The following is a 144,179-nucleotide window of genomic DNA, read 5'->3' on the forward strand; positions in this document are numbered from 1 at the left end:
ACAGAAATGAACCAGGCTCATTAATAGACTAAACCCACCAGAGGAAAATATCATTGAGGATAAATACTGGTCAACAGAAACACCTCAAACTGAAATACAAAGAAAAAAAAATAAAAAGAGGTCATTAGACCATCCATGGACTGCAGAGTAACTTCAAAAGGCATAATATATGAATAACTGGAATGCAAAAAGGAGAATAAGAAAGACTAGAGTAGAAATACGTTTGAAGTGATAATGGGCAAAACTTTTGAAAAATCAATGATAACACAAAGTCACGTGTCCAGGAAGCTAAGATAATAAAATATAAGACAAGTATTAACAAATCCACACCTAGGTATGTCCTGTATATTATTAGGGTTCTCCAGAGAAACAAAATCAATAGGCTATAGATAAATAGATAAGAAAACATTAATTACATGAATTGGCTCATGTGATTATGGTTGAAGTTCCACCCATAATTTTTATTCATTCTGTAAGTCAGAATTATATTAATATCCTATTAACATTACTCCAATACTAAAAATACAAAAAAGAATGTGTAGTAAAGCAAATCGACAACAATATTTCTCATGAAAATAGGTGTACATGCCCTCAATAAGAAATTAGTAGGTTAAATTTTAGAAAGAATAAAAAGAGCTATGTAGGATATTCAGTGGGCTCTTTTGAGCTAAGCAAGATTGGCTGAACATTTCAAAACCAATTACTTTAATCCTTCACATCTACAGAAAAGATCGAAAATCATACAATCATATCAAGTGATACAGAAAAAGCATGTAAAAAATCAAACATCATTTATGACTAAAAGTAACAGTACACTAAAGATACTGGGGAACTGCCTCACATAACAACCTGTACCTACATCATATTTAATGTAAGAAACTGGTTTCTTCCCACCCCACCAATATCAGGAAGAAGATAAAGATCTCCTGTCTCAAAATTCCTATTCAGCGTTGTATCTGAAGTTCTAGGCAGTGTAATAAGGAAGGAAAAGGAAATAAAAACTACAGATTAGGAAGAAAAAAATTACGTTGTCTTTGTAGATGACATAATCATTCATGTAGAATATCCCAAAGACTCAAACAAAAAACCTCTTGTAACAGAAAACCTCTTGTAACTAATAACCAAGTATAATAAAGTTGTAGAATACAATATTGATATATAAAATTCAATTATTTTTCTATATATCACCAATGAACATTTGAAATTTGAATTGTAAAAGAACACAACAATATGTGATAAGAAGAATAATAGTCTTTCAAATATTTTTTTATGTCCTAATCATTGGAATCTACCAGTATGCCAGGTTATGTAGCAAGAAGGAATTATAACTGCAAATGGAATTCAGTATTTTAATCAACAAATAATAAAATAGGGAAATTTTCCTGGATTATTCAAGTTGACCCAACTAAATTACAGAGGCCCTAAAAATGTTGAAGAGGGAGATGGATGAGTCAAAGTCTGTGTCAGAGGGATATGACATAGGAAAGACTGGACTAGCCATTGTTGTATCTGAAGATAGAAAGGCGCCATGAGTCAAGAATACAGGTGTCTCCAGAATCTGGAAAAAGCATTAAAACAGATTTTCCTTTAGAACCTCCAGAATGAAATGCTGTCCTGCTGATACCATCACTTTGCCAAGTGATTTCATTTCAGTATTCTGATCGCTAATTTTAAGCCACCATGTATGCAGTAGTTTTCCACACCAGTAGCAAACTAAACCAGAGTTTAGTACCAAGATGGGGCTGCTTAATATGTAAAGATGTGGGCTTGAAAGTTTATTTAGAATTTTATAATGAGAGGATAAAAGGCATCTGAGGAGTATGACTGACAAAGCCCAGACTGCCTTCAACAGACTATTATTAGTAATGTAGATATTAAAGACTTTGTTCGTGGAGGCTTAGAAGGGTGTGAGGAACATGTTAGATAAAACATATGATCTCAGAAAATACCCAAAGTGTTCTTAATAAACTGTTACTAGAAATATAGATGAAAAAGATACTCCCAGGGAGGGCTGACATGAAAATACGTTATTGAAAACTGGAAGGAAGGTAACCTTTTATATAGTGTAAGAAAGCTCAGTTGAAGTGTGCCCTGAATTTATAACTTGTTAAAACTGAACTGTACTATTTAACTGAGATTTCCAAGCAAATTTCTGAAGGAAGGCCTAGATTATTTTTACTCCTTGTAACATAATGTAAGAAAAAAATTAATTTTAAGGAAGAACTTGTGAATTTTTAAAAAAGAGCCAGAATTTGATCAATTGGAAAATTCTCAGTTTGTCCAGATTGCAAAAAAATGCTATAATTAGGAGAGTCACTTTCAGGCCAATGTGCTAAGAGTGTTCCTGGACAAACCTTGGCTGGTGTTGCACAACGATTAAAAGATTAGAGTATCCAATCACACAGAAGGTTCTTTGAAGAGATTAGGCAGTATAAATTCTCTCAGTTATCTCTGAAGAATCCAAGGATAGAGACAGGAATACCCAGATAAGGTCAGTGGGGAAGAATCATGTTCCATGGAGTTACAAAGAAGACCTGCAAGGTTCATGAAAATATTATACTAGCAGAAATAGCGTGAGCTTGGATTAAAGGGACAGAGAGTGAAAAGTGAAAGAATTCTACCAGATGATCTAAACTTTAAGCAAAAAAACCAGATTGATACGTATACTCACTTCTACATACATGCTAGCTTTCACCAAAAAAGGAGGGTGACACTGAGAGCTGGATCATCAATCACAGATGATGAAGCCAACAGGCCAGAGGGCTTTTGCTAGGAGTTGTAAAGAATTATCCAGAGACCCTTAAACCAAAAGATGTTTGTCTGGCTGGATTTAACAACCGCTAGGGGCTAGTGACAATTTGAGAAAGATAATGAAACAGTATTAGAATATAAACCAGACCAAATACATATATTCAATAAGTAAGAGATTAGGCTAATTTTCTATGCCAAAAAGTTTCAAAAATGTATCTATATATTCTACCCTCAAGGAAGTAGAACATAACCCCTATCCTTTATTGTGTGCTCTATATATTTATTTTCAAAAAGTGCAGTATATATACAAAAAGGCAAGAAAAAAAAAGAGTAACTTGAAAAAAATGTACCTTTACATTTATATTACCTCAAGCAGTTGATCAAACTTAGCATTCATAGTGATATGTGTATCCTTGATTTAAGATGGTGAGTATGGCCTTTCAACCTCTTTGGTATCCCTCCCCAGTATCTTTAATCTCAGTCTAATCATAAAAAAAAAATCAGAAAAATCTCAATTTAGAGATATTTTATGAAATATCTAACCATTACTCATCAAATTAAAAAGATACTCAGCCATTAAAAAGAATACATTTGAATCAGTTCTAATGAGGTGGATGAAACTGGAGCCTATTATACAGAGTGAAGTAAGCCAGAAAGAAAAACACCAATACAGTATACTAATGCATATATATGGAATTTAGAAAGATGGTAACGATAACCCTGTGTACGAGACAGCAAAAGAGACACTGATGTATAGAACAGTCTTATGGACTCTGTGGGAGAGGGTGGGAAGATTTGGGAGAATGGCATTGAAACATGTAAAATATCATGTATGAAACGAGTTGCCAGTCCAGGTTCGATGCACAATACTGGATGCTTGGGGCTGGTGCACTGGGACGACCCAGAGGGATGGTATGGGGAGGGAGGAGGGAGGAGGGAGGAGGGTTCAGGATGGGGAACACATGTATACCTGTGGTGGATTCATTTCGATATTTGGCAAAACTAATACAATTATGTAAAGTTTAAAAATAAAATAAAATTAAAAAAAAAAAAAAAGGATTATCAAAAACACAGAAAGTGAGAAACTGTCAGAATCATATGTTAGGCAAACATATGACCAAACATAATATGGTATTCTGTATGGGATCCAGGAAAAAATAAGAACATTGGATAAAAACTAATGGAATCTGAATAAAGTATGGACTTTAGTTAATGATAATGTGTGAGTCTTGGTCCAGTAATTGTAACAAACGTAGTATATTAGTATAGGGTGTTAATAACAGGGAAAAATGGATGCAGGTTATATGGAATCTCTTGTACTAAGTCACAATATTTCTTTAAATCAAAAATTGTCCAAAAAATAAAAAGTATTAAAAATAAGTAAAATGAGAACATAGTTTATTAGAAAGGGAAATTTAAGTTCTTTAAAAAAACTAAGCAAATTCATATAAATATATAAAGGATAAAATAATAAATACATCACAAAAATACACATTTGCAGATAAAAGAGAACACATAATTACTGTAATTAAGGACAGATGGAGATGGTAGAGTAGGAGGACACTGGGTTCAACTTCCTTCATGAACACATCAAAGTTACAACTACATAGAGCCACTCTTGCTGAAATCAGCTTAGGGACGAGAAAGATGGCGCCTCTATGATCAAAACTATAAAGAATGATCCAATTTTCCAATCAGATTGGAACTCAAACCCCTAGAGGGGTAGAGAGAAGAGAAGGGGAGATATTATAGGCTTGAGGATCCTCCCTGAGGAACAAAGGGTTTCAGCCACATATTAAGCGCTCCAACCCTGGGACACCAAATACTAGGAAGACAAGCCCTCTAAGGCTGCTTTTTAAAATATTAGGACTTACTGAAGAGCTGTAACAAACTGAGACTTTACTCAAGAACAGTGCCAAACAGACTTGGTGCTCTCACTCACTAAAGGAAATGGCTAGTGAAAACCGCCTGGGGCTCTGGTTGGCTGGCCACAACTGCCCCAGTGTGTCCCCCAGGCTCCAGTTCTGGTTCCTCTTGTTCTGGCACTATTCTTCAGTAAGGCAGAGCCTGCAATTGCCAATGACAATGTGCATACTTGGAGGAAACAGGGTTGGCTTGGAGCCCAAATCAGGACAAGGCAATCACTCCAAGCACAGGCTTCAGTGCACACACTCAGGAGGGAGTGAAACTAGCTCCAGGGAAGGGGTGATCATCACAGGAGCTCATTTTCCTGCACACATTTGGGTGGACTGAAGTCAGCTCAGAAGTGGGGCATCAACCCTTCTAGACCCAACCAGCCTCTAGCCAAGGCATGCAGACAAGGGAAAAAGTGAAAGCAGCAACAAAGAGAGCCACAAGCCCTCAGGCCTTGGCATGCCCCAAATCAAAGTAGAAAGTGCCAAAACATCCAAGAGAAGCCCAACTCTCAGGGTTCTTGCTCTAGCCCCTTGGGCCCTTAATCCTCCTTCATAGAGAAGCCACAGTCACTGAGGATAGGAGAAGGCGAGGTTTGACTTGGCTCTTCCTCTATCCCCTTCATTTCCATCCCTACCGCCCACCAAGGCTGCAAGCATACCTCGGTGAAAACAGACCCATGCTCATTTCAGATCCAGCTCTCACCAAAGCCACTATACACATACAAACTGCAGAGACATTCTCGCATATACAAGTACACACCTTTGAGACTGTTTTATCTAATTTCACAGAGACAGATAAAGTAAAACAAAATGAAAAGACATGAATACGTTTAAAATGAAAGTAAAAAAAAAGTGTTTAGAAATACCCTAATAAAATAGACATAAATAATTCACCCAATAAAGAGATCAAAGCTCAGTGTTAAATGAGCTAAGGAAAAGCACAGATGAACACCATGAAAATTTTAACAAAGAACCAGAATCTATTAAAAGAAAAAAACAGAAATGAAGAAGACAATTACTGAAATGAAAAATACACTAGAGGAATTAACAGGCATTTAGGTGGCACAGAATCACATATAAATGATTTGGAAGACAGAATAATGGAAATCACCCAATCAGACCAAAAGAAAAACATTTTAAAAAAGGATAGTTTCAGGACCTCTGGGGTAATGTTAAACATATTAACATTATATTATAGGGGTCTTGCAAGGAGCACAGAGAGAGAAAAGGGTAGAAAATGTATTTTATGAAATTATGGCTGAAAGCATCCCAAATCTGAAGAAGGAAACATATTCAGATACAGGAATCACAGAGAGTCCCCAATAAGATGTACCCAAAGATGTACCAAAATCCATACTAACACATAACAAAATCAAAATGGCAAAAGACAAAGAAAAAATGTAAAGAAAGAGTTAGCTCCCAAATGTTGGGGACCCTATGGACTTTAAGCCCACTAGGCTCCTCTGTCCATGGAATTCTCCAAGAATACTGGAGTAGGTAGCCATTCCCTTCTCCAAGGGGTGTTCCAAACCCAGGGATCAAACTTGGTTCTCCTGCATTGTAGGCAGACTCTTTATAGTCTTGAGTCATCAGGATAACCCACAGATGAGCTTCCCAGGCAGTACAGTGACAAAGAATCTGCCTGCCAATGCAGGAGACTCCAGAGACTCAGGTTCGATCCCTGAGTCAGGAAGATCCCTTGGAGGGAGAAATGGCAACCCATTCCAGTATTCTTGCCTGAAAAATTCCATGGACAAAGAATCCTGGCAAGAATCTACAGTCCATGGGGTTGCAAAGTGTCAGACATGGCTGAGTAACTAAGCAAGCAGCACAAAGAATCATACTGGAGTGATGGCAACCTTAGTGAGCTGCAACACTGTCTAATATCCTACATGCAACTGCAAAACCTAATCCCTTCCAAAAGATAGAGAGAATTTTAAAGGCAGCAAGAGAAAAAAAAAGCTGGGGTGGGGTCACAGAGAAGGGAATTCTCCTAAGGCTTTCAGATATTTTTCAGCACAAACATTTCAGGCATAAAGAGAGGAATGATACATTTACAACACTCAAAGAGGAAAAACCCTACAATACAGTGCACCCAACCCAGCAAGAGAAGGAGAGAGAAAAAGCTTCTCAGACAAGCAAAAATTAAAAGCGTTCATCGATATTAAGCCAACCACACAAGAAGTGTTAAAGGGTTTTAAGTGAGAAAGTAAAGTGAAGTAAAAGTCGCTCAGTTGTGTCCAACTCTTTGCGACCCCTTGGCCTGTACATTCCATGGAATTCTCCAAGAATACTGGAGTGGGTAGCCTTTCTCTTCTCCAGGGTATCTTCCCAACCGAGGGATTGAACCCAGGTCTCCTACATTGTAGGAGGATTCTTCACCAGCTGAGACACAAGGGAAGCCCAAAGTGAGAAAGTAAAGGCCACAACAAAAAATAAAAAATTATAGGAAGGAAAAAATCTCACTGGAGAAGGTAAGGGTTGTGGATCAACTTCTTAAATAAGCTGGCATGAAGACTGAAAATAGAAAAATGACTAAATCAACTATAACTACAATAAACAGTTAAGAGATAAATATGAAGATGTAAAATATGACATCAAACACAACTACATGTCAAAGAATAACATTAAAACATTCTCTAACACCAAATATAAGATAAATATAAAATACATCAAAGACCTAAATATAAGACTTGAAGCCACAAAACTCCTGGAAGAAAATATAGGCACTATACTTTTGACGTAGGTCCAGCAAGGGAAACAAAAGCAACCAAGCAAGGGAAACAAAAACAATAATATAACAAATATGAGCATATTAAATGTAAAAACATTTGCACATTGAAGGAAACCATCAACCAAACAAAAAGACAACCAACTGAATGGGGGGGGAGATATGCAAATGATATGACCCATGAAGTGCCAAATACCCAAAATATAGAGAGAGCTCATTCAATACAAAATTAAAGAAAAAAAAAAAACCCAATTAAAAGTAGGTAGGTGCATGAATAGTCATTTTCCAAAGAAGACATACTGAAGGCCAGCAGGCACATGAAAAGACGCTCAACATATTTAACTATCAGGGAAACAGAAACCAAAACTACAATGAGATATCATCTCATACCTGCCAGAATGGCTATCAGCAAAAGGACAAAAAATAGTAAATATTGGCCAGGATGTGTAGAAAATGGAGCCTTAGTACACTGCTGGTGGGAACGTAAATTGGTGCTGCCACTATGGAGGCTTCTCAAATAATTAAAAGAGAATTACCATATGATCCAGTAATTCCACTTCTGGGTACATATCCAAAGAAAGTGGATACAAAAATTCAAAAAGTTACACACATCCCAATATTCATAGCAGCATTATTTACAACAGCCAAGGTAGGAAACAATCTAAATAATCATCCAAAGATAAATGGATAAAGATTTGCTATGTTTTTATATGTGGACATATATATGTAAATGTATAGAATATGTGTGTGTCTATGTATATACATATGTATGCATGAGTGATCAGCCACTCACTCATGTCCAGCTCTGTGACCCCAAGACTGTAGCCCAGCAGGCTGCTCTGTCCATGGAATTTTCCAGGCAAGAATACTGGAGTGGGTTGCCATTTCCTACTGCAGGGAACATTCCTGACCCAGGATTGAATCCACACCTCTTGTGTCTCCTGCACTGGCAAGTTGATTCTTTCTTTACCACTGCTCCTCCTGGGAAGCCCTGTATATAAATGCACACACACACACAGTGTACACCATACAATATAATGTTGTTGTTATTTAGTCGCTAAATCATGTATGACTCTTTTGTGACTTCATGGACTGTAGCCCTCCTGGGTCCTCTGTCCATGGGATTTATCAAGCAAGAATACTGGAGTGATTGGCCGTTTCCTTCTCCAGGGGATCTTCCAGACTCAGGGATCAAACCTGTATCTCCTGAATCTCAGGGAGATTCTTTACTGCTGAGCCATCATGTTGTTGTTGCTATTGTTGTTGTTCAGTGGCTAAGAAGACTAGAGAATAATAATAATACTCTAAGAATAATAAAGGAGTAGACAATTCATAGGAGAACACATGAATTTCCCCAAATGTTAATGAAAAACTCAGATTGAGTTTCAGACAGAGGAAAGATAACTTAGGGAGACATTTAGGCAGTGCTATCAGAAAGGCCCAAATTGTAACCGAGAATTAGAGAAACAACGGAGACAAATCTGGGAGTCATGTTTGCTTTTTACCACATGTACTGCATTTATGACTTATAATGTGGCTTATCTTTACCTTTCTTACATGAGAAAAGGAGCTGATAATTGTTCCATTTCCCATCTTGCTAATATTAATTACATGAGAAAATTCACAGGAAAACTTTTATCATAAGCTGTAAACAGAATTCTGGGGGAAGTGGAGAATTCCTAGAAGAATTTTTACCTTAAAAGAATTAACTTTAAGTTTTAAAAAGTCATATATATAAATCAAGTATAAGACACTTAAAAGGGGCTATAGGCTACAGGTAAATTAGCTATTCGGCTATACACACATATATACATATATACAGAAGGAGGAAATGGCAACCCACTCCAGTGTTCTTGCCTGAAAAATTCCAGGACACAGAGCCTGGAGGGCTATAGTCCAATAGGTCACAAAGAGTCAGACAGGACTGAGTGACGAAGCAGAGTGTGTGTGCACACATGCACGCACACACACGCTGCTAAGTCACTTCAGTGACTTCATATACACATATGTGTGTGTGTGTGTGTGTGTGTGTGTGTATAAATAAATAAACAAATGTTAATGGAGTTAATGACCAACAGTAAATGGTAGACTGGTAGGCATCCCAGGTGGCGCAGTGGTAAAGAATTTGCCTGCCAATGAAGGAGATGAGAATTCAATCCCTGGATTGGGAGGACTCCTTGGAAGAGGAAATGGAATCCCACTCCAGTATTCTTGCCTGGGAAATCGCATGGACAGAGGAGCCTGGCAGACTACAGTCAATGGGTTCACAAAGAATCTGACACAACTTAGCGACTGAGCACATATACACATAGTTTTGACATCTTACCATCTCAGTTAGTGTTTAAGTAACACAGGAATGGTGGGGTAGTAAGCCTTGGTCAAATGTATTAAAATAAGGAAAATGTCTGATGTGTATGCAGAACAGGGAAGAAGCTGAGATCTTTTGATAAGAAATAGAGTAGTACACAACAATGACAGAAAGATAATTGGAGAAAAGAACTTGCTTTTACTAAAAGTCACAGAGAAAGACTATAGAGTTTGGAACCCTGATGTGACATTATCTGTATCATACCTGCAACAGCTCTCTTTGGTTGCTATTGGATAGGAGAAATTAACAGAGCAAGGTCAAAAGGGGAACCAATGACAGTACTGAAGTAATTTATCAGAGAAGTTAGTGGTGTCTTGGGCAAAGTAACAATGAAGATTTTGAAAACCAATCAAATTCCACATAGGTATTTCAACTAGAATCCACAGAATACCCTAGGATATTGAAAGTAAAGTGGAGAGAAACTTGAAGATAGCATCTCAGTTCCAACTTGGAATAAAAATAATTGACCTTGTATTTAGTAAAAATGAGGAAGTCTATAAGAGGTTTCAAGGTACTGTGCAGAACTTCTGCAGAACTCAGTGTTAGACATGTAACTGTGGGAAGCCTAATGTAAGCATCCAAGTGGAAATGTATAGTAAAGAATTCAGTAACTTAAGTCTGGAGTTCAGAGGTGATGAGGTGGCTAAGGATATATATGTAAAAGCTGTCGTCTATAGATGGTTCAGTTCAGTCCAGTCGCTCATTCGTGTCCAATTCTTTGCGACCCCATGAACTGCAATACACCAGGCCTCCCTGTCCATCACCAACTCCCAGAGTTCACCCAAACCCATGTCCATTGAGTCGGTGATGCCATCCAATCATCTCATCCTCTGTTGTCCCCTTCTGCTCCTGCCCTCAATCTGTCACAGCATCAGAGTCTTTTCAAATGACTCAGCTCTTCGCATCAGGTGGCCAAAGTAGAGTTTCAGCTTCAACATCAGTCCTTCCAATGAACACCCAGGTTGATCTCCTTTAGGATATATTAGCTGGATCTTCTTGCAGTCCAAGGAACTCTCAAAGAGTCTTCTCCAACACCACAGTTCAAAAGCATCAATTCTTCGGCACTCAGATTTCTTTATAGTCCAACTCTCACATCCATCCATACATGACCACTGGAAAAATCATAGCCTTGACTAGACAAACCTTTGTTGAAAAAGTAATGTCTCTGCTTTTTAATATGCTGTCTAGGTTGGTCATAACTTTTCTTCCAAGGAGTGTCTTTTAATTTTGTGGCTGCAATCACCATCTACAGTGATTTTGGATTCCAAAAAAGTAAAGTCAGTCACTGTTTCCACTGTTTCCCCATCTATTTGCAATGAAGTGATGGGACTGGATGCCATGATCTTAGTTTTCTGAATGTTGAGCTTTAAGCCAACTTTCTCACTCTCTTCTTTTAATTTCATCAAGAGGCTCTTTAGTTCTTCTTCCCTTTCTACTATAAGGGTGGTGTCATCTGCGTATCTGAGGTTATTGCTATTTCTCCTGGCAGTCTTGATTCCACATTGTGCTTCATCCAGCCCAGTGTCTCTCATGATGTACTCTACTGCTGCTGTTGCTGCTAAGTCGCTTCAGTCATGTCCAGCTCTGTGCGATCCCATAGACAGCAGCCCACCAGGCTCCCCCATCCCTGGGATTCTCCAGGCAAGAATACTGGAGTGGGTTGCCATTTCCTTTTCCAATGCATGCAAGTGAAAAGTAAAAGTGAAGTCACTCAGTCGTGTCCGACTCTTAGTGACCCCATGGACTGCAGCCTACCAGGCTCCTCTGTCCATGGGATTTTCCAGGCAAGAGTACTGGAGTGGGGTGCCATAGCCTTCTCTGATGTACTCTGAATATAAGTTAAATAAGCAGGGTGACAATACACCACCTTGTTGTACTCCTTTTCTTATTTGGAATCAGTCTGTTGTTTCATATACAGTTCTGACAGTTGCTCCTGACCTGCATATAGGTTTCTCAAGGGGCAGGTCAGTTGGTCTGGTATTCCCATCTCTTTCAGAATTTTCCACAGTTTACTGTGATCCACACAGTCAGAGGCTTTGGCATAGTCAATAAAGCAGAAATAAATGTTTTTCTGGAACTCTCTTGCTTTTTCCATGATCCAGCGGATGTTGGCAATTTGATCTCTGGTTCCTCTGCCTTTTCTAAATCCAGCTTGAACATCTGGAAGTTCACGGTTCACCTATTGCTGAAGTCTGGCTTGGAGAATTTTGAGCATTACTTTACTAGTATGTGAGATGAGTGCAATTGTGCAGTAGTTTGAGCATTCTTTGGCATTGCCTTTCTTTGGGATTGGAATGAAAACTGCCTTTTCCAGTCCTGTGGCCACCGCTGAGTTTTTCAAATTTGCTGACACATTGAGTGCAACACTTTCACAGCATCACATTTCAGAATTTGAAATAGCTCAACTGGAATTCCATCACCTCCACTAGCTTTGTTTGACTTCACATTCCAGGATGGCTGGCTCTAGGTGAGTGATCACACCATCTTGATTATCTGGGTCATGAATATCTTTTTGGTACAGTTCTGTGTATTCTTAACACATCTTTAATCTCTTCTGCTTCTGTTAGGTCCATACTATTCCTGTCCTTTATTCAGCTTATCTTTGCATGATTTGTTTCCTTGGTATCTCTACTTTCCTTGAAGAGCTCTCTAGTCTTTCCCATTCTATTGTTTTCCTCTATTTCTTTGCATTGATCTCTGAGGAAGGCCTTCTCATCTCTCCTTGCTAATCTTTGGAACTCGGCATTCAAATGGGTGTATCCTTCCTTTTCTCCTTTGCTTTTCCTTCTCTTCTTTTCACAGCTATTTGTAAGGCCTCCTCAGATAGCCATTTGGCTTTTTTTTAATTTCTTTTTTCTTGGGGATGGTCTTGATCCCTGTCTCCTGAACAATGTCACGAGCCTCCATCCACAATTCATCAGGCACTCTATCTATCAAATCTAGTCCCTTGTTATTATCTAGTTAAGTCCCTGTTTCTCACCTCCCCTGTATAATCATAAGGGATTTGATTTAGGTCATACCTGAATAGTCTAGTGGTTTTCCCCACTTTCTTCGATTGGTATTTGAATCTAAAAGAGATCACCAATAATCAAAGTGAAGAATAAAAGTGTCTATTCAGAGTTCTGAGTTCAAATATTTTTAGGCACAACAAAAATTAATAAATAACAAGGCTGATCCCAAGATATGTGATTGGCAAACAATCTTAATTTTCCTCCATCTACATCTATTAAATGATGATGGTTGGCAAAATCTTGTGTACAGAATTAGAATTGCTAGAAAACAATTTTGTTTGCATGAAGAACTGCAAGTTTAAAAGATAAATACAACATACCTCCCTTTTAGTGTCTCAAATAACAAGCAACAGTCTTTGTGAAAATTATTCCTTTTCAAAGACTCTTTTTTCATTGATGTGGTGAAAATTTGACTTTTATTTTTTATGTACATACATTTTGAAAATAGCAAGACTTTTAGATTATTTCCTATAAGCATAGAGTAGTCTTTATATTATGGGGAAAGATATGCTGGGTTACACATTTTTAATAATACCCATAATAAATTCTGTGTATACAGAAGAATGTCTTGACAAAAGTAACTAATGCATATCATGCCTATAATTATTTATTTTTCCCATTTTCTTTCGGATACTCCTTGGCCTTTATCGAAAAGTTTGTTCTGACTTTTCTGATGGAATTTTTCCCAATATCAGATCAGATGTTTAAAGAGATTTAGGTTGAAGAAATGGCCTTTCCTGTATAGCACATCTAGTTTGCATTTATACGAGCAGGTCTACAACTTTCAATCTGGTTAAATACAAAGTTTCTCTTGGAAGAAACCAGGTATTAGAACTTTTAAAATGTATGAGAATAAAACTGTTTATATTCTACTGAGATCTTATAAAAATATCAATTTCCTATGAGAATTTTATTAATAATCACCAATTTTTGCCATTGTATCAATTAATAAAGAAAATTTATAGGATTTAAAAATAAATAAATGCAGTTAAAAATATAATTGTCCTTCAGGTAACAGTAACAATGATTTGATATGAAATCAATATTTATGTGATGTATTTATTTAATTGGCTAATTGTTTCAGATCTGATGTGTGAAGTTAAATAATGCATATTGTTTGTTTCCTGAGAACTGTTCTATTTTTCTAAACTTGGACATATTTCTCTATAAATATATGTAAAAACACTACCAAACAAGAGGCAGAATAAATCCAAGAATCTATTTCCTATAGGTAACAACCTCCTATTTACCTATGTACTCTTCCCATTTTTTAAAATCAGATTGTTGGTATGTATGTATCTATCTTCCTTTAAAAATGTTAAATCATACCCATACTAGACATTTCAGAGGAGGTAATATTTAAAAAGCCAATAATCTTATAAAAACATATTCAGATTCACTGGTTATCAGGAAGTTGCTAATTAAAATCACAACAACTTATTTCTATATATTAATCAGAACTTTGCTATGTATATTTCTATCTGGATGGCCTGCTGCTCTATTTCCTAGGATCTTATTACCCATGACTATTACCATTCCTATTACTCATGATTAACCACAGAGCTGCCATACTCCAGTTTTTCTAACCAAAAATATATTTTAAGCTTCCATATAGAAAGCAGCAAGCTAAGATATGCTTAGGCATTTTCTGTAGAATTTCTATTAATATTTTTAATGTTTATAAATATATTTAAGAGCTATCTTCTAAAACTGAGAGTTAATGTCTGGGTTATCAGGAAAAAGAAGAGTTTCCTGATTTCTGGTTCTTTATGTATTATATAACAACGACTTCCAAAAAGATATATTTTATATAAAGATGGAATAAATTTATTCACTGATTTAACTTAGCCCAACAATTGTGGGAATAATAATACACACCTGAAATTCCCTCCAAAACCTGGTTCCCTTTTATACCCACTTATGTCTTCTCTCCAAGTCTAGGAAAGTCTGCTGATACTCCATGGTTTCTAAATTACAAAGGTGGGCCTCTTCTCTATTCAAAATTAGTTTTCTGTCCATAAACTAGTATATTTCCACATAAGCAGTAAAGTACTACTTTTCAGTATCATAAACATTTCTGTCTGGCTGGTAACTTCTTTAACCTTTTTATGCATTACTTTTTCTGAAGTACATTTGCTTTGTTACAAATAATCTGTCTTCAGGAAAGAAAAAAAGGGAGGAATGCAATCACATAGAGATTAAATAATATGCTACTAAAAAGCCAATGGATCAAAAGATTAAATCAAAGAGGAAATTTAAAAATACCTCAATGCAAATGACAATGAAACCACAACACATCTATGGGATGCAGCAAAAGTAGTTCTAAGAAGGAAGTTCATAGTGATATGGCCTTCCTCCAGAAACAAGAAAATTCTCAAATAAACAACCAAACCTATCACCTAAAAAACTAGAAGAACAAAGAACAAATAAAAACAAAGTCAGCAGAAGGTAGGAAATGATAAAGAGAAAGAATAAATAAAATAGAGTTTTAAAAAATAGAAAATATCAGTAAAAGTGAGAGCTGATATTTTTTAAAAGATAAAATCAACAAACTTCTAGCCACGCTCATCAAAAAGAAAAGAAAGAGGACGCAAAGAAACCAAGTAAGAAATGAAAGAGAACAAATTCCTGGTTACCAACGGGGAGAGGCATGGTACAGGTAGGGAATTAAGAGATACAAACTACTATGTATAAAATAAATAAGCCACAAGGATATATTCTGCAGCACAGAGAATATCCATGTGTGCTCAGTTGCTCAGTTGTATCCGACTCTTTGTGACCCCATGGAATGTAGCCCACCAGGCTCCTCTGTGCATGGAATTTTCCCAGTAAGAATACTGGAGTGGGTTGCCATTTCCTACTCCAGGAGATCTTCTAACCCAGGGATTGAACTCGTGTTTCATATAGCCAATATTCAATAATATCTTTAATGAAGTATAATTTATAAAAATATTGAATCACTATGCTTTTTGATCCTCTAGGCACCCAATGCTATATTGTCAGCTTTTCAAAACTAATGTCAACTCACTTCTCCAAGTAACTGCCTTGGCAGGAGCTCAGTTGAAGATGCATCTTGTACACATGGTACAACTTGCCCAGAGGAAACAGACATTCTTTTCCCTTAAACACTCTGAAAGCGCAGGGTATCACTAAACTACTTCTCTTTGATATATCTTTCTCTGCTCAAAAGAACAAGATGTTAAAATCTTGACAAATGAATGACTCTAATCTCATCCTAAATAAGATTTTCCACTTTTTTTCTATATGTTACTTGATACAGCCATAAGTGTTCATGCATATGAAAAGTCATTTTATCAGTCAACAGAAAAAAAATTATTGCCAATGTATCTACAGTCATATATTTTTAAATGCTATTATTCAGATTTTTTACCTTTATTACAAGATTTTGCTCTTAATATGTATTGATAGTTTCTAAAACTAAAATATTACTTAAAATATGAATATTTACCATAAATTTGACATACTCAAAAATTCTTTCACCTCTAAAAGTAGTTCCAAAAGAGGAACTTCCAAATAGCTTCATTTCTTAATGTTGATTTGATCTAATTTGTATCAACACTCTAATGTCATAATTATTGCTTTAATAAGCTATGTTTACTGTCATTTTATTTTGATGGTTATGAATAATTTTGTGATTAAAATATGTGCTTCCAATGAAAGCAAATTTCAAAGTAAAGTAAAGAAAATGACTGGAAATTGTATAAAATATTCTGGCATATCATCATTAGTATAACTGGACTACAGAAAGAATTAACTAGATGAATGTAATGCATATTGTAAGAGCTATGAAAGATCTAAGATTTTACCCAACTTGCCCAGCCAACAGTTTCATGGATCTGGCAGAAAACATGAAAAAACATGAGTCACAATGAAAGGACTGTATTATTCACAGTATAGCAGACAGCATGAGTCTCAAGTCATACCGGTTACTCATTCCCCTCAAGTCCTATGATGGTGATGAGGAGGTAGGTCCAGACAGATGTTACACATGAAGTAAGTTATGTGTCACAGTTTAAGAAACCCCTATTTTATATGGATGCTACTGGCAAACTTGAGCAAATTTTACCCTAGGAAGACATTTTCTATATTATACTGGTAAGGAAACAAAGCTGCCTTCCACCCTAGAGGAACACAAAATCTCTCTCTTTCAAGGCTGAATGTTATACAAACATGCTTGGATAGATACAGCTGGAACAACACAGATACAAGATTTACATAAATGACATGGATAAATGTTTTCCAACATATATATGTTTGTATAATCTACCTCTTGCTGAGATGATGCTCAAATTTAGGAATATTTTTTACTCAATTAAGTTATATTTACTTATTTATGCATATAAAAAGAAACATCTAAAATAAACTTGGAAATAGCTCTTATTGCCATTAATCTTTTTCCAAAACATTTTTGAGTTCTTCTTCTGCATTATGCATGAGGTTAGGTGCTGGAGATAAAAAGGTTGTTTCCAGTTTCAACTGCCTCAAAGTCTAGACTATTAATTACAGGGCAATATGACCAGTTCTGTAAGAGAGATGTAATTAGCTGTGTTGGGAACAAAGAATAAAGGAAAACTAATACATACTGAAACTGAACAACAGATTATGTCAACCATCAAATTTAATGTCAATTGAGACTTCTATCAGTTTGGCCATTTCACTAGGCATGCTTGGTCTTTGGAATTAGTTTAAAATTGATCCTCTTGTAGAATATTAGTTTGATATCAGAAGAATTACATATAATTCAGTTTACCTTAGGTAAGATAAAATGAATCAATCAAAACTGAAGAAATACTCAAATACTAAATTGAAACATTGTTCATCTTAATATAAGAAAGCATATTTTAACATTTTACTAACTAAATAAATTGTTTCTTTCTAACCCGCCTATTCAATTGTGGATGTGTGTGTGGATGTGTGAGAGCATGCCTATAATTGGGGAGGGGATTGTTACCATTCTTGAACTGCAATTTTACAAGTCAAGAGCCCTGACCTTCATGGAGCCAATTCAAAGGAAAAAGAAAATTGCTCACACAAGTTAAACCAGGTAGGACTGGCTTTACCTAGATGCAGACAAAGCCACTATTATGTATGCAACACTGAGTAGACAAAGCGCCAACTAGGTAATTAGCAAGAGCGCAGTAACTAATTTAACATTTTGAAGCCATTAATGTGAGTGATCACCTGAATACCAACCAGAGGGCTGGAGCTGGCTGATATCCCATGAAACATTTGGAAAAGAAAAAGATAATGTTTGTTTGAACATTTCTTTAATCCAGAAACCTTCATGTTAGTGGTATTTCCTTTCCTAGAACTTACCTGTTTAGATAATTTGCCTTTCTTTACTATTACATGGCTTTACATGTCATTACTGTTTTATGTCTTTCAAAATATGTATTAATATATTGTAATAATCCTTTAATATTTATGAGTCACAATACACTTTCTCTATTTGTAAATTTACTACTCTTCTAAAAAAGTTTGTTATCTCCTATTGTAAAAAATATCAAAATTTAATGTATTAAATGTATCAATATTTTTCTTAGTGATTTTTGCTTTGTTTCTTTGCAGTGTATTATTTATAAAATCCTTGCTTATTTCGAGATCTTAAAAATACACACTGATACTTATTACAGCTATTTTAAATTTTGCCTTCATATCTAGGTATATTTACCTGAGGTGGATTTCTATGTATTAGTAAAAATAAACTAATTTCCTAGCACAATTCTCAGTCCATTCTTTCCACATCAATCTACAATGTCACTCTTTCTATACAGCAGGCCTCCATAAATTTGTGAACAGTTTCTCTTTTTATTCTATTATTTTGGCCTAGCTTGCAAGTATCACTGATCTTTTATAGAATTATAATTTTAAAATATAAATTAATATGTATTAGTGATAATTATTTCCACATTTTAATTTTTTTCAATATTAATAAATATTCTTAATCTTTTGGGTTCTCAAATATTTCTCACATGGTTTTTAGATATAGCATACCAATTTTCTACCAAAACTTAGGTCTTTAAATCTTTGAATTTATGTATTAATTTTGGGAAAACTAAAGGTTTAAAAATATTATATTTTTATTGCATGACCATGGACATTCTGTTTATTAAGGATGATTTTAGTATCTTTCAATAAAGCTTTGTCATATTACTTATAAAATCTTTCATATCCTTAACTACTTTTAATTCTACTTGTCTTTTATTGTGATATTGATTTTCAATTATATCTTAAAAAGTCACTATTAAATTCTTATTAGTTTTACATATAGGAATGACAACTTATATAACACTTCAGTAAAACTAAAAACAATTTTGATGGTTAAAAACAAATTTTAACATCATCAAATTCTAAATGGTGATGGAGGTCATGGATATGAATATAGTCTCACAGTAAGCATGACCATAAATCTTTAGATTGAACTCTTACTCTAGTAAGTAGCTCTTTTTTCCGTTTTTTGTTCTTTTGTTGGCCTCAAAGTGCAAGTTGCTCAATTGTATCTGACTCTTTGCGACCCCATGGGCTATACGCTCCATGGAATTCTCCAGGCCAGAATACTGGAGTGGTAGCCTTTCCCTTCTCCAGGAGATCCTGGTTAATTCTTGGTATTGTTTTCTGAATTAGAATTTGTAGTCTGTCAACAGTTTTATTGCTGTTTAGCTGCTAAGTCGTATCTAAGAGACGTGTCTGAGTGACTGAACTCAACTGAAGTTTGTCACTGTTTTTCTTCTTATTCTTTAAAGTGAATGAAAAAGTGATTTTTTTTCTTTTTAAGACAATTAAAAATAATGAAGTTTACTATATATCAAATAAATTTTAGAATTATAAATCTGCAATTAAAACACACGCATATACATATGCATGCATGTACATTCACAGGCATATATATTAGACGTATGTTTCTTTTTGTCACATATATGATGATTAATGGGCTTCACCAGTGTCTCGGCTGGTAAAGAACCCACCTGCCAATGCAGGAGAGGCAAGAGATAGGCGTTTGGTCCTGGGTGGGGAAGATCCCCTGAAGGAAGAAATGGCAGTGCACTACCATATTCTTGCCTGAAAAATTCCATGGACGGGGAGCCGGGCAGGTTAGAGTCCACGGGGCCTCAAAACATGACTGAGCATGCACAGCTCCACACAGTACACACGATGCTTAATAAATATGATGTCGATCTATAGATCAGCTATATATTCATACTATGTGGCCATATGTATATATAAAATGCTCTCCTTAAAATATAAGCATATATGGAAAGGTGGTTGGTAGTTTTTTAATAACACAATTTGACTATTATGGAAAACTGTTTTTATCAAAATGTATGTAAGGAACTTTTATCCCTTGTTTACAACAACAAACTCTCTGGAGTATACTGAATCACAAAAGGGGTCCAAATAGAACTGCATCTCTCCCCATATTGATGCATATGTTGGCTGTGGGTGAAGGGAAAGCTGAAACCATGTGTTGCAGATGAGGAGCCAGATGCCCCTTTGAGAGCAGATGTCTTTGCTCCCACATATTTGGGGACAAATTTACCAATCTGAAAATATGACTTTGATTAGATTATTAAACATACATGTCAACTAAAAGTAAATATAGTACAATATTGCCTACCATTGGTATTAGAACAGTAATAATCATTTTCAGAAAGGCAAATTTCAGAATCTCTGACCCCATAACTAAAACTCAAACTCCACTTGAATAATGTTTTCTTAATAAATTTGCATTTTAAAATCTATGAAAACAAGGCTTAGAAACCTAATTTTCTTCAGGAGATCAAGTGGACTCTTTTTTTATCTTAGGATGATTTCACACAATATTAATTAGCAATCAAGTTTTAAATAAAGGTACAGGATACACTGTAAAACATCAAGAACTAAGAACACATTTTACTCAGTGTGATAAAACAGATTTGATGTGATAATGTTGTGTTTTTTTCCCTTTCTGTATTACAGGAAATGTTTTACATATGTTCTTAGCTTCTTATACACAAATTTTGGAAGAAATAAAATTTCAGTAAGTTTCTCAGCATACTTTCATAGAACTCTAGCCTTGAGAGGCAAAGAAACATATGCTATAAATTTAGAGGATGTTTGCTTCATTTCTCCTAGAAACATTTAAACATACCATAACGTTGTATCTGTATTCATTTACTTAAAAACTTCTCTTCTCTTTCTCTTATGGCCAGTTACCTTCTGGGATAAGCACCTAGGTTAGCTCTGAATGTACCAAAAAGATTGGAGCATTGTTTTCTAGCTATTTACGTTCAAGGAAGACATCGCTATAATGTAAAATTCAATCCCCTAGGGCTTTCTGGGTCCTGGAGATATTATATTTACACAGATAAGTATCGGAATAAGGAGGAAATACTCCAGTACTCTTGCCTGGAAAATCCCATGGGCAGAGAAGCCTGGTAGGCTGCAGTCCATGGGGTGGCTAAGAGTCAGGCATGACTGAGCAACTTCACTTTCACTTTTCACTTTCATGCGCTGGAGAAGGAAATGGCAACCCACTCCAGTATTCTTGCCTGGAGAATCCCAGGGGCGGGGGAGCCTGGTGGGCTGCCGTCTCTGGGGTCGCACAGAGACGGATATAACTGAAGCAACTTAGCAGCAGCAGCATTTTCAAAAGAGGAGGGAAACAGTTGGTCCCTACGCTTCTATAAGCAAAGAAAAGTTGTTAATTCTTCTCTTACTCTGGAATACCTACACAGTCTCCTTGGAAAAACTGACGAATCTCTCATTGTGTTGTCGAGTAGAGTAAGAACAAAGGTAAACGAGACCATCACACTCATTATACAAAGTGAAGTATTTAAAAGGAGTGCCATCTCTGATCCAAAACACCTCCTATGTCTTTAAAAAACTAAATATAGCATTGCCATATGATATGGCAATTCCACTCCTATGCATATTATCTGGAGAAAACTCTAAATCAAAAAGATATATGCACCCATATGCTCATAACAATACCATTTATAAGAGCCAAGACAAGGAAGGAAACAAAATGTTCACTGACAGATATATGGACAAAGAAGATGTGATGTATGTGTGTGTGTATATATATATACACACACACACAATGGAATATTAATCATCCATAAAAAGACTGAAATATTGCTATTTCCAGCAACATGAATGGATCTAGAGATTATCATACTAAAGTCAGCCAGAGAAGGCCAAGTATCATGTCACTTATATGTGGAATCTAAAAAATAATACAAAAGAAGTTATTCAATAGACAAGAAAGAGTCTAACAGCATAGGAAACAAACTTAAGGCTACCAAAAGAGAAATGGGGCAAGAAGGAGTAAATTTAGAGTTTCGAATTAGCAATACAAACTGTTGTTCAGCTGCTAAGTCATTCCTGACTCTGCATCCCCATGGATTGCAGCCCAACAGGCTATTCTGTCCATGGGGATATTCCAGGCAAGAATACTGGAATGGGTTACCATTTCCTTCTCCAGGGGATCTTCCTGTACTAGGGATAGAATATGGGTCTCCTGCACTGTCAGGGAGATTCTTTACCACTAAGCCACCAGGGAAACCCAAATACAAACTACTATATATAAAATAAGATTCTACTGTATAGCACAGAAAACTATATTCAATATCTTGTAATAAACTATAATATAAAGGTATCTGAAAAAGAACATTGTTGTTGTTATTGTTATTTTCAGTTGCTAAGTTGTGTCCGACTCTTTGTGACACCATGGACTAAAGCATACCAGGTTTCTCTGTCCTTTACTATCTCCTGGAGCTTGTTCAAACTCATGTCCATTGAGTCACTGGCACCATCCAACCATCTTCTCCTCTGCCACCCACTTCTCCTCCTACCCTCAATCTTTCCCAGCACCAAGATCTTTTCCAATGACTCCACTCTTCACATCAAGTAGCTGAAGTACTGGAGCTTCAGCTTCAGCATCAGTCCTTCCAATGAATATTCAGGGTTGATTTTCTTTACAGTTGACTGATTTGACCTCCCTGGTGTCCAAGGGACTCTCAAGAGTCTTCTCCAGCACACCAGTTCAAAATTATCAATTCTTCAGTGTTCAGCCTTCTTTATGGTCCAACTCGCACATTCATACATGACTAGTATAAAAACCATAGCGTTGACTTTACAGTCCACTGTAGGCAAAGTTATATCTCTGCTTTTTAATACGCTGTCTAGGTTTGTCATAGCTTTTCTTTCAAGGAGCAGGCATCTTTTAATTTCATGACCGCCATCATTGTCTGTACTAATTGTGGAGCCCAAGAAAATTGAGGAGGAGAAAAGGACAACAAAGAATGAGATAGCTGAATGGCATCACGGACTCGATGGACATGAGTTAGAGCAAGCTCCAGGAGTTGGTGATGGACAGGGAAGCCTGGAGTGCTACAGTCCATGGGGTCGCAAAGAGTCGGACAAGACTGAGTGACTGAACTGAAGAAAATAAAATCTGCCACTGTTTCCATTTTTCCCCCATCTATTTTCCATGAAGCAAAGAGGAAGTAAAGAGTCTCTTGATGAAGGTGAAAGAACAGAGTCAAAAAGAAGGTATACACACACACACACACACACACACATACTTGAATCATTTTGCTATACATCAGAAATTAACACAACATTCTAAGTCAGCTGAACTTCAATAATACAATAAACAAAATACCTTATATATCCCAATTAGGGTAAAAAGTAATAAAAGATGAGAAAACCAACAAAAATGTTTGCAATTAATGAATAAAGACAGCAAATAATTCTAGGAAATGGATTATAACCTTGTGAGTGCCAGGAACTGAAGAAGACCTCGATACACTTTAGAAATATACTGTCTTCAAAAGAATGCCCCTAAAGCATTAGAAACATAGTAAGTTTCTTAAACAGTAAATAAATGCATTTTAAAAGATGTACTTAGCCTAACAAAGTACTAAGGGGTTTGTGAGTCTCCTTTATATTTAAAACAGATAATTATGAGTGCTCCAAACACCAAGTCAGTAAATCAGATTTAGATATGTATCCCAAGAGACTGTTGATGAATATTTTCTGACTTTCAAATAGAACTTTCAAATACGACTTGAATAATGATAATAATGACAAAAATATTAATGCACTATTCCTCAATTTTGATTGTGTTATAAACTACGTTAAAAATCTCTATAGAAATTAGTTTTTATGTGTATACAGCAAATCTCTATTCCACAGATAATCTTAGGTTTTACTCTTCAGGTATGATCTATTCAATTTCCAACTCTCTCAACAGTATTTACCTGAACATCCTTTTACATAATACACTACATTATTCTCTAGTTTAGCATTCAGTTTCTTTTCTCTGCTAACACTATCAAAGTCTATTGTGAATTCAATAAAAGATTGATTTTTAATTGGATGTGATATATCCCCCCAAAGAATGTTAAGTTACAATAAGGAAAAAAAATATTATTTGACTTTTATTTTATTTTCAGTAGCTAATATTGTGTTTGTTCAGTATATGCTCACTACCATTTTTAAATGCATGAAATACATGAATGATACCCAGAAGCATTAAAGAACTTCTTTATGGTCCTACATAAGAAGGGATGCAAGTCTAGCCTGTCTCACTGTAAAACCCATATCTTTATCATTATATAAAACGGCTTTGCCTAGGTATTTTATAATCAGGATTCTTGGGTTTCAAATATGAGAATCATCTTAAACTGTTCCTTTCAGTATTAATTTTTCCACACAGATTCCAAATATTTCTATTTTTCTGGAAGTTTTCTGTGCCATTTTGTGATGTGAAACTTTACTTATACCACATCAGCTACTCACATGTTAACATTTAGCAAGATTCTCTCCACTGAGGTTGTTGAGTTTAAAATGAGAAACATTCTCTGAGAATCATAGAGTAGTTGAAGTTGTCTTCACTGGGAGTAAAGTGAGAATGCATTAATTTATAAATCCTCTGTTTCTCTCTTTTCTTTGTGTATCTCCATTTTTACTGCCAAGTCATTACTCTAAGAGAGTGCAGAGGTAACATGCTTGGCCTTGGCTGCCATCTTCTCTAGGGTGTTTACTGTTCAAATCTGTTCCCTGTCAGATTTGAATGGTGACATGGAGCCCTGGCAATGGATGACTCTGGTACTTGGAAATAAGAGGAAATTATACAAATATTTTGTAACTAATTAAAAATCTGTAGTGTGGACATCTGCTTAATATACATAGTAATTCCAGAAGCTGATAACATGCCACCTCTAAAGCAAGGGTCTGATGCAGCCTCTAAATAAAGTAATTATGAAGTGTACTGGCATGGATATAAACTGGAAGATCATCCAAATAAAGTCATAAAATGTACTGATTGGTACTGAGAATCAGAATGCAGTAAAAAGAAAAAAAAAAAAAAACAGATTTATAATATTGACTATTTTACAGTAGAAGAACTTTTCTACTCCAGAGCCTAAAAATGTACTTGAGTATTAAAAAAGAAGTTATTGGCTTTCAATTCTTCTTGCAATTTTGTGATTCTTAATTTATGTATTCAGTTAACATAAAAGAATAGTATCCTTTTCAAACTAATAATTTAAGATTTCTACAAAAATGTAGAATAAAGACCATTTTATGTATAATGAAGACTATTAAAACACTTAAGAGACTACATCAAAACCCTGTTATTTTAGTCAAAGTACTGTCAAATGAAATTGGCTTTATGTGCACATATACACATTTTCATTTGTCTTTGACCACATGTGGCTAAAAGGTTTTGCAAGGGCTTGGTATATACCTAGGAGTGGAACTGCTGAGTCATACATATAGTAACCCTGGTTTAACATTTGGAGGAAGTGCCAAATTGTCTTCCAAAGTAGCCAAGCTGCCTTCTCTCTCCCAGCCCACACGCATGGCTCTGTACGATGTGCAGGCACCTGAAAGTAAGCAGCTGCAGCACTGTGGCCCCTCAATGGGCCATCTCTGAAGGAATGGTAAAAGGAAATTCTCCCAGTGAGCAAAACTTAGAGGAGTGCACCTGGATGTTCACTCTCCTTGGAATGAGAAATGACAAAACACGCAATCATACCATGATTCATGAGCTGAGGCCAAAGACAAACTGTGAGATAGTAAAGGTATGCTAATTTAAGCCTCTTAGCTTAAGATAATTTGTTAGACCATATAGATAACTAATACTTTAGGGACAGAGGGTAAGGAGTATCCTGTTAAATTACTGAATCATCTTTGCCTGTCTTCAGTAAATTTATTTTCTTTTTAATTAAGATGTATTTAAAACATGCTGTATTTCTCTTAAATCAACATCCATTGTATTTATTTGCTATGACACATATTATGGCTTGGTGTTTATTTCTGAAATAATTTTGCTATTTTATACCTAAATATTTTCTACCTTCTAACGGTCCTCTTAAAAATCTTTTACATTCTCCAAATGACCTCACTGATGAATTCTTTTAAATCTGATTCTGTTTTTGATTTTTCATAGCTCCTATAACTTAAATATTATTACCATACTTAAAATATTAAAATTCTCAATTGTTTTTGAGCATCCCATTTTGGCATATATTTATTCAGTTCAGTTCAGTAGCTCAGTCATGTCTGACTCTTTGCGACCCCATGAATCACAGCACACCACACCTCCTTGTCCATCACCAACTCCTGGAGTTTACCCAAACCCATGTCCGTTGAGTCGGTGATGCCATCCAGCCATCTCATCCTTTGTTGTCCCCTTCTCCTCCTGCCCTCAATCTTTCCCAGCATCAGGGTCTTTTCAAATGAGTCACCTCTTCACATCAGGTGGCCAAAGTATTGGAGTTTCAGCTTCAACATCAGTCCTACCAATGAACACCCAGGACTGATCTCTTTTAAGATGGACTGGTTAGATCTCCTTGCAGTCCAAGTGACTCTCAAGAGTCTTCTCCAACACCACGGTTCAAAAGCATCAATTCTTCGGCACTCAGCTTTCTTTATAGTCCAACTCTCACATCCATACATGACCACTGGAAAAACCATAGCCTTGACTAAACAGACCTTTGGTGACAAAGTAATATCTCTGCTTTTTAATATGGCTGTCTATTATTGTCTGGATATTAACCTTATTTATTTCATTTTTTAAGATTCTTTTATGGCATTCAATTTATGTTATGTTCTGTTGCTAAGGTTTAACTAAGAGGGTTTCCCAGTAGTTCTAAAATAGGAAGTGGGCCAGGATAGCTTTTTCTAATTTCTAAACCCTAGGTCTCTCTCTTCTACTGTTTTCTCAAAGTGTCTCTCAGCAGACTGTCTCCCCGTCCTCACATGGATTATCTCTTTCCAATGCTCCTATTACTTCACTCTGCATTGTACTAATAGAGGTTCTTCTCACTGTTAATCTTTGTCCTGGAAAGGATATTTGGTTGGTTAGTTTGGAAGTTTGTAGGGTCCAGACAACAGCAGTCTTTTAGTGGTTCTCTGCTCATCAGATGAGCTCTCACCCATAGCTGTTGCTGTTGTTCAAGTCACTTGTTGTGTCCAACTCTTTGTGATTCCATGGACTGTAGCAGACCAGGCTCCTCTGTCCTCCACTGTCTCCTGGAGTTTGCTCTAATTCACGTCCATTGAGTTGGTAAAGCTACCTCACCATTTCATCCTCTGCCACTACCTTTTCCTTTTGTCCTTAATCTTCCCCAGCATCAGGGTCTTTTAAAATGAGTCGGCTCTTCATATCAGGTGGCCAAAGTATTGGAGCCTCCACTTCAGCATTAGGCCTTCCAATGTATATTAAGGGTTGATTTCCTTTAGGACTGACTGATATGATCTCCTTGCTGTCCAAGGACTCTCAAAAGTCTTCTCCAACTTCACAATTTGAAAGCATCAGTTCTTTGTTATTCAGCCTTCTTTATGGTCCAACTCTCACATTCATACATGACTACTGGAAAAAACCATAGCTTTGACTAGATGGACCTTTGTTTTGCAAAGTAATGTCTCTGCTTTTTAATACACTGTCTAGGTCTGCCATAGCTTTTCTTCCAAGGAGCAAGTGTCTTTTAATATTATGGCTGCAGTCACCATTCCCAGTGTTTGTGGAGCCAAAGAAAATAAAATCGGGCACTGCTTTCACTTCTTCCCCTTCTATTTGTAGATCATTGGCCAAATTCGCCCTTCTCACCTACAGATCACAGCCCAAATTTGCTGCTATGCCCAGATCTGCCTGCCAAGACCTACTGCTAGCATCTGTTGGGAACAGTAGTTTTGTGACTTTTAGGACTACTGGAACTTGATTTGCCTTCCTTTCTTTTGGCTTCTTCCTACACAATTGCTAATAACAAGTTGAAGACATGGTGGTCATTTTGTCCACCGAGTCCTAATTTTGAGTTTATGATAACTATACTGCTGATAAATACTTTCTGCGTGTGTGAGGATTTGTGCCTCAGTGTGTTTGATTTTGATATCTTAGTTTTCCTACCTGTAACATTTTCTGTAACAAATTTTCATAAACTTGAGGACTTAACACAAAAGAATTTTATTCTATTACTGTTATGGAGGCCAGAAATCTGAAATTAAGATGTCAGCAGGGCTAGGTTCTCTTCAAACTCTGGAGGAAATTCTAGTCTTTCCTTTTTCTAACTTACTGTGGTGTTTGCATTCCTTGGCTTGTGACCACTCACTAATAGCACTTTTACAGGATCTTTAAATTGTCAACTATGTGAGGACATAGAAGATGTGTTATGATATTTACTATTTGCCTCAGTTATAGTACTTTCAACACAGTAATCACTCAGGGAATATTGTTTAACAGATAACATTAGACTATATGAGTGTAATAATAGCCAAATCTTAGAGGAGATCACTACTAGAACCCAAGGAATTTCTAAATGAACACAGAGTGCCTTATGTCTACGGTATGGTTATTTCTTTCACTAATGTAATTTCCTGAGTACCTGATCCAAGTCTTAATAGGATTATTCAATCAATATAGTCCATGTATCCCAACTACTTTGGGCAGAAACAGTACCTGATATGCATAAGAGCTAACCTATAGCAAATCCTAGGAGCTTCCTAACCTACTTCTCCAAGGAGATACAGTGATTTTAATGTGTCGTGGAAGAAGAGCTGCTTAGAGTCTTCACTCAGTTAGTATACGTTATCACAATGAATTTTGCTTCCTCCACTGCTTGCATTTGAACCACATCCCAAGTTTTCACCCAGATTATTACGGTGTTTTTAGAACTTAAAAAATATATTTTATTTTGCTAATACAGTCTCAATAAATTTGATATATCAGTCTAAGATATTCAGGTTGCAGTCAAAAGTTCTACTGTAATAATATTCTTAACTTTTCCTTTGTCCACCTGTCTTACAAATAAGTGTGAAATAAGACCCACAAGAGGTTCCCCCTATACGAATATATCACAAAACTAACTTGGGTTACAGGCTTCTTAAATTTATGTTGCATGAATATCCTCCATGTTATACTTCATTTCAAAATCTCCTGCCAAGATGGCTAGGAAAATATTCTTCAAAGAAGAGCACTGTATGTTAAGTACCTGGCAATTACAGCAAAAATAATCATGCATTGCTTATACCAAGTCAAATCTTTTATTTCCCTTTTTTTTTTTTTTTTCCCCTCTTTCTGTACTTCACTTCTGATCCAGGTTACAGCTCAGGGCAATATTAACATAATGAAGGTAATTAACTGTTATATTGAATATATACACTCTCTTTTATCTCAATAAATGTTTTACACTAATATTCTCAAATTCAATTCAATTCATTCAGTATTTATGAACTTCCATTGTGCTTACAGGTAATATACAAAGCACTAGATACACTGATAATTAAAGATATGGCACCCACTCGCCTGAAACTTAAAAGTATTTTAGTCATTACCTCAATTGCTTGAACATATGTCTAATTTACTAGGCGAAGGAATGAAAATAAGTGAAAAACATAACATGACCCCTTCCTGAGGACCATATTTTGGCAATATGAGGTTCCTAAATGCAGCAAATTAGAAGTTCTTTGAAAGACAATACAATAATTCCCCATTCCTAAATGAATAGAGAATTAAGAAAGTAGCAGACTGTTAGAAAATTCAAACTGTGTGAAGGCAATGACATATTCAAATTAGCAAGTTATGGCTGCTTTTCAAAAGGGCATAATATTTAACATCAATTATAATTTCACAATAAGTAAAACATTTTTGAAGCCTAATGATGATGATATATAACTCTGATTATTGATAACACAGCTTATTCTTTATTTGAGTTTAGGAAGAAAACATCTTTTAGTTGAAATTTTGCCAGTTAGAAGTAATAGTCATTGTTATAGAAGGAATGGCAGTAAAACAATCACTTGAAAAATAAGGAAAGTTAGAAGAGTTATGTGAAGATGAAGTGTTAGTAACTCAGAGAGAAAGATTTTTAATGTCCCTGTAGAGATAAAGCTTCAGTATATTATATGACTCTGAATCATCTAGATTTTGAAGATAATTGTTTTATATAAAATATAGATGTAGAAAATCAAGTTTGGCAGAAAAAAAATATCCCCTAATGTCTCCCTGTATAATAGGCTTATTCCAATTTGGGGAAGTATAAAATATTTTTCGATATTATCTCAGACTCTGGTGGAGAAATAATTCCAGCTATTGTCTGTATAAGAACTAATACCATCTGAAGCTAAATTTCTTTTAGGATTTATGTGAAAGAGAGTTGTAAAAGGTGTATTTTTAAAAATTATTAAAATTACTAGTTGAACATTTAAAGAATGATTTGCTGAAAAAAATCATTAATTTTTATCATTCCATAAGTAGGTTCTCATTGTGCTACAGTATTTAAATAATGAAATGAAATGAAGTTATGTGCATTTCTATTAGGTGATCATAAGCTTTTCTTGAAATATCTTATTTTTATTTTATCTCAGTTACTTAAATCTATCCTAAAGTTACAATTCTAATTCTGGTGATGAGCCCCATATTTTAATTAATTGCAAAGAGCTTTTATTAATTATTCATTGTCAATAAAAGTACAGACTTTGGAGACCCATTATAAAACCAATTCTGAATTTAGAAAACATCTATTTTAATATCATTTTTGGAATGCCTTCAAACTTCTACTCATAGTACTTTCTTCAGTGAGAATTATTTTTTTCCAACTCCAACTACAGAGCTACTGTTGAGGCTACTAATTGGTAGCTACTGCATCTCTGGACACATCAGTAGGTGTTTGATCTGACTGGGATCAGCCAGAATTCTTGTCTAGTTCTTTCAAGTTTAAACTAAAGGAAAAAGAATTCATATTCCCTGATGGTAGAAATGGAAAAATGTGAGCCTAGAAGTTACTGGTGTTCATGACTCCTACTTGGCTGAAAAACTCTGCATAGTAGAATAAAACTGAAACACAAAGCAAAATAAACAGGAAAAAAATAAAACAGAGTTCTATGGGAATTGCACTGGCTATTGTAACCTACATTATTACCCCTCCCGCAGGTGATTAGGTGAGCTAATAATTATTTTATTTTTTTTATGTTATCATCAACAAAAATCACTTTTGGTTTGTGCTGCTTTTGTTCTTAACTGGTCAAGTTTAGTTTATTTCTCTTGAAAAAAGTGCTGCCTATTACAACTTCACATCACATGTGACTTGAAACAAAAACCTCCCTCACTTATAAAATTATTACAGTTTTTCAGTCAGGAAAGTTGTTTCATTTTAAGTAACAAAAAATCTAAGTCAAAGAGGATGAAATAATTTTGAATATTGGGTCACTGAAAATTTCAAAGTAGGGCTACACTAATGGATAACCCAGCAACTCAATGATACCACCTAAACTACAGCTCCTCGTTCTTTCTACTCTGCTCTTTCCAAGATCAGTTTCATGTGAAAACAGCTCCCCTCATGTTCGCTGGAGTAACATTCTCCTGTATTCACATAAACAAAAAAAAAATACATCTTTACCTTCAAATTAAAAAAAAAAAAACCTGAATATCTCTGATTGAAATAATTTAGATCAAAGTAGCTAATAGTTCACATACCATAACCAATCACTGGTCCACAATGAAATAAATATAAAAATTGGTAGCAAGTACTTAGAAAAGAATGTAGTAATCATTTAATATTGTGGAAATATAAAATTTTATATTAAATATAAAAAGGAATGGTTTAGGTTTCTGTCTTGTGTATATTTATATTTAGTTTCATGATTAATTTTTCTCATATATGTAAGTACAACCATCTTGACATAGATAGAAAAGGCAAACTCTCCTGTCCTGCAGTGTTTTTGTTTAGCTCACAAACCAAGTTCAGAAAACCAAGTTTTGTGGTTTAGTGGATGGAGCATGTTATTGTCTTTGATCAACTGTTCCACCTATGTGCTTTTGTTTCTGGAGGAAGTATTAAAACATTATGATTAGGGAAATCACTTAGCCCTGAAAAATTTAATCTGAGTATTAGTTACATTGATTGTTATACAGCTATCAACAACATCCTCATCAAACTGGCAAATCATCTGGTCAACGCAATAAAAGTACAAGTCAACTTTTGCTTGGTTCCAAAGTAATAGTATGCTGTCTTTGGTTGTCTAAATTTTCTAGATATTTTAATATGTTTACTTCAATGTATGGTAAAAAGTGAGACACACCACCCAGATCAACTCTCAAGCAAGGAATCTTTGACCAAGCTTGCAATAGACAGACTCCTGCTCTTGGTACTTTATACTTTAGAGTTTGCCTCAACTGCAAGGAACTATTCTGTATAAGGGCACACTTTTGCAAGGCAGTCTCCATTCATGTCCACTCCATTATGACCATAACATAAGTGGAGATAAAAAAGGTTTCCATTTCAGTGCAAATGGAGTCATCGCTTTAATGGCCTTGTAATGTTCCAAATTTCTCCATCAGATCAGATCAGTTCAGTCGCTCAGTCGGTCCGACTCTGCGACCCCATGAATCGCAACACGCCAGGCCTCCCTGTCCATCACCAACTCCCAGAGTTAACTCAGACTCACGTCCATCGAACCAGTGATGCCATCCAGCCATCTCATCCTCTGTCGTCCCCTTCTCCTCTTGCCCCCAATCCCTCCCAGCATCAGAGTCTTTTCCAATGAGTCAACTCTTCACATGAGGTGGCCAAAGTACTGGAGTTTCAGCTTTAGCATCATTCCTTCCAAAGAAATCCCAGGGCTGATCTCCTTCAGAATGGACTGGTTGGATCTTCTTGCAGTCCAAGGGACTCTCAAGAGTCTTGTCCAACACCACAGTTCAAAAGCATCAATTCTTCGGTGCTCAGCCTTCTTCACAGTCCAACTCTCACATCCATACATGACTGACCACAGGAAAAACCATAGCCTTGACTAGATGAACCTTTGTTGGCAAAGTGGTATCTCTGCTTTTGAATATGCTATCTAGGTTGGTCATAACTTTCCTTCCAAGGAGTAAGCATCTTTTAATTTCATGACTGCAGTCACCATCTGCAGTGATTTTGGAGCCCCCAAAAATAAAGTCTGACACTGTTTCCACTGTTTCCCCATCTATTTCCCACGAAGTGATGGGACCGGATGCCATGATCTTCGTTTTCTGAATGTTGAGCTTTAAGCCAACTTTTTCACTCTCCACTTTCACTTTCATCAAGAGGCTTTTGAGTTCCTCTTCACTTTCTGCCATAAGGGTGGTGTCATCTGCATATCTGAGGTTATTGATATTTCTCCCAGCAATCTTGATTCCAGCTTGTGTTTCTTTCAGTCCAGCATTTCTCATGATGTACTCTGCATATAAGTTAAATAAACAGGGTGACAATATACAGCCTTGACGAACTCCTTATCCTATTTGGACCAGTCTGTTGTTCCATGTCCAGTTCTAACTGTTGCTTCCTCACCTGCATACAAATTTCCCAAGAGGCAGATCAGGTGGTCTGGTATTCCCATCTCTTTCAGAATTTTCCACAGTTTATTGTGATCCACACAGTCAAAGGCTTTGGTATAGTCAAACAAAGCAGAAATAGATGTTTTTCTGGAACTCTCTTGCTTTTTCCATGATCCGGCAGATGTTGGCAATTTGATCTCTGGTTCCTCTGCCTTTTCTAAAACCAGCTTGAACATCAGGAAGTTCACGATTCTGAATTTGCACTCATAAAGTGTACCATAACAAAATAATGGATAGGCAATAATTTATTGATTTGGGACCTTTCTTGTAAGATACATAGTTAAAATCCCTGAAGACTGTCCAAATTAACTATTTGACAGCTCTTAGAAGCATGAACAAGCAATGCTAAGAGTAGATAAAACTTCAGAATTGCTACAGCAGACAAGGGAAGACATAAAAACAGAATATATTATTCAAGATCAAGGGATTCACTAAATGATAATGCTCCAGTTTGAAGGCCCAGAGGATTCACATTTACCAAATCTATGAGGAATGTATTGGTGAGACACTGATTCAACAAGATTATGTAGTTCTCCTTTGTAAGACAATCTGAATTTTGAAAGACTGATACAGAACTAAGCTTACTGGAAGCAACACAGATAGGAGAACCCTGAAACAATGGAGACAATATAGGACAGAGAGCAACGCTTTAGTGCCAAGAGCTGGCACTATATCCTTATGACTGGTTACAACATCCTAATGACTGCCAGGGTCAGAGAGGTAGCCAAGGATTTTGACTGACAGATAGTTATGGAGACAGTTCTATGGTTCATAGAAACAAAAAGATGGCCAGTTGACAAGGGCACTACCCAGGTACTACAATCAAAGGAAACAGAGAATGGAGACTAAGTGGCTGAAGGAAGCCAACCTAATAAAAATGTTATAATCCCTTGCCAAGTTTCTGGTCTTGCGTTGTTTTCAGATTCAGAATCTACTGACTGAAGAGGTGCCTATGTCTTTGAGAAGAAACATAAAGCCATACTACAGCGAACATAATCATTAATGAATACCCAGTCTTCCCGCAGAGAGACCTATAATCACCTAGAGCACAAGGAAATTGACATTCAACCTTTAAGCATCTAGGGAAAAAGGAAATTATCTAACAAGGAAACCTGTGAGACACAGAGACTTCTAAATCATCATTATGGTCCCCCTTCTTAATGGCATACTAAGCAAGGTTCAGCTTACTGTGGATGTACTAAGATGCATGAATCCATTTAGCAATCATTTTAAAACACCTAAATGTACAATACCTAAGTTCCCATTGTGATTGGGATACTTGACACTTGGCTTAATCCCCACATTGATTCCTTGGTCTGTGTAGTAAGGTTTCTCATGGTGCAGAAGGCAAAATGAAGACAGTGAAAAAACTACCAATCTGCCAGGATGGTAAACAGACAGTAATGAAACCTGGACCAAACAGTGCAAATTAATAAGGACCTGAAGGATGCAGATGCAATGGTCTCCATCATATATTCATTTAGTTTAACAGGCTGGCCCCTGCAGAAAATATGTGGATCTTGCAGGGTGACTCTAGGCCCCAACTGCAGCGCTAGAAATGTAGTCCTGCTATAATAGATTATTATGGCCTTGGACATAGAGATGCAACACTGATTTGGTAAGTGCTTTCTTCTTATTTTTTTTATTTTTTCTTCATTTTGTTAATGTGTGAATTATTAATACATTAAGTTTTAAAAATTTAAGTATAGTTCATTTACAATACTGTGTTACTTTCAGGTTTACAGCGAAGTGATCTGGATTTATATGTGTATATATTATGATTATTTTTCCATTATAGGCTATTATAAGACATTGAATATTATTCCCTGTATTATATAGTAAATCCTTATTGCTTTTCTGTTTTATGTTTAGTAGTTCATGTCTGTTAATCCCATCCTCCTATTTATCATTTGCCCCCTTCCCTTTTCCTTGCCTGGCGTGCTGTGCTTCATGGGGTTGCAAAGAGTCGGACATGACTGAGCGACTGACCTGAACTGAACTTTTCCTTTTGGTGACTCTGTTTTCTTCATCTGTGCGTCTGTTTCTGTTTTGAATATAGATTGATTTGTATTATTTTTTCAATTCCATGTATAAATACTATCATACAATATTTGTCTTTTTTTCTCCCTGACTTCACTTAGTGTGGTATTCTCTAGATCCATTCATGTCACTGCAAATGACAATATTTTATTCTTTTTATGATAAATCCATTGTATATATGTACCATGTCATCTTTATACATTTCTCTGTTGATGGACACTTAGGTTGCTTCCATGTCTTGGCTGTTGTAAATAATGCTGCTATGAACTTTGGGTGCAGAGCCCATTTTAAAGTTTGTTTTCCCAGTTTGGTTTGGTGTACTTACATGCTTATTAACTTGTCATGTTATATAAAGTCTAGTGGTTGAATTAATTTTAATAATCTATGTAAAATATCCATAAGAAGATACATCTATTGCAAGTGATTTTTGCATGATACCCAGTTTGGATTATCTGTACAGGTTCACCTCTCTCTTGTTTTGTTTTGTTTTTAATAGTTCATATTTACATGGAACAGGAGACAACATATATTTTCAGTTTTGCTCCAGAGCTATATTACCCATTCTGTCCTCTACCATTTTATAGAACTAAATTGAATGGACCATTTGGCTAACACATCACATTGTTTCATTCTCTCTCTCTCTCTTTAGTCGCTAAGTCCTGTCCAACTCTTGCAACCCCATGGACTGTAGCCTGCCAGACTCCTTGGTCCATGGGATTCTCCAGGCAACAATACTGGAGTGGGGTGACATTTATTTCTCCAGGATTGTTCTACTACACTATATTCATTAAGATGAACAATCAAGAAATACCCAGCACCTTAGAGGCCCTAGGAAGACAAATGCATACCACAGAGTTAGAAATAAATCAAATGTAGATATACAGCCTGAAACATCATAATTAGCAAAATCAGATAGCATTTCTCTACTAAAATTCCATAACACTACAGATGATAGACATTTTAAAATTTGAATAAAATCATATTTTAAAAAATAATTTTCAAAATCAAAATGCTTTAAAGCAAGAGCTAAAATGAATAATTAGAAATTGTAATATTTGGATAATTTGCTGTTATTCTAAACAGAAACATTAATTTTATCACTGGTTTCTAAATAAGTCTGTACTAAAATATACAGTTTAATGACTCAGAGACTCAGACTCTTCTAACACTTAAATTTGATTGCTTGTGATAGTAATCAATGTAGGAAATCAGCTTCAAATTCCATATAATTAGAATTGCTTGAAGGAATGCATTGTTAGAATTAAAGATTATCCAACAAGAAAATAATTAAACTGTTAAAATCTCTGGCAAAGAAAATTAGCATTGTAAATTATTTTAACTTTGCTGTCACTATATGATTTAATGACAGTTTTTGTGTATAGCTGAAATCATGGACCAATATTTGCAGAATATATATTTATAAAAACCCAATTATTGTCAGTTTTGATTAGCTATGTTAATCACAGAAAACAGTATAGTCAATAATATAAACCAAAAATATCACTCAAATAGTTAATATGTGGCTTTCCATATATTTTCTCTATAGATTTAACTTTCCAGTTATGTCTTTATACCATTAAGGTAAATTAAAACTCATTTACAATTTAATTTAAATGATTTCACCATAATTCCTACTTCAACTTCTTTACTGAGAAATATTTTCTCTCATTTAGTACCTATCTTCAAACACATAGCACATATTACTTTTGCCATATTTATTAAAACAAAAGATTCTTTTAATCTTTATGTATAAAAATATGTTCAAATATCACTGTTCTTCCATTATTTTTTAGTAAAAGATCATCAAAATCTTTCAAAAGTCTAACTTAAAGTAAAAAGACAGTAAATTATAGTATTGAAAATTAAGAATACACTATTTTCAATTACATGTAACTATTCAGCATTTAAATAAATCTTTTAGAAGGTAAATGTTAATGGCATTCCTATGCATTAACTTTTTTTCAGAATACACTTAGAAATTTATAACAGGATTGAGGATATCAAAAGTTTTTGAGGAGAATGCTTACCACATTATATATTACAAAAAAGTAAATGCACATTCCAAAAGCTATAGGAAGTATTTTAAATTAACATGAATTGACTACGGTAAAAGTGCTTCCGTTTTTAATTTGAATCATCTGTACTATGTGATATTTAAACTATGAGACATTTGTTTGGAATGAGAACAAAGAGACATAATCACAAGAAATTGTACTGAACACTTGAAATGATCCCCTTAATAAAGTTATAATTGCCTTACCAATTTCATTTTAACAAAATGTAATAATAACAACTTTCAACAACAATGGTAATGCTAGTTTCAGTGCTAATGTCTTTCATTTTCTTCTGTTCTCTTACTTAAGGTAGGTAAAACTATGACTCTGGCCTCTCTGTGGTATTTAACTCTGGGTGTATAACTTTTAAATTTTTTCCTTAATTTAAAATAAATTATGACTTCTAACAACAAATGAATTGCTTCTGTACTTCAGCAAAATTCTTTTAGAATCTTTATGTTTGGCATGATATAAATTTTGATTTTTTTGCTCTATATTGTGTTATATCTTTACAAATTGGATACAAATAATTTAAAAGCATTATTTCATTCCAATTTTTAGAAGATTTACTATTATTTAAAAGAAACAGTATAAGTTTATACTGTTTTCAACTAGTCATTACCTATATAGTGTTACAGAAGGCAGAAGAAATGGCAACACTATATTCTTAAAAGGAGGTTTTTATAAAAACTTAGCTTATGGCTATCTTTTAAACATTTGTTGGAAATTCAAATTTTAAACTTTTTGACATTAACATTAATTATAGCAAAATAATATAGCATATTTGCTATACATACTATAACATATGCTATACTATTTATTATATATAAAATATGCCATTATATATACAACAAAATCAATAATACTTTCAACTATACAATTTAGGTGTTTCTAGGAAAATTTAAAGGATCTCTCAACTTTGACACTATTTTTGTTGTTGTTATTGTTCATTATTTCCCTTTCTGTAAATCCTGATAGAACAACTTATGGAAGAAGCATCATTTTGAAGAACTATCCTATTACAATTTGGACCATTATGATTCATTAAACTGTTAACTGACTTACAAATTAAGGTAAAACAGTTCCAAACAACAAAATGCAAACAAATGGAAAAAATCAAGGCTCTTCTTTATATCCTTAAAAATAAGTAAATGACACTGCCTCTGGAATAAAATAATTTAGAAGCAAAATTTGAGCTACTTTTGTTGTGGTAATTTTTCTTTTATTGTTATTTTTGAATTGTGGTTGGCCTGAAATATTCACATAATCAAACTGTATTCCTAGAATAATTTGGTTTAAATTCAGTACACAGATTCTCCAACATATATTGCTAAAAAAGAGTAGTTTCAAATAATAATGAACAGGATTTATGGGAAAGGATAAAATTGGGAAGTTTTTCATAAATATTCTGCCAGTTTGGAATAATTTATAGAGTTATGATAGGAAATACAAAGTTAAGTGTTTTAGAAATTAAACAAGTAACGTTACTCAGTCGCTAAAGAATCTGCCTGCCTTGCAGGAGACCTGGGTTGTATCCCTGGGTTTCGGAAGATCCCCTGGAGAAGGAAATGGCAAACTACTTCAGTATTCTTGCCTGGAAAATCCCAAGGACAGAGGAGCCTAGCAGGCTACAGTCCTTGGGATCCCAAGAGTTGGACGTGATTTAGTGACTAAACCACCATCACAGCCTTTGCTCTTATAAAACAAGTTACATGAATGGATAATATGCAGCATCCAACATTTTAGTTCTACCTGTTATCTCCTCATATATAATTTGAGAATGCTGTTGTATCAGAGTTGATCTCCCTTAAGATCGACTGGTTTGATCTCCTTGCTGTCCAAGGGACTTTCAGGAGTCTTCTCCAGCATCACATTTGGAAAGTATCATTTTTTTGGCATTCTGCCTTCTTTATGGTCCAGCTCTCACAACCATAAATGACTACTGGGAAGACCGTAGCCTTGACAATACAGACCTTTGTGGGCAGAGTAATATCTCTGCTTTTGAACATACTGTCTAGGTTTGTCATCACTTTCCTGCCAAGAATCAATTGTCTTCTCATTTCATGGCTGCAGTCACCATCTGCAGTGATTGTGGAGCCTAAGAAGAAGAAATTTGAGTGTAGCCTAAAATCAATTAAGTCACTTGATGAGTTAGTAAATTCTGGCCTCTCAGCTACTTGGTCTTCCAACAATATCATCCTATCAAAGGCTGCCTTTTTATTGACAAGTCTATTGATTTCCTAATTAATATATAACTCGTGTACTGATTATTACTACAGGAGATATAATTTTAATGTTTCTATGGTCAGTAATTTTATCAACACTAAATTTTCCTACTGTTTGAATGACTCTAACTGTAGGGAATATATAGGAATGTATATTCCTTAATAAATGCAATAAACTATTGTTAATGTTAACAAACCAATGAAAACGGATGTTCTATGCTGTATTCTATTTCATTTTACTTCCAAATAAAAAGAGAAGTAACAAACAAAACAAAGAAAAACATTTAAATTCATAGAAAAAGCAACCCAGCAGACGCTAGTTGTTTGGGGTTGAAAAGAAGATAAGGAAAGCAAACAATTATACAACCCTCATCTTCAATTTTTTTTTTTTATGCAGAATGTTAGATTATTACATCAAATTCGAGATTTTATTGTGGTATTCCTTGACTCCTAAATGATTTTTTGGCATACATTTGACTGATTTAATGCTAAAAAGGTCTATGTGTTTTGACAAAAGATTAATGTCATATATTAACATTACACACGCACACCTGAACCCAAATCCCAGTTTCTAACATCATTTTCCAAAGACAGGAACCAAAGCTCCTTTCAGACCTGGCTAATTCCAGATTTAAGCACGAAATACATGATTAGCCTAGACTATCTTACAGCACAAGAAAGTAAGGCAATACTTAAACACACACACCAATGAAGGAAAATACCCAAAAGCCAACTGAAAGGGCTTCCAATGGCCAAGCTAAAATAATTTGAACACAAAAATATAAAATAGTATATTTTATATATATATAGACAATATATATTATATATATATATATAGACAATAACACAAAGCTTAAAATATACCACAAGTCTGTCTTTATTTATAAATTATTGAAAAAAACAATACAGGATAAGAGACAAATCTCTCATATAAAAGAATCCAACATTTATATAGATGCTCCACCCACAAGAAGTGGAGCATAACTCCACACTTGTTAAGTGTGAGGTATGCATTGTGGTGTATTTTCAACCAGTACATTATGGAGAGAGAGAAAATATAACCTGACAAAGAAGAAATTATATTTCTAGGTCTGTCATAATTTTTCTTCCAAAGAGCAAGTGTCTTTTAATTACATGGATGCAGTCACCAACCACAGTGATTTTGGAGCACAAGAAAATAAACTCTGTCACTATTTCCAATTTTTCCCCACCTATTTGCCATGAAGTTATAGGACTGGATGTCTTGATCATAGTTTTTTAAATGTTGAACTTTAAGCCCGATTTTACACTCTCCTCTTTCAATTGCATCAAGATGCTCTTTAGTTCCTCTTTGATTTCTGCCATTAGAATGATATCACCTGCATATTTGAGGTTATTGATATTTCTCCAGGCAATCTTGATCCAGCTTTTGATTCATCCAGCCTGGCATTTCCCATGATGTTCTCTGCATATAAATTAAATAAGCAGGGTGACAATATACAGCCTTCATGTACTCCTTTTCCAATTTTTAACCAATCTGTTGTTTCAAGTCTGGTTTTAAATGTTGCTTCTTGTCCTGCATACAGGTTTCTCAGGAGATAGGTAAGATGGTCTGCCATTCCCATCCCTTGAATAATTCTCTAGTTTGTTGTGTTCCACACAGTCAAAAGCTTTAGTGTAGTCAATAAAGCAGAAGTAGATGTTTTACTGGAACTCCCCTTTTTCTCTATGATTCAGTGAAGGTTGGCAATTTGATCTCTGGTTACCCTGCCTTTTCTAAATATCAGCTTGTACATCTGAAAATTCTTTGTTCACATACTCCTGAAGCCCAGCTTGAAAGATTTTGAGCATTACTGTGCTAGCATGTGAAATGAGGGCGATTGTGATGCAGTTTGATCATTCTTTGGCACTGTCCTTCTTTGGGATTGGACCATTTCCAGTCCTGTGGTCACTGATGAGTTTTCCAACTTTGCTGACATATTGATAGTGAAAGTCGCTCAGTCGTCCATGGAATTCTCCAGGCCAGAATACTGGAGCGGGTAGCTTTTCCCTTCTCCAGGGGATCGTCCCAACCCAGGAATCAAACCCAGGTCTCCCGCACTGCAGGCAAAATCTTTACTAGCTGACCCACAAAGGAAGCTAACGCACTAACAACATCATCTTTTAGGATTTTAAATATCTCAGCTGGAATTCCATCACCTCCACTAGCTTTGGATGGGGCTTCCCTGCTGGCTTAGAGGTTAAAGCGTCTGCCTGCAATGTGGGAGACCCGAGTTCGATCCCTGGGTCAGGAAGATCCCCTGGAGAAGGGAATAGCAACCCACTCCAGTATTCTTACCTAGAGAATCCCATGGAGGTAGGAGCCTGGTAGGCTACAGTCCACAGGGTGGCAAAGAGTTGGACACGACTGACCTACATTTTTATTTTATTTATTTATTAATACATCCTCAGGTCCACTTGACTTCACATACCAGGATGTCTGGCTCTAGGTTAGTGACCATATCATCATCATTATAGTGTCAATAAGGTCTTTCTTTGTACATTATTTCTCTGTATTTTTGTCACCTCTTCTTAATCTCTTCCTCTTCTGTTAGGTCCTTGCTGTTTCTGTCCTGTTTTGTGCCTGTATTTACAGGATGTTCCCTTGGTATCTCCAATTTTCTTGAAGAGATCTCTAGTCTTCTCCTTTCTATTGTTTTCCTCTATTTCTTTGTATTGATCACTTAAGACAGCTTTCTTATCTCTCCTTGCTATTCTCTGAAACTATGCATTCATTTGGGTATATCTTTCCCTTTCTCTTTTGCCCCATCTTATTTTCTCAGCTATCTGCAAGGCCTCCTCAGACAATCACTTTGCCTTCTTGCTTTTTTTCTTCTTTGTGATGGTTTCCGTCACCACTACCTGTACAATGCTACAAGTCTCTGTCCATAGTTCTTCAGGCACTCTACCAGATCTAATCATTTGAATCTATTCATCACCTCCACTGTATAATCATAAGGGATTTAATTCAGGCTATACCTGAAAGGCCTAGTGGTTTTCCCTACTTTCTTCAATTTAAGCCTGGATTTTGCAATAGAGAGCTGATGATCTGAGCTACAGTCAGCCTAGGTCTTTTGGGGGTTTTTTGTTTTGTTTTGCTGATTTTACAGAGCTTCTACATCTTCGCCTACAAAGAATATAGTAAGTCTGATTTTGATGTTGACCATCTGCTGATATCCATGTGTAGAGTCATCTCTAATATTGTTGGAAGAGGGTGTTTGCTAAGATCCGATCGTTCTCTTGGCAAAACTCTGTTGGTCTTTGCCCTGCATCATTACATACTCCCAAGCCAAACTCACCTGTTACTCCAGGTATCTCTTGACTTCGTACCTTTGCATTCCATTTCCCTATGATGAAAAGAATATCTTAAATTAACAACAGTTCTAGGTCTTGTAGGTCTTCACAGAAGCATTTAACTTCAGCTTCGTTGGGGCATAGTCTTGGATTACTGTGCTGTTGAATGTTTGGCCTTCAAAATGAACTGAGATAATTCTGTCATTTTTGAGATTGCGCCCGAGTACGGCATTTCAGACTCTCTTGTTGACTATGAGGACTACTCCATTTCTTCTAGGGATTCTTGTCCATAGTAGTAGAAACAATGATTATCTGAATTAAACTTGCCCATTCCTGTCCATTTTAGTTCACTGCTAAAATGCCGATGTTCACTCTGGCCATCTCCTGTTTCACCATGTCCTATTTACCTTGATTCATGGACCTAAAACCCCAGGTTCCTATGCACTATTACTCTTTAGAGCATCTAAGTGATATACCCTTAATATGAGATAAAGGCATTTTCACTTAACTCTATGGTTTTTATCCCCCAAAACTATAAACTCAGTTTAATCATTAGAGAGTAAAAGATGGGACAAATTCCAATAGAGAGGCATCCAACAAAATATCTTGACAGTGATGCTTAACTCTCAAGGTAATCTTTAAAAACAGAAGTCAGAAAAACTGTCACAGACAAGAAAGCCTAAAGAAACTTTACAACTCTATGTCATGTAGAATCCTAGACTGAATCCTTGAACACAAAAAAGACCGAGAAAATGAAAATCTGAATTTATTGGTAATTATGTATTAATCTAGGTTCTTTGTGACAAATGCACCATATTCATATAGTGTGCTGATTAATATAATATTACTGATAATACTATAAATGATGTGAGATATATGGGAGTTATCAAAATATATCCATCCTTTTTCTGCAAATCTAAAACTGAAAAAACACTTAAAATCTGAAAAAACACTTAAGAAAATAAATAGGAGGGAAAAAAAACACTTCTACTTAATTAACCACATAATATAATTTCTAAACCTTGTAATGTTATGTCATTCAGTTCAGTTACACAGTTGTGTTCAATTCCCTGCAACCCCATGAACTGTGGCACACCAGGTCTCTCTGTCCATCACCAAGTCCTGGAGTTTACTCAAACTCATGTCCACTGAGTTACTAATGCCATCCAATCATCTCATCCTCTGTTGTCCCCTTCTCTTCCCGCCTTCAATCTTTCCCAGCATCAGGGTCTTTCCAATGAGTCGGTTCTTCACATCAGGTGGCCAAAGTATTGGAGTATCAACTTCAGAATCAGTCCTTCCAATGGATATTCAGGACTGATTGCATTTAGGATAGACTGGCTGGATCTCCTTGCAGTCCAAAACTCTCAAGAGGCTTCTCCAACACCACAGTTCAAAACATTATTCTTAGGTGCTCAGCTTTCTTTATAGTCCAACTCTAACATCCATACGTGACTACTGGAAAAACCATAGCCTTGACTAGACAGACCTTTGTTGGCAAAGTAATGTCTCTGCTTTTTAATATACTGTCTAGGTTGATCATAACTTTTCTTTCAAGGAGCAAGCGTCTTTTAATTTCATGCCTGCAGTCACTATCTGGAGTGATTTCCGAGCCCAAAAAATAAAGTCAGCCACTGTTTCCGCTGTTTCCCCATCTAATGCCATGAAGTGATGGGACCAGATGCCATGATCTTAGTTTTCTGAATGTTGAGTTTTACATCAACTTTTTCACTCTCTTTCATCAAGAGACTCTTTAGTTCCTCTTCACTTTCTGCTATAAGGATGGTGTCATGTGCATATCTGAGGTTGCTGCTAAGTCATGTCAGTCCTGCCCAACTCTGTGCGACCCCATAGACGGCAGCCCACGAGGCTCCCCTGTCCCTGGGATTCTCCAATGCATGAAAGTGAAAAGTGAAAGTGAAGTCGCTCTGTCCTGCCCGACTCTTAGCAACCTCATGGACTGCAGCCTTCCAGGCTCCTCTGTACATGGGATTTTCCAGCCAATAGTACTGGAGTGGGGTGCCATCGCCTTCTCCGATATCTGAGGTTACTGATATTTTTTCCAGGAATCTTGACTCCAGCTTCATCCAGTTCAGCATTTCTCATGATGTACTCTGCATATAAGTTAAATAAGCAGGGTGACAGTATATACCCTGACATACTCCTTTTCCAGTTTAGAACCAGTCTGTTGTTCCATGTCTAGTTCTAACTGCTGCTTCTTGACCTGCATATAAATTTCTCAGGAGGCAGGTCCAGGTGGTCTGGTATTCCAATCTCTTTAACAATTTCCCACAGTTTGTTTTGATCCACACAAAGTCTTTGTCATAGTCAATAAAGCAGAAATAGATGTTTTTCTAGAACTCTCTGGCTTTTTCGATGATCCAACAGATGTTGGCAATTGGATCTCCGGTTCCTCTGACTGTTTTAAATCCAGCTTGAACATCTGGAAGTTCATGGTTCACGTACTGTTGAAGCCTGGCTTGGAGAAATTTTGAGCACTACTTTGCTAGCATGTGAGATAAGTGCAATTATGTGGTAGTTTGAGCATTCTTTTTGGCATTGCCCTTTTTGGGACTGGAATGAAAACTGACTTTTTCCAGTCCTGTGTCTACTGCTGAATCTTCCAAATTCGCTGGCATATTGTTATGCCATTAATAAACATTAAATACAATCATATTTTAATTAAAATTCACATGGGGAATTAGAATAAAAATGCTGAAATTTAGCTATGACTTATATTCTCCATTTATTGTTAATAAAATAATTATGGTCAAATTAAAATGCTACATTATATTCTCAAGTTGATATGATTTATACCTTATTTTCCACCTGTTTGAGAAGAAAATCACATAAGTGTTAAGAAACATGGAACATTCCAATTCTAATAGTTTACAAGAGAGGTATTTAGAACTAGTGCATTAAATGTAAGTTCTGTAATTCCCACTCTGGGTATCAGAACCACAATAAGAAGCATGTGAGATTAAATTGTATGTATTTTAATTGTATAATAGTTCTTTTCTGATACTGCACAAACTATTTAACCATACCAATTTTTCAGTAAGTTTAGTCTATCATAAATATCACAATATCACCTTAAAGCTTTTTAAAGTTTGCACATAAATGGCACTCACATAATCTCATTTTTATATAATTTTAACACTCTGAGATTCAGAGTTATTTCTGTAATATCCATTTTGTAGACAAGAAAACCATTGCCTAGAATTTAAATGATAGGATTGAGCTGCACATTTAATAAGTTACAGTGTTTTGATTAAACCCAAATCTTCCAATTCAAAGTTTTGTGAATCTCTCCTCTGTTCTACTTTATGTTTCCTTTGATATCTCACAGAAACTTGAGTAATCACTGTCAACAGCACAGTACATTAAACACTCATGCTATTCCTCAATGCGACTTTAATGAAAGCAAATGAAACAGGACAGGTTTAGCTGGTAACATCATCATTTTTAACAGCATTTTGGAAATTTTAATAAAATTTAGCCAGGACATGGAAGCAACCTAGATGCTATATAGAATGAATTGGGGAAAAGGCAATGGCAAGCCCTCCAGTACTCTTGCCTGGAAAATCCCATGGATGGAAGAGCCTGGTAGGCTACAGTCCATGGGGTCGCTAGGAGTTGGACATGACTGAGCGACTTCACTTTCACTTTCATGCACTGGAGAAGGAAATGGCAACCCACTCCAGTATTCTTGCCTGGAGAATCCCAGGGACGATGAATGGATAAGAAAGCTGTGGTACATATACACAATGGAGCATTACTCAGCCATTAAAAAGAATACATTTGAATCAGTTCTAATGAGGTGGATGAAACTGGAGCCTATTATACAGAGTGAAGTAAGCCAGAGAGAAAAACACCAATACAGTATACTAACACATATATATGGAATTTAGAAAGATGGTTACGATAACCCTGTATATGAGACAGCAAAAGAGACACTGATGTATAGAACAGTCTTTTGGACTCTGTGGGAGAGGGAGAGGGTGGGATGATTTGGGAGAATGGCATTGAAACATGTATAATATCATATATGAAACGAGTAGCCAGTCCAGGTTCGATGCACGATACTGGATGCTTGGGGCTGGTGCACTGGGACGACCCAGAGGGATGGTATGGGGAGGGAGGAGGGCGGAGGGTTCAGGATGGGGAACACGTGTATACCTGTGGCGGATTCATGTTGATATGTGGCAAAACCAACACAATATTGTAAAGTTAAAAAATAAAATAAAAATAAATAAATTTATATTTTGATCTTTGCATGTACAATTATGATCATTTCATGTTTATCTTCATTCTGTTTTTCTCTGGGCTTCCCTTGTAGCTCAGCTGGTAAAGAATCCACCCATAGTATGGGATACCTGGATTCGATCCCTGGGTAGGGAAGATCCCCTGGAGAAGGGAAGGGCTACCCACTCCAGTATTCTGCTTTTTTCTATATGAACAAGACTAAATTTTATTCTTTTACCATCTTAATTAAGAATTCCAATTCATTCTGCTGCTGCTGCTAAGTCGCTTCAGTCGTGTCTGACTCTGTGCGACCCCATGGATGGCAGCCCACCAGGCTCCCCCGTCCCTGGGATTCTCCAGGCAAGAACACTGGAGTGGGGTGCCATTTCCTTCTCCAATGCATGAAAGTGAAAGTGAAGTCGTTCAGTCATGTCCAACTCCTAGTGACCCCATGGACTGTAGCCTACCAGGCTCCTCCGCCCATGGGATTTTCCAGGCAAGAGTACTGGAGGGGGTTGCCATTGCCTTCTCCCCAATTCATTCTATATAACATTAATTATAAACTTCTTATACTATCTTCACATTTACAAGCATAGAATTTATTGACAAAGTGTTGTTAATATTCAACCCTTATTTCCCCTGATCTTCCTAAAATCTTAATTTATAACATATTTTTTCTAGATTTCTACTTATTTACTCTCCTATAATCAATAATCATCCACATAAGGCAAGTTCCTTTGTTCTCTGTTCCAAATTGTTTTTGTTAATTCTGACAGACAACTGTGGCATTTCCTTAGTGGAAGTTAGAGAGTGGTGGAGGTGAAGGAGAAATCTTTCTCTGCCACTGCTGTAAAGAAACATTGATTCCTGCTATTACTCTAACTGAAGTCTAGAAAATCACGTATTCCTGTATTCCTAAAACCCCTCAAGATGATTGTGGATCGTTCACTGTGTGTTAGTCGTTCAGTTACGTCCGATTCTCTGAGATCCCATGGGGTGTCTCCCACCAGGCTCCTCCATCCATGTGATTCTCCAGGCAAGAATACTGGAGTGGGTTGCCATTTCCTTCTCCAAATGGTCACTGTGTCTTCCATGAAAGAAGACAATCCAGTATCTTTTTATTTCAAAAAATCATTCTACTTGTTAAAGTAACTTTGATATTAATGACTTGGTGATTCTTTTCTGAGGCTGCCTTCAGCCTCTCCCAGTGCCACCTCAGGAAAAGGTGGCATGGCACCCCCTGAGGGGTGCTCCCTTCAATTTAGGGGTGTTAGCTGGCTTTGAGACAAAAGTGATAGTTACTATATTCCATAGACCAAATCCTATTCTTCCATTAAAAGTATCCCAAATGTCAACTCTCAATAAGGAGGATCACCTCTCAGTCTAAGCTACTCTCTTTGAATGTTAGTTCTATAATTTCCAGAGAAGCACATTATCATACATTCTTATCTGGCTACATTTGCATGCTGCCTAATATAACCTGCCTTCTCACTTATTTAAGCCAGAAAATTGAGAATATCCTTCATTTATCACAAATTACTCTGATCTAACCAGGCACGTAAACAATTTATTTATCATTATATTCAATATTGAAGACAACTGCAATATTCGGGGAGTAAAATTAAAATTATCAATACACAGAAAAAATGAATTGTGGCAGGAATTTAGGTCTGGAGATTCTGAGCAAAAAATCAATTTTTTTAGAGCTAAAAATAACTACCTTTACCCTTAGTGTACCTTACTGTATAACCCGCTTTACTTTTTTAAAAATACCGTTTATTGTTTTAGCATAGTGTAAAATTTAATTACTCATTGCACTAGTCTATCATTGCTAGAATAGTTTCCATGACTACAATAATGAACTATATAACTACAATAAATATTAATTGTTTTGTATCATTGCTATTTACCAGGTACCTAGAATTGTGTTCAGTACCCAGTAGATTCTCAATAAACATAGATTAAATAAATAAATTAATGAAAGAAAAGTTTCCTTTTGGATCTTTCCTTGTTTATAGAAACCTCTGGACAACCAGCCCCAAATTGAAGCAATAGCCTTTATCCTTTCCCACTGCTTCCAAGGATTAAATCATAACTTTATTATAATTTTTAGGTTGAACTTACACACACACACACACATGAATCATTCTTCCTTTAGACTTATATTTCCTTGATTATTTATTAAACTGGTCTATATAAGAGATACAGTCTTTCTCAGTATGTAAGACGTATCCTTGCAATAGCAGATGCTCCATTTTTTAAAGTGTTTTCAAGACTTGCATGAAGGACACAGGCAAATCTAGCAGTCATTCTCAGGCAATTTTTTATAATTTGTTTAAAACGTTCATTGAGAAAACACCAGTGAGGTGGAAGAATCTAATAAGAATATTAAATACAAGCTGACTTGAATTTTTAGGACACTGTATTTTGGATAATGAACCAAACATATAATTCTCATATGCATAATTAGAAATCGATTTATTGATATCTCTTATAATTAGTTTTGGCAAAGAATAAAATGACCTTTAAAAGAGTTATTAACCAAAAGCACAGGAAATGATTTAAATTAAGACATGCTTTTTATTTAGATTTATATTTAGAAATGCTTTGTATTTAGAGGAGTATATTTAGACAGACACCAATTCTGTACAGTAAAATACAGGAATGTGTTTCTTACTAGTTTATGCAGTAATGTGTTTCTTACTAGTCTTGAAAAAAGATGGCACATCTGCAAAAGTAAATGAGAACTAGTGTGTACAGATCTACATTTATTATACTCATTTTGATAGCAGCCTTTTTTCTGTTGAAATATAACTGCTTTACAATGGTTGTATTAGTTTCTGTTGTACAACAACATGAGTCAGCCATATTCATACACATATCTACTCCCTCTTAATAAACTCAACAATATCATTATTTTTCTCTTAGTCCCTCTGTACATTAGAATTGTTACATAAATGACACAATTCCTCTAACCACCCCAATAATGAGGGGACTTTCTAGATAAATAAATAGAGACCGTTATCTATATTATTCAAAAACACTAATGTGATGCTTTCATTGTATGTTACATTTATGTCACTAAGTTATTTTAATGTAGGTGACACTGTATAAATCACCTATATGATATAAAACTTAGTAACTAAGTCAGATGACAAAATAAAACAGTGTTAAGATGTCTGATCTACTGGGGATGTATTACTGACTTTGTTTCAGTGGGACTACAAAATTAAAGGTAACAGAGTAATGAGGGGTTTATGGTCTTATAGGGAATGATGAAGAAACCATAACACTTGTTAGCCTTAGAAGTCATTAAATAATTTCATCATTAAAGGGAATAATGATGAGCAGGCAGAGAAGAAAAAGTCATTGCAAAAAGAAATATTAGCCTCTATATATTAGAAAGGAGAAAGGCAAAGGAAATATAAATTTTAAAATGTGAGGAATGACCTTAACCTGGAGTTTAAATTCGATCTAAAAAAATCAAATACAATAGGATGTAATCTATGGAAGAGTTGGGAGACGGAGAAAGTAAGGATGGTTCAAGTTGGGGCAAGTGGCATGGGGTTGCTACAGGCAAGAAATATTATTTCAGCCTCAGGCATTTTGAACTGATATCCAGGTAAAGAAAGAAAATCTAAGGTCACTGAGGTATATTATTAAAGTTTTGAGAAGGAACTGCCAAAAATTTCAGATGACTTGGGTATTAAGAAACTGACTGGCTAATATTTGTTATAAATTGGAGATCAGTATTATGAAATACAGGTTGCATCTTAGTGTATAATTACATGCAGAGTTTGAGTGATGAGAGTAAAGCACAAAATATATTGAATAAGCACTTTTTAACTATATAAGTGAATTAAATAACTATAAATCTAGCAAGAAAATGTTACATAATTATCATTATTAGATATAGTTTCAAGATTATCTAGTAAATTTCTTTTTTAACTTTTAAAATTAATTTATTTTTAACTGGAGGATGATTGCTTTACATTTTTGTGTTGGCTTCTGCCATATAGTAACATGAATCAGTCATAGGTATACATATGTCCCCCTTCCACTTCCCATCCCATCCTACCCTCTAGGTTATTACAGAGTACCAAATTTGAGCTTCGTGCATCATACAGTAAATTTCTATTGGCTATCTAATTTTACATATGGCAGTGTATATATTTCAATCTACTCTCTCAATCATCCCACTGTCTTTTTTCCCCCTGTCCACAAATCTGTTCTCTATGTCTGTGTCTCCACCGCTGCTCTGCAAAGAGGTTCATCAGTACCATCTTTCTAGATTCCATATGTATGTGTTAATATATGATATTTTTCCCTCTTTCTGACTTACTTCACTTTGTTTAATAGGCTCTAGATTCATCTACCATACTAGAACTGAGTCAAACACATTCATTTTATGGCCAAGTAATATTCTATTGTATATATTACCACTACTTCTTTACCCATTTATCTGTCAATGGGCATCTATGATGCTTCAATGTCCTAGCTATTGTAAACAGTGCAGTGATGAACAGTGGGATGCAGGTGTCTTTTTCAAATATTGTTTCCTAAAGGTCTATGCCCAGTAGTGGGATTACTTGGTCATATGGTAGTTTTAGTACTAGATTTTTTTAAGGCATCTCTATATGTTAAATTTATTAAAATGAACTTATGAATAACCTATTATGTGAACATTTCTTCAGTCTACTTATTTAAAAAGGTGGCATAAATATTATTTAACATTCCCTCCCAAACATCTGTAGAATTTTCTCAGAAATTTGTAAAGGGACAGTACTAAAAATATAAATTAGTTACAAGTTTTTAAATATTAATATGTGAAATCTAAGGTAAACTCTTTATAAGAACAGTCATTTTTCTAAAGCCATGGCTGTTTTTAAAATGCTGTGGCGGATTCATTTCGATATTTGGCAAAACTAATACAATATTGTAAAGTTTAAAAATAAAATAAAATTTTAAAACAATAAATAAAAAATAAAATGCTACATTTTCTATTAATAACATGAGAAACTTAACGAAACCCCAGTACCTCCTCTCATCGTATATAGCATATTCAGTTCAGTCACTCAGCTGTGTCCAACTCTTTTGACTCCATGGATGGCAGCAAGCCAGGCCTCCCTATCTATCACCAACTCCCAGAGTTTACGCAAACTCATGTCCAATGAGTCAGTGATGCTATCCAGCCATCTCATCCTCTGTCGTCCCCTTCTCCTCCTGCCCTCAATCTTTCCCAGCACCAGGGTCTTTTCAAATGAGTGAGCTCTTCATATCTGGTGGCTACTGTATTGGAGTTTCAGTTTCAACATCAGTCCTTCGAATGAACACCCAGGACTGATCTCCTTTAAGATGGACTAGTTGGATCTCCTTGATGTCCAATGGCTTCTCAAGAGTCTTTTCCAACACCACAGTTCTAAAGCATCAATTCTTCAGCACTCAGCTTTCTTGCTAATCCAACTCTCATATCCATACATAACTACTGGAAAAACCATAGCCTTGACCAGATGGACCTTTGTTGGCAAAGTAATATCTCTGCTTTTTAGTACATTGTCTAGGTTGGTCAGAGCTTTTCTTCCAAGGAGCAAGTGTCTTTTAATTTAATGGCTGAAATTACCATCTGCAGTGATTGTAGAGCTCAGAAAACTAGTCTGCAACTGTTTCCATTATTTACACATCGATTTGCCATGAAGTGATGGGACCAGATGCCATGATCTGCGTTTTCTGAATGTTGAGTTTAAACCATTTTTTTTTAAATAGTTAATCGTGAACTACTTCCCTTTCTCTTTTCTCACATCTTCCTTCCAAGATGTTATTTTTTTTTAATTTTATTTTATTTTTAAACTTTACAATATTGTATTGGTTCTGCCATATATCAAAATGAATCCGCCACAGGCATACATGTGTTCCCCATCCTGAACCCTCCTCCCTCCTCCCTCCCCATACCATCCCTCTGGGTCGTCCCAGCGCACCAGCCCCAAGCATCCAGTATTGTGCATCGAATCTGGACTGGTGACTCATTTCATACATGATATTATACATATGTCAATGCCATTCTCCCAAATCATCCCACCCTCTCCCTCTCCTACCGAGTCCAAAAGACTGTTCTATACATCAGTGTCTCTTTTGCTGTCTCATACACAGGGTTATCATTACCATCTTTCTAAATTCCATATATATGCATTAGTATACTGTATTGGTGTTTTTCTCTCTGGCTTACTTCACTCTGTATAATAGGCTCCAGTTTCATTCACCTCATTAGAACTGATTCAAATGTATTCTTTTTAATGGCTGAGTAATACTCCATTGTGTGTATGTACCACAGCTTTCTTATCCATTCATCTGCTGATGGATATCTAGGTTGCTTCCATGTCCTGGCTATTATAAACAGTGCTGCGATGAACATTGGGGTACTCGTGTCTCTTTCAATTCTGGTTTCCTCAGTGTGTATGCCCAGCAGTGGGATTGCTGGATCATAAGGCAGTTCTATTTCCAGTTTTTTAAGGAATCTCCACACTGTTCTCCATAGTGGCTGTACTAGTTTGCATTCCCACCAACAGTGTAAGAGGGTTCCCTTTTCTCCACACCCTCTCCAGCATTTATTACTTGTAGACTTTAGGATCGCAGCCATTCTGACTGGCGTGAAATGGTACTTCATAGTGGCAATCAGAGCAGAGAAAGAAATAAAAGGAATCCAAATTGGAAAAGAAGAAGTAAAACTCTGTTTGCAGATGACATGATCCTCTACATAGAAAACCCTAAAGACTCCACCAGAAAATTACTAGAACTAATCATTGATTATAGTAAAGTTGCAGGATATAAAATCAACACACAGAAATCCCTTGCATTCCTATACACTAATAATGAGAAAACAGAAAGAGAAATTAAGGAAACAATTCCATTCACCATTGCAACAGAAAGAATAAAATACTTAGGAATATATCTACCTAAAGAAACTAAAGACCTATATATAGAAAACTATAAAACACTGGTGAAAGAAATCAAAGAGGACACTAATAGATGGAGAAATATACCATGTTCATGGATCAGAAGAATCAATATAGTGAAAATGAGTATACTACCCAAAGCAATTTATAGATTCAATGCAATCCCTATCAAGCTACCAATGGTATTCTTCACAGAGCTAGAACAAATAATTTCACAATTTGTATGGAAATACAAAAAACCTCGAATAGCCAAAGCGATCTTGAGAAAGAAGAATGGAACTGGAGGAATCAACCTGCCTGACTTCAGGCTCTACTACAAAGCCACAGTCATCAAGACAGTATGGTACTGGCACAAAGACAGAAATATAGATCAATGGAACAAAATAGAAAGCCTGGAGATTAATCCATGCACATATGGACACCTTATCTTTGACAAAGGAGGCAAGAATATACAATGGATTAAAGACAATCTCTTTAACAAGTGGTGCTGGGAAAACTGGTTAACCACTTGTAAAAGAATGAAACTAGACCACTTTCTAACACCATATACAAAAATGAACTCAAAATGGATTAAAGATCTCAACGTAAGACCAGAAACTATAAAACTCCTAGAGGAGAACATAGGCAAAACACTCTCTGACATACATCACAGCAGGATCCTCTATGACCCACCTCCCAGAATATTGGAAATAAAAGCAAGAGAGGCAGGTCAGGTGGTCTGGTATTCCCATCTCTTTAACAATCTTCCACAGTTTGTTGTGATCCAGAGAGTCAAAGGCTTTGGTGTAGTCAATAAAACAGAAGTAGATTTTTTTCTGGAACTTTCTCGCTTTTTCGATGATCCAACAAATGTTGGCAATTTGATCTCTGGTTCCTCTGCCTTTTCTAAACCCAGCTTGAACATCTGGAAGTTTACAGTTCACATAGTGTTGAAGCCTGGCTTGGAGAATTTTGAGCATTATTTTGCTAGTATGTGACATGAATGCAATTGTGCAGTAGTTCAAACATTCTTTTTGACATTGCTTTCTTTGGGATTGGAATGAAAACTGACCTTTTCCAGTTCTGTAGCCACTGCTGAGTTTTCCAAATTTTCTTACATATTGAATGCAGCACTTTCACAGAATCATCATTTAGGATTTGGAATTCCATCACCTCCACTAGCGTTCATAGTGATGTTTCCTAAGGCTCACTTGACTTCACATTCCAGGATGTCTGGCTCTAACTGAGTGAGCACACCATCATGGTTATCTGGGTCGTGAAGATCTTTTTTGTACAGTTCTTCTGTGTATTCTTGACACCTCTTCTTAATATAATCTGCTTCTGTTAAGTCCACACAGTTTCTGTCCTTTATTGTGCCCAACTTTGTGTGAAATGTTCCCTTGGTGTCTCTTATTTTCTTGAAGAGATCTCTAGACTTTCCCATTCTATTGTTTCCTCTATTTCTTTGCACTGATCACTGAGGAAGGCTTTCTTATCTCTCCTTCCTATTCTCTGGAACTCTGAATTCAAATGGGTATATCTTTCCTTTTCTCCTTTGCCTTTAGCTTGTCTTCTTTTCTCAGCTATCTGTAAGGCCTCCTCAGACAACCATTTTGTGTTTTTGTACTTATTTTTCTTGGGGATGGTCTTGGTCACTGCCTCTTGTTCAATGTCACAAACCTCCATCCAGTTCTTCAGACACTCTGTTTATCAGATATAATCTCTTGAATCTATTTCTCACTTCCACTGTATAATCGTAAGGGATTTGATTTATGTCATACCTGAATGGTCTAGTGGTTTTCCTTACTTTCTTCAATTAAGTCTGAATTTGGCAATAAGGAGTTCATGATCTGAGCCACAGTCAGCTCCTGGTCTTGTTTTTGCTGACTGTATACAGCTTCTCCATCTTTGCCTGCAAGGAATATAATCAATCTGATTTCAGTATTGACCATCTGGTGATGTCCATGTGTAGAGTCTTCTCTTGTGTTGCTGGAAGAGGGTGTTTGCTATGACCAGTGTGTTCTCTTGGCAAAACTCTGTTAGCCTTCACCTGCTTTGTTTTGTACTCCAAGGCCAAATTTGCCTGTTACTTCAGTTATTTCTTGACTTCCTACTTTTGCATTCCAGTCCCCTATAATTAAAAGCACACCTTTTGGGTCATTAGTTCTATAAGGTCTTATAGGTCTTCATAGAACCATTCAGCTTCTTCAGCATTTCTGTTCTGAGCATAGACTTGGATTTCTATGATATTGAATGGTTTGCCTTGGAAACAAACAGAAATCATTCTATCGCTTTTGAGACTGCACCCAAATACTGAATTTTGGACTCTCTTGTTGACTAAGATGGCTACTCCATTTCTTCTAAGGGATTATTGCCCACAGTAGTAGATATAAATGGTCATCTGAGTTAAATTCACCCATTCCAGTCCATTTTAGTTCACTGATTCCTAAAATGTGGATGTTCACTCTTGCCATTTCCTGTTTGACCACTTCCAATTTGCCTTGATTCATAGCCCTAATGTTTCAGGTTCCTTATGCAATACTGCTTTTTATAGCATCAGACTTTAATTCCATCTCCAGTCATATCCACAACAGGGTGTTGTTTTTGCAGTGGCTCCATCTCTTCATTCTTTCTGGAGTTATTTCTTCACTGATCTTCCATAGCATATTGGACACCTACTGACCTGTGAAGTTCATCATTCAGAGTCCTATCTTTTTGCCTTTTCATGGTATTCATGGGGTTCCCAAGGCAAGAATATTGAAGCAGTTTGCCATTCCCTTCTCCAGTGGACCACATTTTGTCAGAACTCTCCACCATGATTCATTCATCTTGGGTGACCCTGCACAGCATGGCTCATAGTTTCACTGAGTTAGATAAAGCTGTGGTCCATGTGATCAGTTTGGTTAGTTTTCAGTGACTGTGGTTTTCATTCTGTCTGCCCTCTGATAGATAAGGATAAGAGATTTATGGAAGCTTCCTAATAGAACGACTGACTAAGGGGGAACCTGGGTCTTATTCTGATGGGTGGAGCCATGCTCAGTAAATCTTGAATCCAATTTTCTTTTGATGGTCAGGAGGATGTTCTTTCCCTGTTGCTGACCTGAGGCCAAACATGGTGGAGGTTATGAAGATAACGGTGACCTCCTTCAAAAGGTCCCATCCACTCAGCACTCAGTGCCCTTGACCCTGCATCAGGCCACCATCGACAGACACCTCCGCCCGAGACTCCTGGACACGCATGGTCAAGTCTGGGTCAGTCTCTTGTGGGATCACTGCTCCCTTCAGCTGGGTCCTGGTGAGCACATGGTTCTGTTCGTGCCTTCCAATAGTCTGTTTCCCCAGTCCTGTGTAAGATCTGGTGGCTCTATGGTGGAGTTAATGGTGACCTTCAAAAGGGCTTATGCCATACCCAGGTCTGTTGCATCCAGAACCTCTGTCCTGCCTTAGGCCACTGCTGACTCTTACCTTCACAGGAGACAATCAAACACAGTTCTTGCTCAGTCTCCATGGGGTCTCTGGATCCTGGTGCACGCAAGGTTTGTTTGAGGTCTCTGAGCATCTCTGGAGGGTAAGGGTTTTGATTCGAATGTGATTTTGCCCCTCCTACCATCTTGCTGGGATATATAATATAATAACAATGTACATCAGGCTTCCCTAGTAGCTCAGATGGTAAAGCATCTGCCTACAGTGCAGGAGACCCGGGTTTGATCCCTGGGTTGGGAAGATCCCCTGGAGAAGAAAATGGCAACCCACTCCAGTATTCATGCCTAGAAAATCCCATGGACCAAGGAGCCTGGTGGGCTACAGTCCATGGGGGTTGCAAAGAGTCGGACACAACTGAGTGATTTCACTTTTATAACAATGATTCTGGCTCATGCCAGCGTTTTAGACCCTGTTTCATTTTCCCCAGTATTTAGGTATGTTTAACTATTGTTTACTTTTGTTTTTTAATTGATTCTGGTTCAAGTTTATGTTAATCAGTCTAAAGCTGAAAATTTCTGATCTGACTTTCAGACTTAGTTAAATCAGCAACTAAGAGATAACAGTGTCATGCATTAACTCTGTGGAGAGCTCTATAAGTAGGCCATTTTTTTATACGAAAAATTTTAGGGAGTTCCTTCTTTTTCTTACAGTTTCATCTATGCAAGTGAATGAGCAAGTGAACGAGATTCTAAAATAGTTAAACCTAACAGATCTACAGGTACCAGACAATAGTGATTTTTCTCCCTTCTGGAAATGAGAACAGTATAACCCAATACTACATATAGCTAAAATATCCAGTGGGATAGTATCATAACTGCATGGCTGTTATGAGTTCTAGTCATTTGTCTTTGTGGGCCCCTTTCTCAGTAAACATATATATATATACATATATGTGTGTGTGTGTGTGTATATATATATAATTTATATTACTGTGCTGGTGTGAAGGTGAATATAAGCCAGACAAGATTCATTGCTATATGTTTATTATTTTTTTTATTTTTATTTTAAAAGATATTAAAATGAAAACATTTCCCTAGGCCCCAACAATACTGTAGAATCTGGGCACTATGCCACCTATACCTCACAGATAAGTTAGTCTTGGTGGGTAGACTGTTCCTCATGTAGTACAAAACACTAAGTTTCCTAACACAAGACCCATGCCACGAATCTGCAACACTGATGTCTGCAAAGAGTCAAATGAAATATCATTCAAGAAGATGAAATATAATGAAGAAAAATAATCTCACATAACATGAACTTTCAAACAAAAATCTTCGAGCTCATAAGCTTTCAAACAAAAATTACCATTTTTAACAGAAAATGCAAAAAATTAAGGATACTGAATATCAATAGATGGAAATATTATGCAGCTTTCCCCAGAGGACCATGAATATAGTTGCTGACATCTAAAAGTATGAAGAGCAGAAACCCTGCAATGAATAAAGGAATTTGTTAAATAATGTGGTAAATATATAACAGATGACACCCCAATGTGTCACACTTAGTATACTCCCTGGAGTACAGGTGGAATCTGTGACTTGCTTCTGAACAACAGAACTTGACAAAGATAATGGGATGTTACTCCCATGATTATGTTTCTCATGTAAGACTCCTAGCCACTGGAGAGAGAGACATAGGGATAGAGGTATTCTGTTGGCCTTGAAGAAGTAAGCTCCCATCTTGTAAAAGTATTCGTGAAGATCCTTATGGCAGGGAACGGTGGGCAGCTTCCAAAACCTGGTGGAGCCCACAAGTCAACAATCAATAAGAATTTGAGGACCTCAGTTAAAAAGTCATGAGGAAATGAACACTGACAGCAACCTAAATAAACCTGGAATCCTATTTTGCCCCAGTTAAGTTACCAGAATAAAATGCAACCTGGCCCACACCATGACCATAGCCTTTTATAACCTGGAGCAGCATCCAGCTAAGCCATGCCAGGACTCCTGGTTCACAGAAGCTGTGACAATGAATGTGTGTTTTTTTTCAGTCAGCAGATTTTGATAATTCATTAAATAGCAATAGAAAAAATATACAAATAAGAAATGATAAGTATGAAAAAATATGATTTGAGACACAAAATATTCAGGTGTTCAAATAAAAATTATCTCACACACAGTTAACAAACAGAACAAATATTAGATACAACATATCTAAAAAAAGATTTAGTGAGTTGGAGAATAAACATAAATAGACTGAAGTGATGCATGCAGAGAAATAACTGTGGCTAGAATGAGTAGCTCCATCACATATTTAAAAGAAGTTATTAAGGAAGGGAATACTGACAATGAGGATAAAGGAACATTTGGAGACTATTTAAAGATAAAGGGAATATCATGATTAAATATTTTTAGCACCAAATAATGTTTGGATCCTCAGACTAAAAGCATCGCCAGGTTATATTAGCAGAGTTGAGTAAATTTTAGAAAAATCATCAATTAGACATTGCATACTGCAGTGTAGAACATCAAGAAAAAGACAAATATCAAAATAAAAGAGAAAGACTGATCTGGAAAAGTACAACAATCAAATTAGCAGATATTTTATAAGCAGGAATGAATCAGTAAGCAGTGGAGTCATAGCTTCAGAGTAAATGGAAAACATTGATAAATTGGCATTTAGTTACTCTCTACTGGCGCTCAAGTGAAAGGGTACACTGTCAACATTTTAGGGAAATGATGCAGAAATGTATTATCTAGAGACTCTCAGTGAATAGATTACTAAAGACTATCATTCATTACAATGAGAAATTAATGCAGCAGATAAATTAATCCAGGTATTTTAAAAGGGACAAAGGAAGCTAGGGTGAACAAAGAAATTTATATAGCAAATCAGAAAGTATGAATAATATTTATTGTAAACATCAAATAAGTAAATAAATAATGCAAATTTTCTATTCAAAGCAAATTAGAATTAAAAATATAGATACAAATAATACAGAAAAGGGGACAATAAGTTCAAAGAGAAACCATTCCACTGATTTTATTTCTTATCCTATAAGAGGCCAAATATTCTAATTAATTTTAATTGGAATTAATATATCAATGGTAAAATATTAAATGTGCTATGTAAAGAGTACCATGTATATTTTATAAACGATTAAAGAAAAAAACTCTATCAACCCTACAAAACTAAGAAATTTGAAAAAGTAACAAAATGCACAGCAAACAAAAAACATAATTTCAGGTGATAATAACTGCAATATATGTCTATAGTCACTATAATCACATGTTAATCTCATCTATTAAAAATGAGAGCACTTCTCTTGTAACTATGTACTGTTTTGGCTAATAACACTAAGCACACCTTCACAGAATATGTAAAAATTCATGGATGAAGGAAGCTACACCTGAAAAAGAGGAATCTCCCTCCAAAGAAATTTCTTATACGTCAATATTATAATTAAAAAATGAACTTAAGGCAAAAATATCAAGTAGACAATATATACTACAAAAAGTAAGGGTACACAAGCAATATTTTAAAAGAGTCATATACACCTAAGTGTCTACACAGGTGGCTGGCTCAGTGGTAGAGAATCTGCCTGCCAATGCAAGAGACACATTGAGTTTGATCCCTGGATTGGAAAGATACCCTCAAGGAGGAAATAGCAACCCACTCCAGTATTCTTGTCTGGAGAATCCCATGGACAGGGAAGCCTGGTGGGCTACATACAGTCCAAAGGGTGGCTAAGAGTCAGACATGACTGAGCAATTGAACATATACATATGTAATTAACATAAAGTCAAATTATATAAAGAAAAATACAGATAAAACAAAACCCACAAACTTATAAGAAATTCACAAATCCATAAATGTAATAAAAAATTAAAGCATATCCTCTCAGCCCCAAATTATTTCATATATAAAGGACCAGTATGACATAATTTATATGTTATCATATGCCTAGAAACTGTATTAATAGATTTAGGAATATAATTTGCAATACTACCTTTGAGTCCCAATTTTATCAGATGATGGAAGTGTACAATCTAGAAAGCATTTTTTTTTGCATTTAACAAGAATAAGTAGATATATTTTTTACAGACATATTTATGCAACACCAAAGTTTTAACATCGGCCAATATAAGTTTTCATATACTATAACAATTTAGGAAGAATAAAATTGAATGAGTTTTTAATTAAGGATAATAATCTCCAAATTTAACCTTAAATATTTAGTATCCAATACCATTCCCCAAATATGATTAACTAACATAATCAACTGCATTATCAATTACTTTAAAGGCAAAGGTAATAGTAGTGTTTTAGTGTGCTATAATCCTGCTATACATTAGACTTAACTTTTCAGGGAAAATTTAGGGCATTAACAAACAATATGCCAACATGTGAATAAAGCCCATGAGGTAAACTCTGAGACAAAAACATCCTGGTGGTAACACAAATGTTTATATCCCATGTGAATCATCAATTTCAGAGACAGAAAAGATCTCTGTGGGAGATAAATACCTTCCAGCTACCTGTATATGGATATTTTTCAGCAATACAGCATATTAAATAAAAATGACTAGTCAGGACTCCCACTACACAAAGGAAAATTTAAAAGATAAACTCCAAAGAAATAACTGAAATTCCTACCATTTGAATGATCCAGAACGTCTCTATGTTTAACAGAGAGATCCAAGCACCTAGGAAAAAGATGACATCATATATAATCATTTGTTAAAGTATTTTCAAAAAATTAGACAATAGAGCCAATCATATTTCAGGCAAAGTGGGTTTATTAGTTTTAATGTGAGAGTTGTAATAAAGTTGTCATATTATTGGGACATTAGGTCATAAGGAGCTAAGGAAATGGTCCATGGTAAGGACTGTTCTTAATTCAGTATTAGACTAAAGTAAACAAATAATTCTATTCACAGGGATAAAAAGACAATAACTGATGTGAAAATAATAAAAAGAAAGTGTTATCGTTACCATCTGTATGCGAGACAGCAAAAGAGACACAGATGTATAGAACAGTCTTTTGGACTCTGTGCAGGGGGATGATTTGGGAGAATGGCATTGAAACATGTATAATATCATATAAGAAACAAATCGCCAGTCCAGGTTCGATGCAGGATACAGGAAGCTTGAGGCTGGTGCACTGGGATGACCCAGAGGGATGGTATGGGGAGGGAGATGGGAGGGGGGTTCAGGATTGGGAACACGTGTACACCCGTGGCAGATTCATGTTCATGTATGACAAAACCAATACAATATCGTAAAGTAAAATAAATAAATAAACAAAACACTTGTTCAAAAAAAAGAAAGTGTTAATAATATTATGTGTTATTCTGCTTATTTTTATCAAGTGATTAAGTTATTTTCATATAAGCTTACCGAATACTTCAAGATTTTTTACCCACGCATATATGGTCAATTAATTTATAATGAGTCAAGAATATACCATGGAGAAATGACAGTCTCTTCAGTAAATGGTTCTGGGAAAACTAGAGTTACATGCAAAAGAATGAAAGTGGATGACTATCTTACACCATACTCAAAAAATTAGCTGAAAATGAATTAAATACTTAAATGTAAGACCTGTAAACATAAAATTTCTAGAAGAAAATGTAGACAATAAGCTTCTTCACTAGGCCCTGGTGATGATTTTTTAAATCTGATAACAAAAGCAAAAGCAACAACGACAAAATAAACAAAAAAGCAGTAGTACATCAATTTAAAAAGCTTCTGCACGGCAGGAAAAAAAAAAAAAAACCCCATCAATTTAAGAAAAAGAAACCTGACGAATGAGATAAAATTTTTGCTACTATCATATGTGGTAATGGGTTAATATCTAATATATATCAACAATTCATACAATCCAAGAGCAAAACAACAGTAACATCAACAATTTGATTTAAAAAATATGTGTTCTGGGGGACATTGTGATGAGGCCAAAGCTGTGGACATCCCCCACATGGACAACAAGGCACTGAAGAAACTCAATAAGAATAAGAAATTGGTCAAGATGCTGGCCAAGAACTATGATGCCGTTTTGGCTTCAAGAGTCTCTTATCAAGCAAATGCCACAAATCCTGGGTGTAGACCTGAATAAGGCTGGCAAGCTCCCTTCCTTGCTGACCCAGAATAAGAACATGGTGGCCAAAGTTGATGAAGTAAAGTCCAGGGTAGTGGTTGCTGGCCACATGAGGATGACAGATGAGACTGTGTACGATATCTACTTCACTGTCAACTTCCTGGTGTCACTGATCAATAAAAATTGGCAGAATTTCCTCCAGGCCTGAACATTAAGAGCTCCTTCAGCAAACCTCAGCATCTATACTAAGGCACAGTGTACTAAGTACTAAGCACCTGTACTAAGGTACTAAGCTTAATAAACCATACTTGCACCATTTAAAAAAAATAGCATAACTCTTGGGTATTTATCTGAAGAAAATAAAAACACTAACTTAAAAAGATCTATACGTCCATTACTAATTGCAGCATTATTTACAATAGCCAAGACCTAGCAACAATCTAAGTCTCCATCAATAGAGGTATGGATAGACATTTTGACAACAATATTAGTCATAAAAAAAGAATGAAATCTTGCTGTTTGCAACAACATGGATAGACTCTGAGGTAATTATGCTAAGTGAAATAAATCAGAGAAAGATAAGTACTGTTTGATTTCATTTATGTATGTAATCTAAAAACAAACACACAAAACCAAGCTCACAGGTACAAAGGACAGGCAGGTTATTCCAAGAGGATGGGGGTGGTGGTGGTGGGAGAAATATGTAAAGGGGGTCAAAACTGTAAACTCTCAGTTATCAAGTAAATAAATCATGGGGAATTAATTACAGCATGATGACTATAGTTAACAATACTGCATTACCTATTCAAAAGATGCTAAGAAAGTAGTATTATCACAAGGAAAAAATTTTTGGTGACTATGTAAGGTGACAAGGTAAACTAGACTTACTGTGCTGATTGTTTCACAATGTATACAAATATTGAACCATTATTTTGCATGCCTGAAACTAATATTATATGTCAATTATTCCTCAATAAAAAATGAGGTTATAAACATTAAAAAGATTTTTTTCCTCCAAAATCTAGATGGAGAACTTAAAGATCAGAAATTATTGCCTATGTTCACATGAGCATTCATTGAGAGAACTGAGATTCCAATCCAGGTACATTTGGTCTCAAAGCCTGATTTATCTGCAAGGATACCTGATACTTCTCCAAAGAAACTGGTAAGTGATACAAGGTAACATACAATCTAGTTCCTGGATTTGAAAAAGAAATCAGGTCTTATGAATTGTGTTAGTCTGATGAAAAATTGCTATTGTCTTTTCTAAAGTTTTTTTGAAATGTTTTCTAACTGAGGGAATAAAATGATCAATAATAAATTAGTTAATAACAAAGATTTTTATAAAAATTGATTGAAAATGTTTATTTCAGTTCTTACTATTAATTTACTGACTGTTCTATATTAAAGGATGAGAAAGAAAAATAAGCATAAGAGAAAACCTTGCAGAAATATCAGTTGAGGATGTGAGTGATGGATTAGATAAGTGCACAGATTACTTTTAAGTTCTTTTACTTACCAGTGAGAAACAGCCTGGTCCTTCTCAAGATTCCTAGTTTCTAAATTCTTAATTATTCATAATTGTACCAGTATGAAATATTTTATGGGCAAATAATATTAAAGTGTTGAGTATGTGGGTATCTCTCTATATACAGATTTTTACATTTGAACAGAAACTGTTATATATCTACTGAGCATGAATAATTCACATGAGGGCTCTAAGTCTATTTTCTTTGTATTTCCAACAATTTACTTCCTTTTGGTGACACTAATAAGTCAACATGGAGAGGGCCTGGCATCTTAGTTGCTCCTCTGAGAAAGGAAACCCTTCTAACTTTAAAGGACAATGTATTCATCTGGAATTCTTTTCATTTATTATTTAAATGCTCGCTAGAACAATCCATAAATTCCTTTATTTGATAAAATATCAGGTTAAGAATAGCTGGGGAGGAATTTTTCACTTCAACTTGAATAATTGTGGGAAGACAGCATGACAGTAGCAGTTTAAATGATACATCTAAATTACTGTCCTTTAGAGAACTGTGGGAGGAATTTAAATTACAAAACAGACAACAGCTAAGCAGAAGCCTCCCTCAGTTTATCTAAGGTCCTACTGAGAATTCACTTGTCATGCATCTCATGCTATTTTTACAATGACAAACTATGATGCTGAGTTATACATTTTTCGTATAATTGCATTACTCTATAGGACTGTGAAATAATTAAAAGGACAAATAAATAATGCTATATGAAGCAAAAAAAGAAGGTAGTTCTTCTGAGTTTTTAAAAGAAAAATTCATGGTAATGCAGGAATTAGGTACGCACACAGGCAGGAAAAAAACATAAAATCACCTTTGTTAAATACCACAGAGTATAAGAACTATCATGCTTACCATAGTGCAATTTCAGTAGAGTAGTGTAATAGTTATAATGGAAGACAGTAAACTATGAAATCTCCTCTGGATCTATCTCTTATCATATCCCTTCTGTTTTTTTTTTTTTTTTTCCCTTTGTTTCATACATCCAGATTTACCCAGATAACTAAAATCTTGGCTCACACTCACACAATCTCTACTCGAGATTGGCATATTTATTTAAAAACTACTAAAAAAAGAAACCCCATAGAAAACCAAAATAACAAACGAGGCACTTCCAATTTGTACATTTAGACTTAAATTTATTTTTTGTTTTGTTCATGTAAGATAAAGTCACATAACAAGCATATATACAGAGGAATACAAACATGAAGTGGAGGCTGCTTTAACAGACTGACAGAAAACAGGCACTGATAAATGTGCAAATACGTATCTTGGACACAGTCTATAATTTATCTGTGGACAAAGCTATTAAAACACACACACACACACACATTCCAGCAATAGTTGCTAGCAGAAGTAATGCCTAATTACCTTTTGTAATCTGTATGACATTTGCAATATGAGCATCTAAATAGCCCTATTCTGGCTAAGAACTGTCTTATCCAAGAACTGACTTGGATATTTATCTCAGATTGTTTTCCTCTAATTAGCTTATTGACAATAAACACATATCCACATGTCCTATCATCCAACCATGAAATGCATGAGGAATGAAGCAGGCCCAAGCCAAACAGCAAGAGCTGAAATCAGCAAAAGTCAGTTGCAGGAGAAAAAAGCATGGTAAATGCTCATTGCAGATCCCTTACTATTTGGAGAGAGATAACATCTCAGGCAGCGAGCTTAGTAAACATCAAGGCCACTGAGTAAACTATTGCTATCAAGAATCTTAAAGCTCCTTATAAGGTTTGATGAGTGTAATGGTCAATCAGTGATTTACTCTCCATTTCATTTTAAGCAATCATACTTATTCAAAATTACAAACCAAATTTTACATCATCCTATATAATTTACATTTATCAGATTTTTTTTTTCATTTATCAGATTTTTTAAGGACCTTTTTGGGTGTAGTTTTAGGTTCACAGTAAAACTGAGAGGAAGATACAGGGATCTGAACCTATATTGACACATCATTATCACCAATCATGGTTTACAGTAGGTTTCACTCATGGTGTTATACTTTCTTGGCTTTGAACAACTGTAGGGGTGGCATGTACCCACCATCATATATATATACATTACTTCCACTGCCCTAAAAATCTTCTACAGTTCAGCTACTCATCCTTCTCTCCCCCTAATTCCTGGCAACCAATTATCTTTTTACCATCTACACAGTTTTGCCTTTTACAGAATGCCATATGGCAAGAAACATGTAAGAGATTTTTTTTAAAAATAGGCATATAGTTGATTTACAATGTTTTCTTAGTTACAGGTGCACAGTAAAATCAGTCAGTTATATATACATATACATATACACACACACACACACACACACACTCTTTTCAAGATTCTTTTCCTGTATAGGCCATTACAGAGAATACAGATTATTTTAATGGAAAAAAATATTTTCCTACACTTTAGCTTCCTAATCTTATTCCTTTGAGTCATTCTTAAAGCCAACCACTATCATAAATTTGGATGCATAAGGACATTTAAAGTATGTGCCAAGTTGCTTCAGTCATGTGTGACCCTTTGTGACCCTATAACTATATAGCCCATCAGATCAGATCCGATCAGTCGCTCAGTCGTGTTCGACTCTTTGCGACCCCATGAATCGCAGCACGCCAGGCTTCCCTGTCCATCACCAACTCCCGGTGTTCAGTCAGACTCACGTCCATCGAGTCAGTGATGCCATCCAGCCATCTCATCCTCTGTCGTCCCCTTCTCCTCCTGCCCCCAATCCCTCCCAGCATCAGAGTCTTTTCCAATGAGTCAACTCTTCGCATGAGGTGGCCAAAGTACTGGACTTTCAGCTTTAGCATCATTCCTTCCAAAGAAATCTCAGGACTGATCTCCTTCAGAATGGACTGGTTGGATCTCCTTGCAGTCCAAGGGACTCTCAAGAGTCTTCTCCAACACCACAGTTCAAAAGCATCAATTTGTTGGCGCTCAGCCTTCTTCACAGTCCAACTCTCACATCCATACATGACCACAGGAAAAACCATAGCCTTGACTAGACGGAACTTTGTTGACAAAGTAATGTCTCTGGCTTTTGAATATGCTATCTAGGTTGGTCATAACTTTCCTTCCAAGGAGTAAGTGTCTTTTAATTTCATGGCTGCAGTCACCATCTGTAGTGATTTTTGGAGCCCAGAAAAATAAAGTCTGACACTGTTTCCACTGTTTCCCCATCTATTTCCCATGAACTGATGGGACCGGATGCCATGATCTTCGTTTTCTGAATGTTGAGCTTTAAGCCAACTTTTTCACTCTCCACTTTCACTTTCATCAAGAGGCTTTTGAGTTCCTCTTCACTTTCTGCCATAAGGGTGGTGTCATCTGCATATCTGAGGTTATTGATATTTCTCCCGGCAATCTTGATTCCAGTTTGTGTGTAGCCCATCAGGCTCCTCTATTCCATGGATTCTCCAGGAGTGGGTTGCCACTGCCTTCTCCAAGGGATCTTCCCAACCCAGGGATCGAACCTGCCGCTCTTATGTCTCCTGCACTGACAAGCAATTTCTTTACCACTAGCACCATGTGGGAAACCCCAAGGTGTTTAATATTTATGTGTACAGATAAATAGATAACATGTTTAATAATTTAATTTTTAACTTAATTTCCCAAAATTATATTTTCTTGAACCTTGTTTTCCATGGGACACTCTTAGCTTTGAAAACTATCCATAAAGAATAAATACATAAAAATGTAACCAGTTCCATACTAATGGATGGGGTTCCCCTGGTGGCTCAGTAATAAAGAATCTGCCTGCAATGCAGGAGACCTTGGTTGGGAAAATCCCCTGGAGGAGGGCATGGCAACCCACTCTAGTACTGTTGCCTAGAAAATACCATGGACAAAGGAGTCTAGCAGTCTGCAGTCCATAGGGTCACACAGACAGACATGACTGAAGCAATGCAGCAGCATACTAATGGATACTTCCATTCCTTTTAAAGCTTTATGACTACCAAAAAAGTGAAATGCTTACCCTTATGTTTCCTTATTTAAATACATGAACTGTCTCTAGCATATATTTGCAATTTGAATCAGTATATGGAGATGTGCACAACTGCAAAGTAACACTAAATATTTCAGCATCCAATGTAATTTTCTATTAATTGATGACATGTTTAGACTTTGCTTAATAGTTACTTTCTTATTATTCTACATTTTCAGTCAGAGAATATGTCTTTCAGATGTTGTGTCTTACTTTAGTTAATTTCAATGATTTTTATCAATGCTCGATTTATAGTGATTTTTTTGACAAAAGTTCTACAATATATTTAAATTAACTTAAACTAATTAAATTAAATTAAAATTAATTGTATTCATTATTTAAATCCTCTGAATCCTTAGAAAAATGACACCTATATCAGTTTCTGATTAAGTCCTTTTAAAATCTATCACCATCTTTTCATGGATCTTTCGGTTCATGGAGTTTCGACTATGTCTGTCTTTTTTTTTAAATTTTTTAGGTAAATAGAAGTTTGTAACAGCTGTGTCTTCTTCACTGGCTGTCTTATTTTATGGTTTTCCTCTGCATCTATATCTCTATGAACTCTTTTCCACTTAAGTGCTATGAGTTTATGTCTACTGGATTGTTACAGCAACTTTCATTGATCCAAGTTCATTCTTACTAGTTAGTTCAGTAATTGTTCAATTTGTACCAATACTAATTCACAAATGGTCCATTAGTTTAATAAACATTTCTCTAAACTTATTTTATGTAACACATTGGTTTTAGTTAACAAGATTTCATTTTTTTCTTCATGATGGAAAGTAAAAAACTGTTCAATTTATCTATGGAGACTTGCTGTTTCTGCTAAATATTTGGGAGTATAAAGAGAAAAAGACTGAAAAGTATGTGGCAAATTTAGCTAAACAATAATACTTATTTTTAATATTTTTACAACATTATTGTTAAACATACAGTTTCTATAACTAGATATGATCATAAAATTGTTTATATTAATTGCATTCTGGAAGATATTTTCATAAGTGCTTTATAAATACGTGTCTTTATGAAAAAAATATAAACTGTATTCCTCAATTCCATATCTCTTCCCTTTAGTTTTCTAGTGTGGCACTAGAAATTTTATTATTTAGTTAACTGTGCAGACAAATACTTTTAGTTATACTCCTCTCTATGAAGGCAGATTGGTCAACAAAATATTGTATCTAAAAGTAAAAAGCATTAGACCCAAATCAATCATTCACTGGATAGATTATCTAAAAATAATCTATTTGGTGATTTGTTTGGATATGTCTTTGAATTTTCCACATATATTTTTCAGTTATTTATTATTTAGCCTTTATCCTTTATTAAGATTAGAGATATAATTTTTTCACATATGTGTAAGTTTTATATTTGACAAAACTGGGCATAATTAATGAGAAAATAATAATTTTGTTATAGGATGGGCTTTCCATCTGCCTGCCAATGCAAGAGACACAGGAGACGTGGGTTTGATCCCTGGATCAGGAAGATCCTCTGGAATAGTTCATGGCAACCACTCCTGTTTTCTTTTTTTATTTTTTTAATCTAAGGTATCTTTAATATTTTTTATTTAAATTTATTTATTTTAATTTGAGACTAATCACTCCCATTTTTTTACCTGGAAAATTCCACGGACAGAGGAGTCTGGCGGGCTACACTCTGTAAAGCTGCAAAGAGTCGGACGTGACTAAACACATATGCTGAGTATGTCTTTGATTTTGAATTTTACACATACTTTTTCAGTTATTACTTAGCATTTACCCTTTATTAAGATGAGAGAAATAAATTTTCCTGTAAGTTTGATATTTGAAAAATCTGAGTATAATTAATGAGAAAATAATAACATATTATATGATGGGCTTCCCTGGTGGTTCAGATGGTAAAGAATCTGCCTTTAATGCGGGAGATGTAGATTCAAACCTTGGGTTGGGAAGATCCCTTGGAGAAGGGAATGGCAAGCCACTGCAGTATTCCTGTTTGGTGATATCCATGGACAGAGGAGCCTGGCAGGCTACAGTCCATGGGGTCGGAAAGGTCAGACATGACTGAGAAACTTTCACACACAAGTTAGGGAAATAATTTTTTACATATATATAAATTTGATATGAAAAAACTGGACATAATTAATGAGAAGAAAATTTATGTTTAGTGTATTTGGGAAAATATTAATTTAGATCATATTACTATATTCACAAAAACTTTCAATTAAACAAATGTGAAAACTAAGTTTACTAAAGTCTAAGAAACTTCACATAAGTGAGAATCTTAATCAAGTTAGTTAAACCTTGATGTTAACTTAATCTAATTGATTCTAAAGATTCTAAATTCTAATTGATTCTAATTGATTGACCCCATGAACAGTATGAAAAGGCAAAATGATAGGATATTAAAAGAGAAACTTCCCAGGTCAGTAGGTGCCCAATATGCTACTGGAGATCAGTGGAGAAAACTGTGAAAAGAATGAAGGGATGGAGCCAAAGCAAAAAGAATACCCAGCTGTGGATGTGACTGGTGATAGAAACAACGTCCGATGCTGTAAAGAGCAATATTGCAGAGGAACCTGGAATGTCAGGTCCATGAATCAAGGCAAATAGGAAGTGGTCAAACAAGAGATAGCAAAAGTAAATGTGGACATTCTAGGAATCAGCGAACTCAAATGGACTGGAATGAGTGAATTTAACTCAGATGACCATTGTATCCACTACTGGGGGAACGAATCCCTCAGAAGAAATGGAGTGGCCATCGTGGTCTGAAAAAGAGTCTGAAATGCTGTTCTTGGATGCAGTCTCAAAAATGACAGAATGATCTCTGTTCGTTTCCAAGGCAAACCATTCAATATCACAGAAATCCAAGCCTATGCCCCAACCAGTAACACTGAAGAAGCTTAAGTTGAACGGTTCTATGAAGACCTACAAGACCTTTTAGAACTAACACCCAAAAAAGATGTCCTTTTCATTATAGGGGACTGGAATGCAAAAGTAGAAAGTCAAGAAACACCTGGAGTAACAGGCAAATTTGGCCTTGGAATATGGAATGAAGCAGGGCAAAGACTAATAGAGTTCTGCCAAGAAAATGCATTGGTCATAGCAAATACCCTCTTCCAAAAACACAAGAGAAGACTCTATACATGGACAACACCAGATGGTCAACACCGAAATCAGATTGATTATGTTCTTTGCAGCCAAAGATGGAGAAGCTCTATACAGTCAGCAAAAACAAGACCAGGAGCTGACTGTGGCTCAGACCATGAACTCCTTATTGCCAAATTCAAACTGAAATTGAAGAAAGTAGGGAAAACCACTAGACCATTCAGGTATGACCTAAATCAAATCCCTTATAATTATACAGTGGAAGTGAGAAATAGATTTAGGGGCCTAGATCTGATAGATAGAGTGCCTGATGAACTATGGAGTGACGTTCGTGACATTGTACAGGAGACAGGGATCAAGACCATTCCCATGGAAAAGAAATGCAAAAAAGCAAAATGGCTGTCTGGGGAGGCCTCACAAATAGCTGTGAAAAGAAGAGAAGTGAAAAGCAAAGGAGAAAAGGAAAGATATAAACATCTGAATGCAGAGTTCCAAAGAATAGCAAGAAGAGATAAGAAAGCCTTCTTCAGTGATCAATGCAAAAAATAGAGGAAAACAACAGAATGGGAAAGACTAGAGATCTCTGCAAGAATATCAGAGATACCAAAGGAACATTTCATGCAAAGATGGGCTCGATAAAGGACAGAAATGGTATGAACCTAACAGAAGCAGAAGATATTAAGAGACGGCAAGAATACACAGAAGAACTGTACAAAAAAGATCTTCATGACCCAGATAATCACGATGGTGTGATCACTGACCTAGAGCCAGACATCCTGGAATGTGAAGTCAAGTGGGCCTTAGGAAGCATCACTACGATCAAAGCAAGTGGAGGTGATGGAATTCCAGTTGAGCTATTCCAAATACTGAAAGAGGATGCTGTGAAAGTGCTGCACTCAATATGCCAGCAAATGTGGAAAACTCAGCAGTGGCCACAGGACTGGAAAAGGTCAGTTTTCATTCCAATCCCAAAGAAAGGCAATGCCAAAGAATGCTCAAACTACCTACCGAACAATTGCACGCATCTCACACGCTAGTCAAGTACTGCTCAAAATTCTCCAAGCCAGGTTTCAGCAATACATGAACCGTGAACTTCCTGATGTTCAAGCTGGTTTTAGAAAAGGCAGAGGAACCAGAGATCAAATTGCCAACATTTGCTGGATCATGGAAAAAGCAAGAGAGTTCCAGAAAAGCATCTATTTCTGCTTTACTGACTATGCCAAAGCCTTTGACTGTGTGGATCACAATAAACTGTGGAAAATTCTGAAAAAGATGGGAATACTAGACCACCTGATCTGCCTCGAGAAATCTGTATGCAGGTCAGGAAGCAACAGTTAGAACTGGACATGGAACAACAGACTGGTTCCAATTAGGAAAAGGAAAACGTCAAGGCTGTATACTGTCACCCTGCTTATTTAACTTATATGCAGAGTACATCATGAGAAACGCTGGGCTGGAAGAAACACAAGCTGGAATCAAGATTGCCAGGAGAAATATTAATAACCTCAGGTATGCAGATGACACCACCCTTTGGCAGAAAGTGAAGAGGAACTCAAAAGCCTCTTGATGAAAGTGAAAGTGGAGAATGAAAAAGTTGGCTTAAAGCTCAACATTCAGAAAACGAAGATCATGGCATCCGGTCCCACCACTTCATGGGAAATAGATGGGGAAACAGTGGAAACAGTGTCAGACTTTATTTTTCTGGGCTCCAAAATCACTGCAGATGGTGATTGCAGCCATGAAATTAAAAGATGCTTACTCCTTGGAAGGAAAGTTATGACCAACCTAGATAGCATATTCAAAAGCAGCGACATTACTTTGCCAACAAAGGTTCGTCTAGTCAAGGCTATGGTTTTTCCTGTGGTCATGTATGGATGTGAGAGTTGGACTGTGAAGAAGGCTGAGCACGGAAGAATTGATGCTTTTGAACTTTGGTGTTGGAGAAGACTCTTGCGAGTCCCTTGGACTGCAAGGAGATCCAACCAGTCCATTCTGAAGGAGATCAGCCCTGGGATTTCTTTGGAAGGAATGATGCTAAAACTGAGACTCCAATACTTTGGCCACCTCATGCGAAGAGTTGACTCATTGGAAAAGACTCTGATGCTGGGAGGGATTGGGGGCAAGAGGAGAAGAGGATGACAGGATGAGATGGCTGGATGGCATCACTGACTCGATTGACGTGAGTCTGAGTGAACTCCGGGAGTTGGTGATGGACAGGGAGGCCTGGTGTGCTGTGATTAATGGGATCGCAAAGAGTCAGACACGACTGAGTGACTGATCTGATCTGAATTGATTCTAAAATATTTTGAATACATTTTCCCAAATATACTAAAACAAAGTCAATAAATACACAAATAATTAATAATATGTGGATACCACTATTTAAAGCACAGATAATAGCTCCTAAACTGAAACTATAATACAGAATGAGCTCTTAAAAGTTACCTAAAAGTTAGGAGGGACCTTACATACAAACTGCTAACTGAAGGAAGTGCATCTGGAAAGCTACATATTGTATGATTATAGTTACAAGGCACTCTGGAAAAGGAAAAACTAAAGAGATAAAAAAAAGAACAGAGGTTAACTTGATTTCAGAGCAGAGAGAGAAGGATGCATAGGTTGAGCATAGAGGTATTTTAGGGCAGTGAAGTTACTCTATATGATACTGTCATTATTTGTCATATTTGTCATTATGTCATATATGTCATTATTTGTCCAAAACTCAAGAGTGTAGAAAACACAGAGTGAACCCCTTAAAATGATGGGATCAAGCTTGCCTACTCCTCTTCCCTCATCCATCTGTTTAAATTTTACCAAGTCTTTTGAGGTCTAAGATTTTTGAACTCTTTAATTGCTCATGCTTTCATTTTCAAATCAAGAGTTCATTGCCAAATGGGATATCATAAAGATTTCCTATTTTTTTCTAACACTGCAAAAAATTAGTTCTTATATTAAATTGATACATTTTGAATGAATTCTTATATACAGAGTGATATACTTATTTGAGTATCTCTTCACTAGTGAGTTTGGCTAAAGGGTCATTACTTTTAATATCCTTTAAAGAAACAACTTGGTTTTATTTATTCTATTGTTTTCTATCCTCTCTTTCACTTATTTGTACTGAAATATTTATTATTCATTTCCTTCTGATGACTTTATCTTTGTTTATCTTTATCTTAGTTTGTCTTTATATGTCTACTTCTTTAGGATAAAGGTGGGCTTATTTGAAATCTTTCTTATTAACATAGATATTTAGCTATAGATTCCTCTGAGTAGTAGTTTGCTGCATCCTATAAGTTTTGGTATGATGTGTTTCCATTTTCATTCATTTCAAAATATATTATAGTTTCTTTAACAGTTCTTCAACCTACTGGTTGGTTGAGTGTGCTGTTTAATTTCCATATAATTTGTGAATTTTCTAGTTTCCTTTATTTCTTTTCAGCTTTTTACTCCATTGCACCCAAGACATGAAACCTTTTATGATTTCAATCTTTTTAAGTTCACAGAAATTTGATGGCCTGACATATGCATTATTCTGGAAAATGTTCCATGTGCACTTAAGAAGAATCTGAAATCTTCTGTTGGTAAGTTCCATGTTTCTGTATATTATAAGGTCTAGTTGTTTTTAAAGTACTGTTCAAGTTGTCTATTTCCTTACTGACCTTCACTCAAGATGTTTTATGCATTAGTGACAATGGGGTTTAAAGTCTCCAATTATTACTGAGAAGTATCTGTTTTTCCCTTTAATTCTGTGAATGTTTATATATTCCAAGGGTCTACTGTTAGACGTGCATATGTTTTTGCTTGATATCTCCTCTTGATGAATTGACTCATCAATATAAATGCATGTCTTCTAAAGCTTTTTGTCTTAAAATTGGTATTTTCTATTATTATTAGAGCCATCCCAGCTTATTTTCGACTACTATTTGTATGAAATGTCTCTTTGCATTCTCTCACTTTCTTCCTCTTTGTGTCTTTTGGTTAAATGGTAGTCTCTTATAAGCATTATTTGGTTGAAACATAGTTGTTTCCTTCCGTTTTTACAATATCTATAAATTAACTGGAAGGTTTCAGTTCAGTTCAGTCGTTCAGTTGTGTCTGACTCTTTGGGACTCCATAAACTGTAGCATGACAGGCTGCCCTGTCCATCACCAACTCCTGAAGCTTGCTCAAACTCATGGCCATCGAGTAGGTGATGCCATCCAACCATCTCATCGTCTGTCGTCCCCTACTCTTCTGCCTTCAATCTTTCCCAGCACTAGGGTCTTTTCCAAGGAGTCAGATCTTCACATCAGGTAGCCAAAGTACTGGAGTTTCACCTTCAGCATCAGTCCTTCCAATGAATATTCAGGACTGATTTCCCTTAGGATTGACTGCTTTGATCACCTTGCAGTCCAAGGGACTCTCAAGAGTCTTCTCCAATACCACACTTCAAAAGTATCAATTCTTCAGTGCTCAGCTTTCTTTATAGTCCAACTCTCACATTCATACATAACTACTGTAAAAACCGTAACTTTGACTACCCGGACCTTTGTCGGCAAAGTAATGTCTCTGCTTTTTAATATATTGTCTAGGTTGGTCATAGCTTATTTAAAGTAATTACTAATAATGGAATATTCACTTTTGCCATTTATTATTCTTATATATATATATATATATCTTACATATTTTTATACTTTAATATTACCTTATTTTGATTTTTAAAAATTTTTTCCAGTGTACCATTTTAATCACCTCTTCATTTTCTTTGCTTTGTATTTCTGAGTTAATTTCTTAGTGGTTAACATGGAGATTTTTAGTTCAAATTGTAACAGTTTATTTTGAATTGATACCAAATTATCTTTCATAAAATACCTTAACTCTCCTATCTAACTCTGCCATCCCATTTATGTTGTTAATTTTTATTTATCACCAATTGTACCACTCTGCTTTTGTGCAGTAACACATTTACTGTTGTATGCACTTGCTTTAAAACAATGCAGGAAATAAAAAGTTATATATCAAAAATAAAATATACTAGTGTTCATTTTAGTTTTTTAATATTTATAACTTTAGAGCAGTTTTAAGTTCACAGAAAAATGAAGAGGAAGTTAAAGAGATTTCCCATATACTTCCTTCTTCCATACATGCATAGACTCTGTCATAACAACATCCCATAATAGAGTAGTACATTGTTATAACAGACGAACATACATTGAAATATCATGATCACCTAAAGTCTATAGTTTACATTAGGATTCCCTCTTGTAATAAATTCTATGGGTTTGGAAAAATGTGTAATACAATGCATCTACCATTATGGTTTCATACAGAGTATTTTCACTGCCCTAAATATCTTCTGTGCTCTATTATTCATCCCCTTGGTCTTTTTAATGTCTCCTTCATTTTTATTTTCCATACCATCATATACTTGGAATTATATAGTATGAAAGCCTTTTCAGATTGGATTTTTAATATAGTACTATGCATTACAGGTTTTTCATGTCTTTGATAGACTGCTAGAGCTCTTTGCTTTATTGATGAATAGTATTCCACTGTCTGAATGTGCTGCAGCTTATTTATTCACCTCTGAAGGACACCTTTAACTGCTTCGAAGTTTGGCAACTACAAATAAAGCTGCTATAAGTATCCATGTGCAGGTTTCTGTATGAACACATATTTTCAATTTCTTTGGACAAAAATATCATGGGGAACAAATCCTGGATTACACAGTAAGATATGTTTAATTTTGCAACCAATTCAAATTATTTTCCAAAGCATCTGTACAACTTTGCATTCCTACCAGTTCAGTGGTTGTTTCGGTGAAGGAACTGATTTCTGGAGCTTCCTAATCTGCTGTCTTCCATCATGTTATCTTTCCATACTATCATCTCTCCCCCTTATCCCCCACCACCTTTGGATAACTCATCATCTTAGGTTTTAAGGAACAAAACAGGGCAGTCCTCATCAGTGGGAATCTTTTAAGTATAAATCTCTTTGTTTTAGTTAGGAATAGGCTTTGAAATTAGAAACAGAAATCCAAGAGTAGTTGGAGGGTTTGTTCAGGACTTGAAGAAGTGTAAACTGTATAAGACCTATGACTAGCAGTGTTTCTGAAAATAAAATGTTTCTTTTTACTTCAATACACTTTTCTTCCAACTAAGACCCAGAGTTATCTGCCCATGAAAATGTATGATTTTTTTAATCAGTTTTAAAAGGCAGTGCAAATAATGATAAAAAATAAAGGAGAAGTAGCTGCAGAGTATTTAACAGTTAAGATAGCAAGTGCCTCTGTAATATAATTGGATACTGAACAAATAGCAAAGTGTCTCCTTACTACTATTAAAAATAACTTTTCACATAGAATTTATAAGTATATGCTTATGTGTAAGTTTCTATGTGACAGTATATAACTGTGTGTGTGTGTGTGTATGTGTAAAAACAGGGCTTTTCAAATGACAAAAGACCCCACCCATTCACTCTCCTTACCTTCTTAGCACTTTAAAGAAATTCTTAAAATACCTGCATAACTGTCTGACAAATCTAGACATAATAGAAACTATTTATGTAATTTTTATCTACTTAGACAGTTTAAGAAACTAGCATACAAAATAGGTACATGACTTACTCAAGATTACCAATGCATTAGGGCTTCCCTGGTACCTCAGCTGGTAAAGAATCTTCCTGCAATGCAGGAGACCCTTGTTCAATTCCCGGGTCAGGAAGATCCCCTGGAGAAGGGATAGGGCTACTCACTCCAGTATATTTGGGCTTTCCTGATGGCTCAGATAGTAAATGTGGGAGACCTGGGTTCAATCCCTGGGTTGGGAAGATCCCCTGAAGGACGGCATAGCAACCCACTCAAGTAAAATGCATTAAGAAATGAACAATGACTATACTGTCATTTTGGTTTTGTTGTTCTTGTCATAACTCTTGGTTGGACTGATTAAATGAAATTACATTGAAACAAAAAGCTCAGTAATTTGAAATGATGGAGAAAGTGCTATATTTATGATTTTCAGTCAGTTCAGTTCAGTCGCTCAGTTGTATCCAACTCTTTGCAACCCCGTGAACTGCAGCATGCCAGGCCTCCCTGTCCATCACCTACTCCCAGAGTTCACTCAGACTCATGTCCATCGAGTCAGTGCTGCCATTCAGCCATCTCCTCCTCTGTCATGCCCTTCTCCTCCTGCCCCCAATCCCTCCCAACATCAGAGTTTTTTCAATGAGTCAACTCTTCACATGAGGTGGCCAAAGTACTGGAGTTTCAGCTTTAGCATCATTCCTTCCAAAGAAATCTCAGGGCTGATCTCCTTCAGAATGGACTGGTTGGATCTCCTTGCAGTCCAAGGGACTCTCAAGAGTCTTCTCCAACACCACAGTTCAAAAGCATCAATTCTCCGGCACTCAGCCTTCTTCACAGTCCAACTCTCACATCCATACACGACCACAGGAAAAACCATAGCCTTGACTAGACGGACCTTTGTTGGCAAAGTAATGTCTCTGCTTTTGAATATGCTACCTAGGTTGGACATAACTTTCCTTCCAAGGAGTAAGCTTCTTTTAATTTCATGGCTGCAGTCACCATCTGCAGTGATTTTGGAGCCCCAAAAAATAAAGTCTGACACTGTTTCCACTGTTTCCCCATCTATTTCCCATGAAGTGATGGGACCAGATACCATGATCTTTGTTTTCTGAATGTTGAGTTTTAAGCCAACTTTTTCACTCTCCACTTTCACTTTCATCAAAAAGCTTTTAGCTCCTCCTCACTTTCTGCCATAAGGGTGGTGTCATCTGCATATCTGAGGTTATTGATATTTATGATTTTATGTGTATACAAAACAATTGATCAAAATATTAACTTCAGTCAAGGTTTTTTAATTTGCAGATAACAGAATTCAAGCTAATGTAAGGAAGGAAAGCATATGCTGAAGCATCTTGTGTAATTCATGTACAGTAGTCTCGTAAACAGGAGGAACTAGAAATCCAGAACCCAGGCTATTCTCTTTTTCTGAATTTTATTTTTGCTTCTCTTTTGTGACTGCTTATTTATTTCCCCCTAGCATCCATTATTTAATTCTCCCTGCACACAAGAAGAGCATAAGCAGGCCACAGGGTCTGGTAGCAGCCCCACTAGATTTTATCCTTTGCTCCTGCAATTTATCCCACACCAATTTCAAATTTCCAAATGAAAGAATCTGATTGGTCTGGTTCAGATGAAGTAATTCCCCCAGCCCATTAATTGCAGCTAGGGAGTTTGCTATAAGGTTTAAATAAGACAGTTCGTTGAAAATTCATAGTTTATAGTCTGGAAAAATTAAACACTGGGGAAAGTCAACGAATAGGCAGAGCATAGCATTTTCAGTGCAGTGAAACTGCTCTGTGTGAAATTATAATGATGTATATGTGTCAATATCCATTTGCTAAAAAGTTATATAGAATATACATCATCAAGAGGAAACCCTAAGGTAAACTATGGACTTTGAGTGATTATGATGTGTCAATGTAGGTTCATCCGTCCTAAAAATGTACCAATCTGTTGAGTAGTTTTGATAACTGGAAGGCTATACATGCATGGGAGCAGGGGTTTTAGGGGAATTCTCTGTAACTTTCTCTCAAAATGGTTGTTTCTAAAATAATCTTTTAAATATAATTAAAAGTAAACATAAATCTTCATAATTATCTTCACTGTCACCATCATAAATACACTAATAGTAAAGGATAATTCTTCTAATTTATGTATTTATTCTAAGGTAATGTGCAAACCAAGTATAATAACCAATTTGAGAAACACGAAAATCTAAAAAGGTTAATACTCCAATGGAATACACCAAGAAGTGAACCCTGTAAAACATATTCAGAAAAAAATATCAATAATGATCAAATAAAAACAATTTTAGTTTATCAAATTGATACCAATTACCACTAGGATACGTTCAATTATCTTGAATAGTAAGTTCAATCTGACCTTTATTTTTTAATGTCTGCTTTTTGAATTCTGAATCATTACAGTCTTCAGAAAAGCTTTAGCAGAAGTGTTTGCACTTAACTCTAAATAAGATCTGCATATTCTACATATCATAGGTAATGTGCTATTTAAAAGTTGAAGGATTGCTAATAATTTGGGATGCTCATAAGGCTGAGACTCAATGTGAAAGCCCGTGCTGCTGGCACTGAGGCAGTTTGAACAATTCTGAAGGATAAAACTGAAGGACTCAGAGCATTTGCAGCCTAAGGCTATGGCACAAAGAAGCCACAGCATTACCTTGCCTAGAAACCACAAAACAGTTTAAAGGATCATTGTGGGAGTAAGGAAAAGAGTGCTTAGAAGTGTTTGATTTTTAATATTTCTGAGTATACAAAGGATAAAAAGTACTGAAATGCAGCATTACCATATCTGAATCAGTTTAGTGTCTGTATTACAAAATCTCTTTGGGTCTTTATAAGAGAAAACAGTAGTGGAAACATCAAGGGAAAAAGAGCATCACTTTTTTCACATTAGAACATTCTGAAACTTTACAACTGAATATGTTTCTTCATTTATAATACAGAAACACATAGATATAGGGCCAAAGACTACCTAATGCTTTGCTTTCAAATTTAATGGCATATTTAATAAAAATCACAACCAGTTAAAACAAGCTATGAAGTTTTGCTCCTCTGAATTGAATTGGTGCATCTCATTAATCCAGAGGGCTCAGTTAGTATTATTATTTGTGGCTTCAATCTTTTCAAATGAGTTACTGGCACCATAGGCTCTGTCACCCAGGAAACCTTGTTAAAATGACTGCAGCTCAATAGTCCTCACATTGGAGTTGTTTACTGCCAACAGTTGCAATTAACTATGGTCCCTGTTAGCTCAAGAGCAACAAAATCTTTAAATCAGACCCTCAGCACTTTTCATTCTTATGGAACCCTATATCAATGTATTCACAAAGAGGTGTAAGAGGTGTATAGAAATATTGAACAAATCAAATCATAGTCAAGTTTTAATGGGACACTACTGCTGTATCCTTTCTGTAAGACTTCAACAACAGCAACAAAGAACATTAAATCCCAACCTCACTTATGTTAATATTTAATCAGCATGCAATTTTGATCTTAAAGAGGCAGAAGAAAAAATTTTTTAACTGAGAAAACAATGCTGGCATTTGAGTGAGAAATACAGTATGCAAGACTTGATGCTGGAGACATGGTAGATCTAGTTCCCTATGTTTGTTACAGGAAAAAAAAAAAAAAAACTTGATGTGGGTCCAACAGGCCAGCTTTATTTTCCTAGAGCAAGACACACCTAAATATCTCAAGTAGATCGTGTACCATTAACTTAATCTATTTGTTAGAAAAGATGCGGTATGTTTTATTTACCTTATTTCAGTTAAATCTAATTCAACATTGTGGAGTAGGTACTAGTGCCCCCATTTAAGATGAGAAAAACTAAGGGGCAGAGAAATTAAATAAGTTGCTCAAAGTCAGATAACCAATTGATGGTGAAGCTGTGACTTAAACCCAAGTCTACCTGACTCTAAAATTATTGACCATTTTTTTTTTAATGTCAAACTATTTTATATCCAACTTTTCTGTCAAAATAATCACATTTTGAAAAACCAGTGAATTTAGTATACTTAAAGAATTGTAAAACCATCACTGCATTTTACTAAGACCAAATTTTAAAACATTCCCAAATACTAAAAAGGATTTTGTGCCCACCACTCTCCAAGGTAACCATAACTTTATTTTCTATCTCTGTAGATTTGTCTTTACTGGTTAGTTTATATCAGTGAAGTCATACAATATGTATTCTTTTATGTCTGACTTCTTTCACTGAGCATTAATGCCCTATGAAATTTTAAAGATTAATTTATTTTTACTATCTGTTTAAATATTTTCAAAAACTGATATTCAAGAACTCTGAGTCAAAAATATTTACAATCTTTTATATATGCAGTTTATATGGGAATTTAAAATAATATATAGCATATTTAAAGATAGTCTTTATTTTTTATCTAATTATGTGCTTATATGTACTCATATTGAATTGGAATGCACTTGACTGAAGTATACTAGAGAATAATATACTCTTGGAATATGAGAATTAATAGAATGAGCAAAAATTAGATAAAATAATCCATAAGAAGACTTTCCTAAAAGCTCAGATGGTAAAGAATCTGCCTGCAATGCAAGAGACCCTGGTTCAATTCCTGGGTTGGGAAGATCCACTGCAGAAGGGATAGACTACCCACTGCAGTATTTTGGGGCTTCCCTTTGTGGCTCAGCTCGTAAAGAATCTGCCCGAATTGCAGGAAACCTGGGTTCAACCTCTGGGCTGGGAAGATCACCTGGAGAAGGGAAAGGCTACCCACTCCAGTATTCTGGCTTAGAGAATTCCAAGGACTTGAGAATACATGTCCATGGTATCGCAAAGAGTCAGACACGAATGATCAACTTTCATTTCACTTCACTTCAATCCGTAAGAAGGTCAATCTGCTATAACGTATGTGAAGGTCCCTTCTAATTCTAAAATTTCGTATTTTCTCAAGAGACTTTTGTCATCAAGCCCTTAAAGTTATAAAATTTAGAAAAATATATTTGAATAATAACAGCTTTTAATAAATATTACATGATTTTACTTGAAATGTAGGTGGGGGAGACTAGAAGAAATGTAGGTTATACTAAAAACTGACATTTATACTCATGTATTCAGAATAAAGATGCAACTGTTTCAGTCAAAAATATTGGCTAACTATTCTTCATTAAAAATTACGTGTAAAAAAACCTATTGGTTGTGAGGCAGGAGATGAGTGTGCATACATGGGAGTATCCTGAGATGTATCTAATATGGATTCTTAACCAGGCAAATCAAAAGGATTGGCCAAACAAAACCCAGAAGAAACTCCCCATAAAAATAATTCAAACTACAAGGGTACGACTCAGCGACTCTCTCGGAGTCTGCCTTTGTGTCTAATTCACAGTACTTGTGAATAGACAAGAGTTTTTCTCCTCCTAATAAATACTGTTCTTGTTTTGCTGCTTTCCGTCTTTGTGGGAATTCTGTTTCTGCAAAGCAAAAGGGCCAGGGCCTTGTCACTGACCTCTGGTCTAATGGTTAGGATTTGGTGCTCACACTGCTACAACACGACCTCAGTCTCTGGTCAGGAACCAAAGCCCTGCTTCAACTCATTGCAGGCCAGAGACCAGTTGTTTTCAATTCTCAACTCAACAAATCTTCAATTACATAGAGGTTGTATTTCTGATAACTACAGTCAAAAAACAATCATTGTTAAATATAAAAAGATAGAAAATATTACTGATCAAAAATATAACTACAGGTCAATGGAAAACAAAAATACAGAAGAAAATTTAAAAGATGCATTCACTTTCAAAATCAAGAAAAATACGTCCACTGACACTAGAAAGAAAAAAAAAATTACTCAAAATGAAACTTAGAACAGGAACAGACCTCTGTTGGAACAGAGGTCACCAAGAACTGTTTAAATGTCAAAGAAGCTCACTGTGAGAAACTGAGATATGACTTCTCACGAACGAAACAAGGCTGTGACCATTACCTGAGATCAGGGCTAAAATTTAGGGAGAGTATGATAACACAGGCATAGCCTCAAAATTTGACCTCAAATACTAATCAGGTGCCCTGAATATTTAAGCATTGTGTTGTTGAATATTAATAGATTCAACTGTAAAACAATGTGACAGGAAGGGTAAATCTTATGTATTCTGCAAGAGAGTGTATTAAACAAGATAAAACAGTTTTGACTTGGCACAAAGGTTTTCAATAGACCTGTGATTATTTTCAAGTGCTCAGCTGAGCCAGAAGAGCCCAGCTGCTAGATACCAGAGCAGCCAATTAAAGCAACAAGGCAAAAATTTAGAGTTAAGCCTTTAATCACTCACTGCGATGGGATAAGCAAGAGTCTAAAACCAAAGGTGGTGGTGACTCTATCTGGGCCATCTTTCCCCATGGAATTCTACACCTAATCAGATCATCAGGAGACTGAGCACAGAAGCGGAGGCAGCAGAGTTCTTACACAGTCCACTCTCCCTTCTTTTTTCATTCTGACTTTACTGAGGTATTTACTTAGCAAATAAACTTATATACACATAACATGTACATGTGTTGATTTGATACACCATGCATACATTGTGAAATGATTACCACCAATAAGTCAATTACTATATCTATTACCACATATAGTTTGGTATTTCTTTTCTTTTTCTGCGGAGTATGCTTAAAATTTACTCTCTTAGCAAATCTCAAGTATACAATCTAATAGTATTTACTACGATCACCATACTGTACATACTGAGATTTTTGAGTAGAGTGTGTCTGTGACATACTCTAGTAATTTTAATTCTAACTTTACTGGGAATTCTGTTACTATTTAATCATCTCAAACACATTTGGGAAATAAAATTCTGTGTTTTTTTTTTTCCTCCCAGTTTTCTGTGTAGCACAACTGAAATGTTAAGATGATGTTCACCTGTACAGCCATCTTCCTTTGTATAGGTTTTAACAAATATAAAGGTTTCCTCCTTTATGGAAATAGTCTGTGTGCTACATACTAGCTTTCTGTATAATTGCCAAGTCTCTTTCCTCTATTTCACAGGATATTGAATTAATAACTTGCAACTACAAGCTGAGCAGAGAAAAACCTGTGGAATTATATGACAACAGCATTGGATACCAGAGAAGGTAATAGCACAACTGAGCGACTTCACTTTCACTTTTCACTTTCATGCACTGGAGAAGGAAATGGCAACCCACTCCAGTGCTCTTGCCTGGAGAATCCCAGGGACGGGAGAGCCTGGTGGGCTGCCGTCTATGGGGTCGCACAGAGTCGGACACGACTGAAGCGACTTAGCAGCAGCAGCAGCTTAGGTATATACTCTGCATCATGTTAAGAGTTAGAACTGTGCAGAGTGACTAAGCCTGCATTTATTCCAGATGTTCTTCAAAATATTTAAAGCAGCATGTGTGCCTCAAAATGCTCTCTTCTAATCTTTAGGAATGTAGTACCATTTCTTCTACATAATTAACTCGTAAAGAGAAAATGTTATATTTATTTTCCAAAATTAGGGAGAAGAGAGACTATGAGAGGTGTAATACCTAGATAAACAAACACCTTGTGTTTGGGTATAAATAAGAACCATTACAAGAGAAAATGGCTTGCTACAGAACACTGAGCATTGCAATTCTATAAAACAAGGTTTTGTTTCCTTAAAACATCTTAAAAGATTCTGGATGCTATTTATGTGAGCTGTTACTTAGATACATGTACATTGTTTATTTAAAAGATGTATACCACCTTCGTTGCAATTTGTAGAGAAAAATGTTCATAGTCGACAGTGTTTTATAATTTTCTCTACAAAGAAAGGTTCAAGAAAGGTGAATTCCCCACCCCACCCTGCAAACAACTCCTAAAGCAGTTATGCAGATTTTCAATAATTCACTTTAAGTTTGAGAAGCCTGAGTACTGATTAAAAATCTATGTGTGGTTGTCTAGGCCCAACCACAGGCTACAACAAAGGCTTTACTTGACAGGCCACATGGGAGAAAGAAAGCCACACATGCCCACATCAGGTTTGGTGCACAGCCAGCTGAGTCTCAAAGTGCTGCATTCCAGGCCTCGCAGCCTTCTGTGTATTTGTACATACAGCCATCCCTTACCCCTGGCCCTTCCAGCCCGTGCAGGTTGCGCCTGCCGACTGTACGTCTATTTGCATCATTAGGCCAGCCACTTTAATTCCTAGGTCTCTTTATTCGTGTCTCATAGGCATCTTCAAGAGTGGAGGGGTGAGGGTACTGAAGACCCTTTTCCACTCCTGGCCTCTACTGTCTCCTTACCCCTGCCCCAGGGCCCTTAGAGTATGAGTGAGTTAGGAGTCCTGTGGAGTTCTCAGGACGGTGAGATGATGGTGCACTTCCTATGCTCTTGGCTGGGGGTAATGAACAGAGGCAAGTAGGCAACCATCTCCAGTTTTAGCATCTTGCTTATACTATCCAGTAAATTATTAAAGGTTTTATAGTTACCTTGATTTTGTGTTTGCTTTGATTACCTAATTGAATACCTGAGAATTTAGCTCTCTCCAACTCAGCTGAGCTCTTGACAAAGTTATGTGAAGTTTTAAAAAGTCCTTCAAAATATGTCAGTCGCTTAGGAAAATTGTCTTTCTTCATGAAGCACACCCTGAGGCTCGCACCTCACTAAGTGCTGGATCACAAAACAGGAGAAGCCAATGTTCCTATTCCTGGGAGACTGGAGAAAAGTGAAGAAAAGGCTTTGCAAATAGATGATTATAAACCCTGGAGACTTTTCTAAGAATACAGGACAAAGGTGTACAGTAAAGGCAACACAGTGCTATTCCAAAACTGGTATGGGGATAATTTAGTCATGGAATGTTTCAGTCCTATATGAAATAAATGCTGGCATACATGAATAAAAAAGTGAGATGAAGACTCTCCCCAACCACCACCATTTGCACACATGCAGATCACACTATCTCCATGGATTGCCTGCCCTGTGATCTGAAATGCTTCTATAAAGATATTAATTCCTTCCATGAATCCAGACTTTCCTCATTGATTATTTCAGTAAGGTTGGTCTTACTAAAATGCATGTGACTGACCTTCATTTTATTTAACATGCAGACATGTTTAATTAAATGAATCAGTTAAAATGAATTAAAATTATATTCTGGTGAGAAGATGATATCTGGAAATAAGGCTAACTGATCATAGAAGGCTTCCTGGGACGGAGCTGTCTTGGAAGCTTGGCCAGGGAGCCAAAACTTGGCCACTGACATCTGTAGAACAGTCAGGAAGCAAAAACAAAAGTAGAGGAGGCATACATGGCCAAGAAAAGAGAAACCAAAGGGAACTCATTACCCCACAGTTTTAATAGTTGCCACATTGTCTGCAGCAAATAAAGTTGATGCAAAATGTCAATTAATATGGGGCTGAAGTCTAAAAGAATCACAGTATTCTCACAGGAGTTCAATTATTCAATGTCAAGTTGGGTCCAGTAGTGACTTGCAGAAACACTCTCTCTCTCTATATATATATATATGTATATGTATATGTATATACACACACACATATATATACATATATATGCACATATAAATATTTAATTATGAGTAGCCATAAAGGTTACAATGAGATCCACCCAGAATAACAATATTACACTGTGCCTTATTTTCCTTACTTACAAGGCAAACTCTCTAATTGATGACTCATAACCTGCTGGAATTCTCAGACTATTATGATCCAAGAAAGTTTTCTGGAGTTATATGTTTGGGTGCTTACACTGCCAACATTCACGACTCCTGTTACAGCTAGTGTATCTCAGCTCTCCAAGACACCCTGTCAAAATAATGAGATGGTGAAAATGCAAGATGTACATCTCAGTGCTCAAGACCCAAATCTGGCACTTGAGCTTCGCCTGTGTCACAGAGAGAATATGTCTATAGAATGATTTTGATTTGACAGATATCTTCGATCTGCTTACCCATCACAATTTTAAAAGTACAAGTCCACTCTAATGACATATTTTAAATTTCTAGGTCAAATAATACAATTTGGGATTATTCTACTGTGGACTCTAAGTAAATGTCTACAATTTACCTAATTACCAAAATATATTTAAATAACAGGAAGAGAGGCAAATTTTCATCCATTACTGCACATTTTGGGATCTACTGCAAATCGTAACAGTAGAAGCCAAATGATTTTTACTACCTCAAACTTCTTATTCTCAAGAAATACATTTCCATATAATTCAAAATATTTCTGTTATTAGAGTTTTGTTTGTATTAGAGTACATACATTTCTTTTAATAAAGTCAAAATTTTCTCTGTCCTTACTCCTTTCCTAAAAAGTCTTAACAAAGAATCCTACAGTCTACACTGCTTCCCTTCTCATAAGAATTAAAAATGCCCTTCATGTTGGTATTCATGCTGGCATCTGTTCTAAACTTCCTGTTTCTTTCATAATTTTCTGCCATCAAATTATTTCACTCTGCACATCTTTAAGACCTATTGAAGTACTTACGTAAAAACATTAAATCTTTCCCAGTACACCTTTGAAAATTGGTTTCAGTCTTCCGAAATTTCTTGAGTCAGGAATCTGTCTACTGTTAGTCTACATTCGCTCACTACTCTTTCAAAACTTTCCCTTTAAATTCAGGATTATATTCCTAGCATTTTGACTAGCTCCTTGACTGTCACCTTGTAATAATAGCCAATATTTCAAAAGATCTCAGGTTTTAGCTTTTCTGCCATATTTAATTGGAGAAGGCAGTGGCACCCCACTCCAGTACTCTTGCCTGGAAAATCCCATGGGCGGAGGAGCCTGGTAGGCTGCAGACCATGGGGTCGCGAAGAGTCGGACACGACTGAGCGACTTCACTTTCACTTTTCCCTTTCATGCATTGGAGAAGGAAATGGCAACCCACTCCAGTGTTCTTGCCTGGAGAATCCCAGGGACGGGGGAGCCTGGTGGGCCACCGTCTATGGGGTTGTGTAGAGTCGGACACGACTGAAGCGACTTAGCAGAAGCCATATTTAATAACATTGCAGCACACCCCAGTCTTTTGAAAATTGTATTTAGTTCCCATTCCTATTCTCTGCTATATGCTGATATTCCAGCCTTTTAAGAAGATCCCCCTTTATTGACTGTTAATAAAGGATTAGGTCATTGTTACCACTACAGTTCTGACCCCTGAAATGATCCAGCATATGTGCACCGTGTACTGTGCATTGTGCTTTAGTAAAAGTAAAAAAAAAAAACATCCAATAATGGGCCATTTATGCTACTTCCAAGTCTTTCCAAATGATCTTTTCATTCATCTCTTCTAATGACTAAAACAGGTTTCTGCCTGTGCATTTCTTCCATGCCCTAATACTCTGGTTCACCAGCTACATCTGAAGCCAAATTGTGTATATTATTTTCTTTAGGTTACTAACTTTGGTATTCTCACTTAACTCTTGGATTGTTTATTTCCTCAAGTTTTGGCTTGCACTCAGGTACAGGCAAGGCAGCCTCCTTATATAGACTTGGTTTCAGAGACCAAGGGGGGCTTGCCCTGGTGGCTCAGTGGTAAAGAATCTGGAGATGCGGGTTCGATTCTTGGGTCAGGATAATCTCCTGGAGAAGGAAATGGCAACCCTCTCCAGTATTCTTGCCAGGATGGCACCCCACTCCAGTACTCTTGCCTGGAAAATCCCATGGACAAAGGAGCCTGCCAGGTTACAGCCCATGGGGTCACAAAGAGTCAGACACAGCTGAGTACACACATATACATATATACCAGAGATCAAGAAAGTAAGGCATTTTTTGATACTGAACTCTGGAAAAGTGCTACTTATCTGCCTTAAGTGAACAGTCACAGTATTTATATACTTGCTCTACTATTCACGAATATGAGGCCTCAAAGGAATTCCACAATATGTTGTTAAAGAGTAGGCATCTAATCTTATTGTAGTTGCTACACATAACGAACTGTTGTGCTCTTCTTGCTCTCAACATTTTTCTCTTTGTCTCTGGCTTTCAACAGGTTGTGATATCTAGTTGTGAATCCCTTAAATTTACTCTCTGTGGTGTTTGTTGACTTTCTTAAGTATGTAGATTAATGTAGTCTTTGAATTTAAAAAACTTTCAGTCATTATGCCTTGAAATACTTTTCTGTACCTCTCCTTCTCTCTTCTCTGGCTATCCATTATGGGTGCTTTGCCACGTTTACTGGTATACAATAGTTCTCTGAGAAGCTATCTTAAATTTTTACTACTCTTCAGATTGGATGATCCCTTTTAACCTGTCTTCAAGTATAACTAATTGATCTTTCTGCCAACTCTAACGTGCTGGAAAGCACCTATAAGGAATCTTTAAGTTATTGAATGTTTTAATTTTAGAATTTTCAATTTTTAATATAATTTTTCATCTTTTTGATATCACTATATTGTCTCATTGCATCAGACTTCCTTTAATATTAAACATGGTTTCTTTGAACATATTTATAATACTTTGGTACAATACCACTCATATTTTAAAAACATATTTATAATAAGTGCTCTGATTTTCTTCTAAGTCCAACATCTGGAATCCCTCTGGATAGTTTCCCTAATAAAAAACAAACAAACCCACCCATAAATGTTTAGCTGGCAAAGTGAGGGTTATGCAATAGGAGTAGTATATTTGTGGAAAACATTTTTTAAAACCATTTTCAGGATTTTCTCCTCAGCACACTTCATATAGTCAGTCTTTTTTTTGTGTGTATCATAAAAAGAATGAGTCAGAAAAAATAGAAAATATCTCCCATAATCTTCAATATTCTTCATAAAACTGTTCTAGCAGACCTCCTCTAGTCTTTTGTTAATAATGCTATATGAATTATTTTGTGACTACTGCTATGATCAAATATTATACTTATTTATATATATCCACAGTATATTTTGGACCAAGCAGGCAAATAATTGGAAATCAACTGAAATGTATAAATATATAATATGTATATTCATGAAATCTTTATATATTACAAGTAACACCCATGTGTTTTTTGGTCTGGGGTTTTGCTTTTTTTTTGAAACTTACCTTATCTGACATCTTCTCCATAAAAATTCAGGAAGTGGGTACTTTTCAGTTGTGCTTCATCATGTGCTGATGAGAAATTCTACATCCCAATCTCTGGTCCAGTGTATACCTTCAATCACAAAAGTTAGAGTCATTTCTCCCCACCAAGGCCAATGTTTTTATTTGTACCTCAGTTCATCTATTCTTTATGATAAGTACTCTTCTATGAAATTCTTCATTAATTAGTTTCTGACAAGCTAGTCCTATACTTTTTTTTCCAAACACTGAATCCAAGTAGTTGTTATCTCATATTCAAATTAAAATTCCCCACCACATAAGTCTTATTATATTTACCAGCAAAATATTATGTGAGGACTCTGGTCCTCTCCTGGTTTTCCAAAATGTTTGATTTTTACGAAAAAAAAAAAGTAAAAAATAAAAAAATATATATTTTACATAAAAACAATAGAACAGCTCGACACTCTTCACAACAGCATTAACTCTTGATTTCTCAAATCAGATCTGTATTCTCAATGAAAAGCATGAACCCAAGAGGTGAAAAGTAAAAAATTAAATCTCATTAATACTGCATTTTAAGAAGGCATTTAAAAGTCTCTATTTGCATTTATATTAAGAAACATTCTTTTTAAATGTCAGTGAGTATGCTTTCCAAATGCATTTATTTAAGCATTCCTCTTAATATTTCTGATCTTATTTTAATAAAACATATCTAATCAAGATATTTTATATTTAATCTAAATATTAGAGATAAATCAGACTACATTAATCATTTACATGCAATCAGAACATTAGAAATTTTAGAGCTACATAACTGTTGATTTATTGAGACATGTCAGCCACCAAAAGTAGCAAGTAATGAGACGAGTACAAATAATTTATGCTGGGTAAATTCTAATCAAATTTCTTAAAAAATTATTGTGTTGGAAAATGGACAGGCACAACTATGATGAAATAATCTCTAACTACAACAGTCTTGGAAGTATTAAAATACTGAGATTTCATTTAAAATAATGTGTATAATTCTTTAATAAAATACATTTTAAGTACTTTGGTCTCATTGTCAGAGAGGAAAAAAAACAAAGAGCTCATAAAATGATTTTATTTAAATTATCAATCTATTTTCCTATTAAAATGGCAAGGAAAATATTGAATTCAACAAATATTATGAAAAAGAGTTGACTCATTGGAAAAGACTCTGATGGCTGGGAGGGATTGGGGGCAGGAAGAGAAGGGGACCACAGAGGATGAGATGGCTGGATGGCATCACTGACTCAATGGACGTGAGTCTGAGTGAACTCCGGGAGTTGGTGATGGACAGGGAGGCCTGGCGTGCTGCCATTCATGCGGTCGCAAAGAGTCGGACACGACTGAGCGACTGAACTGAACTGAAATACATTTTGACCTTAAGTAATATTTTTAACATCTTATCTTTTCTCTTAATTAGTAGTTGGGTGTCAATTTGCAGGAATAATTTCTAACTATGATATGTCCATACATATAGATAGAAAGATAGATAAGCTTGGATATACACAGATATAAATACATGTCTTTTATTTGCAGATAATTTTCATTAAAATATATATATATATACACATAATCAATAACTCTATCACTTATGAAACTAAATAAAATATAAAAAAAATTGAGAAATATTGACTGTGAGGGAAATTATCTTGCATTTTGTAACAGCATCTAATTTAAAATCCCTACTTTGTGACCTAAATCAACATTCTGACTTTTATTAAACTGATACTAAATAATAAACTCTTCAGTACAAGGTGATTCAAACTTACTGTATTTCCTAGAAAGTACACATTATTCACTCTTATGAACATATATGTGAAAAATGGAAGAAAACTGTGTGATTATTTAGAGATAAAACGAAAATGAATAGTACTCATCTCAAAGCATGTCAATTAACATTTTTACTGCACAATTACCACATGAGCTGATTAACAGGTTAAATTTAAAAGACATATACTCCACTTTTTTTTTCACTTTAAAAACATTCTCTGACTTAGAAGATGGGAGTAAAAGGAATAAGAAATATGTAAAAAAATTACAAAATGATTTCAACTAGTATGGCTGTGGTTTTACATATTAAAGGTAGTATATGTAATAAAGCTGGTATATGTTTTCTCTCTTCCATGTAAATATGAGGCAAATAGGGGAAAGAATGATATGGTAAATATGGATTATTTAAAGGATCATAAATTCCATTATCCTCATTTTCTGTCTCTTCTCAATCACCCATATCTTCTCTGCCATTATGATTAATTGTGCAGAAAAAAAAAGACTTAAAAATGAATTAACCAGTTGTAGGTTTCTCAGTTACATGGAGAAGAAATCAGACAGTACTTAATATCCTGACAATACATCAGTCAGACAATAAAGGAAAAACCTGTTTAAACTACTTTGTTATCAAGTTGACAAAATAAAACTATTAATTTGTTATATTTTTCAATTATCAGTTAATAACGTTTTCCTGTGCTTATTTCATAGTGTTTTGAAAAGAAATAATTTTATAATATGGTTCTGTCATCAAACAGCAGAAATCGTTTCAGTGTTATTAAGGAAAGACTGAAGGTGGGAGGAGAAGGGGATGACAGAGGATGAGACGGTTGGATGGCATCACCGACTCAAAGGACATGAGTTTGAGTAAACTCCGGGAGTTGGTAATGGACAGGGAGGCCTGGCATGCTACAGTCCATGGGGTGGCAAAGAATCAGAGATGACTGAGCAACTGAACTGAATTTAATGATGATAATAATGTTAAAGCAGTAAATACATCTAACAATGTATTATGTTTTGTGTAGCAATTCCTAGTTTTAAAGACTTTACACATTTTACACATTTCACAATTCGTCAAAATTCTTTGAAACTAGGTAAAAAAATTAATTTATGAAAATATGAGACACAATACTACTTAATTATAATTAGGTAGAGTCAGACTACTAGACACTATGTAGAAAATCTCTAAGACATGACAGTGAACACTACTTTTTATAGGAAAATGCTAATATTTATTGATTTCTCGCCAGGTTCCAGGCACTATTATGTGTACTTTGTATGAGACAGATGGAACAGAAAAACCAACTCTGAAATATATGAAGCTTTTTTGTAAGTATATGTTAAACCAAGTGACAATAACCATAAACAATATTTCAGAGAAGTGGAAAAATTTTATGGGTTGAAATCAGTAGTGAAGTCTTTGTGGGAGAGGCACTTGATTTTGCAGAATATATGATGATTTGCATTAGTCAAGATCAAAGAAGAAACACTGGAAATAAAAGTTAAAAAAACAATTAGTGAGTAAATGAGAGAGTGAGTGAATAAACTATTTGGGACATATGAGCTGTGGAGCAAAAAGAGAAAATACAAGGCAATAAGTACATAACTGGATTAAACATGTATTTATTATACACCACACCTGCAAAGAAAAAGTTCCTTTATATAATGTGTAACTGATCTTATCTTTAAGACTTACTCAGGGAGCAGTAAAGATACTTAATTTTTCTTTAATCCATTAAATACATTTATCTTTTAAAGGTTAACCTCTGCACTGTTTATTCTCTCAAAATTGTATCTCTGTCTCTCTGCTACTCCCCAAAGTGGTATGAAATATTGATTTTTATGTCCTATTAGCAGCATTAAGAAAAAGAGGACCTCATAGCCTCAGACTCCTCAGGTTGCCTGGTCTCTGTTGTGGAGTCACTGGAGTGATAAGTTCTGTGAACTGGTAAACACTAAGTTGTAAGTGATTTCAATAACAAGCCCTCTGCAGGGTTTACTGCTATAGTGTGAAATCTGGTTCTGTATCTCTAACCAAGTCTAATGTAATGCATGAGTAATTTGGTCTCACCTTAGCTTTAATCTGTTCTATGTATTTCAGTTTCCCACAGTAAAGAATCTGCCTGCAATGCAGAAAGACCAAGGTTTGATCCCTGGGTCAGGAAGATATGGAGAAGTGAATGGCTACCCACTCCAGTATTCTTGCCTGGAGAATTCCATGGACAGAGAAGCCTGGTGGGCTACAGTCCATGGAGTTCTATGTACTAATCTCTTCTAACCCACATTCTAGGAAGTCATTTTTTTCAATCTAATTCAATCCTCATTTTAGCAGATGTCATGGCACTTCAGGTGGTTTTCATTTCCACTAATCTCTGTAACATTAATTGGAGTATCTCGGAAATTAACAGTCTAATTTATGCAAAAGGAGAAACTGATGGTGACTTCAGAAAATGAATAGCTGCCTTCATATACACAATTATCTACTGTCAAATTTACTCTGACATAACTATGAAAAGGCTACTATTAAGAATAAAATGTTACTTCTTTGTAGATCCAGGTTATAGGATGATGCAAAAATCTCCAATTCTCCGTGTCCCCTTCAATTCATCTAAAACTATTCTTCAACCAAAATCAAGGAGTGGAAAGCATACACTTTACAATGTCTTTCTTAACTTGGTCTCCGTTTCCCCCACAAGTTCTTGGACCAGAAAGGGCACAACTGCTCCCTCCCACTTCCTCTTTTTGAGAAATTTTCTTATGTAAATGTTTATATTACATCATTAAACTAAATTCTAAGATATCAATTAGTAAATTTAGTACAGTTGACCCTTGAAAAATGTGAGGGTTAATCCACATATAATTTATGGTCAGTCCTTTGTATATATGTATCCAAACAAGACCTTGTAATAAAGCAGTATTTACTACTGAAAAATACCCACATATAAGGAATCAGTTCAAACCCATGTTGTTCATGGGTGAACTGTAAATACATCTTTATAGGTAAAAACTCCCAAAAGTATGTCTTGCATCAAAGTTCTATTTATAATGTTAGTGTCAAATCAATAACAACTTACTTCATTCCTAGCTTAACAATACTATCAACTTCTTTACATCTGTCCATTTCTTCCTTCCCAATCTAAAGTACGTAGAGACCTTGAATTAATGGCAGAAATGTGTATACAAAATATAGATGATAAAAACACAATGATATATATTTAAAATAGCATTCCAATTATAAGATGTTACCATTAACTAAGGGTAACCTGGGTGGAGGATATGCAAGATCTCTGGGTATATTTCTTGCAAATGTAGGTCAATTGACAATGATCTCAAATAAAAACTTTAAAAAATTAAGAGGGATGGTATGGGGAGGGAGGTGGGAAGTGGGTTCAGGATTGGGAACACTTGTACAGCCATGGCAGATCCATGTTGATGTATGGCAAAACCAATACAATATTGTAAAGTAGCAAAAATAAATAAATAAATAAAAATACAAAGCCTTCCTTAAAAAAAATAAAATAGAAATAGTGACACACAAAAAAAAAAAATAAGAGGAAAAGGAAAAACAAATACTAAAAAAAAATGAAGAATAAGGGAAACTTTACTTCAATATTAATGGAAGTAGAATATGTATTTAGCTACTGAAGGAATTAAATTGACAGTTAAAAATCCCCCAAATATTCTTTTCTACAATGAATTTAGCAATAAGTACCACTGAACTTCCGTTGATGAAATACTACTATCTTATACAAAATTACTAAAACCACACAAAAAATAGAAAACGAGTGAAAATATACTTCTTTTAAACAGTGAAACATCATCTTGACACAAGATCCTAACACTGCACAAAAAGAAAGTAACAAACTAGTTCTAGGTGTAAAAAAACCTGCAAAAAATAAATATAAATGTATTAAAGGTATAATAAATACAAATCAAGTTAGATGTATTCAAGAAATGAAAGGCAATTTACTAAAGTAATAAAGAAACACATTCCTTAACTTTTATGCAGAGTACATCATGTAAAATGCCGTGCTGGCTGAAGCACAAGCTGGAATAAAGATTGCCAGGAGAAATATCAATAACCTCAGATATGCAGATGAAACATTATTATGGCAGAAAGCAAAGAAGACCTAAAGAGCATCTTAATGAAAGTAAAAGAGGAGAGTGAAAAAGTTGGCTTAAAGCTCAACATTCTGAAAACTAAGATCATGGCATCCGGTCCCATCACTTCGTGGCAAAGAGTTGGGGAAACACTGGAAACAGTGGCAGACTTTACTTTTTTGGGCTCCAAAACCACTGCAGATGGTGACTGCAGCCATGAAATTAAAAGATGCTTGCTCCTTGGAAGCAAAGCTATGACCAACCTAGACAGCATTTTAAAAAGCAGAGACATTACTTTGCCGACAAAGGTCTGTCTAGTCAAAGCTATGGTTTTTCCAGTAGTCACGTATGGATATGAGAGTTGGACTACAAAAAAAAGCTGAGGGCCGAAGAATTGATGCTTTTGAGCTGTGGTGTTGGAGAAGACTCTTTAGAGTCCCTTGGACTGCAAGGAGATCCTACCAATCAATCCTAAGGGAAATCAGTCCTGAATATTCATTGGAAGACTGATATTGAAGCTGAAACTCCAATACTTTGGCCCCCTGATGCGAAGAACTGACTCATTGGAAATGACCCTGATGCTGGGAAAGATTAAAGGCAGGAGGAAAGGGGGATGACAGAGGATGAGATGGTTGGATGACATCACTGACACAATGGGCATGAGTTTGAGTAGGCTACGGGAGTTGGTGACAGACAGGGAGGCCTGGCATGCTGCAGTCCATGGGGTTGCAAAGAGTTGGACACGACTGACAGACTGAACTGACTGATAAAATTTAACACCCCATGGGCTGCAGTCTGCCAGGCTACTCTGCCCAATAGGATTTTCCAGGCAAGAATACTGGAGTAGTTTGCTATTTCCTCCTCCAGGGGATCTTCCCAACCCAGGGATCATACCCGGGTCTCCTGCAGACAGATTCTTTCCCCACTGAGCTACTAGGGAAGTCATATAATTAGTGTTAAATACAAAAAGTCTATGGTTTCCTAGGTGGCACAGTGGTCAGGAACCTACCTTCCCATGCAAAAGATGCATATTAAATCCCTGGGTCAGAAAGTTCCCCTGGAGAAGGAAATGGCTACCAATACTAGTATTCTTACTGGGGAAATCCCATGGACACAGAAGCCCAGCAAGCTTACGGTCCATGGGATCTAAAAACAGTCAGACATAATTTAGCACCTGATCACCAACAAAAAGCCTAGGGCAAAAGTTTTACATTTTAGATGATAAATCACTCAAGGAAGCATCACATAACTAACTTTCTTCAAAATTTTAAGTGATCACAGTCATTTATAAGGAAGAGAAAAATATCTTAATGCTTATAGATGTTATGAGTTTGCAAACAGAAACACTCTCTCAAAAATCTGTTGATAATTTTTTACAATTAATAAGTTTAGCAAGATAATAGGAAAAAATGAAACTTTACATTTCTAAATGATAGCAACAAACAAGCTGAATCTTTTAAAATTTCCACTTAAGACAAAATCTCCAATACATAAAAACAAATGTAAAAACATATTCTCAATATGTTTAAACAAAAACATTACAAATCTCAAGATGCCACTGAATAAATTTGTAGACAAAAACAGCTTTCTGAGAACTCTAGAAAACAGTTAACCAGCTGCACCAAACACGTGAATTCCCAACAAAGCAGCAGCAGAACTCAAACTGGCAGGAAATTTGCAACCCTTTCCCAACCTCCTCCATGCACCTTCTTCTGTGTGGATGGAATGAAACATCTCAAATCTCAACACATGCCTTGGAACAGAAGGAAAAGGATGTTGGAACCTCATTTTTTGTAACTTTCTGAACGGTCTAAGGGGGTAGTTAATGGATTTCTTTCTCATTTTCCTAACTAAGAACACTGATAACAGCGGTGGCATAGTCTGGATATCAGACCCAGAGGCTGCCGAAAGCAACACAAAGTATTGTTGGAGCTTCAGGGAGTCTGCAGTGCCCCTGAAACCTTGGAGTTATGACATTATGGGCAGAGGCTGGTGATTAGTAAAGGTCTTTCTCTGACAAGGCCATTCCATAAGAACTGGGAGAAATGGATGCTTCTTGAAATTCCTAAATCACGAAAAATATTGTAAGGTAACATAAAAATGAAACATAGCTCAGTCAAAATAACAAAATATATCTCCAGAAAATAATCCTAAATAAATTCAGGCTTCTAACTAACAAAGACTTGAAAATATTGTCTTAAATTGTCAATGACCAAAACAAAAATGCACACAGACAAGTAAACAAAATTAAAATGATTTATAAACAAAATGAGAATTATCAAAAGAGATGAAAATAATAAATAAAAAAGAAATTTTGAAGCTGTAATGTACAAGAAATAAAAATTTCTTAGAGGGGATTTGATTGGACAGAAGAAAAAAATTGTGGATTTGGAGCTAGACTGTTTGAAATTATCAAGTCAGAGGAGCAAAGAGAAAAATAATAATCAAGAAAAGTGAAAAAGAGCCTAAAGGACTATGGGACAGTGTCAAATGGAATATACACATTAACATAGGAATCCCAAAAAAGGAAGAAGAGAGAGAAAGAAATACAGAGTCTATTTGAAGAAATAATGGCCAAGAGTCCTGAATTTGAGGAAATCAATACATGAACACAAAAGACATTTAACTACAAGAAGGATAAATTAGAGTTCAACATCAAGAAATACTATAATCAAAACTGTCAAAGTTAAATACAGAATATTGGAAGCAGCAACAGAAAAGTGAATCATCACATAAAAGTAATTTTATATAAGATTATAAGCAATTTCTCAGCAGAAATGCAGTAGGATTATGTATAAATATATACAGGGATGTGTATGTGTGTGTGTGTGTCTGTGTGTGTGTGTGTAGTGTAGGGGAAAAATTCTGTCAAATAAAAATAATGTATCCAGAAAAACAGTCATTCAAAAATGAAGGAAAACTTAAAACATTCTTTGATAAACAAAACCTGAAGGAGTCTATTACCACTAGATTTACTCTATGAGAAACGTTAAAGTGCTTCAAGTTGAAACCAATGTTACACAGTAACTTAAATCACATGAGAATATAAAGTTCTCAGGTAAATGTAACTATACTGAGAAAAGTAAAATTCTTTATTATTTTAGTTTGGTTTGCAACTCCATTTTCAATTATTATATAAAACTTAAAAGTCAAAAGCATTAAAAATGGGAATAAATCAGTGTTAGGTACACAATACATGAAAATGTAATTTGTGGCATTAATAACATACAGGGAGTCAGTTGTAAAGGAGTAGTTTTGTATGAAATTAAATTATTATCAGTTTAAAATAGATTGTTATAATTTTAAGATGTTTTATGTAATTCTCATGGAAACTATAAAGAAAATATCTATAGAACGAACATTAAAGGATGTTGAGAAAGTAATCAAAAATACAAAAAAATGAACTAGAAAAAAGAATCTGGCAAGAAAGGAGGTTTAAAAAAAAAGCTATGACATGAAGAAAACAATGAGTAAAATTCAATAGTAAGTTCTCCCTTATTAGTAATTATTTTAAATGTAAATAAATTAAACTCTAGAAAAAAATAAAGGTTGGCCAAATGGATAAAAAGCCTGATCTAACTACATGCTGTCTGCAAGCCTCATTTTAGATCTTAGAACATGCATAGGTTAAGAGTTACAGGGCAGAAAAAGATACTTCCTGCAAATAGCAACCAGAGTAGGAATGGCTGTGCTAATGTAAGTAAAGATAAAATTTAAGTCAAAAACTGTTAAAAGAGACAAAGTAAAACAGTATATTTACCATAAAAAGGACAGTTCAACACGAATAAATAACAATTACCAATATATATGAACTAAACATTAGACTTTCTAAATAAATGAAGCAAACACTGACAGAATTAAAGGATGAAATAAATAACTTGACAATAATTATAGGAAATGTAAATATCTCACTTTCAATAACAGAAAAAAATATACCTTAGATCAACAAAGAACTAAACAATTTGAACAGAACTTCACTCTATCCAAAAGCAGCATAAAACACATATTTATAAAGTACATATGGAATATTTTCCAGGACAGACCATTTTTAGGCCATGAAACAGGTCTTAGTAAGTTTGGAAAGACTGAAATCATACAAAGTATATTTTCAAATCATAACAGAATAAAACTAGAAACCAATAACTAAAGGAAAATTAGAAAATCCAAAAATAAGTGGAAATTAAAAACTGTTCACTTAAACAACCAAAAGATCAAAGAAGAGACTGGAAGGAATACAAAATATCTTGAGACAAATGAAAATAAAAAAGATGAACTATCAATATTATAGGATGTGGCAAAAGCAGTGCTAAAAAGCAAAATTTATAGCTTTAAATGTTTATACAAAAAGCCTCAAATCAACAAACTAACTGTATACCTCAATTAACTACAAGAATAAAAACAAACTAAACCCAAAAAGCTAGTAAAAGTAAGGAAATAATAAAAGATTAGAGCAGAGATAAATGAAATAAAGAACAGAGCAGAGACAAATGAAATAGAAAACAGAAAACGATAAAGAAAAACAACAAAACCAAGGCTTTTTCTCTTTGAAAAGTTCAACAAAATTGAGTCTTTACCTAGATCAAGTAAGTAAACAGAAGACTCAATAAAAAATTAAAAATTAAAGAGGTAATATTACAACTGATTTTAGAGCAATTAAGGAGGATTAAAAAGAATACTGTGAACAACTCTACACCAACACATCAGAAGACCAGATGAAATGGATCAATTAACAGAATCACACAATGTAAGACTGAATTATGGTGCTATTTTTTTAAAAAAATTTGAAAAAACTTAGCTAGTTTAGAGTATTTAATCAGTAACCAAAAACTTCCAAACAAAGAAAAGCCTAGGATCAAATGACTTCATAGTCAATTATTCCAAACATTTAAGTACAAACACCAATCATGCTCAAACTCTTCCAGAAAATTCAATATGAGAGAACTTTTCTAAACCCGTTCTGTGAAGCCAGCACTATTGATTTCTAAGCTGGAAGAACACACTATGAGAAAACTAATGTCTAATAACTCTGGTGAATACTGATACAAAAATTATCAACACATAGCTTATTATAGCTAAAAGGGAGAGCAACTCAACAACCCACTGATGGATGAATATGTAAGCAAAATGTGATATATTTTGCAATAGAATATTATTTATCATCTACATGGAAGGAAATTCTGTGATATGCTACAACATGGGTGAATTCTGAGGTCATAATGCTAAGTGAAATAAACCAGTTACACACACACACAAAACACAAATCCTGTGTTATTTCACTAAATGAGACATAAACTAGTCAAAATCACAGCAAAAGAAGATAGAATGATAGTTGCCAGGGGATGAAAGGAAGAGGAATGAGGAATTACTGTTTAATGGTATAAAGATTCAGATTTATAAGACAAAAATATTATTGAAATGGATGGAGCTGGTAGCACAACAGTATGAACATATTTAATATGTACACTTAAAAATGGTCACAACAGTAAATCTTATGTTTTACCACAACAAAAAAATTAGAAATTAGAAATAAATGAACAAGTATCTGTTATACAAAGAAACATGAATGAATTCCACAAAACTATTATTTAGTAAATAAAGCAAGATATTAAGAATGTATACTTTAAGGTTCCACTTATATAATGATTATTGCTGTTGTATTTAAGAACTCTTTTATCAGTGGCAAAAAAATAAAGAAATGTAAGAAAGTGACTACTATAAAATTCTTCATTGTTACATCTCAGGTGTAAAGAGAATAGTTAGAAAGTGGCATGAGAGCATCGTCATGGATGCTGGCAATGTTATTTTTATTTATTTATTTTAACCTAAGCGGAATGATGCTAAAGCTGAAACTCTAGTACTTTGGCCACCTCATGCGAACAGTTGACTCATTGGAAAAAACTCTGATGCTGTGAGGGATTGGGGGCAGGAGGAGAAGGGGACGACAGAGGATGAGACGGCTGGATGGCATCACTGACTCGATGGACGTGAGTTTGAGTGAACTCCGGGAGTTGGTGATGGACAGGGAAGCCTGGCATGCTGCGATTATTCATGGGGTCGCAAAGAGTCTGACACGACTGAGCGACTGAACTGGACTGAACTGAAGTGGTGCTTGCATTGCTGATTGCTTTGTAATTTACTGCTCTGCAGCATGAGCATTTCAATTTGTACCATTTTTCATATGTGTAATTGTTCTCAATGATCTCTTAGCAATTCACCACTTACTCTCTTCTAAATTTGTCAATAAGAAAAAATATCTCAAAATGTATATATAAGGAGAGAACAGGTGGCTATTGAGGCAGTTACAGATGTGCCGTTCACATCTGGCTACCTAGAAAATTGTTTCAGAGATCTTCTAGACCCAGGGATCAAATTTTCCTCTCCTACTTGCCAGGCAGATTCTTTATCACTGAGCCACCAGGGAAGTGTTTTCATTTAATTGCTTTAGCATTAACTGGATGAACTGAATTTGAAATCGTGATAATTATTGCATTTAAAGGGGTGTCCCTGGTGACTCAGTAGTAAAGAAAGCAGTTCAATCCCTGGGTTGTAAAGATCCTTGGAGAAGGAAAAAGAAGACTAGAAAGACTAGAATAACCCACTCTGCTGCTGCTGCTAAGTTACTTCAGTCGTGTTTGACTCTGTGCGACCCCATAGACGGCAGCCCACCAGACTCCGCCATCCCTGGGATTCTCCAGGCAAAAACACTGGAGTTGGTTGCCATTTCTTTCTCCAACATATGCAAGTGAAAAGTGGAAGTGAAGTCGCTCAGTGGTGTCTGACTGTTAGCGACCCCATGGACTGCAGCCTACCAGGCTCCTCCATCCATGGGATTTTCCAGGCAAGAGTACTGGAGTGGGGTGCCACTGCCTTCTCCGAGAAACCCACTCTAGTCTTCTTAAATTCAGACTTAAATTGAAGAAAGTAGGGAAAACCACTAGACAATTCAGGTATGAACTAAATCAAATACCTTACAATTATACAGTGGAAGTGAGAAATAGATTCAAGAGATTAGATCTGATAGTGTCTGAAGAACTATGAACGGATATTCATGACACTGTACAGGAAGCAGTGATCAAGACCATCCCAAGAAAAAGAAATGCAAAAAGGCAAAATGGTTGTCCAAGAAGGCCTTACAAATAGCTGAGAAAAGAAAAGATGCAAAAGGCAAAGGAAAAAAGAAAGATACACCCATTTGAATGCAGAGTTCTAAAGAATAGCAAGAAGAGATAAGAAAGCCTTCCTCAGTGATCAGTGCAAAAAAATAAACAATAGAATGGGAGAGACTAGAGATCTCTTCAAGAAAGTAAGAGATACCAAGAGAACAGCAAAGACATTACTTTGCCAACAAAGGTCTGTCTAGTCAACGCTATGGTTTTTCCAGTAGTCATGCTATGGATGTGAGAGTTGAACTGTAAATAAAGCTGAGCACCAAAGGATTGATGCTTTTGAACTGTGGTGTTGGAGAAGACTCTTGAGAGTCCCTTGGACTGCCAGGAGATCCAACCAGTCCACCCTAAAGGAAATCAGTTCTGAATATTCATTGAAAGGACTGATGCTGAAACTGAAACTCCAATACTTTGGCCACCTGACGTGAAGAACAGACTCTTTGGAAAAGACTCTAATGCTGAGAAAGATTGAAATGGGAGAAGGGGATGACAGCGGATGAGATGGTTGGATGGCATCACCGACTCAAAGGACATGAGTTTGAGCAAACTCCAAAAGTTGATGATGGACAGTGAGGCCTGGTGTGTTTCAGTCCATGGGGTCACAAAGAGTTGGACACAACTGAGTGACTAAACTGAACTGAACCAGTCTTCTTGCCTGGGAAATCCCATGGACAGAAGCTGGTGAGCATCCATGGGGTTTCGAAGGAGTCAGACATAAACTTAGCAACTCAACAACAATTGCATTTAAAATGCCTTTTATACCCATAAAAAACAAGGATAGCACTACATAATTCAACAACAAAAACTGCATTTTAAATGCCTTTTTATATCTATAAAAGATGAGATAACACTATCAGTTTGCACATGAAAATGTTATAGCATACATTCTTGAAATGTCTCTTCCAGGGAAGATGTTTTTTTACTAGTATAACACTAGAAGCAACATTTTATTCATTTTTCTTGCATAGAAAGATCCATCTTAAAGTAAGAGATAATTCAGAAGCTACAAGATGTAAGTTGTTTCACTATCAGAGAAATCCCTGGGAAGAACAGAGGTAGTGAGGTAACACAGCGGCAGCTGATCAAAGCACAGTAGAGCTCCGTGACAAAGGGGATATCACAAGTATGTCATCTCAGTGAATAAGCACAGTGGCAGATGTTCTGATGACTACATCTGAAGCACATGGAAGCTCTCTCTGCATTGTAGAGCAAAGTTAGAGAAAATTATACACACATTAACACTGACTATATTTTAAAAGTTTGATCTTTGATTTCAAAATAGGCGACTGTGATTAAAGTGGATCAAAAGGACCTAGCCAAAAAAAAAAAAAAAAAAAGCAACCACTTTAATTTTGAAAATTTAGAAAAACTCTGGAAAGATTTAACAGAAAGTAAGGAAGTAGAAAAATATAATAGTAAGTTTCAAAGTATTTTAAGAATAAATTAGAAAACATAAATTCACTACCTATGATATTAATGTATCATACAGAGATATGTTTAAGATCTAGGAAAAATAAAATATAAAGTTCATATATATGCAATAAATCTCGTCTTCCTCTGTTTTCCATAAGTTGTTCAGAAAGAGAACCATTCATTAAATTGTTAAAGATAACTGAGTCTTTCATGAATGCAAGTAAGGGTCCAAAACCCAGAATATTTACCTGATAAAGGCCAGTTTTTGAACACTGACTCAATGTTTAGGATATAATTAAAAAGCCACCATGTTACATTCCAAACATCAATTATATGGCATTGGAGCAAGTCCTAAAACCCTCAGTTTACCAAGGAAAAAAGTCCATTTATTTAACCATATGATATTTCTACTGCTATAATCATTCTTTATAATTAAGGCTACATATTCACAGAAAAAATATATTTTAAAAGCAACTATATTACTTTGGAAGAAAAAACTTAAGCCATTAATACTCAACACATTTTTCCAGATTAAATTTTTTTGCAGATTGATGAGCTTCACTTTAGAGACACCAGATCTGTGGAATTAGATGTCAGACAGGTATGTATTTATGGGGATCTTATAAAAAAAAGGCCTAATAATATGTCACCCACTGTATAAAGCAGTTCTAGCAAAGTCTTAAACAACTATGGAGAGAAATAGCAAATGGTGTCAAGAAAAGGACAGTAAGAACAAACACTTGACTAAATTATTAATTGTTCCTGGAACTGACTCTACCTTATTTATTATTATTAGTGCCTTTGTGTTCCTCATTACTTGACTATTAAATTTACAGAATTATGGAAATAGTTTTAAGATGATAGATACTTGGTAAATCCAAAAAAATTCAAATCATTCCAAGCATCTTTACTGACTACAATGCAATAAGATTACATCTCAATTATAGGAGAAAAACTATTAAAAATTCCAACATATGGAGGCTGAACAGCACGCTGCTGAATAACCAACAAATCACAGAAGAAATCAAAAAAGAAATCAAAATATGCATAGAAACCAATGAAATTGAAAACACAACAACCCAAAACCTGTGGGACACTGTAAAAGCAGTCCTAAGGGGAAAGTTCATAGAAATAAAGACATACCTCAAGAAAAAAGAAAAAAGTCAAATAAATAACCTAACTCTACACCTAAAGCAACTAGAAAAGGAAGAAATGAAGAACCCCAGGGTGAGTAGAAGGAAAGAAATCTTAAAAATTAGGAAATAAATGCAAAAGAAACAAAAGAGACCATAGCAAAAATCAACAAAGCCAAAAGCTGTTGAAAGGATAACTAAAGGATAAATAAAGCCAGACTCATCAAGAAACAAAGGCAGAAAAATCAAATCAATAAAATTAGAAATGAAAGTGGAGAGATCACAACAGACAACACAGAAATACAAAGGATCATAAGAAACTACTATCAGCAATGATATGCCAATAAAATGGACAACATGGAAGAAATGTAAAATTCTTATAAAAGTACAACTTTCCAAAACTGAACCAGGAAGAAATAGAAAATCTTAACAGACCCCTCACAAGCACGGAAATTGAAACTGTAATCAAAAATCTTCCAGCAAACAAAAGCCCAGGTCCAGACGGCTTCACAGCTGAATTCTACCAAAAATTTAGAGAAGAGCTAACACCTATCCTGCTCAAACTCTTCCAGAAAATTGCAGAGGATGGTAAACTTCCAAACTCATTCTATGAGGCCACCATCACCCTAATACCAAAACCTGACAAAGATCCCACACAAAAAGAAAACTACAGGCCAATATCACTGATGAACATAGATGCAAAAATCCTTAACAAAATTCTAGCAATCAGAATCCAACAACACATTAAAAAGATCATACACCATGACCAAGTGGGCTTTATCCCAGGGATGCAAGGATTCTTGAATATCCGCAAATCAATCAGTGTAATACACCACATTAACAAATTGAAAAATAAAAACCATATGATTATCTCAATAGATGCAGAGAAAGCCTTTGACAAAATTCAACATCCATTTATGATCAAAACTCTCCAGAAAGCAGGAATAGAAGGAACCTACCTCAACATAATCAAAGCTATATATGACAAACCCACAGCAAACATTATCCTCAATGGTGAAAAATTGAAAGCGTTTCCTCTAAAGACAGGAACAAGACAAGGGTGCCCACTTTCACCATTACTATTCAACATAGTTTTGGAAGTTTTGGCCACAGCAATCAGAGCAGAAAAAGAAATAAAAGGAATCCAAATTGGAAAAGAAGAAGTAAAGCTCTCACTGTTTGCAGATGACATGATCCTCTACATAGAAAACCCTAAAGACTCCACCAGAAAATTACTAGAACTAATCAATGACTATAGTAAAGTTGCAGGATATAAAATCAACACACAGAAATCCCTTGCATTCCTATACACTAATAATGAGAAAACAGAAAGAGAAATTAAGGAAACAATTCCATTCACCATTGCAACGGAAAGAATAAAATACTTAGGAATATATCTACCTAAAGAATCTAAAGACCTATATATAGAAAACTATAAAACACTGGTGAAAGAAATCAAAGAGGACACTAACAGATGGAGAAATATACCATGTTCATGGATTGGAAGAATCAATGTAGTGAAAATGAGTATACTACCCAAAGCAATGTATAGATTCAATGCAATCCCTATCAAGCTACCAACAGCATTCTTCACAGAGCTAGAACAAATAATTTCACAATTTGTATGGAAAAACAAAAAACCTCGAATAGCCAAAGCGATCTTGAGAAAGAAGAATGGAACTGGAGGAATCAACCTACCTGACTTCAGGCTCTACTACAAAGCCACAGTTATCAAGACAGTATGGTACTGGCACAAAGACAGAAATATAGATCAATGGAACAAAATAGAAAGCCCAGAGATAAATCCACGCACATATGGACACCTTATCTTCAACAAAGGAGGCAAGAATATACAATGGAATAAAGACAATCTCTTTAACAAGTGGTGCTGGGAACTCTGGTCAACCACTTGTAAAAGAATGAAACTAGAACACTTTCTAACACCATACACAAAAATAAACTCAAAATGGATTAAAGATCTAAACGTAAGACCAGAAACTATAAAACTCCTAGAGGAGAACTTAGGCAAAACACTCTCTGACATACATCACAGCAGGATCCTCTATGACCCACCTCCCAGAATATTGGAAATAAAAGCAAAAATAAACAAATGGGACCTAATTAACCTTAAAAGCTTCTGCACATCAAAGGAAACTATTAGCAAGGTGAAAAGACAGCCTTCAGAATGGGAGAAGATAATAGCAAATGAAGCAACTGACAAACAACTAATCTCGAGAATATACAAGCAACTCCTACAGCTCAACTCCAGAAAAATAAATGACCCAATCAAAAAATGGGCCAAAGAACTAAATAGACATTTCTCCAAAGAAGACAGACAGATGGCTAACAAACACATGAAAAGATGCTCAACATCACTCATTATCAGAGAAATGCAAATCAAAACCACTATGAGGTACCATTTCACACCAGTCAGAATGGCTGCGATCCAAAAGTCTACAAGTAATAAATGCTGGAGAGGGTGTGGAGAAAAGGGAACCCTCTTACACTGTTGGTGGGAATGCAAACTAGTACAGCCACTATGGAGAACAGTGTGGAGATTCCTTAAAAAACTGGAAATAGACATGCCTTATGATCCAGCAATCCCACTGCTGGGCATACACACTGAGAAAACCAGAAGGGAAAGAGACACGAGTACCCCAATGTTCATCGCAGCACTGTTTATAATAGCCAGGACATGGAAGCAACCTAGATGTCCATCAGCAGATGAATGGATAAGAAAGCTGTGGTACATATACACAATGGAGTATTATTCAGCCATTAAAAAGAATACATTTGAATCAGTTCTAATGAGGTGGATGAAACTGGAGCCTATTATACAGAGTGAAGTAAGCCAGAAAGAAAAACACCAATACAGTATACTAATGCATATATATGGAATTTAGAAAGATGGTAACAATAACCCTGTGTACGAGACAGCAAAAGAGACACTGATGTATAGAACAGTCTTATGGACTCTGTGGGAGAGGGAGAGGGTGGGATGATTTGGGAGAATGGCATTGAAACATGTAAAATATCATGTATGAAATGAGTTGCCAGTCCAGGTTCGATGCACGATACTGGATGCTTGGGGCTGGTGCACTGGGACGACCCAGAGGGATGGAATGGGGAGGGAGGAGGGAGGAGGGTTCAGGATGGGGAACACATGTATACCTGTGGCGGATTCATTCTGATATTTGGCAAATCTAATACAGTTATGTTAAGTTTAAAAATAAAATAAAATTAAAAAAAAAATGGATTAAAGATCTAAACGTAAGACCAGAAACTATAAAACTCTTAGAGGAGAACATAGGCAAACACTCTCCAACATAAATCACAGTAGGATCTTCTATGACCCACCTCCCAGAATGTTGGAAATAAAAGCAAAAATAAACAAATGGGATCTAATTAAAATTAAAAGCTCTGCACAACAAAGGAAACTCTAAGCAAGGGGAAAAGACAGCCTTCAGAATGGGAGAAAATAGTAGCAAATGAAGCAACTGACAAACAACTAATCTCAAAAATACAGAAGAAACTCCTACAGCTCAATTCCAGAAAAATAAATGACCCAATCAAAAAATAGGCCAAAGAACTAAATAGACATTTCTTCAAAGAAGACATACAGATGACTAACAAACACATGCAAGATGCTCAACATCACTTATTATCAGAGAAATGCAAATCAAAACCACTATGAGGTACCATTTTACGCCACTCAGAATGGCTGCGATCCAAAAGTCTGCAAGCAATAAACGCTGGAGAGGGTATGGAGAAAAGGGAACCCTCTTACACTGTTGGTGGGAATGCAAACTAGTACAGCCACCATGGAGAACCATGTGGAGATTCCTTAAAACACTGGAAATAGAACTGCCTTATGATCCAGCAATCCCACTGCTGGGCATACACACCAAGGAAACAAGAATTGAAAGAGACACAAGTACCCCAATGTTCATCGCAGCACTGTTTGTAATAGCCAGGACATGGAAGCAACCTAGATGTCCATCAGCAGATGAATGGATAAGAAAGCTGTGGTACATATACACAATGGAATATTACTCAGCCATTAAAAAGAATACACTTTAATCAATTCTAATGAGGTGGATGAAACTGGAGCCTATTATACAGAGTGATGGAGAAGGCAATGGCACCCCACTCTAGTACTCTTGCCTAGAAAATCCCATGGATGGAGGAGCCTGGTAGGCTGCAGTCCATGGGGTCGCTAAGAGTTGGACACGACTAAGCGACTTCACTTTCACTTTTCACTTTCATGCACTGGAGAAGGAAATGGCAACCCACTCCAGTGTTCTTGCCTGGAGAATCCCAGGGACGGGGGAGCCTGGTGGGCTGCTGTCTATGGGGTCGCACAAAGTCGGACACGACTGAAGCGACTTAGCAGCAGCAGCACAGAGAGTGAAGCCAGAAAGAAAAACACCAATACAGTATACTAATCCATATATATGGAATTTAGAAAGATGTTAACAATAACCCTGTATGCGAAACAGCAAAAGAGACACAGATGTATATAGAACAGTCTTCGGACTCTGTGGGAGAGGGAGAGGGTGGGATGATTTGGGAGAATGGTCTTCAAACATGTATAGTGTCATAGAAGAAATGAATCACCAGTCCAGGTTCAATGCAGGATACAGGATGCTTGGGGCTGGTGCACTGGGACGACCCAGAGGGACGGTACAGGGAGGGAGGTGAGAGGGGGTTCAGGATGGGGAACACATGTACACCTGTGATGGATTCATGTTAATGTATGGCAAAACCAATACAATATTGTAATTAGCCTCCAATTAAAATAAATAAATTTAAAATTAAAAAAAAGATGATACTGTTACACTGATTTACTATTATTTTTCTATACTATTACTTAACATTTATTTATTTGTGATTTTTAATAGACATTTTTTTACAGCAATTTTAGGCTTACAGCAAAATTGAGCCAGAAAGTAAAGTTTCCATACACTCCCCCTTGTACCATTTCCCCCACCCAGTACCCCGCTGCCCCACAGGGCATCTCCCACTAGCCGCATCTGGCACTGGAGTAGCACATTTGTTGCAACTGATAAACCTACACTGACACATAGTTTCCATTAGGCTCTATTCTAGTGTTTATGTTCCTTGAGCTTTTTTTTTTTTTTTTTTTTCATTTCAGTACATTCTGGACTCTATTAAACCATACAATCTTGGCAACTTGTCTCAAAGTCTTGTTTAAAAACAGTCGTTTTTCCATCATCAAAAAAAGTCCACAAGTATTAAATAATGGAGTGAGTATGGAGAAAAGAGAATCCTCCCAGACTCTTGGTGGGAATATAAATTGGTGCAGCCACTAGGAGAACAGTATGGAGGTTCCTTAAAAAACTAAAAGCATATCTACCATATGATCCAGAAGTCCCATTCCTGGGCATACATCTGGGAAAAAAACATACTTCAGAAAAATATAAAACAAGCACCACAGCACTATTTACAATGGTCAATACACGGAAGCAACCTAAATGTCCATTAACAGATAACTGGATAAAGAAGATGTGATACGCATATACACACACTGGAATATTGCTCAGCTTTAAGAAAGGATGAAAGAATGTCATTTGCAGCAACATAAATGGACCTAGAGATAATACTAATTGAAATAAGTCAGAAAAACAAATATCATATGATATCACTTATATATGTTGAATTTAAAACATTACAAAAATGAATTTAACTTGGTGCCAGCAAGGAAGAATGGGAGTAAGGGATAGTTGGGGGATCTGGATCAACATGTACACACTGCTATATTTAAAATGGATAACCAACAAGGTTCTACTGCATGCCACAGGGAACTCTGCTCAATGTTATATGGCAGCCTTGGATAGAAGGGAAGTCTGGGGGAGAACGGATACATGTATATGTATGGCTGAGTCTCTTTGCTGTCCAACTGCAACTATCACAACATTGTTAATCAGCTACATATTCCACTATAAAATAAAGTTTTTTAAAATGAACTTACAAAACATACAAACTCACATAGGCAAGGAAAACAAATGCATGGTTATCAAAGGAAAGGAGGAGTGGGAGAAGAATAAATTAAGATATGGGATGGAAAGATACACATTACCATATATAAAAATCATAAAATGGATAAACAAGTATTTGCTGCACAGCACAAAGAACTATGTTCAGTATCTTGTAACCATCTATAATGCAAATGAACTGAAAAATAACATGTATTATGTACATACATAATAATATATAACTGAATCACTATGCTATACACCTGAAACTGGCACAATATTGTAGATCAGCTATACTTCAATACAAAATAACCAAAACAGAAGCTTTACCTGATGTATGTAATGGAGAGATTAAGAATTGGTAATCCATGGTAGCAACTTGGCCCTCATATGATTTTGTGTTTCACACCATTAAGAAATTGTTAAAAAGTGATCCATCATTTGAGGACTTAATAATTGGTAGATCAACATAAATTTCCACAAATTCAGTTTCTCTTGAGGGAAAAATAAAGGAAAAATCGGTCAACAGTGGGCCCATGTTACCATGAATTAAACAATTGGTTAGAGCTGAAACTACTCATAATTTATTTTGTACCTGCATTCTCCAGTTCCCCACAGTTCCCATTATTTTCTATATTGCTCATTGTTGTTCAGTCACCCCATCATGTCTGATTCTTTGCAACCCCTGGACTGCAGCACACCAAGCCTCCCTGTCCCTCACCATCTCCTGGAGTTTGCCCAAGTTCATGTCCATTGTATCAGTGATGCCATCCAGCCATCTCATTCTATGATGCATTCTTCTTCTGTGCTCAGCCTTTCCCAGCATCAGGGACTTTTCCAATGAGTCAGATGTTCGTATCAGCTGATCAAAATACTGGAGCCTCAGCTTCATCATCAGTGATGATGATGAATATTCAGGGTTGATCTCCTTTAAGATTGACTAGTTTGATCTCCTTGCTGTCCAAGGAACTCTCAGGAGTCTTCTCCAGCACCACAGTTCAAAGGCATCGATTCTTTGGCGCCCCACACCTTCATTACTGTCCAGTTTTCACAACCGCATGTGACCACTGGAAGACCAGAGCCTTGAATATATGGACCTCTGTCAGCAGAGTATTGTCTCTGCTTTTCAACACAATGTCTAGGTTTGTCAGAGCTTTCCTGCCCAGAAGCAAGCATCTTCTGATTACACGGCTGCAGTCAACATCCACAGTGACTTTAGAACCCAAGAAGAAGAAATCGGTCACTACTTCCACCTTTTCCCCTTCTATTTGTCATGAAGTAATAGGGTCAGATGCCATGATCTTAGTTTTTTTAATCTTTAGTTTTAAGCTGGCTCTTTCCCTCTCCTTTCACTCTCCTCCTTCACCCTCACCAAGAGGCTTTTTAGTTCCTCTCCTGATAAAGAAAATATCGTATTTTCTATACACTTATGACATTTTCTTTATCAATATTTATTTAAATCCATCTCTTCCAAAAATGGAACTACCACATGATCCAGTAATTTCATGTCTAGATATATATATCCAAAGAAAACAAAATCCCTATTCAAAGACGTATGTGCATCCCCTACATTCACAGCAGTATTCTTTACAATAGGACTTAGAGGGCATTATGCTAAGTAAAACAAGTCATAGAGAGAAAGACAAATATTATATCACATTTATATGGAATCTAACAAACTCAAGAAACATAGAAACAGAGATCAGATTTGTGGTTACCAGAGATAGAAGGTGAAAGTTTTCAAAAGGTACACACTTCCAGTGATAAATTCGAGTTAACAATACTGTATTGTATATTAGAAATCTGCTAAGAAATTAAACCTTAACGTTCTCATCACAAGAAAAAAAATTTTAACTATGTGAGGTGACGGATGTTTATCCAACTAATTGTGGTTATCATTTAGTAATACATACATATATCAAACCCTTCTGTTGTATACATTAAAATTGTACAATATTATGTCAATTATATCTCAATAAAACCAGAAAAAATGAGAAGTGAAATACTATCATTTTTTTTTACTAGCGTTTTATCATCTTAATTCATTTTGATCATCTTGTTACACATGATAGGTACTTTTTATAGACTGTCACTTTCCAAAATATAAAGTACTTTAAGACTTCTTACTTAAAACACAAACGGATATAATCTGATCCTATGAAATAATCATGAGAAAGAGAATCTAACATTTTACAATTTATTTCTGTTTTGAGACTATGTAATTTAAATAGATTCACTTGGAAGTCTTTTATATATTAATAGTGGCAAGGGCTGTTATTATAGGAGGAATGAAACAGAAATCAAATCTTTTACTCAGTGTTTGGTATGCAAGTCAAGTAGATAGGGCAAGTTATGTTGGTGTTCTCTCTGGCTTCTGACAACTATTTCAAGGCAATTCTCTCTTTCTAGTATTTTAAAGCTTGAGAATTTGCTTTCTCAGTACTTTTGACACCAAACAAAGTCAACATTACAAGGAATGGAACTTTCATCAACAGTTAGGATTAGTTTAAATGGTAATCTATTAGCCATTTTTGCTATAAATACATAAATTACAGTTGAAAATAAAATGCTTATTTCCCTGTATACTCATTTTAGACTTCTAAACTATAATTTACTAATACATACTTGTAAGATTGTAAAATGGTGATTAAAAACAAAAAGTCTGAGAGCTAAGGCTATTTAATATATTAAAATCCACAGTGGAAACTGAAATAAAAATTCAACTCAGAAAAGATAATATTTAATTTAGGCATATATTTCAGTTTGATAAAATGAATTAATCAAGTTAATGCCCCTTTTTAAATATTGTAAGACCAAATTTTGTTTTATTTCAGTCCTGGGAATAAGAGTCTTGATGCTTTCATTAATTTCTAGAAGAAAATATATTTAATCAAGGTTTAAATATTTCTATGTGACACTTTTGATGACATTTTAAAAATTAGAAAATTATCAAATAATAAAGTTGCACATGAAATATTTATGACAAAAAACTTAAAAGGTTTTATTTATTCCAATTTAGAAAGATGGAAAGATATAAGGGAAAAAAAAATCTGAGTTTGTAATGACATATGCAGTTACTAGTAATCATTTTTTAATAATTTCTATTTTAATAATATAGACATTTGCTTTAGATCCTTATAGGCTATACTTAAAATTCTAATTCCATTTAATTTTGGTTATAAAATGCATGAATTATAACTAAAACTAATAACCCATTTTAATTCAGGCTCCCTTCCTAAACTTATCACTTGGGGAAACAACAAAAATAACAACAGAACCCACTGGATTATACTTACGGGAAAACTTGAGTTTTTCTTTCTTTTGAAATGTATTTTTCACAAGTTTTACAAAGTCTTGTGAAGTAGCTGTCATTTGAACTGTTTCTTTATCCTTTGGTATTGGTGCCTGGAGAAAGAACTTTTAAAAAAAATGATAAAAAGATTCTTCCAAAGATTTGGTATTTTTAAATACTCCCAATTCTCTCAAGGCTACAAATTACAGTTCCAATATTCAGTCCCTGGATCTACTGTCAAAAATATCCTAAGTATTGAGAGACAGAATACAAAAGCAGAATTTCTGGTTGTGTCTTTTAAATTTTTTTCCATAATTAGTTTTTATGGACCTTGCCATCCTTCTGCTTTATTTTGTGGTAGCTAGCAACATTTTTATACTCGAAGTGTAAATATGTGTGTGTGTGTGTGTGTGTGTATTTAATGAAAAGGGGTTTGCTCCATCATCAATAATGCTTATATATGATGTTTGGCTATAGCTTCACCTACAAATTGATATCTTTATCTTAGGTAATTGACCACATGGAAAAATAAATATTTTAAAATATTATAAATAATTATTTAAAGCATGTTTGACCAACTCCAATACCTTCAGATTGTAGGTAGGTGAAAACTGGGTTCAAAAACTCTTTAAAATGGAAGTAATGGTATTTAAGTGTGTTATCGTTATTGAGGGACTGGCATTAGCAGTGAGAGCCCAGTGGAAAGAGTAGTCAAAGGTCTCATAGGAGCAGCTGCAGAGGTGGCATCTGACTGTGGACACTGATACCCATTGTTGTTTGTAGTTTCTTGACTTCAAGGGACTATGTTAGTGAGATCTATTCCCTTCACAGTATAAGACCTCTGATGATGCCAAACCTCAGTGAGCACAGTTTTGTGCATGCACACAGTACTCATGGAATGATAGTGGTTTTAGCAGAGCTCTCTCTCTTCCTCATCCTTCTATTACGCTCCCTGCTTTTGTTGGTATCATATCCAGCCATTAGGCTCCAATAATTGCCACCAAGAGCTTATCTAATCCTTTTGACACAATTGTTGGCCATGAGTTAAATTTATGTCCTTTTGCAGGAATATTCTTGACGTAATTTTTGTTCTGACCACAGGAAGTTTCTTCTTAGCTGACCCTTTCCCTAGTTCTATTAAGTAAATTAGCTGGCTTGTCATTTATTTTGCTCCTTTCATGGAACTACCAACTTTATCTTAACAGATTATCATCAAAATCCCCACCATGTTTTTTTGTTTTTTAATATTGGGCTTCCCTGGAGGATCAGCAGTAAAGAATCTGCCTGCCAATGCAGGAGATGTGGGTTTGATCCCCAGATCAGGAAGATCCCCTGAAGAAGGAAATGGAAACCCACTCCAGTACTCTTGCCTGGGAAATCACACGGACAGAGGACTCTAGCAGGCTACAATCAGTGGGATCCCAAAAGAATCAGGCACAACTAAGCAACAACAATAGCATCATTAGAGCTTTCCCAAACTATGTCCCAAATAAAGACAGCTCCCCTAAGAGCTTTGGTGTTCTCTCTTTTTAGAGCTTATCTCTTCCTGAGTAAAAAAAATAAAAATTGCATTTCTGCTATGGAGCAGGGAGTGGCTCACATTCCTTGTAATGGCTACTCCATTTTAAGCAGGGTGTGCAATACAGGCAGTTACCTCTGAATTCTCCACCTTCCTCCTTCAAGAATCTCTGCAACAAAAGGGAGCTAGGAAGAGGAAAGTGAAGTGAAGTGAAGTCCCTCAGTCATGTCCGACTCTTTGCAACCCCATGGACTGTAGCCTACCAGGCTCCTCCCTCCATGGGCTTCTCCAGGCAAGAGTACTGGAGTGGGTTGCCATTTCCTTCTCCAGGGGATCTTCCCGACCCAGGGATCGAACCCCGGTCTCCTGAATTCCAGGCAGACGCTTTAACCTCTGAGCCACCAGGGAAGCCCAGGAAGAGGAAAACTGGTGCTATTCTCACCCTGCCTCATCTGGGTAAGAACCTTCACCCTACAAACTGAAACTGAAAGAAAGGACCCTCAGTTTATCAGTTGCACCTGACTGAAGTTTAACCTCTGCAAATCCACCACTCTCCAGATAGCTGTGGTGAAGTATGAAAAATGCTGGTAGCCTGATCCTCCCAGAAAGATATAACAGCCCTTTAAAGGGAGCTGCAGGAAGAACTGCACCCGAAGTGCCATGAGACCTAGATTTTTTGCGGGGAAAAAATCATTATCTCTGTTCTTTTAGGAGAATTTGCAGAAACTTTAAATGGCCACGTCTTTTATATTTTTCATCTTTTACGGCTATTCTGCTGAGATGAGGGTGACAGTGCTTCTCACACAGCTATTCTGGAAGCAGTGCCTGCTGTGCTATGCTTGGTTGCTCTGTCATGTCTGACTCTTTGTGACCCGTGTCCATGATGATTCTCCAGGAAAGAATACTGCAGTGGGTTGCCATGCCCTCCTCCAGGGGGATCTTCCCAAGCCAGGGATCAAACCCAGGTCTCCCATATTGCAGGCTGATTCCTTACTGTCTGAGCCACCAGGGAAGCCCCATTTTTACTTAGTGCATTGTTCATATTTTCTCTAGAACTAGAGCATCTTGAAACAGGTCAAGACTTGCCATCCCAAAATACGCCACTTTGATATATTGATTATCCTGAGCTGAAGTCATTTGAAAAGCATTTAGTAAATCTTAGGAGAGGCTTTCTCTGATCTTTTCTTGATCTGCCTAAACACAGATCCTCCAGAGTAAACTCAATTGTCATAAATCCCCTCCCCAGGAGTTTCAGCCACCTGGGAAAACTGACTCTTGCTAATTTTAGGAGAGGAGACTAGCAGTGTACACCATACCCAGACAAACCTCAGCATGAACTGAACTCTCATACTTCCATCTATTCTAGAAACAATGACCAATTGTTCCTGAGAAAGCTCTTGTGTCTGAGCAGAACAGGAAATTTTTGAGCCAGGAGTTTCACGTACATTTCAGAGGATCTTGACATTTTGTTTACATGTCAAAGCTGTCTTTCCCGCAGGCAAGTGTTGGGAAGGGGCCTGGGGTGTGTTAAAAGCTGCTGCTCCCACTCTGCACAGCCCAGCGCTTGGAGGAAGGACCCCTTTGTCTATTTAGTGTAGCACAGTGTTGCTTTTAGTGTATTTAATGCTGTGGGGGTGGGTAAGAGGTTTCCAAAATGGGTAACCTGGCCCCTGTCTCTTCTCAAAAGTGAGCCTCCACCTGGCCTGGCCTGGCCCACACAGCAGGTCCTCTGCACCCTTCCCCCACCCCTCAGGGCTCTCCAACATCACACTCCCAACCTGCTCCCCCCACTTCCAACAGGCGCCAATCCACCCACACAGCTTAGTAAAAAAATTCTTCGTTCTGTGAGGGGGAGGGGGCAGGAAAAGGAAAGGCAACATGGAGGGTCCTGCGAATTTGGGACTCCTCTTGCTTCAACTCTGCTCAGAGGGAATGGCCGCAGACACCTTCCCTTCCAGCCTCCTGCCTCCTTTCCACTCACAACCTCAAGGGCAGTCTTCTTGGCTCTCCTCTGTCGCAAGCACCACAAATACCATTTTTATGCTTAGCTCCTAGTTGCGAACCAACCTTGAGTCCCCAGACTCCTCAGAATGATTCCCCGTGAAAGCAGGCGCCCATCAACCCCCCGCCCCTGAGTCTGCCCGCACGTGTGGGGCGCCTATGCTTACCTTCGCTGGGCTTCTGGTTCCACCGCCACTTGGCGAACTGGCTGAGCAGAAACCTGAAGGTGCCAGGATTTCTTGAAAACCAGTTAAGCAGCCACGCCACCTTCCAGAAAGTACAGAAGCCGTCCCAAGATGAGTGGGGTTGTTAAAACCCTGCCGCCAGGGAAGCCGCCAAGGCCCTGCATAAAAGCCGAACAGGCCCTTTTGGATCTGTGCACTTTGTGTCTTGCCCGCATTGACCTCCATCTCAGTGACTTCCGGGAGAGCGACTTCCTAGGTGAGCAAGTGAAACTCATCTAGAAGATGGGCGGCCAACTGAGTAACTTCTGTAGGCTGTTGGCCCCAGGCTGGGCAGGACGAGCACCTTTTACAAAGGCTCGTCTGTAAGCGACCAGGTGCCTCTCTGGAGCCTAGCGGCCTTTGCGGGTTGTCTGTCTCTGCGTTTACCTGGCGTCAGGGATTCTGGACTTCTGAGCTTCTGAGCCTGCAGCCTCTTCCTGCAGCCCCGAGGTTGCCTTTTAAACACCCTGGAGCCCTCCGCCAAGCCACTGCCCAGATGGAAACAATGTAGCTTTTGCTGCAAAACAACTTGGAGAAAAACAGCCCTTAGAAAGGACCAAGTTATCTTTACAAAAAACCTTTTACTCTTCTCCTGCATCACCCTTCCCTTCCCCTATTAAGATAGTATGTAAGCTCTCAAACCTTAGCCATTTGTTGAGGTATTTGCTTATTTTTTTGCTTTCTTGTGAAAGTCTGTGCATGCAGTGTTTTTTTTAATAAATATATATATATAAATTTGCCTATCTACTCTGTTAATTTTTGCTTATTTCATAGACTGAGCTATTGAGTTGATGGTAGCAGAAAATGCCACAAGAAGTAACGTGATTTTTAATATAAGAATTATTTTGAGCGGAAAGCAATGGAAAAGATACAAACTCCTTGCCTTCCCCTATTTGCTTAAAAGCAGGACATACATTTTCAAAGCTGTCCCTCTTCCCCCTTCTATCAGAAAGGACAAGAGTTAATCACCCTGTCAGATACTATAACCCTGGAGAAGACACCAGAGAAATCTACATAACAAACCTTAATTAGTCTTTATTGCAACCTTTGGAGATCTGAAACTGCTTTGCTCTGTCCTATCATTACTCCATAAGCTTATTCTTTACTGAAGATGCTGTATACGCTGAAATTCTAAGCAACTTTTGATATCTCCCATGTATACATGAGATTTCAGTTCAGTTCAGTTCAGTCGCTCAGTCATGTCCGACTCTGCTACCCCATGAACCGCAGCACGCTTCATGTTAACAAACTTCTCTTTATTTTTCTCATGTTAACCTGTATTTATCACAGGGATTTCAGGCAAAAAACTTAGAAAGGTAGAAGGAAAATTATTTTTCTTCCCCTACAGAATCGAGGAGGACAGCAGAAAAGTCTTTGCTCTGTTATACTCTCTATGTATAAACAGACAAAAGTTATGTTTAAGCCACAACTGTTCTTTTAAGATGCACAAACCACCCAACTCTGCCTAATTTAGTCAATTTGTAATTTAAAAAATAATGCTAACTAATGAAGATCTGAATTGTAGGCTCTGCAAGGGAAACCAAAACCAAAGCAAACTGAAACAAAAGGGTACAGTAGAAGGAAACCTAAAAATCACCACCTTCATCCCCACCTACCTCAACACAGAAACACACACAGACACACATACTCACACTGTGCATACACAGAGACACATTAAAATACATAGAATTGTTACAGTATGTAGCATAAGGCTTAATGAAAACTTTCATTATGATAGACTTCCCTGGTGGCTCAGACAGTAAAGATAAATACTAGTCAATTTAAAGAAACATGATTTTAAATTTTCATTTTTATTTTTGTGTTTAGTGGTAGTATTAATTTATCAGATCTTTTATTCATAACTTTTTAAATGCATAATCATACTGCAAGAGGAGAGTAGCAGTCAATAGCAAGCAATGCATAAAAATGCTGGAGATGCTGAAATTCGGAATAAGTTACTTGCCTAAGTGGAGTAATAAAGCAATTTGTAATTGTTATCTTTCTAGCACTAGCACTAAAATGATATTTTGCTAAAGTACTTCTAAATTATCTTGGTCTGTTCATTTTTTGGGAAGCCATAACAAAATACCAAAAACTGGGTGGCTAAACAATTTATTGTCTAATAGTTCTGAAGGACAGAAGTCCGAAATCAAAGTGTCAGCTGTGTTGGTTATTTCTGAGAGGTGTATGAGAGAATTTATTTCACAGAATCACATAAAAATGGCCATAAATAATGGCCATGTCTTTGCATTGTATATAGCTTTCATAGTGCACATCATTCAAATGATGAGTACAATGCCTAACAATAAGCAATCCACAAAATTTTTAAGGAAGATTTTGCATAAAGAACTTAGTTATGGTACAGTTTGCTAACAATTTACTAAGGGGCTGAATATTGTGATATCCTGTCAGTATCCTGTTAACCATGAGTTGACCGTCTGCCATCTTTCAATTTCAGATCAGATTGGTGAATAATTATTTCCACAAGTACAATTCCTTTGAGAGGAAAGCTTAGGCAAAGCACATGGGAATTACAGTTTTCACTATATTCATTATATTCGTTAGCATTAATATTCATTTGCAAACACATACATGTATTTATTTTGTCTTGTTCTGGTAGATTAACACTCTAAGAGGATTGAGTTATGAAAAGGTTGGGGCATGTTTAGTCAATACATTTCTCTCAGGGATAATTTGTTCTTTGTTAAATGAAGAACAGTGAAGGCAAGGGTACTCTATTTTCTTGTCTATTTCTATGTTTGTTTGTAGAGGGTCTTGCTATGGTTGACTAATGTTCTGCTGTGGTGCCATTTTTATTTGAGACTGAAATTTTAATTAGTCCTCTGAGTTTTAAACAGTTGTCTTTTGGCAACTCAGTGCACATGTCTCCAGTCACTGTCTATGACACCAACTTATGTCCTGAAACTCTTTCCTAATTAATCCACTTGCATAGCTTTAAATAATTAACTTATAACTAATGTGAGGCTCTATTTATAAAATATTTTGGTATTGTTATTGTGACTATTTGCTTTTAATCACTGTTGAATACAGCTCAAATGTATCATACTTCATCAGCATTATTCTATTAAATATTATTTTGTATAATACTATTGTTATACTTCATATAATTTTACTTTATGATAGTAACTAATATAGATTACTCCATAATGTCTCACATAAGGAATGGACTTTTAAAGCACTTTACAAACAATATTACTACTATTAGTAGCAACTGATTTGAAACATATTATTACAACCTTTAAGAGACTAAAACTGATAATTATAGTTTATAATTGACAATTTTTGTCTAACTTGAAGGTGCGACTTACCATTCTATTGTTTGCTGAGTACTTGTTAAAAGGAAGATATGATTCTTCTAAGAGACGTAATTAGTTGTGTTGGTCTCCAACCTGGGAGTAATTGAGTCATAGAAACAGAGCCAGGAGGGAATATACATACTTAAGAGATTGTAGAGGTTGAGGGTTGGGGACTGGCAAGTCCAAAACCATGGAGCAGCTAGAAACTCTTGGCCAAAAGTTGATATTGCTGTCCTGAGGACAAAGACATTCTTTACTAAAAATTAAGGTTTATTTAAAAATCTGAGTTTAATCCAAATGTATGCCATTGCCTTCCAAAGGTATATTAAAACAACCCAGGGCTCATTAGGTATGTTCCTAAATTATGAACAGGGTAGAATAAGCTTACAGATTCCTCATTGTAGTTTCTACTCACATTCCTTTCCTTTTTCTCTCAAATATTTCTTTTCCTGTGGATCCAAATGATGAATAATAGGCCACAGAACTAATCAAGACGTCAGCAATCTTAATAGCTGAGGATACTCTTATCTTGTAATTTTATAAATAGGGAAAATCAGTTATACTTTATCCTAAGGGAAATCTCAGTTTTTCTATAAGTATTTTAATCTGAGTGGATGAGGTCCACCATTATTGAAGATAATTACTTAAAGTCAGTTGTCTATAGATGGTATCCACAAAATACATTCACAACAATACCTAGATTAATGTCTAAAAGAATAACTGGATACTATATGATAGTCACATTATTTAATGAGTTTGAGCAAACTTCGGGAGATAGTGAAAGACAAGGAAGCCTGGCGTGTTGCAGTCCATGGGGTCTCAAAGAGTTGGACAGGACCGAGCAACTAAACAACAGCAACAACAAATATGTTGGTTAAGAAGACACATTAAATTAACCATCATCATTCCCTCCTTGTCAACTTGGCATTCATACACATATCCTTAAATGCACTACTCTTCAAAAGAAGACAATGACAGAGTCATAAGTACACTTAACATAATGTACCTATCATCAGTTCAGTTCGGTCACTCAGTGGTGTCCGACTCTTTGCGACCCCAAGAACCACAGGAAGTCAGTCCTCCCTGTCCATCACAAATGCTCGGAGTTCACCCAAACTCATGTCCACTGAGTCAATAATGTCATCCTACCATCTCATCCTCTGTTGTCCCCTTCTCCTTCTGCCCTCAATCTTTCCCAGCATCAGGGTCTTTTCAAATGAGTCAGCTCTTCACATCAGATGGCCAAAGTATTGGAGTTTCAGGTTCAACATCAGTCCTTATGATGAACATCCAGGACTGATCTCCTTTAGGATGGACTGGTTGGATCTCCTTGTAGTCCAGGAGACTCTCAAGAGTGTTCTCCAACACCTCAGTTCCAAAGCATCAATTCTTTGGCGCTCAGCTTTCTTTATAGTCCAACTCTCACATCCATACATGGCTACTGGAAAAACCATAGCCTTGACTAGACAGAACTTTGTTGGCAAAGTAATATCTTTGCTTTTTAATATGCTGCCTAGGTTGGTCATAACTTTCCTTCCAAGGAGTAAGTGTCTTTTAATTTCATGGCTGCAATCACTATCTACAGTGATTTTGGAAGGCAAAAAAATAAAGTCAGCCACAGTTTTCAGTGTTTCCCCATCTATTTGTCATGAAGTCATGGGATCGGATGCCATGATCTTAGTTTTCTGAATGTTGAGCTTTAAGCCAACTTTTTCACTCTACTCTTCCACTTTCATCAAGAGGCTCTTAATTCTTCTTCACTTTCTGCCATAATGATGGTACCATCTGCATATCTGACGTTACTGATATTTCTCCCTGCAATCTTGACTCCAGCTTGTGCTTCTTCCAGCCCAGCATTTCTCCTGATGTGCTCTGCATATAAGTTAAATAATCAGGGTGACAATATACAGCCTTGATATACCCCTTTTCCTATTTGGAACCAGTCTGTTGTGCCATGTCCAGCTCTAACTGTTGCTTCCTGCCTGCATACAGGTTTCTCAAGAGGCAGGTCAGGTGGTCTGGAACTCCCATTTCTTTCAGAATTTTCCACAGTATATTGTGACCCACACAGCCAAAGGCTTTGGCATAGTCAATAAAGCAGAAATAGATGTTTTTCTGGAACTCTCTTGCTTTTTTGATGATCCAGCAAATGTTGGCAATTGGATCTCTGGTTCCCCTGCCATTTCTAAAACCAGCTTGAACATCTGGAAGTTCACGGGTCATGAATTGCTGAAGCCTGGCTTGGAGAATTTTGAGCATCACTTTATTAGCGTGTGAGATGAGTGCAATTGTGCAGTAGTTTGAGCATTCTTTGGCATTGCCTTTGTTTGGGATTGGAATGAAAACATCTTTTCCAATCCTGTGGCCACTGCTGAGCTTTCCAAATTCGCTGACATATTTAGTGCAGCACTTTCACAGCATCATCTTTCAGGATTTGAAATAGCTCAACTGGAATTCCATCACCTCCAATAGCTATGTTCGTAGTCCTGCTTCCTAAGGCCCACTTGACTTCGTGTTCCAGGATGCCTGGCTCTAGGTGAGTGGTCACACCATCATGATTATCTGGGCTGTGAAGATCTGTTTAGTACAGTTCTACTGTGTTCTTTCCACTTCTTCTTAATATCTTCTCTTTCTGTTAGTTCCATATGATTTCTGTCCTTTATTGTGCTCATCTTTGCATGAAAAGTTCACTTTGTATCTCTAATTTTCTTGAAGAGATATCTAGTCTTTCCCATTCAATTGTTTTCCTCTATTTCTTTGCACTGATTGCTGAGCAAGGCTTCTTTCCTTGCTATTGTTTGGAATTCTGCATCCAGATGCTTATATCTTTCCTTTTCTCCTTTGCTTTTCACTTCTCTTCTCTTCACAGCTATTTTAAGGTCTCCTCAGACAGCCATTTTGCCTTTTTGCATTTCTTTTTCTTAGGGATGATCTTTTTTTTTTTTTTCCTTTTTTTTAAATTAATTAATTTATTTTTTTTTACTATACAACATTGTATTGGTTCTGCCATACATGATCATGAATCCACCACAGGCATTCGCGTGTTCCCCATCCTGAACCCCCTACCCACCTCCCTCTGCATACCATCCCTCTGGGTCATCCCAGTGAACTAGCCCCAAGCAGCCTGTATGGAACCTGGACTGGCGGTTCGTTTCTTTTTCTTTTTTTTTACCAGTTTATTTCTTTCTCTTTTTATTTTTTTTTTAATTTTATTTTATTTTTAAACCTCAAACACTGTATTAGTTTTGCCAAACATCAAAACGAATCCGCCACAGGTATACATGTGTTCCCCATCCTGAACCTTCCTCCCTCCTGTCTCCCCACACCATCCCTCTGGGTCGTCCCAGTGCACCAGCCCCAAGCATCCAGTATCCTGCATCGAACCTGGGCTGGCAACTCATTTCATACATGATATTACACATGTTTCAATGCCATTCTCCCAAATCTTCCCACCCTCTCCCTCTCCCACAGAGTCCATAAGACTGTTCTATACATCAGTGTCTCTTTTGCTGTCTCGTACACAGGGTTACTGTTACCATCTTTCTAAATTCCATATATATGCGTTAGTATACTGTATTGGTGTTTTTCTTTCTGGCTTACTTCACTCTGTATAATAGGCTCCAGTTTCATCCACCTCATTAGAACTGATTCAAATGTATTCTTTTTAATGGCTGAGTAGTACTCCATTGTGTATATGTACCACTGCTTTCTTATCCATTCATCTGCTGATGGACATCTAGGTTGCTTCCATGTCCTGGCTATTATAAACAGTGCTGCGATGAACATTGGGGTGCACGTGTCTCTTTTCCTTCTGGTTTCCTCAGTGTGTATGCCCAGCAGTGGGATTGCTGGATCATAAGGCAGTTTTATTTTCAGTTTTTTAAGGAATCTCCACATTGTTCTCCATAGTGGCTGTACTAGTTTGCATTCCCACCAACAGTGTAAGAGGGTTCCTTTTTCTCTACACCCTCTCCAGCATTTCTTGCTTGTCGACTTTTGGATCGCAGCCATTCTGACTGGTGTGAAATGGTACCTCATAGTGGTTTTGATTTGCATTTCTCTGATAATGAGTGATGTTGAGCATCTTTTCATGTGTTTGTTAGCCATCTGTATGTCTTCTTTGGAGAAATGTCTATTTAGTTCTTTGGCCCATTTTTTGATTGGGTCATTTATTTTTCTGGAGTTGAGCTGTAGGAGTTGCTTGTATATCCTCGAGATTAGTTGTTTGTCAGTTGCTTCATTTGCTATTATTTTCTCCCATTCTGAAGGCTGCCTTTTCACCTTGCTAATAGTTTCCTTTGATGTGCAGAAGCTTTTAAGGTTAATTAGGTCCCATTTGTTTATTTTTGCTTTTATTTCCAATATTCTGGGAGGTGGGTCATAGAGGATCCTGCTGTGATGTATGACGGAGAGTGTTTTGCCTATGTTCTCCTCTAGGAGTTTTATAGTTTCTGATCTTACGTTTAGATCTTTAATCCATTTTGAGTTCATTTTTGTGTATGGTGTTAGAAAGTGTTCTAGTTTCATTCTTTTACAAGTGGTTGACCAGAGTTCCCAGCACCACTTGTTAAAGAGATTGTCTTTAATCCATTGTATATTCTTGCCTACTTTGTCAAAGATAAGGTGTCCATATGTGCGTGGATTTATCTCCGGGCTTTCTATTTTGTTCCATTGATCTATATTTCTGTCTTTGTGCCAGTACCATACTGTCTTGATAACTGTGGCTTTGTAGTAGAGCCTGAAGTCAGGTAGGTTGATTCCTCCAGTTCCATTCTTCTTTCTCAAGATCGCTTTGGCTATTCGAGGTTTTTTGTATTTCCATACAAATTGTGAAATTATTTGTTCTAGCTCTGTGAAGAATACCATTGGTAGCTTGATAGGGATTGCATTGAATCTATAGATTGCTTTGGGTAATATACTCATTTTCACTATATTGATTCTTCCAATCCATGAACACGGTATATTTCTCCATCTATTAGTGTCCTCTTTGATTTCTTTCACCACTGTTTTATAGTTTTCTATATATAAGTCTTTAGTTTCTTTAGGTAGATATATTCCTAAGTATTTTATTGTTTCCGTTGCAATGGTGAATGGAATTGTTTCCTTAATTTCTCTTTCTGTTTTCTCATTATTAGTGTATAGGAATGCAAGGGATTTCTGTGTGTTGATTTTATGTCCTGCAACTTTACTATAGTCATTGATTAGTTCTAGTAATTTTCTGGTGGAGTCCTTAGGGTTTTCTATGTAGAGGATCATGTCATCTGCAAATAGTGAGAGCTTTACTTCTTCTTTTCCAATTTGGATTCCTTTCATTTCTTTTTCTGCTCTGATTGCTGTGGCCAAAACTTCCAAAACTATGTTGAATAGTAATGGTGAAAGTGGGCACCCTTGTCTTGTTCCTGACTTTAGAGGAAATGCTTTCAATTTTTCACCATTGAGAATAATGTTTGCTGTGGGTTTGTCATATATAGCTTTTATTATGTTGAGGTATGTTCCTTCTATTCCTGCTTTCTGGAGAGTTTTTATCATAAATGGATGCTGAATTTTGTCAAAGGCTTTCTCTGCATCTATTGAGATAATCATATGGTTTTTATTTTTCAGTTTGTTAATGTAGTGTATTACATTGATTGATTTGCAGATATTGAAGAATCCTTGCATCCCTGGGATAAAGCCCACTTGGTCATGGTGTATGATCTTTTTAATGTGTTGTTGGATTCTGATTGCTAGAATTTTGTTAAGGATTTTTGCATCTATGTTCATCAGTCATATTGGCCTGTAGTTTTCTTTTTTTGTGGCATCTTTGTCAGGTTTTGGTATTAGGGTGATGGTGGCCTCATAGAATGAGTTTGGAAGTTTACCTTCCTCTGCAATTTTCTGGAATAGTTTGAGCAGGATAGGTGTTAGCTCCTCTCTAAATTTTTGGTAGAATTCAGCTGTGAAGCCGTCTGGACCTGGGCTTTTGTTTGCTGGAAGATTTTTGATTACAGTTTCAATTTCCATGCTTGTGATGGGTCTGTTAAGATTTTCTATTTCTTCCTGTTTCAGTTTTGGAAAGTTGTACTTTTCTAAGAATTTGTCCGTTTCTTCCATGTTGTCCATTTTATTGGCATATAATTGCTGATAGTAGTCTCTTATGATCCTTTGTATTTCTGTGTTGTCTGTTGTGATCTCTCCATTTTCATTTCTAATTTTATTGATTTGATTTTTCTCCCTTTGTTACTTGATGAGTCTGGCTAATGGTTTGTCAATTTTATTTATCCTTTCAAAGAACCAGCTTTTGGCTTTGTTGATTTTTGCTATGGTCTCTTTTGTTTCTTTTGCATTTATTTCTGCTCTAAGTTTTAAGATTTCTTTCCTTCTACTAACCCTGGGGTTCTTCATTTCTTCCCTTTCTAGTTGCTTTAGGTGTAGACTTAGGTTATTTATTTGACTTTTTTCTTGTTTCTTGAGGTGTGCCTGTATTGCTATGAACTTTCCCCTTAGCACTGCTTTTACAGTGTCCCACAGGTTTTGGGTTGTTGTGTTTTCATTTTCATTGGTTTCTATGCATATTTTGATTTCTTTTTTGATTTCTTCTGTGATTTGTTGGTTATTCAGCAGCGTGTTGTTCAGCCTTCATATAGTGGAATTTTTAATACTTTTTCTCCTGTAATTGAGATCTAATCTTACTGCATTGTGGTCAGAAAAGATGCTTGGAATGATTTCTATTATTTTGAATTTACCAAGGCTAGATATATGGCCTAGGATGTGATCTATCCTGTAGAAGATTCCAAGTGCGCTTGAGAAAAAGGTGAAATTCATTTTTTGGGGATGAAATGTCCTATAGATATCAATTAGGTTTAACTGGTCTATTGTATCGTTTAAAGTTTGTGTTTCCTTGTTAATTTTCTGTTTAGTTGATCTATCCATAGGTGTGAGTGGGGTATTTAAGTCTCCCACTATTATTGTGGTATTGTTAATTTCTCCTTTCATAGTTGTTAGCATTTGTCTGTGATATTATTAGGAATGGTCTTGATCACTGCCTCCTGTACAACTTCACAAACCTCTATCCATAATTCATCAGGCCCTCCATCCATCATATCTAGTCCCTTAAATCTATTTCTCACTTCCACTGTATAATCATAAGGGATTTGATTTAGGTCATACCTGAATGGCCTTGAAGAGATCTCTACTCTTTGCCATTCTGTTGTTTTCCTCTATTTCTTTGCATTGATCGCTGAGGAAGGCTTTCTTATCTCTTCTTGCTATTCTTTGGAACTCTGCATTCAGATGCTTATATATTTCCTTTTCTCCTTTGCTTTTCACTTCTCTTCTTTTCACAGCTATTTGTAAGGCCTCAACCAGTCAGCCGTTTTGCTTTTTTGCATTTCTTTTTCCATCGAATTGTCTTGATCCCTGTCTCCTGTACAATGTCAGGAACCTCTGTCCATAGTTCATCAGGCACCTCTATAGATCAGCTCTAGGCCCTTTAATCTATTTCTCACTTACACTGTATAAATCAAATCATAGGGATTTGATTTAGGTAATGCCTGAATGGTCTAGTGGTTTTCCCTATTTTCTTCAATTTAAGTCTGAATTTGATAATAAGGAGTTCATGATCTGACCACAGTCAGCTCCTGCTCTTGTTTTTGTTGACTGTATAGAGCTTCTCCATCTTTGGCTGCAAAGAATATAATCAATCTGATTTTGGTGTGAACATCTGGTGATGTCCATGTGTAGAGTCTTCTCTTGTGTTGTTGGAAGAGGGTGTTTGTTATGACCAGTGCATTTTCTTGGCAAAACTCTATTAGTCTTTGCCCTGCTTCATTCTGTATTCCAAGGCCAAATGTGTCCGTTACTCCAGGTGTTTCTTGACTTCCTACTTTTGCATTCCAGTCCCCTATAATGAAAAGGACATCTTTTTTTGGTGTTAGTTCTAAAAGGTCTTGTAGGTCTTCATAGAACCGTTCAACTTCAGCTTCTTCAGTGTTACTGGTTGGGGCATAGACTTGGATTACTGTGATTTTGAATGGTTTGCCTTGGAAAAGAACAGAGAGATCTCTTCAAGAAAATTAGAGATACCAAGGGAACATTTCATGCAAAGATACGCTCGATAAAGGACAGAAATGGTATAGACCTAACAGAAGCAGAAGATATTAAGAAGAGGTGGCAAGAATACACAGAAGAACTGTACAGAAAAGATCTTCACGACCCAGATAATCACGATGGTGTAATCACTCATCTAGAGCCAGACATCCTGGAATGTGAAGTCAAGTGGGCCTTAGAAAGCATCACTATGAACAAAGCTAGTGGAGGTGATGGAATTCCAGTGAGCTATTTCAAATCCTGAAAGATGATGCTGTGAAAGTGATGCACTCAATATGCCAGCAAATGTGGAAAACTCAGCAGTGGCCACAGGACTGGAAAAGGCCAGTTTTCATTCCAATTCCAAAGAAAGCCAATGCCAAAGAATGCTAAAACTACCACACAATTGCACTCATCTCACATGCTAGCAAATTAATGCTCAAAATTCTCCAAGCCAGACTTCAGCAATACGTTAACCGTGAACTTCCTGATGTTCAAGCTGGTTTTAGAAAAGGCAGAGGAGCCAGAGATCAAATTGCCAACATCTGCTGGATCATGGAAAAAGCAAGAGAATTCCAGAAAAAAATGTATTTCTGCTTTATTGACTATGCCAAAGCCTTTGACTGTGTGGATCACAATAAACTGTGGAAAATTCTTTAAGAGATGGGAATACCAAACCACCTGATCTGCATCTTGAGAAATCTGTATGCAAGTCAGGAATCAACACTTAGAACTGGGCATGGCACAACAGACTGGTTCCAAATAGGAAAAGGAGTACGTCAAGGCTCTATATTATCACCCTGCTTATTAAACTTATATGCAGAGTACATCATGAGAAATGCTGGACTGGAAGAATCACAAGCTGGAATCAAGATTGCCGGGAGAAATCTCAATAACCTCAGATATGCAGATGACACCACCCTTATGGCAGAAAGTGAAGAGGAACTCAAAAGCCTCTTGATGAAAGTGAAAGTGAAGAGCGAAAAAGTTGGCTTAAAGCTCAACATTCAGAAAACTAAGATCGTGGCATCCGGTCCCGTTACTTCATGGGAAAAAGACGGGGAAACAGTGGAGACAGTGTCTGACTTTATTTTTCTGGGCTCCAAAATCATTACAGATGGTGACTGCAGCCATGAAATTAAAAGACGCTTACTCCTTGGAAGGAAAGTTATGTCCAACCTAAATAGCATATTCAAAAGCAGAGACATTACTTTGCCAACAAAGGTCTGTCTAGTCAAGGCTATGGTTTTTCCTGTGGTCATGTATGGATGTGAGTGTTGGACTGTGAAGAAGGCTGAGCGCCGAAGAATTGATGCTTCTGAACTGTGGTGTTGGAGAAGACTCTTGAGAGTCCCTTGGACTGCAAGGAGATCCAACCAGTCCATTCTGAAGGAGATCAGCCCTGGGATTTCTTTGGAGGGAATGATGGAAAAGGTGAAACTCCAGTACTTTGGCCACCTCATGCGAAGAGTTGACTCATTGGAAAAGACTCTGGTGCTGGGAGGGACTGGGGGCAGGAGGAGAAGGGGACAACAGAGGATGAGATGGCTGGATGACATCACTGACTCGATGGACGTGAATCTGAGTGAACTCCGGGAATTGGTGATGAACAGGGAGGCATGGCTTCTGCGATTCATGAGGTCACAAAGAGTCGGACACAGCTGAGCGACTGAACTGAACTGAATGGTCTAGTGGTTTTCCCCACTTTCTTCAATTTAATTCTGAATTTGGCAATAAGCTATCATGCATCCTACCAAAAATTTTTAGCCCTTTCCCCAGAAGAAGATGCAAAGTCCTTGGATGATAGTCACTCTTCTTTACAATTCTGTATCATAAGTAATGTGATAAAAAGTTCAGTATTATTAATATAACTTATGTAATCGATAAGTAGGCAAATGAAGGAATAACATATTTGAAATTAATATTATAGCACATATTCATAATGAAATTAATATCTACTCATAAAAAGTACAGAATTATGTTCCTTATTTCCTCATTAGGTCATCTCATTGCCGAAGGTATTTATAACTAACTTATTCTACTTCTTATTCCATATGCACTTGGTTTTCAACAAGCCCCTCAGCTAGTTATAACTCTTTGATTGTTGGGGTGACCCAACCTTCATTACTGAAGGGTAGTTCACTAGTCTGCCTGGATTGGGTTGCCTTCATTGTCCATTGCCTTAATTATGGACATTGTTTTACTAAGAGATGCCCTGAGTGATCCCTTATAATTCAGACATACCCTACCTTACCTATACTGTATAATAGTAGCCCACTTTTCTATTAATAAATCAATCACCCAAGACATGATTATAACTCCTTGAATCAGGTTTGCAGAGCCCAAAGTACACAGAGGCACTTTTAATTTCCAATTCATTGGAATCATCATGTGTCTTCTGTGAATTCCTCCCATTGGATCTAAGACCTCTTGACCAGAAGAATGTAGAGTCACAAGGACAGGAACCAAATATTCTGTTAGTGGATCATGAAGAGTATAGTGAGTGATTCTGCTTCCTTTTCCACCTCTTGATTCAGTTCAGTTCAGTCGCTCAGTCGTGTTCGACTCTTTGCGACCCCATGAATCTCAGCACACCAGGCCTCCCTGTCCATCACCAACTCCCGGAGTTCACCCAGACTCATGTCCATCGAGTCAGTGATGCCATCCAGCCATCTCATCCTCTGTTGTCCCCTCCTCCTCCTGCCCCCAATCCCGCCCAGCATCAGAGTCCTTTCCAATGAGTCAACCCTTCACATGAGGTGGCCAAAGTACTGGAGTTTCAGCTTTACCATCATTCCTTCCAAAGAAATCCCAGGGCTGATCTCCTTCAGAATGGACTGGTTGGATCTCCTTGCAGTCCAAGGGACTCTCAAGAGTCTTCTCCAACACCACAGTTCAGAAGCATCAATTCTTCGGCGCTCAGCCTTCTTCACAGTCCAACTCTCACATCCATACATGACCACAGGAAAAACCATAGCCTTGACTAGACAGACCTTTGTTGGCAAAGTAATGTCTCTGCTTTTGAATATGCTATCTAGGTTGGACATAACTTTCCTTCCAAGGAGTAAGCATCTTTTAATTTCATGGCTGCAGTCACCAACTGCAGTGATTTTGGAGCCCAGAAAAATAAAGTCTGACACTGTTTCCACTGTTTCCCCATCTATTTCCCATGAAGTGATGGGACCAGATGCCATATTCTTCGTTTTCTGAATGTTGAGCTTTAAGCCAACTTTTTCACTGCCCTCTTTCACTTTCATCAAGAGGCTTTTGAGTTCCTCTTCACTTTCTGCCATAAGGGTGGTGTCATCTGCATATCTGAGGTTATTGAGATTTCTCCCGGCAATCTTGATTCCAGCTTGTGTTTCTTCCAGTCCAGCATTTCTCATGATGCACTCTGCATATAAGTTAAAGGGGAGGTGGCCAGGAGGAGCAACCCCATGCCCAAGGCCAGGGGGCAGCGGCCAGGAGGACCAGCCCCACGTCCAAGGAGCAGTGGCTGCGAGGGCACAGGAGGGCCTTGATCAGCTATCCCACATTGAAGGTCAGGAAGGATGGCGGTAGGGAGATATCCCTTGTCAAGGTAAGGAGCAGCGGCTGCGCTTTGCTGGAGCAGCCATGAAGAGATACCCCACGCCCAACGTAAGAGAAACCCAAGTAAGATGGTAGGTATTGCAAGAGGACATCAGAGTGCATACACACTGAAATCATACTCACAGAAAACTAGTCAATCTACTCACACTATACCACAGCCTTGTCTAACTCAATGAAACTAAGCCATACCCGTGGAGCAACCCAAGTTGGCCGGGTCATGGTGTAGAGATCTGACAGAATGTGGTCCACTGGAGAAGGGAATGGCAAACCACTTCAGTATTCTTGCCTTGAGAACCGCATGAACAGTATGAAAAGGCAAAATGATAGGATGCCGAAAGAGGAACTCCCCAGGTCAGTACGTGCCCAATATGCTACTGGAGATCAGTGGAGAAATAACTCCAGAAAGAATGAAGGGATGGAGCCAAAACAAAAACAATACCCAGCTGTGGATGTGACTGGTGATAGAAGCAAGGTCCGATGCTGTAAAGAGCAATATTGCATAGGAACCTGGAATGTCAGGTCCATGAACCAAGGCAAATTGGAAGTGGTGAAACAAGAGATGGCAAGAGTGAATGTTGACATTCTAGGAATCAGCGAACTCAAATGGACTGGAATAGGTGAATTTAATTCAGATGACCCTTATATCTTGGAGAAGGCAATGGCACCCCACTCCAGTACTCTTGCCTGGAAAATCCCATGGATGGAGGAGCCTGGTAGGTTGCAGTCCATGGGGTCACTAAGAGTCGGACACGACTGAGCGATTTCACTTTAACTTTTCATGCATTGGAGAAGGAAATGGCAACCCACTCCAGTGTTCTTGCCTGGAGAATCCCAGGGAAGGGGGAGCCTGGTGGGCTGCTGTCTATAGGGTCACACAGAGTCGGACACGACTGAAGCGACTTAGCAGACCATTATTTCTACTACTGCGGGCAGGAATCCCTCAGAAGAAATGGAGTAGCCATCATGGTCAACAAAAGAGTCTGTAATGCAGTACTTGGATGCAATCTCAAAAACAACAGAATGATCTCTGTTCGTTTCCAAGGCAAACCATTTAATATCACAGTAATCCAAGTCTATGCCCCAACCAATAATGCTGAAGAAGCTGAAGTTGAACGGATCTATGAAGACCTACAAGATCTTTTAGAACTAACACCAAAAAAAGATGTCCTTTTCATTATAGGGGACTGGAATGCAAAAGTAGGAAGTCAAGAAACACCTGGAGTAACAGACAAATTTGGCCTTGGAATACAGAATGAAGCAGGGCAAAGACTAATAGAGTTCTGCCAAGAAAATGCACTGGTCATAGCAAACACCCTCTTCCAACAACACAAGAGAAGACTCTACACATGGACATCACCAGATGTTCATACCAAAATCAGATTGATTATATCCTTTGCAGCCAAAGATGGAGAAACTCTATAAGTCATAGAACTCTATAAGTTAATGATGAACTCCTTATTATCAAATTCAGACTTAAATTGAAGAAAGTAGGGAAAACCACTAGACCATTCAGGTATGACCTAAATCAAATCCCTTATGATTTGATTTATACAGTGGAAGTGAGAAATAGATTTAAGGGCCTAGATCTGACAGATAGAGTGCCTGATGAACTATGGAATGAGGTTCCTGACCTTGTACAGGAGACAGGAATCAAGACCTTTCGAATGAAAAGAAATGCAAAAAAGCAAAATGTCTGTCTGGGGAGGCCTTACAAATAGCTGTAAAAAGAAGAGAAGCAAAAAGCAAAGGAGAAAAGGAAAGATATAAGCATCTGAATGCAGAGTTCCAAAGAATAGCAAGAGATAAGAAAGCCTTCTTCAGCGATCAATGCAAAGAAATAGAGGAAAGCAACAGAATGGGAAAGACTAGAGATCTCTTCAAGAAAATTAGAGATACCAAGGGAACACTTCATGCAAAGATGGGCTCGAAAAAGGACAGAAATGGTATGGACCTAACAGAAGCAGAAGATATTAAGAAGAGGTGGCAAGAATACACAGAAGAACTATACAAAAAAGATCTTCACAACCCAGATAATCACGATGGTGTGATCATTGACCTAGAGCCAGACATCCTGAATGTGAAGTCAAGTGGGCCTTAGAAAGCATCACTATGAACAAAGCTAGTGGAGGTGATGGAATTCCAGTGGAGCTCTTTCAAATCCTGAAAGATAATGCTGTGAAAGTGCTGCACTCAATATGCCACCAAATTTGGAAAACTCAGCAGTGGCCACAGGACTGGAAAACGTCAGTTTTTATTCCAATCCCAAAGAAAGCCAATGCCAAAGAATGCTCAACTACCGCACAATTGCACTCATCTCACATGCTCGTAAAATAATGCTCAAAATTCTCCAAGCCAGGTTTCAGCAATATGTGAACCGTGAACTTTCTGATGTTCAAGCTGGTTTTAGAAAAGGCAGAGGAACCAGAGATCAAAATGCCAACATCTGCTGGATCATGGAAAAATCAAGAGAGTTCCAGAAAAATATGTATTTCTGCTTTATTGACTATGCCAAACCTTTGACTGTGTGCATCACAATAAACTGCAGAAAATTCTGAAAGAGATGGGAATACCAGACCACCTGACTTGCCTCTTGGGAAATCTGTATGCAGGTCAGGAAGCAACAGTTAGAATAGGACATGGAACAACAGACTGGTTCCAAATAGGAAAAGGAGTACGTCAAGGCTGTATATTGTCACACTGCTTATTTAACTTATATGCAGAGTACCTCTTGATTACTTGCCCACAAAACCCTGACTATGGGGGAAAGGTTACTGTATATAGGATACATATTTAGAGCATATGCAGATGGGCGTTGCCAAAGCCTTGCAATTGACACCTAGCTGATACATTTACCATTTTCAGTTTTTCAATTTTGACAGATCTTTTAGGTCAATGTTATACCACTTCATGGCAAATAGATAGGGAAACAATGGAAACAGTTACATACTATTTTGGGGAGCTCCAAAATCACTGCAGATGGTGACTGCAGCCATGAAATTAAAAGACTCTTGCTCCTTGGATGAAAAGCTATGACCAACCTAGACAGCATATTAAAAAGCAGAAACTCTATTTTGCTGACAAAAATCCATCTAGTCAAAGCTATGATTTTTCCAGTAGTCATGTGTTGATGTCATATTTGGACCCTAAATAAGGCTGAGCATCAAAGCATTCATTGATGCTTTTGAACTGTGGTGTTGGAGAAGACTCTTGAGAGTCCCTTGGACTGCAACGAGATAACACCAGTCAGTCTTAAAGGAAATTAATCCTGAATATTCATTGGAAGGACTGATACTGTAGCTAAAGCTCCAATACTTTGGCCACCTGATGCAAAGTGCTGACTCATTGGAAAAGACCCTGATTATGGGCAAGACTGAAGGCAGGAGAAGGGGATGAAGAGGGTGAGATGGTAGATGGCAACAGCAACTCAATGGACATGAGTTTGAGCAAGCTCCAGAAGATGGTGAAGGACAGGGAAGCCTGGCGTGCTGCAGTCCATGGGTTCGCAAAGAGTCAGACATGGCTGAGTGACTGTACAACAACAATATGTTAACAATGGTAGAAACTGGGTAAGGGACACAGGATAACTGTTCTATCTTAGCAACCCAAGTTTAAACAAAATTTCACAAAGTGTAAATTCTCTCATACTTGGTAGTACGATGCAGGTTGAAAAGGGGATCTGATGTCCTTACACCACTCTGGATCACTCTGAAGCAGAGTTGTGATATTATCTAGTATAGGATGCAAGGGAAAATCCTCATTTTGTTGATTAAGTGTTGTGAGAACTTTAGCAGTTTACTCAGGTTAGTTCTTTTAGCCATCAGTTTCCTCATTCATCAATTGAAAGTAATAGTAGTTTCTACACCATAGTGTTGTTACTGACATTATATCAGCTAATACATGGAAGAAAATTTAGAACAGTGTCTGATACAGAATGATATCACTTATTAATATTATATCATGTTGTAAACACTCTACATTCCACAGATGAAAAAGTACACAATGAGGTAGAACCTGTATACACTTAGGAATGAAGCATACTCACAATTTTTTTAAATCAAAGTACAGTTATACCTCATATTTTGCTTCCTTGCACTAACAAAATTTTTATGACCTTGGACAACTTACTTATGATTTTTAGAAGTTAGTTTCATTGCTTCTGTAAAGCAGTGTTAGCAATACTTATCTTGATGGATTGTTACATAAATGAGAACAAATATATTTCTATCAATAGGCACATAGATATTAGGAAAACCTATAGTCTTAAATAATACTACAATGCATTGCTTATAGAATGAATTTTATTTGCTTAATTTACTGCAAGATGATTCTATAGCCCATTGCATCCTTCCTTGAAAAAACTTTTATTTAAAATAAGTAGTGAAATCATAATTAGCAGTATAATATTATTGTTTTATGTTAGTATTGTTTTAAAATTTATTTTATTCATGGATGAGATATTTCAATGCAATGACATATAAACACATCTGTATAAATATGGCACTGTGAATTTTAGAATTGCAATCACATCGTAATCAGTTAACCCTGTTAAGGAGATCCATTTCTTCTCATGAATAAAGAACTAGACATTTTTACTTAGACACATGGAAACACATTTAACTAGACAAATTACTTTGAGAATATTTCTGCACAATACGTATAAAGAGCTTCTTATTGAAAAAATACATTAACATGGTATAAATGGTTTTATTCTCAAGTGTGTTATGGTATTAAAGGACCAATTTACATTAATTTTTGGAGACAGATAAAAGGCATGTATCATTTATTTCTACATAGTTCATTATATAAAAATACAAATATTAATTAAAGCAAGTAATACCTGGCTTACTGCATACTATCCAAATGTGCCCAAAATAGCAATGAGATATTTTAACCTTTTCTTTTTCTAAAAATGTAAGACATATTGTTACCAGGTATCCAGAAGCACCATCAGGCTAGGCTCAAACACCCAACAAATATTCAACTTTGCATCATTTAACTTATTACTGAAAATATGATAAACTGAGATACTTATATTCTGATCAGTTATTAGGCTTTTTTCTTTCTTTTTCCAATATCATTATATTTAAGAATCTAGAGAGTAATGGATAACTGACCATATAAGATGATGAATTTCTTTTCTTTTTCTTTTTTTTTTTTTAATGTAGGAAGACAATAGAACCATTTGACTGCCACCATCAAAATCAATTACTTCTTGCTTATGGCCTACTCCCATAAGTACAATACATAATATATGTATTTTCCTCATTTCATTGTATATGCATATATAATGAATGCATATGAATATTATGTGTAACATTGTATATAATATAAATACATGTGGATAATGCATATAATAAATTATCCATATTTTCACAAATAAGATTATGAAAGATGTTAATCTGTATTTCAAGCAGGCATTTTCCAAAATGAAATACATAACTGAATTATCAACAAAGAAGAAAATGTCCCCTAAGAGCATTAAATACCAGGAGAAAGACCTTATTAATCCCATCCAATTCCCTCATTGAAAATAAGATGATTCAAAATACTGCTTCTAACCATAGAAGTATTTTTTGGAATACTAATATGTATTTAGCATTTAGTTAGATGTTGAGGTAGAGTGCTAATAATAGAGAAACAAATAATAATGGAATGAGTAATTGTTACCAATGGTAATGCTCTTGAAAGTATTTTTAATTATATAGAAAAGTTATATACAACACAGATATCCAGAAGAGCATATAGAATAAAACAACAAATTGTTTCTGTGTCTTGGTACAGAAGAAACAAGGAGACAACCATGCATATAGAAAAATGAGGATCATTAGGTTTATTGCTTGCTCCTTTCAAAAGGCTGAAGTCACTTATAGGGAAATTTTATTGTTATAGATAACATTTATTTATATATTTATGTATATATAATTTTGTTATATATATTTTGTTATATATATATATAAAGTCACTTATAGGGAAATTTTATTGTTATATATAACATTTATATATATATATAATTTTGTTATATATATAATATATATTATATATATTTGTTATATATAACATTATTGTTATATATAACAATTACTTTTTTGAAAATAGCTAGCTGAGGTGGGTCTTTGCATTCAAGCTAGTTTAACTGATATAAGCTATCATTTATAAAACCATAGTGGGTGCTCTCTAAGATTGGTAAACCACTTACTACATTCTGTTCTCTTTACCAAAGATTATGTTGTAAAGTGGGAGTGGCATCGCCATTGGGGAATTTCATTGCATTCCTCTTCAATAATGAAAAATACAAAGAAACTATGTATGAAATACATGGAAGCTATATGGCTATGCCTTGGGTAAATAAAAATATTCATATCAGTTTTTCCCAAAACTTATTTCACAAAACAGAAAGTCATAGAAATATTATACAAAAAGCTTTTTTGTTTTCAAGATGATAAACATTACATAGTATGTTTTCCATTTAATAAATAATGAAATACATAAGTATAATAAGGCTAGAAATTCTACAGTAGAGAATTCTATTGTAAATAATTGAAATAATTATTTTCCAAACTTACACATGGCAGTGGAATACCTCACCCTTACGTGTGGCTTTATAAGTCAGCAAAAACAATTCTTTGTGTCACCATCATTGTATCCGATTATCTAAAAAATAACATATTTTGAAAAAAAAAGAATATTAAAACAATGGAATTTCATTAACTACATTGATGGCAATTCCTGGAAACTAGAGGGAAGTTAATTAACAATTTATTGTTGTTTAGTCACGAAGTCGTGTCCAACTCTTGCAACTCAATGGACTGTAGCACACCAGGCTCCTCTGTCCATGGGATTTCCCAGGCAAGAATACTAGAGTGGGTTGTCATTTCCTTCACCAGGGGATCTTCCTGACCTAGGATTCAAACCTGCATCTCTTGAATTGGCAGGATTCTTTACAACCGAGCCACCAGGGAAGCCCTAATTGACAACAAACATATACAAAAGAAGATGTGGTACATATATACAATGGAATACTACTCAGCCATAAAAAAGAATGAATAATACCATTTGCAGCAACATAGATGAACCTGCAGATTATCATATTAAGTGATGTGAGACAGAGAAAGAAAAATACCATATGATATTTCTTATTTGTTTAATCTAAAAATTATGCAAATGCTATAAAGCTACAATCATCAAGACTGTATGGTACTTGGCACAAAAACAGAAATATAGATCAATGGAACAAGACATAAAGTCCAGAGATAAACTCAAGCACTCCTTGGTAACTTATCTTTGACAAAGGAGGCAAGAATATAGAATGGAGAGAACATAGTCTTTCAATAAGTGGTGCTGGGAAAAATGGACAACCACATGTAAAATAATTAAATTAGAACATTTCCTAACACCATACACAAAAATAAACTCAAGATGTGTTAAAGACCTAAGTGTAATACCAGAAACTATAAAACTCTTACAAGGAAACATAGGCAGAACACTTTTGACGTAAACCACAATAAGATCCTGTATTACTCACCTCCTAGAGTAATGGAAATAAAAATAAATGGGATCAAATTAAACTTAAAAGCTTCTGCACATCAAAAGAAATCATGAACAAGATGAAAAGACAACCATCAGAATGGGAGAAAGTTACTGCAAATGAAGCAACTGACAATGGATTAATCTCCATCATGCCTCAGCTGGTAAAGAATCTGCCTCCAATGCAGGAGACCCAGGTTCTATCCCTGGGTTGGGAAGATTCCCTGGAAAAAGGAATGGCTACCCACTCCAGTATTCTTGCCTGGAGAATTCCATGGACAGAAGAACCTGGTGGGCTACAGTTCATGGGTCGCAGAGTCAGTCATGACTGAGCAACTAACACACACTCAGGCAGTTCAATAGCTTAAAAACAAACAGCCCAATAAAAAAAAAAAAAAAAAAAAAAAGGACAGAGGACCTAATCAGACATTTCTCCAAAGAAAACATACAGATGGCTAATAAAACCATGAAAAATGCTCAACATCACTTACTGTAATAGTAGAGCTATGCACATCAAGACTACAGTAAGGTATCACCTCACACCAGTCACAATGTTCATCATCAAAAATATCTACAAACAATAAATCCTGGAGGGGATGTAGAGAAAAGGGAACCCTCCTGCACTGTTGGTGGGAATATAAATTGATGCAGCCACTATGGAGAACAGTATGGAGATTTCTTTAAAAAACTAGAAATAACACTACCATATGACCATGCAATCCCACTACAGGGCATATACCCTGAGAAAACCACAATTCTAAAAGATACATGTACCCCAGTGTTCATTGCAACAATATTTACAGTAACCAGGATACTAAAATAACTTAGAGATCCATTAATAAATGAATGGCTAAAGAAGTTATGGTACATATACAC

General features: G+C 36.2%; 1 pseudogene; it reads left to right on the forward strand.

The window, feature by feature from the left end:
- The first annotated feature begins 63,800 nt into the window (after window positions 1–63,800).
- Window positions 63,801–64,220, forward strand: LOC129656424 (60S ribosomal protein L10a-like; annotated as a pseudogene).
- Window positions 64,221–144,179: the final 79,959 nt, after the last annotated feature.

Source organism: Bubalus kerabau, chromosome 6 (assembly GCF_029407905.1).
Source record: "Bubalus kerabau isolate K-KA32 ecotype Philippines breed swamp buffalo chromosome 6, PCC_UOA_SB_1v2, whole genome shotgun sequence".
Taxonomy (NCBI): domain Eukaryota; kingdom Metazoa; phylum Chordata; class Mammalia; order Artiodactyla; family Bovidae; genus Bubalus; species Bubalus kerabau.